At 34.1% G+C, this 144179-nt stretch overlaps 9 protein-coding genes and 1 long non-coding RNA gene across 17 annotated transcripts in view; 2 read left to right on the plus strand and 8 right to left on the minus strand.

Moving 5' to 3' along the window:
- The window catches only part of LOC121242584, a 1917-nt gene extending 853 nt beyond the window's left edge, over window positions 1-1064 (minus strand). Inside the window, exons 1-2 of the mRNA XM_041140484.1 lie at window positions 978-1064; window positions 336-527 (exon numbers count right to left, since the gene is read on the minus strand). Of these exons, the coding sequence (XP_040996418.1) occupies window positions 336-527; window positions 978-1001 (216 nt within the window). The 5' untranslated portion in view covers window positions 1002-1064. The remainder of the gene's footprint in view (window positions 1-335; window positions 528-977) is intronic.
- Window positions 1065-20394: 19330 nt separating this feature from the next.
- LOC121242583 (UPF0481 protein At3g47200-like) lies at window positions 20395-22132 on the plus strand. 4 transcript variants are annotated; one of them, XM_041140480.1, is made up of 2 exons: window positions 20395-20528; window positions 20667-22132. In XM_041140480.1, exon 2 carries the CDS (start codon window positions 20697-20699, stop codon window positions 22011-22013), a length of 1317 nt encoding a protein of 438 aa, XP_040996414.1. In that variant the 5' UTR covers window positions 20395-20528; window positions 20667-20696; the 3' UTR covers window positions 22014-22132. The 4 variants fall into 4 exon arrangements, with proteins under 4 accessions (XP_040996414.1, XP_040996417.1, XP_040996415.1 ...); XM_041140483.1 differs by having other exon boundaries at window positions 20400-20528; window positions 20664-22132; XM_041140481.1 differs by having other exon boundaries at window positions 20411-20559.
- Window positions 22133-38706: 16574 nt separating this feature from the next.
- On the minus strand, window positions 38707-38950 carry LOC121242587. Its single transcript, XR_005935925.1, has 2 exons — window positions 38918-38950; window positions 38707-38809 (listed from the first exon to the last, which is right to left on the minus strand). It is a non-coding gene; the product is annotated as an uncharacterized LOC121242587 (long non-coding RNA).
- A 4060-nt stretch (window positions 38951-43010) lies between these two features.
- LOC121242582 (serine/threonine-protein phosphatase 2A 65 kDa regulatory subunit A beta isoform-like) lies at window positions 43011-64501 on the minus strand. Of its 2 annotated transcripts, none has more exons than XM_041140479.1 (13): window positions 64320-64501; window positions 63317-63732; window positions 62046-62292; window positions 61318-61430; window positions 53767-53846; window positions 53351-53492; window positions 53100-53180; window positions 47369-47473; window positions 46494-46676; window positions 45370-45462; window positions 44369-44508; window positions 44200-44270; window positions 43011-43370 (listed from the first exon to the last, which is right to left on the minus strand). In XM_041140479.1, the coding sequence occupies exons 2-13, from the start codon at window positions 63707-63709 to the stop codon at window positions 43255-43257; spliced, it is 1764 nt and encodes a 587-aa protein (XP_040996413.1). In that variant the 5' UTR covers window positions 63710-63732; window positions 64320-64501; the 3' UTR covers window positions 43011-43254. The 2 variants fall into 2 exon arrangements, with proteins under 2 accessions (XP_040996413.1, XP_040996412.1); XM_041140478.1 differs by having other exon boundaries at window positions 43011-43374; window positions 44204-44270; window positions 64320-64500.
- A 5051-nt stretch (window positions 64502-69552) lies between these two features.
- Window positions 69553-73505, minus strand: LOC121242588 (aluminum-activated malate transporter 9-like). Of its 4 annotated transcripts, none has more exons than XM_041140488.1 (7): window positions 73358-73505; window positions 72857-73270; window positions 72017-72154; window positions 71640-71909; window positions 71370-71506; window positions 71084-71230; window positions 69553-70580 (listed from the first exon to the last, which is right to left on the minus strand). In XM_041140488.1, exons 2-7 carry the CDS (start codon window positions 73248-73250, stop codon window positions 69873-69875), a joined length of 1794 nt encoding a protein of 597 aa, XP_040996422.1. In that variant the 5' UTR covers window positions 73251-73270; window positions 73358-73505; the 3' UTR covers window positions 69553-69872. The 4 variants fall into 4 exon arrangements, with proteins under 4 accessions (XP_040996422.1, XP_040996421.1, XP_040996423.1 ...); XM_041140487.1 differs by having other exon boundaries at window positions 73351-73494; XM_041140489.1 differs by having other exon boundaries at window positions 72857-73281; window positions 73358-73455.
- Window positions 73506-77497: 3992 nt separating this feature from the next.
- On the minus strand, window positions 77498-78509 carry LOC121242590 (heavy metal-associated isoprenylated plant protein 25-like). The gene is made up of 3 exons (XM_041140492.1): window positions 78182-78509; window positions 78018-78099; window positions 77498-77922 (listed from the first exon to the last, which is right to left on the minus strand). Exons 1-3 carry the CDS (start codon window positions 78191-78193, stop codon window positions 77675-77677), a joined length of 342 nt encoding a protein of 113 aa, XP_040996426.1. The 5' UTR covers window positions 78194-78509; the 3' UTR covers window positions 77498-77674.
- A 1223-nt stretch (window positions 78510-79732) lies between these two features.
- Window positions 79733-81747, plus strand: LOC121242589 (non-specific lipid transfer protein GPI-anchored 10-like). The gene is made up of 3 exons (XM_041140491.1): window positions 79733-80362; window positions 80528-80623; window positions 81605-81747. The coding sequence occupies exons 1-3, from the start codon at window positions 80005-80007 to the stop codon at window positions 81745-81747; spliced, it is 597 nt and encodes a 198-aa protein (XP_040996425.1). The 5' UTR covers window positions 79733-80004.
- Window positions 81748-82358: 611 nt separating this feature from the next.
- On the minus strand, window positions 82359-85196 carry LOC121242591. The gene is made up of 2 exons (XM_041140493.1): window positions 84649-85196; window positions 82359-82733 (listed from the first exon to the last, which is right to left on the minus strand). Exons 1-2 carry the CDS (start codon window positions 85081-85083, stop codon window positions 82560-82562), a joined length of 609 nt encoding a protein of 202 aa, XP_040996427.1. The 5' UTR covers window positions 85084-85196; the 3' UTR covers window positions 82359-82559.
- A 13763-nt stretch (window positions 85197-98959) lies between these two features.
- LOC121242592 lies at window positions 98960-99963 on the minus strand. Its single transcript, XM_041140494.1, has one exon. It carries the CDS (start codon window positions 99792-99794, stop codon window positions 99141-99143), a length of 654 nt encoding a protein of 217 aa, XP_040996428.1. The 5' UTR covers window positions 99795-99963; the 3' UTR covers window positions 98960-99140.
- A 40572-nt stretch (window positions 99964-140535) lies between these two features.
- On the minus strand, window positions 140536-141013 carry LOC121242369. Its single transcript, XM_041140240.1, has 2 exons — window positions 140781-141013; window positions 140536-140692 (listed from the first exon to the last, which is right to left on the minus strand). The coding sequence occupies exons 1-2, from the start codon at window positions 141011-141013 to the stop codon at window positions 140536-140538; spliced, it is 390 nt and encodes a 129-aa protein (XP_040996174.1).
- Window positions 141014-144179: the final 3166 nt, after the last annotated feature.

The following is a 144179-nucleotide window of genomic DNA, read 5'->3' on the forward strand; positions in this document are numbered from 1 at the left end:
TTGTTGGCAATGGATAACATATTTACCGAGGCGAATCGAGGAATTCCATAGCTGAAACATGGTCAATGCATTTGGGTCTTCAATCTGTTGCGATATTGACAATTGTCAGATATGATGAAGTGAACAAGTTTCTGACAAAATTGAAAAAGAGATCAAGTACAGCAGCGCATGCAATACAGTCCGAAATCCTCTCCATCAAAGCAAAAACATCTCTCAAAAACAATTTGAAAAAGAAACAAAGTAAGTATTGAATCGGCTTATGAATTAATTGATCTAAATCAGTTCTGTAAGCAATTAAAAAAATATAATATAAAATTGATCCTTTAAAAGCTAACCAGTTTGCTCGTAGAAGCATCGGTAAGACTAGACCGCAGATTATTGTCAGCGAAAATCAGCTCCCTGAAAGCTTTGAAGATTTCCTTGGGTGTTTCTGGAAATTCCTCCCAAATCTGCATCTTTCGTAAGTTGAGGGTGATGCTGGGTTTTTCAGCCAACAGCAGTAGTTCCGATAAAACGAACACCTTATCCTGGAATATTATTATTAAATATTAATGCCAATGTAATTAATTAATTACTATATTTTACAAACATAATTGGGAAGGCAATTAATTAAAAAGTTAAATTGACCAATATATAATCTACTCAACCACAAATAAAAAAGGTCAAAAACTTTAAAATAAATAAAAGCACCGAATATTAAGATCGATATATATATACAAACATAATTGGGAAGGCAATATTTAATTAAAATGGTATCGTGCAATCTGATTTCTTGGGCTCAAAATCATGTGCAATTATGTAAAGAGAAATGATACTTGCAGTCGTGAGTCTGCAAGAGCCGCGTAATCACTTTAAAAAAATAAATAAATAAAAGATCTACATGACAAAAATTAATGTTTTAATAATTGATCACATTTTTTTTCAAATAGATTGTATACTGCTTACACACTTCACTTACTCTTATTTGAAATAATTACCATATTTGTGAAAAGTTGCTTCATTGTACACAAAAGGGGGCTGAAGACGTTCGCTTTGGACAGCTTTTCCTCCAGCTTTTGAAGATATTCCTGAGATATATACACACTCATGATATATATATATATATATATATATATATATATATATAGGATCGAAGAAATTTGAAAACAAAAGACTTATAACATAACATATATTTTATATATATATATATATATATATATATATATATACCAGCAAAGCAGTGTCAAACATATGGACCGCATGCTCAATAATGTTTTCCTTGACAACCAAAAGATGATCACAGCTGGGTTCAAAACTTTGGTGATCAGCAGTACTACCAAAAGGGGTCGTTGTATAGGGCTGCTGTGCTGTAGATAGCAGCATGATCTCTTTGCTAGCAGCATTGGCTATTCCAAAGCGAGGAACTTTTGAGGAAGAACAGGTAATAATTTGGCGTTTGTTAGATGGGCAATAGCGTAACTTATTTATGAACATCGGAAGCGGAGAATGGTGAGTAGTAGAGAGTAATTGGGGAGTTGTGTATGCTTTCAAATTAACTAGCATCATCATCTCGATCTTGTTGGTGGCCATAGTATATTTCTCTATTACACAACGATAGACGTTGGAAAGTTGAAAGGTTTGGGGGAAGATCAATTGATCAGAAAAGAATAAAATTGGCTTATAATGCATGCATCATGTACGTTGTGCAATATATAATGGAGTGTCGTTTTGTACGTTGTGCAAATATAATCTTTAATGAATTCAACAAATTATTGGTTGGTAGTTGTGAAAATGAATATGACTATTAAACAATGAAAATTTTGCGTGTCAGAATATTAGGATATGGATAATGATTATCTTACACTTTCTTAATTTATTAATATTTTACTTTACAGTTTTTTTTTTCCTTTTGCTATGTAAATCTTGATTAAAAATTTCAGAGGATGAGTATAATTTAGAAGAAAATAAATTTAATTTTATAAACATTGATATTTTTTTATATTTATTTTTATAAAATTAAATTTATTTTGAATTAATTTACATGATAACGTTGGTTGATTGAATTTAATTTTTTCTTAATTATACAAGAATATTATATTTAGAGATTTTTAATCTAAATTCAAATAACAAAATGAAAAAAAAAAAAAAAAACTAGATAATAAGGTAATAGTAAGGATTGTATAAAGGTATACCATTATCTTTGCAGTATACACATGGTACCGTACTCCGTGTCCAATGTCCATATGGTGTCAACGTTTGCCATTAAGGTATCGTTTGGATTCGAATATGAGTTAAGATGAGTTGAAATGTGTTATAAATAGTAGTAAGATAGGTTGTGAATAATAGTGAGATTTGTGAGTTAAAGTTGATGAATAGTAATGAATAGTAGTGAGATGAGTTGAAATGAGTTAAGATGGTTTGCGAATAGAAACCAAGACTAAATCAACGTTAATGATGTCATTACAATGACTTACTATTGATAGGAGGTCATTTTCAATATTTTTTAATTAAAATTTATTTCTTGAGAAACTTTCTTATTCATTAATCACTATAGTTCACTCTCACACCCCCACACCTATAATTTTTTATAGAGTGTGAGAGTATTTTTTATAGGATATAAAAGTATATTTTATAGAATATAGAAAGATGAATAGTAACTACAGAAAAGATTTTTTTATTTTTTAACTTTTGTTATCATCGGTTACACATATGGCACGTAAAACTTACTTCAAAAAAAAACTTACTTGTAGTTAAGTAGCTGATGTGGGAGATTTAAGTGTGCGCCAGTTAAGTAGTTAATAAAAAAACTTACTTCAAATATGGCACGTAATCATGTGTCTGGAGATGATAGTATTAAGATGCAGAGTGGTGTCCATTCGTACTTCAGTTAGCTACTTCCTCTCTCTCATGTTAGAAATTTCCTGAACCTCTTTCATCGATAAACAAATTATATAAAAATAAAATAATAATAATAAAATAAAATACTAGAACAATGAACAGTAAAACTAAATGTGATGATAAATCACAGGCCGTAAAAATGAAAACTGTATATTTTTTTTACATAATCCAATAAAACTGATCTTTTGATTAGTCATTTAATATATAAATAACTAGAACGAGTTGTCATATCAAATCTAGGTAGACACCATAACGTGATCCTTGATTGTAGAGCTTGGTTAGCAAAGAACTCGATCCACATCAACATCAGGATCCTCGCTGAGTTCGACCACTTGCATTGTTGAAAAATCATCTAAATCAGTGGTCAGTCTTTATTAGACAAGCTGGTAAGTGGGATAATGAAGTCATATTAGTGAACCACCTATCTTTTGATGCTTTAATGGCCACATACAGGTGTTTGGAACCAGTAATTTATGAGTTCATCATAGGAGCAAGCGTAGGAATTGCATGTAAAATGGTGATCCGATATAGATTGTGGGGGTTGTTAGTGATCATGTCCAAGATCCGGAAGAGAATTTTCAAGCTGTTTAAAAGAATCACAACAAAGAAAAGTAAATAAATAAATCACATGCAGTAAAAATTTGGAATGAGTTACTGCCTCCGTTTTTCAAAGAGCTAAAAATAATAAATAATTAAAATAACACATTGACTAAAAGAGTTATATTTCAGTTGAATATTTTCCTTGTAGGTAGATTTTCTTTACTAGCTTATGGATCTCTTTCAGGAAAATATACCTTTCCTAAAAGGAAAAAACCCAATATGAAAAATAAAATGTCAAAATTCACGACTCTCGCACATAAATAGTGGAATTTCGAAAAAAGAATTTGTTATCAATTAAATGTTACAAAGGAATGAATATAACCTATGTGTTGGGACAATTACTTTCTTGCATTCTTTAGGGTTATAGGGATGTATTACATATTGTTTTTATATGTGAAAATAGAGCTATTTCAATATTTAACTAAAAAATTTGTAATAAAAGACCAACAAACTCCATTATCACACTACAACAGAATATGTCTTTTGTGACAGAGAAAACTGTCACAAAAAAATGGCAAACCGTTACTAAAGATATTTGGTGACGGTTTGAAACCGTCACCACGACAGTCACCTAAAGTGCATCACAGAAAACAATTGGTGACGGTTTACTGTTCAACCGTCACAAAAAAAATTTTAGTGACAGTTGGAGGTGTTCCGTTTGGTAGGACGTTCGAACGTTCCATTTTTTGTGACAGTTGAGAACTGTCACAGAAAGTCACGTTCGAACGTCAAATTAAACGTTCGAATGGTAACCCGACCGATTGGTGTTCGAATGAGAGAAGTTGACGTTCGTTGAATATAGTTCGAACGTATCATATTTACGTTTGAGCATTTATGCGTCCAAACGTTAATTAGAATAAACGTTCAAAATTCCGTTCGAACGTAAACGGACTAATGTTCAAACGTAAGCGTTTAACGTTCGGACGTTATTTCAAATGTAAACGAAGGAGCGTTCGAATGCAAGTGGTACGTTCGGAGGTTTGTTGGAACGTTAATCGTTTACTCATTCGAACGTTTTGTTCGTTTGAGGGTCAACACGTTCGAACGTAGAGGCCTACGTTCGAATGTTACAATACATAATATGTATTCACATTCAAATGTGAACAAACGTTCGAACGTACAGATCAGAAATACTAATTTCATAAAATTTAAAATCATATTACATACCATCAATTAAAAACTAGCAATGTCTTATAAAATTTTAAAATTAGATATTAAAACTAGCCACCACTACAAAAAATAAATTTATTTCTTCTTTTTTCCTCACCCACCGATATTCTGTTGCAACGACATAACACGCTCCATTTGCACCATCATCTCCCATTGCACTTGCTCTTGCGCTTCACTACGTATTCTTTCCTCCTGGTCTCTTTGTTGGTCCTGCAAACGCGTCTCTAAATGAGACTGTCGTTCTAAGAGAGACTCTAACTCTTGCTGTCTCGACCTCATATACTCATTCTCACGTCGTGCAGCTTCTAAATCTGCCGTAAGATTATTAATTTGTGAAGTTGATGAGGTTGAGGAAAATGAACATCTATGCTTGATGGATCGTCCCAAACCTCTTGCCATACTAGACTGCGGCCCGAGCACTTACTTGAATATGTCTATGTCACTAGGAGAGGATTCCCCAGAAGTTGACTGCATCTCCATCACTTTTTCCTGTAATCTGAAAGGTAATGATCGTAAATAATTAGTAACGTATTAAAAGAAATAGAAATAAAAAATAAATTATTCAAATGTTACATAAATAATTTATTTAACAAAATTAACACTGCTTACATAATTATCTGCGGCGACAGGATCCATCCACTCACTATGCTCATTAGTGTGAGCAGCAGCATAGACATGAATGAGGGAAAAGTTTTCAGGATCATCATGTTTCTAACAAAGCGACATTAGCAATTTTAAAAATATAATGTTAATACTTAAATAAAAGAATATCAGGAAAATAAATGAAATCTAAAATTTTTTAATTACCATTTTTTCAGCAAGACGGTGGAATGACCTTGAACCGGCATGATGGTGGACAGTCAGAGTGGATCTATTCTGTGCATTTGTAGAACTTAAGTGCTACAAAATTTATTAAGAATGTTAATTGTAATACGTATACATATAATATATAGAACAAATATGAATGTAAATAATTAAAAGATATAAATATAAAATACCTGATAATCTGGAGATGCGAAAAGATCACAATATTTTTTACAATCATCTAACTTCATCTGCTGAAAAGGAGATCGCGCAGCCTCTTCTAACGTCTCAAACTTCTTGAAGTGGTCATGATATCGTCCTTTGTGACGTCAGAATAGTGTAGCCATCAATTCATTCACGATTCTCAAATCCTCGTTACGGCCAAAGTCGAGGTCGAATTCATCCTAATAAGGGAATCAGGTCAAAAATACGATATACTAATCTAGGTGAAAAAAATGTACTCTCAAAGTAAACTTACCAGCACACGACTTCGAATGTGCTCCTTAATCTCATTCGAAACATCTCGCCATGAGCGCACATAAAATGGAGCATAAGCTCAAACTACTGTGCCAATATAGGAGGAAAGCACTGCTGCACTATCATCCACTCCTCCAGTGGAATTATCAGGAATTGTGATCTTCAGTTTTTCGTACCTTCTATTTTTTTAAGAGAGATGTCACGTGTATAGCCACGACCGCGATGTGCAAATGCGTCAACTACATGATAATAGATAGTATAATTATAAATTATATAGTTATTGAGACAAAAGTATTAACTATATGATTAATTATCAACGACAATATTTCCTTACTGGTAGGTGTCGACTGGCTGTTGTTCTCTTCTGTATTAACTTGATTTTCAGTAACGGATTCCACGAGTGGGAAGTCCTCAATGGGTTCAGGACTTGGACTTGGCAGAGGCACATTTCTTCGTTGTTATTTTGGCGGCATTCTTGAAAATAATTAATTATATCAAAGAAAATTAATTAGAAGAAATTAGGAAAATTCAAGATATTTTATAGTCACTTATATGAATTAAATATTTAGTACTTTTATTCTTCATCTTCGGATGAATTTTTCATGCTTGTTTCAGAATCTCCATCAATAACATCTTCATCATCATCATGCACCTCTTCTTCATTGTCCTTATCCACCTTCTGTCGGGATTCTGATTTGTCTTCATCTTCTGACTCTTCATCTTTTTCTTCCTCCTCACTTACTTGAATTGAATGATCATTTAATACAGACGGGTCGAGATGGACGGGTGGGACATCATCTCTACACAAGGAGAGCAACTCGAGTGCACCAAGGTCAACAAACAAGTTAATACCCTCTTCATCTTCCTGGTATGCCTCTACAATCGGAGTGTCATGATCTTCATCTCCACTATTCTCATAATCTGCACTCGTTCCTGCTTCATATATATTTCGATGGACAAATTTCTGTATGACTCGCCAAGTTATCTCTCCACTATCTTCATCAGCACTTTTCATTAGATCAATCAAGTAATAGACTTGGGTAGCTTGACAAGCCAATACAAATGGATCATCTTCGTACCATTTAGATGCAGTATTGACACTCGTAAAGTGATTATCCCTATGTATCGAAACCCGACCACCGCCTAGATCCCACCAATCACATTTAAAGACATGTTACAGACCCACCTAGATATTTCAATCCAATAATATCACGTATGACACCATAATAGTCAATATCATCTATTCCATGACTCCCATCGACCAACACACCACAGTTTTGAGTCTTTCTATTACGTTCACGGTCCATAGTATGAAATCTATAATCTCAAACCATGCATGCAGTGTATCAAAGTGCTCTATCTGAGAGACCACGGGCCAATGCATACAATTTAGAAGAAATTGATCCGGGATCACAAGCACGTTGTTCCAAAATCTAAAAATTGAAATGGTATATATTTATTATTTCATTATCCAGAGTTAAAAATTTCAAAATATAACATATATTTAATTTTAGTTCATACATGTTCTTCAAATCATCCGGGAAATTCTTCCTCGTGTCTTGCCTCTATATTTTCTACGCCTTCCGTCCTAAGTTTGTACATGTACTTACTGTTATAACATGTTGCAAAAGAAGTATATTTTGAGCACAACAATTATAATTAATTTTAAGAAAACTATAATTATTCGAAGCATGGAATGACATAACTGAGATAATCATCAATCTCCTGACAATTATTTAGCACATACCACCGAACTTTACCCCACTCTCCATCAATTAAATCGTAACCCGTTTGTGCACCCAAGGGTCGTACATTCTAGAAAATACTGATAGCTCACGAGGAGGCGGAGCAGCAAGATCAGCATTTCGCTCTTGACGATTAGGTGTCGTTTGGATTCGAAGATGAGTTGAGATGAGTTGAGATGGATTGTGAATAGTAGTGAGATGGGTTATGAATAGTAGTGAAATTTGTGAGTTAAAGTTGATAAATAGTAATAAATAGTAGTGAGATGACTTGAAATGACTTCCGAATACAAAACACTCCTAAATCTTGTCTCAACACCACGAAGATATAGAGAGCAAAATGTTAACCATTCATCGTGTATATAGGCCTCTGCTATTGAACCCTCAGCTCTGGCTTTATTCCCAACAGTGCGCTTCAGTTGACCCAAATATCTTTCAACTGGATATATCCAACGGAACTGCACTGGTCCACCCAAAAGTACCTCTCGCGGTAAATGTATTGCTAAATGGACCATGACATCAAAAAATGATGGTAGAAAGATCTGCTTGAATTTACATAGTATAGTAGCAATGTCTTCTTCCAATTTTGACAACACATCTCGATTTACTACCCGAGCACACAAATCCTTAAAAAACATACAGAGTTCAGATATGGCGACACGTACATTAGATGTCATCTTCCCACGAATTCCCACAGGTAATAACTTCTGCAAAAATACATAACAATCATGACTTTTCAATCCACTAATTTTTCAGTCATAAGGACTCACGCATCTACCAATATTTGAAGCATAATCATCTGGCAACTTCACACCTTGCAACCATTTGCAGAAATCCATCCTTTCCTCCCTGGTCATCGTAAAACATGCATGTGGCATGACCACCCTATTGCCTTCCACCCGCAAATGTAGATTATGTTTAATTTCCATTCTCTCAAGATCTTTTCTCTTCTTGATCGTGTCTTTCGTCTTTTTGTTAATACTCATCAATGTATCCAGTATATTATCACAAATATTCTTCTCTATGTGTATTACATCCAAACTATGTCGCAACATGCAGGACGACCAATACGGCAAGTAAAAAAAAATACTACGCTTTGTCCAATTCAATTCTGTTACGCCTCTTTTTCTCTTGTTCTTTCCCTGACCTTTGCCAAAATTGTTCACTTTAACATGTTGTAGTTGTTCCACTATCTCTTCCCCAGACAACTCTTTTGGTGCAATTCTATCCTCTACTCTCCCATCAAACTTAGCACATTCTCTTCTCCATGCATGATTTGTTAGTAGATAACGTCGATGACCCATGAAACACAACTTCTGAGAATATTTTAGCCACTCACTAGCAGTTTCTTTATTACACGTCGGACGCACTAACTTCCCTTTCGTATTCCAGCCGAAAAGATTCCCATATACCGGGAAATCATTTATGGTCCACATTACCGCAGCATGCATCTAAAAAGATGTCGACGTGGATGTATCATAAGTTCTAACACATGTTTCCCATAACTCTTTCAGCTCTTCAATCAACGGCTGCATCAATACATCAATGTCTTTCCCAGGTGATCTCGAGCCAGGGATGAGTAAAGTTAACAAAAAGTTTGGCGCCTTCATGCACCTCCATGGTGGAAGATTTTACGGAATCAATACTACGGGCCAAGTGCTATAACTTGTACTCATATTCCCAAAAGGGTTGAATCCATCTGTTGTGAGTCCCAGGAGCACGTTCCGAGCTTCTATCCCAAACTCTGGATATTGATTATCGAAAGACTGTCACGCAAGTGAATCCGCTGGGTGCCTCATATATGCATCATTCTTAACTATTTTCTCCTCGTGCCACCTCATATCATAAGCTGTTTTCTTACACATATATAGTCTTTGCAACCTAGGTTTCAAGGAAAAATACTGCAACACCTTAACCGACACATTTTTCTTACCCTTCCACCTTGACTCTCTGCATACAGGACATGTTTGTTTCTCCTCGTTCTCCTTCCAGAACAGAACAAATCATTCTTGCATGCATGTATGGACTTGTACTCAAATCCTAATCTCTTTCTCAACTGTTTCGCTTCATAAAAGTTCTTGGGCAATGCAGACCCTTTGGGAAGCACTTCGTTAAATAAGTCCAATACCATGTTTATTCCTTTCGTCGACATCCCACACAATGACTTAATGTGAAGCAACCGCACAATAAACGACATTTTGGAATGTTTTGTACAACCTGGATAAAGCTCGCGCTTTGCATCTTCCCACATTGAAGCAAAACTTTCACAATCAGTCCCTCCACCACTTGAGGCATTGTCGTTAACCTCATCCATAAACATCCCCGCTCCAATGTCACTCAACATCTCCTCCATCTTATCCTGCTCATATTCATCATCCATGTGCCGCAAATAATTGTGATGATCAACCAATACATCTGCTGACTGTTCATACGGCTCACCATGCAGTACCCATCAGGTATACCCCAGATTCATATCATTTACAAATATATGACTTTCTATTTCATCCAATCCTATCGCACACAAATTTTTACACCCTCGATATGGACACTTAATGTAACCACGACTATCAGCAGAGGCACGTGCAAAATCAATGAAGGTTCTTACTCCACGTGCATAGGGTACGTAGTCCTTTCCAAGTCTATCGCCCAGACGGATCCAATTTTTGTCCATTTCTAAAAACATCTATCTATTAATAGCACGTACATTGAAAAATCACATGCATCTCATGCTCCAACTCTCATTGTTTTTTTGATAAGGTAGTTGGTCCTATCCTATTCGAGATTATATTCTCCATATTGCACAAATCTCATAACTCTACTATTTTCCACGTTAATAGAAATTTCGGCAGCACCTCCTCATAGTTTTCCAAATATACATATTCAAATAAAGGGATTGTGACCCTATGAACAGTATATTCGAAGAACAATAGAGAAAGACACTGAAACTTCATATTAAACGTGGAAAGTAGGGAGTAACAAAATGTGCAATATAGATAATATAATCTCAAACTGTCCACACTGGACAATTTAGGAATTAGTGGACAAATAAATGTACACTAATTCCGAAACGGGTCTAAGGTTATTTATGCAATGATCCACCATATCTATCAAAAAACACTACAAACAATATCCTCATGTTCTGTGTCTAGATTGTCAAACAAATAGTATTGCATGTTATATTGTTAAACTAGAGAGAGACAGAAAAATATCTTCACAAGTTTCCTATTATGAATAGATAACGATGGAGAATGATCTTGAAAAAATATCTAAATTTTAGTCTAATTGCTTAACTGTCATAGACTCTCCAGTCCTGACAACTCTCAATTAGTAATTGTCAAGACCGGATGAGAGTAGTCAAGGCCGGAGAGACAATGACAGTCAAGCAAATTGATAGACATTTCTTCAAGATCATTCTGCCTCGTTGTTATTATATAATTATTATTATAATTGTTATATATAATTTTAAAGGTTATTATATAATTTTAATTATTATCATTCCACAATTATAGCCTTAATTGTTATACTTAATTGAGTAGGTTATTTATTTATATAGACAATAAGTATATAATTTTTATATAAGCATTTATTTGATCCTTATTTACTTACTCTTTAGATTATAATAAATAAGTATGTTTATTCCAACTTTACTTATTTGGTAGGTACAATACTTTTTTATTGAAGAGTATTTTAAAGGTTATAATATAATTTTAATTGTTATACTTAATTTCAAATGTTATAATATAATATTAATTATTATAATTCTTAAAGAGTTATTTTAATTGTTATACTTAATTCCAAATATTATTATAACATTTTAATTATTATCATTCTTAAAGAATCATTTTAATTGTTATACTTAATTTCAAATGTTATTATATAATTTTAATTGAGTGAGTTAATTATATTGAATAAGTAATTATTAATTATAGTTATTGTATGCATATATATATTTTATATATAGTTAAGTTATATACTTTTTTTTCTTTTTTTTAAAAGCAAGTTTTATACTATAGTTATAATTAGAATAATAATCATATTCTAACTAAATTAGTATGAATATATTACATATACTTATTAAATGTTAGATATTAAATCTCATATTAAATGTATATTAAATGTTTTTAATCTTTACTTAAATTAAAATCCTAAATTTATAATTTTCTTGTCAAAGAACAAATTCAAAAAACACAAAAAAATATATACAGTATATATAAATTCACATAAATATGAAAAACTACACACAATATATTTCTAACCATATAAACATATATTCACACAAAATTCACAAATAATAATCACAATTATTTCAAGAGTAGGCATAAAATAATAACAATATGTATTAACATATTCCTAAACTTGAGTAAGCAATAACCATGTATTAACAAAACCGAAAGACAATATATTTCTAAACATGTTAACATATTCAAACAAAATTCACAAACAATAATCACAATATTTCAAATCCATACCACAACATATTCACAATAACTCACAAACTATTCACAAATTATATAAACAATAATAACAATATTTCAAATCCATATCACAACATATTCACAATAACTCACAAACTATTCAAAAACTATACAAACAATAATCACAATATTTCAAGAGTAATCATAAAATGTATAAACATATTACTAAAGTTTAGAAATATACCTAGCACTCACAATATCCTCTTACAAATCCAAAGCTTCCAACTTGCCAAAACAACCAATCCTTCAAAAAAATACAACACTAATTTATTATTTTGTATTATATAACAAAAACACAATACAAATATCATAAAATTAAAAAAAAAAAAGATAAAAACTTAATATTTTTTTCTTACCAAACTCAACGGGACTCTCACTCTAACTCTCGCTCTCCCTAACTCACGTCCCTCTCTCACTCAACTCTCTCTCACTCAACCCTCTCTCTCTCTCTCCTACAAGAGACTCTCTCTCAACTCTCTCCCTGTTGCGTGCATGGGAAAAGCAGAAATGAGCCGCTTCCTCCCGTGCATGTATTCATTAAGTTCTAAAATTATTAGACCAGATATTCGAACGTTTAAGTTATACGTTCGAACGTTATATTATCCCGCCCAATTTTAAAATGACGTTCGAACGTAATAAAATAGGAAAATTTTTCTGCTATTCAAGTTCAGACGTTTTATATAAACGTTCAAACCTACCCTTCGTATGATAGAGCATGAAATCTAGTGAAAAATTTACAGCACTTTTATTTTCATGTTCGAACGTTAATGAATTTGTCGTTCAAACATTCATAGATTTTCACCGACTAACATTCGAACGTACAACTTGCACACCGAACGTTCATATCATCAAAGAGTTACCATAATCGAACGGAAAATTTCCCGCCCAAATTTCCTAACGTTCGGATGTTTAGAAATTTGGCGTTCGAACGTTATAATTTTCTAGTGATTTTCAGTCACTAACATTTGAACGTACAGTATAAACGTTCGAACGTTTAGATTATCACATAGATACCTTAATCGAGCGGGAAATTTTCTGCACTTTTAGTTTAATGTTCAAACGTTATAATTGAAATGTTCGAACGTACCCTTCCTAACAGATATAAAAAATACAGCGGGAATACATTATTAAAGTTCGAACGTTAAAAAATCATGGTCGGGCGTAAATTTTTATTCAATAGTTAGTATTCCTTAATATAATAGTTATATATACGTATTTTTTTCTAAATACTCACAATATTTCTCTTCATTATAATTTTTTTTTTTTTTTAAGTTGAAAAAAAAACTAACTTCTTCTCACCAATTTTTTTATTTCATATAATCTGGTTGTTCGAGATATTCTTTGTTACTCCATAAATTCTGCATTATATACTATATTATAGTGTAGTATATATACTATATTGTATATATATATATAGTATGATAGCATAATACTTTAGATGAAAACATAATAATATAGTATATCTACTATACCATATATATAAATCAATAATATATAATTCTTTGTTACTTATTAAATTCTGCATTATATGCTATATTATAGTGTTGTATATATACTATATTTTATATATATATATGATAGCATAATATTTTAGATGAAAACATAATTAATATAGTATATATACTATACCATATATATAAATCAATAATATATAATTAATAAAACGAACAACAAAACTTATATATATATATATAATACACTATATAAATACTATATAGTAATGATTTTCTTGAATCACATTATCTGAGGGTCATAATTTGTATGACTTTCAACTGCATCCAAATATATGACTTTCAATTTCATCCAACCCAATTCCATATCGTTCATAAATATTTCCGACTTTCAACGACTATCAGCTGTTTCAGTACGGCTGGGGCTACCACTTAATGGACACCTATCTCGATGTCTAAAGATACGTACGACCCACTTCATAGCCACAAACGCAATAAATGAAGGTACGCAACTACAACGTGATCACCAAGCTAGCTAGCTAGTCGGTCCTCTATATATTTATTACTTGTAACATGCACAATCATGGAGGATGTTTGAACATTACTTTGAAAACAAAATGGATCGATCCTCCCAAAAAAAATGGACCTTGCTATTTACTGATCCAATGGCCAGCCTCATCTTTGATCTCCTTCTATATGAAAAAAGTATTATACTTTATATATAGTTAAGTTATATACTTTTTTTTATTTTTTTCAAGACATAATTTACACTATATTATCTGTATATTAAACTTCATATTATCTGTATATTAAATATTTTTAATCTTTACTTAAATTAAGATCATAAACTTATAATTTTCTTGTTAAACATATTCAATAAAAAATCAAAAAAAATAATCACAATATTTTAAATCCATATCACAACATATTCACAATATTTTCACAATAATATTTATACACATATTAATTCATCAATGAACACCATAAAGTCACAAACTATTCACAAAATTCACAAATAATAATTACAATTATTTCAAGAGTAAGCATAAAATCACAATAACATATATAAACATATTGCTAAACTTTAGAAATATAACTAGCACTCACAAATTCAAAAAAACCAATTAATCTAATTGTCATTCATTAGGAAGAGTAATTTGATTCCAATCAATCTATTTAGGAATTTGTACACTAGAATTTTAGGTACTAGATTGTAATAATAAAGTATATTGTTTTAGACAAGTAATAAGAGCATGTGGTTCTAATGTTGATTTCATTAGTTTATAATAGATCATATATATAATATATTATATATTATATTATATAATATTAGATATATATTGTACTATATATATAATACAGTATATATAATATACTATATAATACATTATATATATATAATACACAGTATATATATACTATAATATACTATATTATATTATAGTATAATATTATATTTAATGCTATATATAACATTATAATATATAACATATATTAACAATATAATATATTATAGTTAATATTTTAGAAAATAAATCGAAAAGCGTTCGAACGTACTAGGAATTACGTTCGAACGTTTTGTGTATATAAGGTGGAAACAGAATGGCGAAACGTCATTTTCACCGTTATCATCTTCATTCTGTTGCATGCCGCTTCTCCTCTGTCGCCGCCGCCGTCAAACTCCGCCACAACCATTACTAAAAGGTAGGCATTCATCTTTTAATCAAATAACATGTATTTTATTTGAGATTTGGATTGAGTTTTGTTTAAAAAGTGATAAGTGGTGGCCGGATTTTCAACTCTATTTTTCGGCCACCACGACTTACCATTGGCCAAGTAGTCATCGTAGAAATGTTTCTTAAAGTGTATATTTCATTTCTACTGTGGCATTTCGGCATTTAGAACGTTGTAGATTAATTTTCGAGATTTCAATAATGGCTGAGTCGACTCAGCAATTCTGTCTCGTAACGTTCGAACGTTTCAACAAGATGTTCGAACATATGACGTTTCAATTACATAGCTGTTAAGGCTTATACGTTCGAACGTTCATTTTTTACATTCGGACGTTATTTTTTATAAATTTTACGTCCAAACGTTTAATGAATACGTCCGAACGTACTACTTTTTTAACTTTATTTAAGTTTCATCGTTTGAACGTAAATCATTTACGTTCGCACGTAAAACAATACCATGAACGTAAAAGATACACGTTCGAACGTATGTCGTTTAAATTTATTTGCTGTTTACGTTCGAACGTTTCACCAAGATGTTCGAACATACGACGTTACAATTATATAGCCGTTAAGGCTTATACGTTCGAACGTGTATTGTTTTACATTCGGACACTATTTTCGTAAAAATTACATCCAAACGTTTAATTATAATGTCCGAACGTACTACTTTTCTACTTTATTTATGCTTCAACGTTCAGACGTTCATATTTACGTTCGCACGTAAAACACATACGTTCAAACGTATAACATAAACGTTCGAACGTACCTCAGCCAATATTTATTTACTGCTTATGTTCGAACGTATATGTTATACCTACAATCGTATGTGTTTTGCTTGCGAACGTAAAGGAAACACGTCCGAACGTTTTATCTTAATGTTCGAACATATCTTTTACTATGTTCGAACGTTAATGCAGAGCAGCTTAAAATTAATACAAAAAATGCATCAATGTAAATAATTTTTTTTCTTTCTCTATTTTCAGGATATGGCTCATCCTCTGCATACTAGGAAACGAGGGAGGGAATGAGCCACTCAGGACACTGCTCGTATCGGGGCTCGTACTGTTATGGTAGAGCGAGAGGTCCTGATTAATGAGTTCGACGAACTCATTTGGGAGCAAACGAACCTGAGAGATGTTTTCCTCAGTAGAGGCTGGGGAAATATCTGCACATTGAGGGGGAATGTATACCCCTCAATGGTTCAGGAGTTCTATATGGGGATGTGTGTCATGCCTCATGACACATCCTCTCACACAGTGACTGTACGCAGTGTTTCCATTGAGATTTCACCAGATGTCATCGTCGAGCACCTCGAGATTCGTCGAGGAGACATCTGTACACGCTACATCCTGTGAAGATGTAGCCACTTCTGCATCATCTACTGGCGGCCCATTTGAGCCAGCATCAGCCAAAGATGCAGACCGATCAGAGGCCGAGGATACTGGCCTCGAGGCTCGAGATGATGACCGAGATGAGGATTTCTACATCCTCACCGGGAGGGACCGCATGCAGATCGAGAGGAAGAACGCATTCAACCAGAAACATCTGCTACCTTTCTTCTGCATGTTGCACCTTATTGTTGCAATAAACGTGGATCCTGTGGCACGTGGAGATTCCATAGATTTGCCACTTCACATCTTTGAGAGGATACGTTATGAGGCGAGCATCGTCTCCACGGATAATCTCTCATACAGTGTCCTGATCAGTTGGCTATTACTTGCACGAGGAGTGCCAACTCAGCCAGAGGAGCGGGTGAAAGATCAGATGAGCCCCCTCGACATGACCATGCATCAACGTAGCATTGGACAGGCTAAGGGACGTCAGCCACCCCCTGTAGAGGATATAGTTCCTCCGATGCAGCCTGAGCTAGGTCATGTGGGGAGTAGTAGTCAGCAGCCACCAAGTACATCTGTGGGAGATGCATGGCCTGCTTGGGTTAATGCGGTGATCTCACAGCTGACTGCGCATATCGATCATAAGATCGATCGATCGCTCGCGGCTATAGAGGCGTCTGTATCTGAGATCGCCCATCATGTAGGTATCCTCAACGACAAGGTTGATACCTTGACTGAGGAGGTACAGAGTTCGAATTTCGCAACCAACGCTATCATCTGAGTGTTGTTTAAGAAATTCGATCATATTTTATATTTTGCTTTTATTATTTATAAAGAAAAATATATATAAACATAAATATATATTTATATATTACAAATTGTGTATATATAAATATATACAAGTCAATTTTTTAGACTTGTTCACAAATTATGTACTATAAAAACCACATAATTTTTAAATTAGAGTCATTTAATTTAAATTTACAATCAACTTTTGAACGTTATTAATTAACTGTCAAACGTTGGCGCAAAACATTTCACGTTCGAACGTTAATTAATAATGTTTGAACGTTGGCGCCAAAACATTTCACGTTCGCACGTAAGTTGCCAGAATTTTCGAACGTATATTTGACGTTCGAACGTAAATTTCCAATACGTTCGAACGTTAAAAAAACTTCATCTGTCTTTAGTGACGGTTTTTAGAAACCGTCATAGAAAAGGCCTTTTAGTGACGGTTTGGAGATTATCACAATTTTCCAACCGTCACTAAAGACCAATTGTATTGTAGTGTCAATGTCGATGACATCACTACAATGACCTCTCTACCTCCTTAGTCATCACATGCAATATTGTCAAGACAATTTTTAATTAGTACGAACATATCATTTTCATATCGGTTCACATGATGCAAAGTCCTTTAAAAAAATGTCAGATATAGTTTAATGAATACATTATACATTGTTTTTTTCTTTAAACATTTGATTTCTGTCTAACAGATTTTTATATTTAATGAATACAACAAATTATTGGTGGGTAGTTGTGAAAATGAATATGACTAATAATCAATGAAAATTTTGAGTGTCAATTGTAGTATATGCACGTGGTGTCAATGTCCAACGCCCATTTTAAATGTTGATGTCATGGACATTGCAATGACTTCCTATCTTCTTGTCATCACATGCAATGCCAAGTCCTTTTTTAAAATGCTAAATACAATTTTAAATTATGCTAAATAAAATGTAAAAAATAAGTTGACGTTAGTGGGTCCACAAGAACCACAAGACTTGTCAAATTTTTACTAGTGATAATTTTGACATCACTACCTACAACATATGACCTCTACCTCCTTCGCATCATCACATGCAATGCCAATGCAATTTTTAATACAAACACATCATTTTCATATCGACAGAGATTACTGGTGTCATATTTAATGAATACAACAAATTATTGGTGTCAATTATGTCGAACGTCCATGTGGTGTCAACGTTTGGCATTAAGGCATTAAATCAACGTCGATGACATCATTACAATGACGTCCAATGGCCTCTTGCGTGGTACCATTGGAGGGTCATTTGCAAGTTCGCGACCCATCCACTCTGGAAAGTTAATAGAAAGACTTTGTTTAATTCAACGCAATATCATTACAATTTTTAGTAGAAAAATATCGTTTTCATTTCGGTTCACATGTAAAGTCCTTTATTTTACTTTTTTTTCTTCGGAGTCCTACTTATAATTTTAGGACTTGCAAACAGCGCATGCATACTTTATTTAAAAAATCGCAAGACTTATCGTTAAAAAGTAAATATAGATTACAACTTTTATTTGAAAATATGTTAATCAAGTCAAATAAGTTGTGAGTATCAATTCAATCCGTTTACATAAAACGGGTTAAAATATGTCATGTCGCGCATGTTGTGTAGACTCCTTTATAATGAATTATTAAATGGATTAAAATCAGTTGTGTCTTGTCACACATTATTTAAAGAGTGAGGCTACTATGCCGCCCCACTCTTACCGTTGGGTTTTTTTTTTTTCTTTTCACATTTTTTTAATACATTTAAATACTTTTAAAAAATAAAAAAAATATATATCAATACACTTAAAATCACTTCCTTAATCACTAAGTAAAAAAAAAATGCAAGCGGTCAACTTGAGCGGTAAGAGTGAGGCGGCAGACTATCATTTCCCTTATTTAAATAGGTTGTGTTAGATTTTGAAAATTTGATCCATTTAGCTAAATATATTAAACGGGTCAAAATGAGTTGTGTCATATCACACATTATTTAAATAGGTTGTATTAGGTTTTAAAAATTTGATCCATTTAACTAAATAAATCGTATTTGAGTTGACTTATATAGTTAAATATTCATGACTTGACACTATACGAGCACGACCACTGAACACAAATTGTCACCCCTAGTTATAATCAATTCTCAAGTGTTTGTCAAGTAGATTTGTTTCTAGTCAAATCAAATACTAGAAACAAATCAACTTTTAAATACTTTTGTGTGTACACTTGGAGTATCTCAAGATTTTAAGAATAGTAGTGAAATTGATTGAGGGAAAATGTACTTATATTATGTTTTGAGAAATAAGAGAGAAAAAGTTGAATAAAAATTATATTATAAAATTAAAAATGGTTTGAATATAAATTTTTAATATAATTTTATTTTAAAATTTGTAGAAATTGTATTGATTTTTATATGTTGTTTTGAAGTTTGTAAAAATTATATTGATTTTTGTATCTGAATATCATGATTAGATACTTAATAGATGAAAAAACTAAAATTTGAAATTGATAAGTGTTTTATATTTAAGTGATATTAGGAATAAAATTATAAGAGTTTTAAAAATTTTGAGAATCTTAATAATTCTCATGGTGTCCAAACATGTCCTAAATATAATACGTTCTACTGATCATGTAAACTTCTCCGTTTGTAATTTTCTTTTCAAATTTAGAACTTCTATAAAGTTTATTAACCACATTATATATAGAAATATAGTTGATTTACAAAATGATCTTCCAGACGTGGCTTATATAATATATTTAATTTTTTTTATATAATATATATATTAAATTATAAAACTACATTGCAAATCTCAAACACATCTCACATATCTAATTGAGGCGGGCCCGGAATGGATTACTCGACCTAGCTCGTTTAAGGAGATATGGCAACAACTAACAAGACGGGCAGAGCGAGAAGTTGTTTCTCTATATATAGCGCGCCCTCTAATGTTAAAGAGTCGCACAGTGAATTAAAGATCTGCATTTGACAATTTCCAAAGTTCGGAAAGCCCTTTAATTTGTCCTTTATCTGAGTGCATGCGCATAAAGCTTGCTGGACTTCTGTTGTATCAGGTTCAACTAAATCTCTTCCTCTCATTCTCAGGTTTATTTCATTAATTTCTTTTATTCTTTTATGCACATCGATCGATCCATGTTCTAGCTAGCTCTATATATATACATATATAGTGAGGATCTTGTGTTTGTCAGCAGGATGTTTCAGAATAGCAACTTGATATATAGATGGCAGGAGAATCAACAAGTTTTGATGGTCAGGAACATGGTGGTAAAAGATTGTCTGAGAAAATCGTAGGTATGATAGAAAACTTAGATCTACTCCCAGCATCATCTCATAAACATTGCTGTATCTACAAGGTTTCAGATCACATTCGCAAATCGAACGAAGAAGCTTATACTCCTCAGGTAATATCAATAGGGCCTTTTCATCGTAATAAGAGCCGAAAGTTGCAAAAGATGGAAGACTTTAAATTGAGATATCTCAAGAGTTTCACAGACCGAGCCGAAACAAAGTTGGAAGATATAGTGAGCACTATAAAAGGTGCGGAAGAAAGTGTTCGGGAATGTTATTCGGAGACTATACCACTTGGAAGTGATGAATTTGTGGAAATGATCCTGGTTGATGCGAGCTTCATTATCGAGTATTTCTGGAGAAACAAGACGAAAGGGAACTGGACCGACTACGACCAAGAAATATTAAAGCCGTGGTTGTGCAATAGGATGCAGATGGACTTGATATTACTTGAAAATCAGCTTCCTTTCTTTATTATTGAAATAATATATGACATTGCATTTCCATCTCGCTCAAAAGAAGGCCACCCCTTCATTGAGCTTAGCTTTTGTCAGTTTGAATATTACAACGTTCAAAATTTTCGTCATTCCGAGTCGGAAAAAATATTTCACTTCACTGACTTGGTTAGAAACTTTTGCATGCCTCCTCCCGAAAGGCGACCGCAAAGAGGTTATCGAAATATGAGGGAAATGTACAGTGCAGCCCAGCTGGATAAGGTAGGATTGAAGTTTAAGAAGAGAGAATCAAGCAATATTAATTGGTCACCTCTTGAACTTGAACTAAAATATGCAGACGGAGTGCTGGAAATCCCACCCTTTCAGTTAGACAGTAGCACGGAGATTTATGCTCGGAACCTCGTCGCCTTTGAGGAATGTCACTATCGTTCAGATGCATATATTACTGATTACTATATCCTGTTAAGTATGCTTATCAAAACAGTCAAAGATATAGATGTACTTGTACGAGAGCAGATCATCCATAATTGGCTGGATGGCGTCGTGGCTACTTCAATGATCAACAAGCTGTCCGGCGAAAAACTTTTCTATTTCCAAATGAACTCTGATTATCACGGGATGGCTGAAAAGTTGAACAAATTCTATAATAATCAGTCAAAGCCGATCATCACCTTCAGACGTGTTTTATTTCGCTCGCCTTTGACCGGTGCTACTACCATATCCGCTTCTGTTATGTTGATTCTCACTTTCGTGCAATGTGTATGCTATCTCCTATCGCTGAAGTCGGTCTTTTAAGCTTGTTTATTTAAAGCTTGCCCCTTGGTGGCTCGTACCACCCCTTGTGAGGGGCTTGCCTTGTATGAAAGATTAAATGGTGTACGTGCATATGGTAATAAATGAACAATAATTATTTATTTTATTCTCTTTTTGTTTTTAGGAATAACTATTCTTCAAATGTACGTTGGAATAATAAAAGGTTCAAGTGAAATGAATAATTGTTCTGGATATGATATTATCAATTTGGTTGGAAATATATAATATAAATATATATATATTGTAATCACAAAATTGTTTTAACCTATCTTTACAAATAAATTAATAATTATATAAAAAATAGTGTAAATTATAAAGTAATTTTTTGATCTTTGTAAAATAATAGTATGGATATATATCATTATTCAGTGTCAAAATGCCACATATCCATCCATTGGCTTGTAGTCCAAGTGATATATCCTTCCTTCATATATAATAACAAAAAGTACAAACTTAATCATCACACATGACGCATACGTGCTACATAAACCATTATGTAATATATACATATATATATATATATATATATGCTGGGGATAAAAATAATGTACATCCATAATATATTACCGTGAGATTAATGTAATTATTGCCAATTTTGCAAGTTCAAATAATAATAATAATAATAATAGCAATCATTTCCAAATAAATTAATGTACAAACTTTTGTTTGTAATCTCGTACATTCATGATGATTATTAATTAGAGTTTGCGGTTTACGAACCAAATTATATTAAATTGCAGCGGGCCCGACGCAATGGGTTACTCAACAACGTTTTAGTCTTATTTGTTTTTCATATGAGATGATATGAGTTGAGATTAAAATTAAAAGTTAAATAAAATATTATTAGAATATATTTTTTTTAATATTATTTTTATTTTGAGGTTTGAAAAAATTGAATTGTTTATTTTATTTTTTATGAAAATTTGAAAAAATTATGATAATTAGATAAGTTTTTTTTTTTTTGATAGGTAACATAACTTACATTAAAAAACAGGAGATTACAGACATTTATCAAGCCATAGGGTTTGAGAAAGAAAGTCTGAAATACAATCCCACCACATAGCAATATCGTCAACATGAATCGCATAACGAGCTAAACAGTGCGCTGCCCTATTTCCTTCTCTATGAGCATAGACAAAATTACATTTAACAAAATGCTGAGAAAGAGTTTTTATCTCACTATATAACAGCCCAAGTAGGGAGTCTTCCATGGAGTGACGTTGCAATGCCTCAACCACTAACAAGCAGTCAGACTCAACTTCGATGTTTGCAATACCCATACTTGAGCATTACTGTAGCCCTCTGAAAACAGCAGTAAGTTCAGTAACTTCTGGCTCCTCAATCTCGTGTTCAAGTTTGCTGGCAACCATTAGAACGTTGCCCTTATCGTCACGTAATATGCAACCCATACCGGATTTTCCCACCTCTCCAAAGACCGCCCCATTCACATTTAACTTTAGAAAACCTGCTAAAGGAGGTTTCCAATGAAAATGTTTGTTCAACAGGAACTTAGGCAGGGTTCTTACCTCTTTAAAATTTCTGAGCAAACTCAAAGCATTGGCAGCTGCATTTCTAGGGATAGCAAGACCTGTTCAATGACCATTTTGTTTCGCCTATACCAAAAGCCTCATGCCAATGCAAAGAACACAGGCAGTTTGTCATTGAGGGCACCTTGACAGAGGGATAAAACGACATCAAAAAAACTCATATCAGCAGCGAAGTTCACCTCTGGTAAAATCTCCTTCCAAGTACACTGTAAATTGCTACAACTTAACAAAGCATGATTGAGGTCTTCACATTGAAAACCACAAAATCCACACTGGGCATCTATGAGAACATTCCTCTTTAATAGATTAGCTTTTGAGGGTAGGCCTTCTTTGCAAGCACGCCAAGCAAAAATTTTAATTTTACTCGGCACTAGCATCTTCCAAATCTATCTCCATACTGCCTTAGAAGAGCTTTCTGAAGAAGATTCAACCCCATATGAACCCAACCGTGTTTTAAGAAAACTATAGCAACTTTTAACGCTAAAGACTCTGTTTCGCTCATAGGCCCAGATTTGCTTGTCACAGTTGGCTCCTGGAAAGATCACTATCTTGAGGATATCGGACACTACATTTGGATTGAAGAGAGATCTCAGCTTGTGCATATCCCACCTTCTTGCATCAGCTTCAAAGAGAGTAGTAACAACATCTGTGTTATTAGTATCTGAGCCAACTAAGGATTCTGACAGTAGAGTCCCGTGCCCTGGAATCCACTGATCTAACCATACTCTTGCCAGGCTTCCATCACCAATCCTCCATCTACAGCCTTCAAGCATCCATTTCTTAGCTTCCCATATACCCCTCCAAGTGTAAGAGGGGTTCCTTCCTAGCCCAGTTTGAGAAAAAGAAGAATTAGGAAAATATTTAGATTTAAATAATCTGAAAAGTAGGGAGTTTTCATCTTGGAGCAGTCTCCACCCTTGTTTAGCCAAAAGAGCTAAATTAAAAAATCTAAGTTCTTTAAACCCCATCCCCCCCCCCCCCACACGACTTTGTCTCACACATACGAGACACCCTTTGGCCCACCAAGTAACGATCCCTCTCTGTCTCGGTTACTTTCCTTTTTCGCGTGCCCAGAGACACCCTTTCCTCCTTCTGTTTCACAGCTGTTTGGTGAAAGGAGGACACCCTTTTCCATTTTCGGCTGAACATTCCATCAGGCCCGTTAACTACGTGGGTTGCTTCTGGCAGCACTTGTTTTGCTATAGACCCAAGGTCAAAAACCTTGGGCCCATACGATACTGCATCTATTGGGCTTTGAGACTTCAGGGCCCCTTCCATAAGCCCCTCAGTAGTAGGAAACTGGGGAATTTCTTCAGTCACCTGGGGTTCGGAATCCATGACCTGAGTTTCCGCCACCCCCTTTCCTTTACTCGTGGCAATCGCTCTCTTCACTTCCCTTTTGTTCAATACTCCACCCGTATTACCTACCAGATGTTCAGCTGATGTCTCCGACGAAACCTCCCCTTCCATTGCAGGATCTGTGTGATGATTCGCTGAATCCAACTTGGCTCTGGGTTGAGAGACCCTACTACGATCTCCAGGCCCCAACGCCCTCAACCAAGCACCATATGGAAATTCTACAGCTTCAGAAGAGCGAGTTCCACCCCCCTGGGGACAGTTCTTATCCGCACGACCTATGCATCCACATCTATAATAGAAGTTGGGCATCCTTTCATAGGAGAAGCGTACCCAAAAGGATTTACCAGCTCCAATGTCTATTTTGGTACCTCGTAGTAAAGGTTTGAAAACATTAATTGCTATCCAAACACGCATAAACTCGCCCCATGCTATTTCCCTTTCAGCCAAGTCAACCTCCTCTACCCGGCCAACTTTGTTTCCAATCAGACGACCCACATACTCATTCCTTGCCATAAATGGAAGGTCATGTAATCTAATCCAAAACAAAGCTTCTGAAAAGGAAATCTGATAGGCCTGCTGACCTCCCTCAACTTCCTTCATCAGAATGAGGTGCTTATCAAAAGACCTGGGGCCCTCTCTAAGGACCCTTTCTTTATCCCGGATATCATCAAACTCAACAAGAAATAGCTCAGTATTCAGGTCCCTGAATCGGACCCTGTGCGCAGGTCTCCAAGCCTTCCTCATCGTAGCCTTAAACATTTCCCTATTGAAATATTTTCCAGTAAACAACTTTAGGATCAAACACTTTCCCCCACATAGTACACCATTTTCCAACTTATCTGGTTCCACCACCACCTTCGCATTCTCCTCTTCCGTGAGCGACAAACGCTGGTATAAATCATTCAGAGAACCCTCCATTGCTTAGGAAAGTAGAGCACCAGGCAAAAAAAGAAAACTGCACACAGACAATATTTTCGCCTCTACTAGGAAAACCTAGAGAGGAAAACCTCCGATAATTAGATAAGTTGAGAGGAATTGTAAAAACAAACAATGCATGTTAAAATTTTATGCATCTGGCTGTGTATTTTGAGGAAAAAATTAACTTTGCTATATATATATATATATATATATATATATATATATATATATATAGTATTCTCAGATTTTGGAAGCTATGTAGTTTTTTCCTAAATTATTTTTTAATTACTTGTTTTCTTCTTTGCTTCTTTTAAATGTTTCTATTTTTTATATACATATTACAAATGTGATAACATGTGTTTTGTCTTTTCTTACTCTATTTTACAACTTAATTTTCTACTGTTATTTATATCATTATCATTATTTTTACATTTTTATAATCATTTAAAAATGAGTTTATCATTAATAGAAAATTATAAATGTTGAAAACATTATGATTTATGAATATTAAATAATCTAAGAAATTAAAAAAAATCGAAGAGATGAATAGTTAGAAACATGAAGAAGACAACTTAACTCTTGTTTGAAAAAACAAAAATTGAAAAGAAATGAGTTAAAATAATAATAAATAAAGACGATTTTAATAGAATATAGAGCAAGATGCTACAAGATTTTAGAGAAATGAATAATTAAAATAGAGAATATGTATTTTTGACAAATAATATAGGGATGCCAAAATCCTGATCTAAAGGGATATCCAACATGGGAATGGAGAGAGAGATCTTGTAATATTATCCAATCCCCTTGGCAAATTGAATGAGGTTATATCTTTAGATGTAAAAGTTTGGTTAAAACTACGTGATTAAGTTAATAAATTTGGATAGGATTATGTGGCTAAAATGATAGAGTTTATCCTATCATTAAGTTTGAAATTTTGGATGAATGTAAATTATTTATTGACTTTATCTATAACAATATTAAGTTTATCTATGATGTATTAGAGGTTGTTTAGATAAATCATAAGGGTGAAAATCGAGTCCCAAGGAATTTGCAATTATCTAGAGAAGAGGTTCAATCGAAATCTGTTACTCCAGAAATCTGTTACTCCAGAGAAGATTTATCGCGAAATGTCAGCACTCCTAGTGAAACTAAAACTATTTTCAGATTGTTTATTTAAGGGATCATACTGGTTAGGATCTGTATATATTCAAATCTAGATATTTTCTAAATCACTTTCCAGTGCATCTTTTGGAGAGAAAATTTTTTGGAGAATTTTCATATTATTTCTCTCAAATAGTGTGATCGTGCTCCATATTGAAGAATTTATTGGTCAAGTTTCAGCCACTGGAGTTTCAAGAGAAAAGCCAATATTCGAAAATCATCAGAGGTTCTGGCTGTTAATACGATAGAAGACCAATTTGTTTCGTCAAGTAAGAGTGTCAATTGACAAAAGTTTTGTAATTAAGGTTTACTTGTAATTGATTTTTAAATAATAAAATTGACTTTTCTGAGTTTGGTTGTTCCGTAAGGTTTTACTTTAAAGAGTTCTTTAAAGGGTTTTCTTTCGATACTAATATTGGTGTTATGCAATTTTTTTACTTTACGTTATCGTTTAATTATTAAATAATTACATGATTAACGACTAACCAATTTGTTGAGTGAATTGATAGATATTTCCGCTGCATTACAATACAGGGGTACTTAGTTAATTTCAATTAGCATCAGAGCGTAGTTCACTCATTCGAGTGTGATCCGTTCCCCTATTGACCATGTCTTTATATGTCTCGTCACATTTTGATAGGGAAAACTATGCATATTAGAAAGTTCGTATGAGAGTTTTCCTCAAATCTATAGATGAAAGTATGTGGTATGCAATTGAGCGAGGATGGACTAAATCTGAGACAACTATTGATGCTTGGACAAGAGATGAGATCACCAATTCTAATTGGAATAGCAAGAGACTTAATATTATTTTTATGGCTGTATCTCCGAAAGAATTTAAGAGCATCTTCATGTACGAGATTGCTAAAGAAGCATGGAAAATCTTGGAAGTTACACATGAATGAACAAAAATTGTGAAAAACTCAAAATTACAATTGTTAACCTAAAAATTTGAAGAGATTAAGATGCTGGAAAATGAAAATTTTAATGATTTTTATGTGAAGTTTAACGATATTGTGAATTCCAAGTTCAATAAAGGAGAGAAGGTAAAAGATTCAAGAGTTGTGAGGAAGATCCTAATATCTCTACTTGAAAGATTTCGCCCAAAGGTGACTACTATAGAGGAAAGTAAGGATTTTGATGCAATTAAGGTTAAAGAACTAGTAGGTTCTCTACAAACCTATGAATCTTCTTTTCCTCAAACAAGAAGAGGTAAGTCCATTGCTTTCAAAATTTTGGAAGAAGATTGTTAAGATTTTTTTTATAAAGAAAATTTAAATTATGAGGACATACCACTTATTGCTAGAAAATTTAGGAAATTCATGTTTAACAAGAAAACAAATGGAAAGCAAAAGAGAGGTAAAGAATTTCCTACTAAAAAGAGTGATTTTAAAAATTGGAACAAAGATAAATCTGAATAAAAAGATAAAGTGAAGTGCTATGAATGCTTAGGTTATGGTCACATAAGAATTGAATGTCCAAACTTTAAAAAAAAATAAAGGAAAAGCACTAAATGTCACACTTAGTGACAGTTCAGAATCTGAAACTTCAAGTTCATCATCTGATAATGAAAATTCTTTTGTGGTTATCTCTATTGTTGTTAATGATTTTCCTGAAATTGTGCTAGTAAAATCTGAAAGTGAGTATGATGACAGTGACTCAGATATAGCTCTTGTTGATGCTCCCCATGAGCTAAGTATACATCAAGCTTATGATGATTTATGTAAAGAAGTGGTCAAATTGAAAAAACTGAACAAGAAGTTGTACAACAAAGTCAACAGTGGAGAATGATAAGAACAATCTTTCCAAAACATTGAAAAATACTAAAGTTAAGATATCAAGATTGAAGGCTCAAAATGATGCACTAGACAGAATTGAAGAGTTCTCAAGAGTGCTAACAAAAAACAGCAACACTGAAATTAGAAGAGATGCTTAGTATTCAAAAGCCCAACTGTGACCGTACTATGTTGGGGTATTCAACCTTCCAAGACAAAGATCCTTAAGGCTCATCATCCACTGCCACTACCTCTAAGGGTATTGTCTTTGTCAAAAGAAGTCAAGTTGTAGATGCTCCGAAAGAAGTCGCTTCAAAGTCATTTCTTTTTTAAAACTCTCATGGAAAATCAACCTCAAAAAGACTGATTCAAGGTAAGTTTGAAGGTAAGTTTATTCCTGCTCGTCATCATTGTGGTGTTGTTGGTCATATAAGGCCATATTGAATTAACTTGAATAAAGTGAAGAAAAATTGAGATGAAAGAAAGTTAAAAAGGAAGGGAAAGACTCTAGAAAATCAAGTTGATGAGATAAGTCAACAAATCACCTTCATGAGTCTAAAGCTTGGTGAACTAGTAGAATTTTGTCTTCACAACAAAGAAAAGATCATACAAAGTAGTGTTGATGAAAAGAATAGGCCAAAATTTAAAGCAAAGTGGGTGGTCATAGAAGATGTCGTGTCCCATTAATTAATAGAATCACTTGCATATTCTTACATTCATTGCATTTCATTAGTCTAGGACATGCATTTTATTTTTCTGTTTTTAATTTATGTTTCTGTTTTGAGTTTTTAAATAAGAAAAATATAATATAAAAACTTTTTGGTTTGTTTCTAACTTTTTTTTTTTTTTTTTGGAAGTGTATGCTTGATATGTCAAAGTTTTGGGAACGTGTTCTCACAAAATAAAATTATGACCTTATGCATCTCTTTATTTTGTGCAATTCACTTTGTGCATACTAACCCTATTGGTCATCTTGACAAAGTTTATTTGCAAAGCAGTGTGAGGAACTTATATGTATGCACCTTATAATTAAGTCCTATATTGTTTATTGATATGCTCACCATAGAGAAAATACATGTCTCAGACTAATACTAGTTGAACCTAATACAATAATAAAGAGATCTCTCATTGCCAAACACAAATGGTTGATTTGTATAGAAAAATTCAGTGTTAAATCATTGCGAAAAAATACAAACACTTTACATGGATCTATCCTTAAGTCCTTATAAAAAGAATCGCTTCTCAAATCATTGTGGAAAAAGATGAGCAACAAAAATGGACATAAAAAAGGGAGTTATATGATCTAGTGTTTGGAGGAGATACTCAAGTATCTAGGCCATAGCATAAAATTTAACTTTTGAGGTAAATGACAATACCTCGGGAGCATCTATAAGAAGAAAATACTTATGAATAATATTATCAAAAATATATTGAAGAGAAAAATAAAGAAATAGTTACTATTCTACATAGGTTTGCTCACTCACACACTCACATGAACTTTAACATTGATGATCTTATGAAGTATGAACATCCATGGTGATTGTTGCAAATAAGACAGTGTACTCTATTGAATTTTTTTTGTGAGTGACACTATATTTGAACTAGGATGCATCTAGGCATGTTACTTGCCCCATTGCTTATATATATAAAAATAAAAATTTTGTTAAATTTTTTATTATTTTTATTATTTATTTATTTTGGTTTATATAAAATAAATATGAAAATATAAAATATATTTTGGTCAGTGTTGAGTAGGTGCTGCATTAAATCCATAAGTTTGGCAGAAGTAGAATGGGCATTTGTTTTGCTAAGTCCTAGAGGGACTCTATCGAATAACCCATGCACGGCAATAGTCACTTAAGTGTTTTAGTCCCATACAAGTACATGCCCAGAACTTACCTCCAGATATTATTTCCCCTTCACTTGCGGGATCTCACCCAAACACATGGCACCTTCATTTTCAAGGTGTAGCCGTATCCCACTTCACACTTATCGGTTTTGTGCTTCTCGTGATTAAAACACAGAATACATACTTCTAATCTATGTTTCTCCATCACGGTAATGCTCTTATTTTATTCAAATCCTTCTCACTCTCCAGGTCTAGGGTTTGGTGCATATATATATAAATATATATGAGGAGGCGGATAGGGAGCTTTCAAGTTCATCGATTCAGTTGGCATCTTAGAGACGGAGAGAGGAAATCTGACTAGATCAAATGGCTAAATTGAAATGGCAAGTGGATGGGGATTGTAACTCCAAATTTTTTTCATGTACTTTTAGCAAATGAAAGACGTAAAAGAGTTCAAGAAGTGAGGTCACCCACCAGGATTGTTTTTGAGTCACCTGAACAGATTCACCAAGGTATTGTTGACTTCTTTACTAATTTCCCTCAAGGGGATTCGCCCAGAGAGTCTCCTAATTTGTCTTACTTAATATCGCCGATAATTTTGGAGGAAGAATGTGGCCGTCTTTGCTCAGTTCCAACTATGGAGGAAATTTTAGATGCAGTGTCCTCTATTCCGCCTAATAGTGCTCCGGGGCCTGATGGTTTTGGTTCAGCTTTTTTTAAGAGTTGTTGGGAGATAGTGAAATTTGATGTCTTGGATGCCATTTATGAATTTTTCAACTATAAACATCTTCTGAGATTTTTTTTTTTTCTACTTCATACCTTGTTTTAATCCCGAAGGTAGATGCCCCAATGGGTTTTGATAAGTTCAGGCCTATTAGCCATTGTTCGGTATTCTTCAAAATATGCTCCAAAATTATGTTAACCGTTTGTCAGATTTCTTCCAAAGATGATCTCGTTGGAACAAGGTGCTTTTATTCCAGGCATGAGTATCTTTGAGAACATCAGTCTCACTTAGGAAATGGTAAATTCCATTAATAAAAAGTCTCATGGTGGGAATATTATGCTCAAAGTTGACATGGCTAAAGCATATGACCGGGTTGATTGGAATTTTTTGTTGAAGGTTCTTCGATGTTTTGGCTTCTCTCCTCAATTTTGTGCTCTAATCCGGGTTTGCATATCTACTCTGTGCTATGATGAATGGTATAACAAAAGGCTTCTCTCATGGTGGTCGCGGGTTGCTACAGGGGGATCCTCTCTCACCTTACTTGTTTATCATTTTACAAGAAGTGCTTTCTAGGCTGATCAAGCAGAGTGTAGGGGCTAAACGGTTTGGAAAATTTTCACTGGCCAAATGTACGACCATTATATCACATTTAATGTATGCTGATGATGTGGTAATATTCACAAATGGTAGCATGAGATCTATTCGGGAGCTTTTAGTGGTGCTAAATCAATATGAGATATGGTCAAGACAAAGTATCAATAAAAAAAAAAAAACGGCTATGTTTTTTTCTAACCATATTTCTTTGCCTCGAAGGAGGGAGATTATCAGAAGAATAGGCTTTTCAGAGGGATCTTTCTCCTTCAAATATTTGGGGGTCCCTATTATATTGGGTAGACTTAAGCATATTCACATGGAGGAAATGTTGACTAAAGTGCGCAAGAAAATAAGTGGATGGAGGATGAAACTTCTCTCTACCGGTAGTAAACGTGTTTTATTACGGCATGTGTTATCTAGTATGGATCTCCATTTATTTGTTGTTTTGCAAGTTCCTCAATCCACCATCAAAGAATTATACCGTTTGATGAGTACCTTCTTCTAGGGGGAGGCAAATGGTAAAGGAAAAAAAAATGGATATCTTGGCATACCATTTGCATGCCAATAGAGGAATGAGGTCTTGGCTTGAGACACCTTGATGACATGAAAAAAGCTCTGCATATGAGGTTTGCTTCGAATTTAATTCAAGGTAACTCTCCATGGCAACTTTCTTTAAAGAAAAATATATCGGAGCTAAGCCTTGGACTCTTATTGATTCTAATAAGGGTTCTAGATTTTGGAAAATGGTTGTTACAAGTATTCCTCTAGTCATCATGAATAATGTGAACTGGAGGATTAAGGAAGGAAATGTTTTTTTTTGGCATGATAAATGGCGAGACCATGGGCCATTAATTGACTATATGCAATTAATGGGTCATCCTCTACTTTGAGTAGAGAAATGCAAATTGAATGATAGTTGGGATGTTGATTTTCTTGTGGGGATAGTTGGTCAGGAAAATATTGATGATATTTTGGAAACTTTAGCAACTTACAAGAATGGTTTGGATGTATTAATCTGGACTAAATCTAATAATGGTTGTTTTTCTACTAAGTTGGCTTGGGACTGTATTCGTATAAGGGGATCAAAATTTGAATGGTATCCTTGGGTGTGGCACAAAGTGATTCCGCTAAAAATGTCTATTGTTATGTGGAAGGCATGGTACTTGGCTTTAAGCGTTGATGATCGCCTTCGCCGAATTGGTATTTTGATTGTTTCTCAGTGCGATTGTTGTTGTGATGTAGGGCATTATGATGATCAAAATCATGTTTTATTCGAAGGTGAGATACCATATAAGGTGTGGTAACTTTTTGGAGTTATGTTTGGTGTTCCCGTTGGCCGAACATGGATGGAGACGATGTCCTCTTGGTTTCGTCGTGTTAAGTCCTCTACTCAAGTGGGTTTAATTATGGAGATTCTTCAGGTGATTATCACTTGGAGTCTTTGGAAGAGAAGATGTTTGGTGCGCATGGAGGGGCCTTACTGAATCACTATATGATTTATTACATTCTATTAAACATTGGATTGGTTTATTATGTCATGACTCACATAAAATTTCTACATTATCTAATTTTGATTTGCAGGTGCTTCAATGGTTGCATATTTCTATTGTGACCCCTATAGTTCGTCGGTGCAGACTAGTTGCATGGACAAGACCTCCTACTGGTTGGTTCAAACTGAATACAGATGGTAGCAATCTTGGCAATCCAGGCTCTTCTGGTGTTGGTGGTATCATTATACGATCATGGCCAACTGATTCAAGCACTTGCTTCACATGTCAGCATTGGATCTAACAATAAAGCTGAACTTTTAGCCCTTCTTCATGGTCTCAAGGTTTGCATTTCTTTGGGTATAAATTTTGTTGAAATTGAAATTGATTCTTTGACTGTAGTTTCATGGTGGAATCGAAGAAGACGCGGAGTGTGGTACTTGGAGGACTTCTGGGAGGAAATTAATGAAATCATGGTTTCGATGACTTGTTCCATAAAACATATCTATAGAGAAGGAAATCAAGTGGTTGATTTGTTGACTAAACAAAGGGCGACAGGGTCAAATTTTGCATGGCACAGGTTTGGAGATATCCCTCGAAGGTTGAGAGGTTTAATTCGTATGGATTATTCATGATTACCTTCATTACGTTTTTATTAGTGTTTGTTGGTTTTCTGTTTTGTCGTCTTTTGTTTTGTTGATTCTGATTTATATGATAGGCTTGTTTAGATTGTTTTGTTGTTTTATTGGTTTAGTTTATTGTATAGGCTGTTTTTTATTATATTAGTTTTAATGCATGAGATGGTTTTTCTTTGAATATCTGTAAATCCCATGTGTCCTGATTTGGGGTACCGTCCTCTTTTTTTTGTATAAATATATATATATATATATATGTGTGTGTGTGTGGAGATTGAGATTTTGGTTGTTGCTTTGTGATGTTGGGGCTAAAATACCTTGAATACTTGAATATTTGTTCATATGGATCTATATTTTGCATGTATTGAGGATGGTTTTTGGTGCGTTATAGGATTATTCATGTCGGTTTTAAACTAGTGTCGACCAAGAGTTTGTTTTTACGTCAAAACCAAACAACTTCATTCATTTTGTCTTAATTTACTTATATTCATGCTCATACATCGTGTGCATTTAATCGATGAAATGTTGAGTCGACACTGGGATACTAGAGTAATTTCAATATCAATGGGTGCCTTTTCACCGTGGTAAACCAAAACTTGCAAACCATGGCAAACTTTAAATTGAGATATATCACTGGTTTCCAGGAACGAGCTGCTTAGATCTATAAGATGGATGCATTGAAGGTACGTAGGAAATGTTCGTGAATGTTATTCGAAGGCTATTGCAGAGATCAAGCAGTGAAGATTTTGTAGAAATGATCCTGCTTGAGAAACTAGCTAGTTGTGTGATTGAATCTTAAAACGTTCAAATGAAGTATCCCCATCCTGGTTTGGAAATAATGCACTTTGTAACTTGCTTAGATTCTTTTGCTTGCCTCCCCGAGAAAGAATCAAGCAAATGTGCAGTACTCATGCAGCCCAGCTGGCTGAGGTAGGAATCAAGATCAAGGACAGAGACCATTGCAAACGGAGTATTGGAAATCCCAAGCTGCTTTAAGTACTTTGGACAAAAACACAGAGATTTATATAATATGCAAGCTCGAAACACAGATACAGGTTTGGTCTTGATCCGTGAGTACTATTTTCGCACGCCTTGGATATATGGAGGCTTCTACCATTTGCGGCATTCTCTTGTTGCTGCTCACTGCCATACATGCATGCTAGAAGCAGAGATTATTTCTTTAATTTTTTCATATTCCTACAATATTCTTGAAACTCTTTTGCATTTTATTTCACAATCAACCAATACAATTATGCCTCTTTATTAAAAATGAACTTTAATATTACAAAACTACCCTTCATTACATATATAGAAGATAGAGAGAATTTGTGGTATTCCTTTATAGCCAAGATCAGTTGGCCTGGCGATTACGATAAGATCTAGTGGGGCCAACATGTGGGAAATAAATCTTAGAAAATTTATTTATAATATTTATGATTTCTAAAACAAAGCTTGTTTGGCAAAGAAATTCACATCAACATTTGGATCCCCACTAAATTCGATCAGATGGGGACGAATTGTTTACAAAAATATAATATATTAAATATTTTTTATATGATATATTAAATTATAAAACTACATTGTAAATCTCAAACACATCTCATATATCTTTTAATTGACATATATTTCTTTACAAATTCTCTTATTCATCTTAACATCTCATAAAGTTAAAAAATGATTTGAATATAATTTTATTTTAAGATTTGTAGAAGTTGTATTTATTTTTGTATTTTGTTTTGAAATTTGTAAAAGTGATATTGATTTTTGTAATTGAATATCATGATTAGATACGGAATAGATGAAAAAAGTAAAAATTTGAAATTTAAAGTGTTTTGTATTTAAATGGTATTAAGAATACAATTTTAAAAATTTTGAGAATTTTAATAATTCTCATGATATCCAAACATGTACTAAATATAATACGTTAAACTTTAAACTTCTACGTTTGTAAATTTCTTTTCAAATTTAGAACTTCTCCAAGTTTATAGTTTGTTAACCAAATTATATATAGAAAAAGCGAAATATTTTAGATATAAAGGGATTAGATAAAAATAAATTCACAAATTGATGTGGCTTTATGTTGTATGTCAGACTGTAAAGTTATTTTTATTGTAAAATAGATCTAATGGATTCAAAAAAATTATATTAATTTTTCGATTTATTTTTATATAATCTCTTTATGTATATAACAGTTCTCGTATTAAATTATAAATTAAACTCCGTCGCAAATCTCAAACACATCTCATATATTTAATTGAGGCGGGCCCGGAATGGATTACTCGACCTAGCTCGTTCAAGGAGATATGGCAACAAGATCACGGGCAAAGCGAAAAGTTGTTGACTTGTTTCTCTATATATAGCCCTCTAATGTCAAAGAGTCGCACACTAATACTGAATTAAAGATCTACATTTCATTTCCAAAGTTTGGAAAGCCCTTTAATTTTTCCTTTATCTGAGTGCATGCACATAAAGCTTGCTCACTACAAGAGAATTGGTTTTTTGGGACGAAATAATTCATTCCAAAATATTTCATTTTCATCTCAAAATGTTTTTAGAGATGAAAAATCTCAAAAAACTTGTCTCAAGAGGTTTTTTGGCACTAAATTTACTTTTTGTCCCAAAACAAACATTTTAGGGATGAAATTGTTTGGAACCAGTCATATACATTTGAACGGAAATTTTTTTTTTTTTTTGAGATGAAACATTTTTGTCCCAAAAAAGGGTTCAAATGGAAAGCTTTTCGGTCCAACATCCTCGCACCTGTTCAAATGGTACAAAAACATGATTTGAACGATCGAATATATTTGATCCTATCCGAATGGAGAGAGTGTTCAAACAGATTAGGTCTATTTGAACAAATAAATTGATGTTTGCTCAAAATTAATATGATCAAAAAGGATTGCTGCCAGTTCTAATATAAAATGACCGTTCGAACGAATCTTTGTTTGAACACTATGTTTGGATGTTCGAGCAGACTGGATTTTTCTCAAGTAGTTCGAATGGTTTTGGTTTTTGGTTCGAACGAAAGGTAAAAAGCTATCATTGGTTTATAAATCTGAAGATAAGGTAAAAAGCTTACAGACAAGTATTTTCAGATCATAGGTTATCCACCAGGGTGGAAAGGCCCTCGAGGAAAAAGATTCAATTCAACACGATTGCCCAATGCAAACATTGCATCTTCTTTGGAGCAAAACTCAAATATCTCAAACATACCTTTTTCTCAAGAGCAAATACAGAATCTGATCACTCTTGCTAATAGCTTGTCTACTTCACCTATCAATTCTAATTATGTAGTCAATACTGCCTCCACATCAGGTAATCACTTCACCTCTTGTTTAGCTAGTAACTCTTTGAACAAAAATTCTCCTTGGATACTTGATATTGGAGCAACAAATCATATGATCTGTTCTCCCCAATTTTTTCACTTCAATAAAAATACCCACCAAACCCTCTTCGGTCCATTTACCAAATGGTCAATCTGTTCCTATTATTTTACAAGGACTGTCAAACTCTCTTCTAATTTAGTGCTACATAATGCTCTCTACATCCCTTCTTTTCATATCAATCTCATCTCTGCTTCAAGATTGACTAAAGAAAACTCTATTGCCTTGTTTCTTTTTCAATCTAAATGTGTCTTGTAGGACCTCAACAAATGCAAGATGATTGGGCTTGCTGAAGTTAGAGTTGGCCTATACCACCTCATTAATTTTCCTGCTAACACATAGAAGGCATTACCTGACTCAAACAATTCTTTTTTCACCAACACATCTACCATCAGTCCTGACATATGGCATTCACGGTTGGGACATCTTTCTCCTACCACATTAAAAATCATTAGTTCTATTGATCCTTTTGTAAAATCATCTCACAATCATGTTTGTGAGATTTGTCCTCTAGCTCGACAAAAGAAACTATCATTTCCTATATCACAAAACAATGCAAATAAAGCCTTTCAATTAGTGCATTGTGACATTTGGTGTCCATTCTCAACTCTCTCATTCTGGTTACAAATTTTTCCTTACAATTGTAGATGATCATACACGTTTCACTTGACTTTATCTTATGAAAACAAAATCAAAAACTAGATCCTTACTTATCAACTTCATTGCTTATGTTCAAACTCAATTTAATACCCAAATCCAAACACTTAAAATAGATAATGGCCAAGAATTCAACATGCCTACTCTCTATCAAAAATATGGTATGATTCATCAACTATCTTGTGTAGAAACTCCTGAGCAAAATAGTAGAGTAGAAAGAAAACACCGGCATTTGTTAAATGTAGCTAGAGCCCTCTTTTTTCAATCCAAATTACCTTTACCATATTGGAGTGAGTGTGTGTTTACTGCCACACATCTCATTAATCGAACTCCTTCATCTATGCTAGAACATAATACACCCTATGCCCTTCTTTTTCAAAAACTACCTACATACAACTATCTCAAACTTTTTGGTTGTTTGTGCTTTGCTAGCACTATCCAAAACAATCGAGGAAAATTTCAACCTAGAGCCTCAAAATATTTGTTCCTTGGTTATCCACCTAATATCAAAGGATATAAAGTGCTTGACCTTCTTACTCTTAAAATTTTTGTTTCTAGAAATGTTACATTTCATGAATCCATCTTCCCTTCCATACCAAACACCAATCACACACCTTTTGTATTTCCTGATTTCCCTTCACTATATGATTTCACAATACCTCCCATTTCATCTTCTGACATTGCAATACCTTCCACTTTATCTTCTGAAATTACAGTATTTCTCGTCTCACCCTCTCAAATTACAGCACCTCCTGAAATTTATGAATCAGATTACATACCTTCTCAGATTACAATACCTTCCAATTCATCTCCTGAAATTACAGCACCTCTCATTCTCAAATTAACCATGAACCTATAAATACTAGAAGATCTGAGAGTGTAAGGAATCCTCCCCCATATTTGCAGAATTTTTATTGTGGTAATATGGTTAAGCCTGCTTTAACATCTCAGGAATCTTTCAATTGATGTCGTCCTTCTCCTAGTAAGCCATATTCTATCGCACATTTTCTTTCCACTACCAAATTGTCTCCTAAACATAGAGCCTTTACTTCTGCTTTATCTTCTACATTTGAACCTAAGACTTTCAAACAAGCTAGCTCACACCTCAATGGCAAACTGCCATGTCAACTGAGATTAAAGCTCTTGAGTTAAATAAAACTTGGGAACTTGCAATTCTACCTCCAAATAAGACTGCAATAGGATGTAAGTGGGTTTATCTTGTTAAATACAAAGCTAATGGCACAATTGAAAGATACAAGGCTAAATTAGTGGCAAAAGGATACACTTAACAAGAAGGCCTTATTTTTTTTATACATTCTCCCCTGTGGCTAAAATGACAACAGTACACACTTTATTATCAATTGTTGCAATTAAGCATTGGCATTTACATCAACTTGATGTAAACAATGATTTCCTCCATGGAGACTTGAATGAAGAGATATACATGCAGGTGCCACCAGGGTACTCCTTACCAACTGATCCTAGAGTTTGCAAACTCGAAAAGAGTCTATATGGTCTCAAACAGGCCTCAAGACAATGGTTTTCTAAGTTGTCATCCTCCTTGCTTCAGTTTGGTTTCACACAAGCAAAGTCTGATTCCTCTTTGTTCATCAGACACAATTCAACCAGTTTTGTGGCACTCTTGATCTAAGTTAATGATGTCATCATTGCCTCTAATAATCTTGATGAAATAGCTACTGTTAAACAATTTTTACATGACTCTTTTACAATAAAAGATTTGGGGGAACTAAAGTATTTTTTGGGAATTGAAGTGGCTAAATTAGCTAAAGGCATCTCTTTGTGCCAACACAAGTATGTTTTAGACATCTTGCAAGACAGTGGATTTTCAGGATGCAAACCTGTAGCCTTTCCTATAGAATCTACCCAAAAGCTTAGTGCTAATGATTCATCTCCTCCTCTGTCAGATCCTGCACTATATAGAAGACTTGTTGTCATCTATTATACCTTACTATAACCAGACCTGACCTATCTTACTCAGTACAAGCATTAAGTCAATTCATGGCTAATCCTAGTACCAAGCACCTTCAAGCTGCTGAGAGGGTTCTCAGGTACATCAAAGCAACACCAGGTCAGGACATTTTTTTGTCTGCAGATTCTCCTCTGCACTTAAAAGCCTGTTCAAACAGTGACTGGGGTGGATGTATTGACACCAGAAGAAGTGTCACTAGCTTCACAATGTTTATTGGAAACTCTCTCATCTCATGGAAGTCAAAGAAACAACCGTTAGTCGATCCTCAGTTGAGTCTGAATATAGAGCTCTAGCCTCTACCATATGTGCACTTCAATGGTTAATCTATCTACTAGCTAACTTGCACATTCCCCATCCACAAGTTTTTTTGCTTTATACTGACAGCAAACCAACTTCTAATATTGCATTAAATCCTATTCAACATGAAAGGACAAAACACATCCAGCTAGATTGCCATCTGCTTCGAGAAAAATTGCAAGAAGGACTGATCAAGATCATTCATATCCCTTCTAAACATCAACTGGCAGACATACTGACTAAACCACTTGGCTCTCTTAATTTTCATCATTTAATCTGCAGGATGGGAATAATCAATATCCATTCCCCTCTTGAGGGGAGGTGTTGGAATATACAAGAGCAAATTGAAGCATTAAAGTTAAAGTCACGTGAAGCTAAACTCAAAAATGAGGAAGTTGTTATATGACAGTTAAGGTAGTTGAAATAGTTGATGAGATACGTTAGTATCTGTATAATCAAGTTAGATGGCTTACATTGTCAATTCGCGTATATAAATAGTAGTGATGTATAGCATTTTAATTCAAGCAATTCAATTTAGCATTAATGAGAAATCACATTGATTTTCTCCCAAGGAATTTTCTCTCAAGGCTTTAGTTCTCTACTCTGTTTCTGATTTACATATTTTACACCTTTCGCCAGTTCAAATATTACAACGTTCAAATTTCCCAATATTCTCCGTCGACAAAAATATTGCATTTCACTGAGCTTAGAAACTTTTGCATGCCTCATAGCAAAAGGCGATCGAAAAGAAGTGTTGGAATAATATAGGAAATGCACAGTGCAACCCAGCTGGCTGAGATAGGATTGAAGTTTAAGAAGATCACGAGCAATTCAAGCACTATTTGCTCACCGCTTGAACTAAAATATGCAGACGGAGTGCTGGAAATCCCACCCTTTCAATTAGACATTACCACGGAGATTTATGCTCGAAACCTCGTCGCCTTGGAGGAATGGCACTTTCCTGAAAATGCATATATTACTGATTACTATATCCTGTTACGTTTTATTAATCAGAAGTCGGAAAGATGTGTATTTCCTTGTTCAAAAGGAGATCGTTAAATTGGTAGATTTTGTAGATTACATGGATGCAATTTCCGTGCTCAACAAGATCTTAGAAAATATCGACGGTTCAGGAAATGAACAAGTATTATAGTCAGCTTGCTGAAGAATCGAACAAAGTCTATATAGCCCTCGTGACTTATCTTCAGATTATGATGGTTTATCTTCGTTTTATGATGTTTATCTTGAAACGTGATTATTTTTGCAACCCTTGGAGGGGTGCTGCCACCATAGGCGGCATTCTCTTGTTGCTGCTCACTCTCACACAAACTGTATGTGCTCTCATCCCGGTACGTGAAGAATTAGGAATGAAGCTTTCGTAATTCTACGAGTATTGGATTGCTCTCTGATAATTTACGTTGTACTTGTTAGTTCATTATGTTCATGTCGAACTGAAGTCTCAATGTACATATAAGTAATAAATCTTTCGGCAATTCTTTATCCTAATTTATATCCTAATTTTTTCATTTGCAATCGTATTTAGTTGAGTGGTACATTTTAAATGGTTATCATACGAGTGATGAGAAATATTAGATCTATACACAAATCTTCTATAAGAAAATGTACACGATTATAGATTGACTACTTTACAATATAAAAAAAAATTACAATCGGGAGAATTACATTAAATCACGTCAATGTGTAAACCTTTTTGTGTATGGTGGCTGGTGTGCTTCCAAGGTTGGCTGGCTATTCTTGGACAATTCAACTCCTCATTACAAGCTCGACTTTGATGCTCTACCATTGCTGCTGTAGGTCACGATAGTAGTGGATTTCTGCTAAATATGCTTGGACAATTCCAACTCCCTCCACACAAATCCTACCGTTCGTACGTACCTTTATGTAAATATATATAATTTTGAAATCCCAAACTCTATGGTCTCTTAACAACAATTTCTTTCTTCTTTTCTTCTTGTTTTTAGACAAGTGCAATTTCCATTCACTCTAATTGTGGATAAAACTGATTTCTTTTTCCTTTTTCATTTTTATTTTCCCTTCATTTTCTCCTTGCAATTTAAATCAGTCCTCACTAGAGCACCATAACTGGGCACCAGAATTACCTTACCATACATGAAAATTTTCAAAAGGGCATTGCTACTATGTTCGCCCAATTATACCGCTCACTTTGCCCAATTGACACGGACCACGTGGTGTGTGTGTGTGTGTATATATTCAAAACAAAAAAGCATCCAGAAAAAAAAATACTAAAACCCAAAGTTCCCTCTACCCCTTTTATGTTTGTGTTTTTTATTATTATTATTTATTTATTTTAATAAATCACGTGGCACCACCATGTTGGGCAAAGTGAACGGTATAACTGGGTCGGCATAGTAGCATTTCTCATTTCAAAAATCACAAACATTGGCAATGGAATGGATCAATTGAGCGAAAAACTACTATTTCTGCAAGATGCAAGCTGTGCAGGGCATGTCAATCAAAGTTGTAATAATGCTGCTGCTTTCGTTATATTTAATTAACTAAACAAGTTCTCTAATTTGTAAATGATTCAACCAAGTAAGGTCCCTAATATGGAAGAATTGGAGTACAGTCCAACAAGGATGATTACATGATCACACAAGCTAAATATTGTTGCATGAAACAAGTCATAGTTTTATGCACAAAATGGTCTTAGACAACCTGAGGACAAAAAATTGTTTGCTTACGGGGAAAAAAACTGCTAGTACCTCAAGTAAGATAATACATTAATGAGTATGCTAACTTGCAAATAGGAAAGGAAAACAACAATGAAAATTATAAGTAAAGAAAAAATCAATGACAAAGTCAAATCTAGGTAGACATCATGACCTGATCACTTGACTGCAGAGCTTGGTTGGCAAAGAACCTCACATCAACATCTGGATCCTCACTGAGTTCGACCAGACAAGGACGAATTGTCTTCTCCACTACCTGCATTGTTAAAAAATCATACCAATCAGTACTCAATCTTTACTAGACAAGGCAAGTGGGACAATGAAGTCATTTCAGTGGACTGCTTTAGTTATCCCTGCCTCCATCGCCAAATGGGGAAGGATAGGGGGGTATTGGTAAAGAAGACATCCCTACTCTGTGATTCCAAGTGCATCTGACCATATGATAAAACATATCGTGCCTTTTACGTTCGCCTTTAATTCTTTTGGTCCCTCTTAGAGCAGGATAGTGGATTTTCTACAAGCATCATATATAATCTAAATGTTCAATTACAAATTGTCCCGACAGCTTAAACTAGAAGGGAGGGATGAATTTAACCATTTGGCTAATATTGTAACACTGTTCCTCATGTGTTGGCCAGATTCCCTCTTAATAAATGGGCCCAACACGTAGAAAATTTATTTGAAGTTAGGGTACATACTCATAACATGTCTCTAGTATCATGTTAAATCACCAATTGTCTAAAAACATTTATGTGTAGTAGAAAGAGGTGAATTTTATCTAATGTTAGAAGGAAAATGCTATCTAAACTTGCAATTTTACATGCATAATCATACGTGCTGACGTATCAACTATTGAAATGGTGAAAATTTCGAAATTCGAATAAAAAAAAGAAAAAACTGATTAAATGGGACTGCCACTCAATACCTATAATGTTGTGCATACTTGTAGCACTACCTACCCATGTTAGAATAACATCAGTTCTAAATTCAAGACATGCCCTTTAGCCCTATAACGTCTCACTCAAAATCATTTTCATCAGTTATCTGTAATCATTAAATAAATCAAAATAGATTTAGCCACTTACAGACTGGTCAACTATGGGAATAAGTGACTGCAACACTTTAGCCACATTGAACTTGATGTTGGGAACCCTGAAAGATACAATTGTCAACACCCCAGTCCAAGTTATGGTAAACAATTAGAAAGATATTCAGAACCACAATTCACACATAGAACCCATCAACTTTACCTATCTTTTGATGCATTAATGACCACAGGCAGGAGTTTGGAACAAGTAATTTCTGGGCCCATCACGGGAGCAAGTAGAGAAATTGCATGTAAAATGGTCATCCGATATAGATAGTGGGAGTTGTTAGTCATGTCCAAGACCTGTAAGAGAAATTCCAAGTTGTTTCAAAGAATTACACCAAAGAATAAATAAATAAAATTTGGAATGAGTTACTACCTCCTTTAAGAGAGCTTATAATAATAATAATAATAATAATTAAAATAACACATTGTACTTGGATGCGCCTTTTAAATTGATTAATAAAGTTAAGTTACTGATGAATATTTTCTTTTGTAAGTCGATTTTCTTTACCAGCTTATAGATCTCTTTCATCAGAAAACATTTCTTTCCTAAAAAAATCAAACCCCAATATGCTAAAACAAAAGTCAGAATTCACGACTCTATCACCTAAATTGCAGGATTACGACAAAGAATTTGTTCTCATTCAAAGGTCACAAAGGAATGAATATACCCTGTGACGGGACAATTACATTCTTGCATTCTTCAGGGTTATAGGGATATGTGTTACATATTGTTTTTATAAGTGAAAATTTGATATTGCATATGCTAGAGATAATTTTGAAAATTTACACCAGTCAAAATAACAAACCTGTCAGACACCACATATCCATGTGTATTACCCTGGATTGTGTATTAGAAAGTAGTGAATGGGATCCCACATTGCTTGAGAACACAATTTGTAGAGACATAACGGAGGCCCAAACCATATCTGGGCCTATACTCTAAAATGGCTAATCAAAATTACAATCGGAATCCCTTGGAATCATTATAAAGATCTTGTTCCAAACAATGTGGGGTCTCATTCACCAGCTTCCTACACAATCAAGAGTATTAAACCATGTCATGCACCAGCATTTATCTGATAATCCTTTTTGTTTTCAAGAGGAAAGGTAATAGTGATGTATTGATAGAAATAAATCACAGTGACACAAAACTAGAACCTGTGGAATTATGTGCTGCATTGCCCACTCTGGGCCAAATTCTTCTGCAAGCCGTTTCACATTATTTGCAGCTGCATCACGAATTGAGTAAACCTGCAGGCAATACTATGAAAATTAGCAAAATATAAACCACATATCATTATGATCAAGCAAATCAAATTGCATAATCATGCTTGTTATTGTGCACATCAGGTATTACAGTTAATAAATCCAACACACAAGTTTCTCCCAAACACCATGTAATAAATTTACCGAAAACAAGTACTCTTAAGAAATATGGGCTATGAAACTTCCAGAGGCCAATGACGTACAATCTGTCTAGGTTTCATTGATAGAATATCTCATTCTAAGAGTAACTTAATAATTTGCAAACCAGCAGAGTCGCAACCGAAGGGCCCTGCCTTGGAGAGGTTCCCCGACATCAAAATAATAATAATAATAGTTAAAACTCAAAGGAGTAAATTGCATGAGAAAATATATACGGGTGATCATACAATAGATATCAAGGAATCTTCCAACCAGTATTTGAAAACTCAATTAAAAGAATACTTCAAGATTCATTATAGTAACAAATCAGAAGTTAAACCACATAAAGCTTCCACTCGCCTTCAGCAAGAAATGCCTTTCAAGTAAACTCTCGGCCAGGCAGGGTGTCCCAAATGAGGTTTCCCCACCAAATCAAATCTACATGGGGCCAAATCACTTCTTCCCCCTTTTAATTCCAGATAATCCATCTAAAAATATCCATATACACCTCTCCCAATGCCTAACGGATAGTAGTTAGGAAAATCCCATGACCTCTACGTACCAGCTCTACATAGTACTTTATGACTCTACAAAGGAGAAATTCCCTACCTATTAAAAGAAGAATAATGTTTAAAAGTGAACACAACAATGCAGGAGATGACAGCTTTGCGAAAATGGATTGGCATTCAATGTAGAACTTACAACAAAAAGAAGAAACTGCAAATTAAAACAGATACTTTTTTTCAAGTAATTGAAAGAGAAAAAAGAAATTATATGTCAATCTCATGCAAATCAAAACAGATACAAAGATAGAATGAAAAGCATAAGCATACCATGTTTAATATAATTACGACTCAATAACCCAAATCTATACAAACCTTATCTTTTAACCATTGCATGCAAAGAGCTCCAAGCTTGTCATCAAAAAAGCCAACACCCAATTGACTTGCTAACAAAGGTATATATTCTATTATAGCGAGCCGAACCCTCCAGTGTCTATCCTCTGCAAGCTCAACAATCGCTGGCAAGAGAGACTGTGACAGCAGATCTATTCCAATGACCTGTTACAACAGGTACATTATGAAGACTGGATTGAAACTTAATACAAATGTTCCAGAACACCCTTATGGTAACTGGCACTTTAAAATAATTTAACACCATCAAAATAACAGAAACAAGGCTGCTTCAAGTAAAGGATCAGATTCTAGAAGACAATGCCAAAATCAGTCAAAACCCAAGCAAAATGAAATGCCAAAAAGAACATGGTGCAGATACACCATACGGAAATAATCATTTAAGAGACTCAGAGAACTGCAAGGGGGGAGAAACTCTTTCTTTTTTTTTCTTTTCCTTTCAGTTTATTAATATTAGAAAAATAAAAGCCTTTTCAGTTTTAGTACAATATCATAGAGTAACTTTCCAACCACTAAATGCTCGAGCGCTTGAAAGGGAGAGAAACAAGTATCCTTTCCACCCAAAGGGAAAATAGAGATATAATTTTTTCCAAGTAGTTGCTCAATCATGTGATTGAACTATCTATATATAGACGCGCACACACACACACATGTATACATCATGAATGTGTGTGTTTGTCTTTTTGAGTGTGCATTTGCTCATAATTCAACGTGTATAATTACTACTACCATATGATAAAGAAAAAAAAAAAAAAGAAGAAAAATATAAAAAAGTAAATAACTTGACCAAAATCAGAAAGAATGAACTCTAATGTTTGAGAGTGAAGTTTTGACAAAACCTGATTAACTTGATCAAGCTTGCTGATAATATTCAGTCGGACATCAGGAAATTCGTCCTTTAAAAGAGAGAGGAAAATAGGCAGCAGTTGCTCAATTGTTGCATCCTGCAACCACCAACAGAAGTTACATTATTCACAAGGAAAAAAAACAAAAACAAAAACCCACTTCAGAAGATGGTATATTATATGGCAAAAAAAATTGATAATTAAAATAAAATTTTATCAAAACAGTTTTTTTTTTTTTGATAAATAAAAAAATATTATATATCAAAGGAGAAACCAAGTACACAAAATGTATACAAGAAAACAGCTTGCCCAAAATGACCCAAAAAGCCCCCTAATGACCCAAAAAGCCCGTGAAATAAACAACCCAAAATACACCAGACCGGTCCCCAACCCTTGTTTCTCGTATACCTAAAACTCTACTCGAACACCCAACCCCAAACCCTTGATTCCCGTCTTTACAATGTCCTCCTTTTAGACTTCCCTCTAGTTGAGGTACCACCCTTAGCGTCGTAGTTAATTGCCCAAGAAAGACGCTGTAACTCCCTGCTTTTCTTGAAACTTTTGGTTTCAAGTACGTGGCTTGCCTCAATCGTAGTGATTAGTTCATTGAATTGGTCTTCACATCCTCCAAGTGAAATTCCCACAAATTGTTGAATCTCGTTAACTTTAGGCAAAATCCAATCCACTATTGGTAGAAGAGACACCAAGAGAGCAACGTTATCCCCAGACAGTATCCAAATGCACTCCCGACTCTAGGCATTCATCTACATGAGACACCAACTCCAAACCCTTTGATTCTCCAGCAACTCTATTGGTTCACTCCAATGGTATCATCGTCTTCATTGGAGATTCTGGGGTGACAACAAATCCCTTTACCTCTGGGGTTCCTACATCTCCTTCAGACCTTGGCAGTACACCATTTTCCTTCAACTCTGATGAGGGATCCAAGGGTGTAGTACCGACTATCGATCTATCCTGTGTTACATGAAGCGAATGACATTCCATTACTGATGTCTCTACGCCGATACCCGATGTAGACCCTGCTTCAAACAACCCAGATTTCCTTTTGACCCGCCATACCCCTGGATCTAGATATAGGGATAGAGCCGAATCCAATCTTCCGTTTTCCTTTAACTGGGTTTAAATGCTTTGGGCCTATCTTGTTTCTTACAACCTTGTTGCCTCCAACTGAAAGATGGTCTATTTTTTCAGACAAGAAAGCTATCACTGTCTTCAGCTCAACATGTTGGGTTTCCATCTCCTTTGAGGAATTGTGCATCTCAACAAGCTGGTCCTGAGACATGATTTGCGAATCTCCTTCACTTTGAACTCCCGAAGCATGACCCGTCTTTAGAGCTGCCGCATAGGATCGCCTCACCGCTGAGGACTTACTAGGATTTTTGTGCACCTCCAAGTTTTCCTTCCTTGACATGCCATCGACATGTCTGCTACATGCCTCACTAGCAGAGCCACGTCCTGGAGCACCTTGTCCTTCACTCCCTCTCTTGCCGAAGGAAAAGTCACACAGCACCTCCCCCATCCTTCTCCAACCACTGCCCCCCTCCTCAGGAATGAAGATAAAATTCCTCCTCCCACCACCACCATATTCTTCTACCGCCATATAACATCCTCAAGTATTTGAGCAGCAGTGCGTCGTGAAGCTGCGTCTACCTTCCCGAACATTGGAGAAAAAATCTTGTTTTTCATCCTTTGTGCAAGCTTTCATGGCCTTAGCCACCCACTGCACTGTTGTTGAACCCAAAACCAACTTAGAAATCACCCTTCGACCCCTTTCAGTAATGGCCAACATAATCCCCCCCTTCACCAGAGTAAAGGATTTAGATTCTATGGCTAACACCATAGAAGAACCCATATTGACCAACTCCCCTTGCATTTTGAGACTTCGAGATTATCTTCTCCATGACCGTACTCATACGATTGGCTAGAACCTTGAATATAATCACATACACCCCATTTCACAAGGCTAATGGGACAAAAATCTTTCACATCCGAAGCTCCCACCCTCTTTGGAATAAGTGCAATGAATGTCATATTTTGACTTTTCTCGAACTTCCTGAAAGAAAAGAATTCACAAAAAAACACTCATAACATTATCCGCAATGTCCCAACAATCATGAAAGAATGCCATGGAGAAACCATCCGGTCCAAGAGCTTTATCTTTAGCCATCCCTCTTAGCACATTATGCACCTCGTCCTCCTCAAACGGTCTTGCCAACCAATTAGCACTCGAAAGATCAATAGTCTCAAGAGCCATACCATCAAGTTTTTGGCCTCCATGTAAATTGCTCCATGAGGAGTCTCTCATAATAGTGTACAACATGGTCCTTGAACTCAAAATGGCCATGAGAACACTACCTTCAAAATGGAGCATCTCAATGGCATTGTTCTTATGATGAGAATTGGTCACCCGATGAAAAAACTTTGCACATCTATCTATCCCCTTCATTCAACCAAAGAGCACGAGATTTCTGCCTCCACAAGATCTCCTCCATCAAAACCATCTTTTCAAGTTCAACAGCCACAAGACTTTTCCTCCTCAACTCCTCCTCTAACAAAGCCCCTATTTCCACTCTACCCTCCAACCACTGCAACTCCTCAAAGTGAGAATTCTTTTGACTATCAACATTCCCAAAAACTTCCACATTCCACTTCTTCAAATCATTATTCAAGGCTTTAAGCTTGTTTTCCAATATAAACTTGGAATGCCAATAAACTTATAAAAAGACCACCATTGTCTCACTATATCCACAAAACCATCAACTTTTAACCACATATTTTCAAACTTGAAGTACCTACAACCCGCGTCACGTGAATTCCCCCACAATCCAACATGATGGGAAAGTGATCCTAACATTCCCGAGGCAATATCTTTTGACAACACTCGGGAAAATGGGCCTCCCAAGAAGGATACAAGAAATCTATCCAACCTCAACAGTCAACCCTGCCTGGTTGTTAAACCATGTGACAGCAACCCCAACCAAAAGCAAATCCAATAGATCCAAGTCAAAAATAAAATCAAAGAACTCCGCCATGGCCGGGCATAGCCGAGACTCCCCCAATTGCTCACCCGAAAATCAAGTTATATTGAAGTCCCCTCCAATGCACCAAGGCACATCCCGCCAACTACAAACACCAACAATCTCATCCCGCATAAATCTTCTATTGCTATCCAGGTTAGGCCCATAAATACCCACAAAAGCCCACTCAAATCCATCTTCCACATTCTTGAAGAAGCAAGCCATCAAATAATCCCCAATACACTCCTCAATAAGATCCCCAATCCTCTTATCCCAAATCACAATAATACCACCTGAGGCCCCCTTTGAGGCAAGGAACATCCGTCCCCCAAAAGAACACCCCCATAAATTTCTAATAATACTTCTATCAATAGATTTCAGATCTGTTTCCTTCCATTGGCATAAGTACATTTTCAACACGGAGGTGCTTGTTAAGATCCTTTGCACTCGAGGGCCAATCTCCGTCTGGCCCGAGGAAACCTTTGCACGCCTCCGTTACCTTTTGGGAGGCCTACGCCCCATAGAAACTGTCTACCTGAGACTGTCCCTTGGCCCGTAGGTCCTGACACAAGGTTAGAATTCTAGCTCTTCCAGAGTGGTATCTCACTGACGGCTCGGGCCCCCCCGGAAGGAGGCCTTCTTCGCCCTCCACCTAAGCTGCGCACATTTAGCCCCTTAAAAGTCCACAAAAGTATCTTGGGCTTCATAAAATAAGATTTGAAGCCCTCCCCTTAGTCCTTTCTCGACTTACACTCCCCCCCTCAACATCATAATTAATAAATTTATAATACAGGTAATTCTGTTCAATTCTCATTCTCTTTTCCAAGCTGACTTAGAAGAAGAAGAATGGCCCACTTCAATGGCAATGACTACGGCCTAAATTGGTCTTCGAAACCCTCACGGGAGATCGCCAGGCAATCCTGAATCACTTTAACTTTCTTAAGCACCCATTTCGAAGAACACCAAGCATATTAGCGCCCGGGAATAAGTTACATAAAGGAATAGGTATGTCACCCACCTTCTCCTTTCCAATAAAAACCTTTCCAATAAAAAAAAAAATCCACACCCTCCATTTCCCTTGTTACCAACTGCATGTCTACATACCTCCGGTCATCCCTCACCAGAGTGTCTAATGAGAATTTGCATCTCCACACAAAGTAACAAGCTCTAAACCCCTACCATCGAAATTATAAGGACTAAGGAGATTGGGGAGAAGAAAAAACATCCAGCTAAACTCCAAGGTTAGAAGGAATTGAATCTCCATTCTTTGCACCAAAAAGTGCTTCACAAAGTGAAACAATCGGCAAAACCAACGACGAAGCCAAAGGTGAGACCATCAGCGAAGCCTCTGGCAACTAAGTACTATTGTTCATGGGGACAAAAGCAAGAGGCAACCTGTTTTGTGTCAGCCCTGGTGCCAGAGGAGCAGCCGTCAATGCAGGGTAAAAGCTTTTCGAGGTCAAACCTAAGTAAGGCCCGAATACACTCTTGACCTGCCACACAAAGCCGGGCTGGGTTGGCATCTGAGAGTCCGACCCAAACTTTTGTTTTCCTTTCTCCATTTCACTGGTTTTGGGCCCCCGCATTAAAGCCCAAAGACAATCTTCTCCACATTGCAACATGGACCGCGGCCCACATCCTACAAGATAGCCCCTGTTTTATGACCCAAACCCACAACCCCTGATTTACCCACTTCCTATTAATCCGCCCCTAATATACGGCCCAAACTCACACCCAGACCCATCTCCTTATCAATAAGCAAGAGAAGACTGTTGATCTTCTCTTTGACTTCAATTAGCTCATTCTTCATCACCAGCAGCGACTCTTTATATGCCCTCAGTGACTCCCATGCTGCCCATCGAAGTGTGTTTGTTGGCAGGTGTCTGTAAGCCTGATACCATGGTTTAAGCCACTGCCTGCCTCCATCGTCTCACTCCCCCGAGAAGTTCTAATATTGTCTGATGGAATCTAAATGGCCGGGAAAGACATTGGTCACATTAACGATACCTTGTAAGACCCTTCTCCTCCCAATATAGCCCATGCCGACAAAGGCCTGGAATGATTTCGACCTCAACCACAAGCCTAAACATTTTCAGAATGACCAACCTTCCTCTATTTTTGCCAACCAAAGGGCTTCAAAAAACCCACTTCCCTGAGAGTTTCAGCAAAACAGCTCCATCCCTTCCCATCCACGCCTTCAGGGAGGACGATGAAGCCTCTCCTGACCCCCATACTCCGCTATCAATGAATAGCGCCCATAGAAGGGCGCTATAGGGGAGAGTTAAATGAGAACCAAAATACCGAACCAAGATATCCAAACGTCAATTCCAGAATACATGAAAAATGATGTTAGCAATTCTGAAATTGATAACATATATCCATGCCAACTTCAAAGAGAGAAATATTATTAATGCCCTTAAATTTATTCCACAGCAAGAAGCCATAATGCTAACTAGCATGCTCTCCAATTACATTGTAATTAGATCACTACTAACAGATGTGGCTGTGTGCGCGCGCGCGCGTAGACACATTTCTGGCATAAACAAGTGAGAACAGAAAATCAGGTAGAGAAAAATAGTGAAACTAAAAACCGAAAAAGATGGGGTTTTAGCAACTTTTCTTCTTTCAATGGAACTTTTCATTCTTGCTTTTTGAAAGACCCTTTGGCTTAAGGACCGATTCCTTACCTTTCCTAAAACCGGTGCCATTCCCATGATAACAGAAGCCAATGCAGAACGAACATGCTGAGACGAATCTGTTGACAGTTCCTGCAGCAAACAAATTTCATATGTCAAAATTATCAAGCAATGGGTGAAAAGATTGGTCCTAAATTATTGAACAAGCAACAGATGAATAGCATTATGAGTGTGTAGAAATTACACAATCAAACATCAAATTCGTAACACCAAATCACATACTTCTTTGTGAGCACATATACCTTCACACATGGAAGAATATGTTGAATTGAGAGTTCCGGATTCAAGATCCGGCAAAACTTTGTAACTTTTCCAGCTGCAGCTATACGTACTTCAGCCTCATTATCACGAAGTAGCCGAACATATGCAGGTACCAAGTCTGACCTAAAATATGTATACATTACCATAACCATCAATGAGGATCTAAGCAACAAGTCCTTGAAATGTAGTAAAATATATGCACAAATAATGAAAAGAAAAATGTGTCAAGTAAATAGCATCCAAAGGCAGTTCTGAAATTAAAAAATATAAAAAAGCAAAACCTCAAGTATTAAGACGTGAAGAAAATACCAGACTCGACAGTAGACTGTAAACAATTGAGTTGCTGTAGAAATGTACAAAATAGCAGCCATCTACTCTACAAGAAAATTGAAATTACCTGGTAGGTTCAGGACCTACTGCTTCACATAGTTCATATAGTTGATTTGCTACCATGTAACGAACACGCCAAGACTTATCCTGTTTGAAAAAGAATTTGTGTCAGGCATACGGTGAATTAAATACTTTTTTTGGATAAGTAATAATTCTTTATTAAAAACACAAAAGGTAATTACACAGTGGTCAGTGATAAATTACATATTATACTGCACTTTATCATTCAGATGTAGAAGTTTTCAAAATAAAAAGAAGCAAGTCTAGTTGAGGAAAAATATTTATACAAACCGAAAGCAATCACAATCTTCCTTAAATATTGTGGACATGCATAGAGCACTAGTGTGAAAGACAACCAAAAACTGCCACTTATAACTCCACACAGTAAATTCAAGCCTTCGATCCTAAGATTCTAGTTTTTATACATGCAGTTAATCCTGAACTTGGACCTCATCCTTTTTTTCTAGACTTCCTCCTCCCTTGATTGCAGGAGTAGACTAATAACCCCCCCCCCCCCCCGGCCGGTCTTTTCTGTTCAAATAGAAAACATATAAATCAAATAAAATTAGCTCTTATAATATTCAGATGTCCCAGAATACAAGAAGGTTTAAATAAAGTAAAAGAAACAGGCCATCATCTGAAGAAGAATCTTTCTGATAAGCCATCTGAAGAGGAATCTACAGTTAGCAAAGCAAAAATACCAAACAAAAAGGGTAACAAAATAGATATTGAAAATCATCTTAGCATCATAATAGAACAGTTACTTGGAAAATATGGCCAACATTTAGGGTATGCTTGGATAATGAGATGAAAAATTTTTATTTTAGATAAAAGTTTAAAATATTTTTTTTAATATTATTATTGTTTTGAGATTTGAAAAAGTTGAATTAGGAGTTGAAAAGGTTGTAATCATGAATAAGATGAGATGAGATAAGATGAGAATTTTGTCTCATCCCACTTGCCAAACATATCCGGGCATGTTTAGGTAATGAAATAAGATGAGAATTTTGTGAATAGTAGTGAAATTGTTTGTGAATAGTAGTGAAATGGTTTGAGCTAAAGATGTTTTATTGGGTTTTGGAAAATGAGAGAGAAAAAGTTCAATAAAAATATTATATAGTTAAAAAAATTGAATATAATTTTGTAATATTATCTTCTATTTGAATTTTGAAAAAGTTGTATTGCTTTTTGTGTTTTGTTTTGAAGTTTGGAAAAGTTGTAATGATTAGGCAATTATTAGATGAAAAAGATGAAGATTTGAAATTGAAAAGTGTTTTGTGTTTGAGTGATGTTTGGGAAGAAAATTATGAGAAGTTTTGAAATGAGATGAGATTTAAGTTCCCAACCCCTTATCACAACAGATATATGGCCTTCCATAAGGAAGCTGACATAAAAAATGGCTGATCGAATTAGTACTAATAAACTATGTAAGAAAACCTTGTAACATGATAAAAGCAACCAAAGTAGTTTCATAGAGATTGCATTACTATTTTTTATTTAAAAAGACTTGAGTTTTAATTTTTTTTATAAGTAAACAGTAGTATAAATAAGAATAGGCCAAGCCTAGGTATACAAGGTGGAATACAAGAGATAGGACCTATCTAGTTGCTAAAAAAGAAAGAAGACATCATGTACAGTTAGGCCACTAAATCTAAAGCACTAGCCCACAGAAGTAAGGTGCAGTAAAAGAAAATTCTAAGATCCTCTAATGTCAGCTCCTTATCCTCAAATGTCCGCTCATTACGCTCCCGCCCTATACACCACATAATACAAATAGGAACCATCTTCCACACAGCTTTGATTTGTGGAGCACCACCCGGCATTACCCAACAAGCCAATAACTCTACCACTGTAGCAGGCATGACCCAAATCAACCCTATACGTATGAACACATCGCTCCACAATGCTCTAGCTATCTCACAATGTAGCATAAGATGATCCACTGTCTCGCCAGCTTTCTTGCACATACAACACCATTCTAGAATAATAACCTGGCGCTTCCGCAAATTATCAATGGTCAAAATCTTACCCAGAGCCGTTGTCCAAGTGAAAAATAGTGCTTTTGGAGGTGCCTTATTCCTCCACACACCTTTCCAAGGAAAATGCGTGTTTGGAAGCTTAGTAAGGGACTTATAAAAGGAGCGAACCGAAAAAATACCCTTACCTGCCGAATTCCACCACAGCTTATCTTCTCTCAAACCAGACATCCTCGTAGAATACACTCGACTGAAAAAGGCTTCAACACTGTTAAGTTCCCAGTCATGTATTGCTCTACTAAAGATGACATTCCAATGGAGTTGATCCCCTGAACGAACCCTGAGATCCGCCACAGAAGCCTCTTGATCACATGCCACACGAAAAACAGAAGGGAATGCAACTGCTAGAGCCTCCTCCCCACACCAAATGTCTCTCCAAAATTTTATACGAGTGCCCTCCCCCACCAAAAATTTAGTATGACGAGAAAACACCCCCCAACCACGTCGTATATGCTTCCAAACCCCCACCCCATAGGACCCATTCCCCTCTCTAGTACACCACTCCCCTCCCATCTTACCATGTTTGCAATCAACCACTAATTTCCATAAAGCTTCTACCACATTGTATCTCCAAAGCCATTTCCCAAGCAATGCCCGATTAAAAGTTTTCAAATTCTTTATCCCCAATCCACTTGAAGGAATTGGTCTGCATACCTTATCACAACTGACTAGATGAAACTTGAATTCATCTCCCTTCCCACTCCATAAGAAATCCCGATAAAGTTTTTCGATTCGCGCCGCCACACTAGCTGGAATTGGAAATAAAGATAGAAAGTAAGTTGGTAGGTTAGAGAGAGTACTCTTGATAAGCGTCACCCGGCTTCCTTTCGATAAATACAGTCTCTTCCACCCAGCCAATCTTCTTTCTATTTTCTCAATAACTGTGTTCCAAATAGACAAAACCCGTGAAGCAGCCCCCAATGGTAACCCCAAATACGTCATAGGAAGAGAAGCGACCTTGCACCCAAGAGTGTTAGCCAACTGTCGAGAAATGTTGACGTTTCCAACAGGCACTAATTCTGATTTATCGAAGTTAACTCTTAAACCTGACGTTGCTTCGAAACAAAAAAGAAGCGCCTTCAGTGCCCTAAGTTGATCTTGCTCTGCATCACAGAAAATTAAAGTATCATCTGCAAATAATAAATGGGAGACCGAGATAAGGCCCCTTTGTGGATCACCCACAGAAAAACCAGCCATAAAACCATGACTAACCACAGCCAATAACATCCTACTAAAAGCCTCCATGACGATAACGAAAAGCAGAGGGGACAAAGGATCACCCTGTCTTAAGCCTCGAGAGCTATTGAAAAAATCCTCTGGGTTACCATTGATCAAGACTGAAAATCTTGCCGTAGAAATGCACCATCTGATCCACATACACCACCTCTCCCCAAAGCCACATCTCTTTAGTAAGTACAAAAGGAATTCCCAGTTAACATGATCATATGCTTTTTCCATATCTAGTTTACAAATAATGTCTAGAGTGCTAGACTTTAATCTACTATCCAGACATTCATTTGCAATTAAGACCGAGTCCAGAATCTAACGACCCCTTACAAAAGCATTTTGTGGCTTTGAGATTACTTTATCAATTGCCACCCCTAACCTGTTAGCAAGCACCTTTGCAATGATTTTGTATATCCCATTAATGAAGCTAATGGGCCTAAAATCCTTCAACTCCACCGCTCCAGATTTCTTCAGAATCAAAGCAATAAAAGTAGCATTCAGACTTTTCTTGAATTTCCCTGCCGAGAAAAGCTCATGAAACACACTCATAATGTCATCTTTCACGACCTCCCAACATGTTTGAAAAAACCCCATCGTAAAACCATCAGGACCTGGTGCTTTATCCTTTACCATCTTACGAACCACATCCAAAACCTCCACCTCCTCAAAAGATCTTTCCAACCAGGATGCTGTCTATGGTTCTATGGACTCAAAACCAAGTCCATCCAGTTTGGGCCTCCAACCCTCATTTTCTGTAAATAGACGATCATAGAAATTCACCACATGTCCTCGGATCGCAGGGGCCTCTGTGCAATCACTACCGTTGATTTTCAGCATCTCAATAGAGTTAGTTCTCCAATGAGAGTTAGCCACTTTATGGAAAAATTTAGTGCTTCGATCCCCTTCCTTTAACCAAAGAGCTCTTGACTTCTGTCGCCAAGAGATCTCTTCTAAAGTTAAGACCCTTTCCAACTCTGATGCCAACGCTGTCTTGCTTGAAACTTTCTCTGGGTAAGAGCCCTATCCTCAATAATCCTTTCAAGATTCTGTAACTCCTCCATTAAAGTTTTCTTTTGCTCCCCTATATTTCCAAACGATTGGGAATTCCAAAGCTTTAAATCTTCCTTTAACGCTTTCAGTTTGCCTGCAAGAATAAAAGAGGGGGGGTACCATAAAACTGATAAGAAGACCACCAAAGCCTTACCATCTCCACGAAGCCATCGCTTTTAAGCCACATGTTTTCGAACTTGAAATAACGACGACCTCCTTGAATACCACCTCCATCTAATAATATTGGAAAATGATCCGAGCATAGACGCGGCAGTCGCTTCTGACATACCTCCGGATAATGGCTTTCCCAGTGTGGCGATATTAAAAATCTATCCAGTCGGGACCAAGTTTGACTGTTAGACCATGTGAAGAGACCGCCAACTAGAGGGAGTTCAACCAAATTCAGGTCAAAAATGCACTCTGAAAATGCAGCCATGGCTGGATGTAATCGGGTGCTTCCAGATCTTTCACTAGGGAACCTTACTACATTAAAATCTCCTCCAATGCAACAAGGAAGTCCCCACCCACTATAGATAGCAGCCATTTCATCCCACAAACGGCTTCTAATATTGTCAATGTTCGGTCCATAAACACCTGCAAAAGCCCACAAGAAATTATCCTCTACCATCTTAAAAGAGCAAGCCACTGTAAATTCCCCTACAAACTCCTCCATCTTCTCCACAACCCATTTATCCCACATCACCAAAATACAGCCCGATGCCCCCTCAGAAGCTAGATAGGCCCAATCTGCATACGGGCAATCCCACACATTTCCCACGAGCTTTCTGTTTATCAATTTCAGTTTGGTTTCTTGTAAACATACGATATCCGCCTTCCAATCCCGAAGTAGATTTCTTATGCGTAGCCGTTTATTAGCCTCGTTCAACCCGCGAACGTTCCAAGACACAATTTTTGGCTTCATAAAGACACAGTCAACCCCTTCCCTTTGGACCTAACGCGGCTTGAGCTACCCTCATTCAACGACCAATTAAGCCTATTAAGCTCACTTTTCTTCTTAGAATCAGCTTTCGTGGACTGAATATGACTAGCCTCAATGGATGTGAGGAGGGCCATAAACTGTTCTTCATATCCCACACATTTCATACCCACAACCTGTTGTATGTCCTTTACCGTTTGGAATACCCACTCAGAGAATTCAAAGTCATTCGGTAATGAACAATATAATGGAAAAGGCTCCCTTACTACTTCGTCTCCCTCCCCCCCGAACAGATTATTTCCTTTCCATTCTACTACAGTGCCCACTTTGTCCACTGCAAGAGAATCCGAGAAGTCCATATTAACCTCCAAGCATCCCTACGATAACCCCCCAACTTTATCTTCCAAGAAAACCCCCCCTCCTTATTTCTCCTTCTTCCGATAGTACCTCCAGATGTTTGTCGTAGGTAGAACAAATACCCAACTGAAGAGATGAGGGCTCTACGGTATGGATCGGCATTTTCTAGGTGTCAAGTTCTTGAAAACTACTGAACGAAGACAGAATCTGCGATTTCTCCTCCTCGCGCGACGGTAGAACTTGATCCACCACCCTCGCCGGCATAACTTGAGTCGAGGCCAAGTCGTCGACCACCGTCGGACAAGTCTGTGAATGTCCTACAGCCAAAGGAGGAAGAGTTCCCTCGATTTGGCTTTGAACAGACCCTCACGCTCTGGAAAAGGACCCTCCAACGGCGTAGATGCCTTCGCCGATGGAGCGACGGCTTGCGGCGAGACCATCGGCGCGGTCACCTGCGGCGAGCCCACCTGAAGCCTCATCGTCGATGTTGATATGGGCCCATGGACCAATGGGTCAACAGCGGCCTTTGGAGTCCCGACAGACTCTGCTGGGTCGAGAGTAACCTTGGGCTAAGGCCCATCTACTACTCCCAAAGCCTGTCCCTTTCCTAAGCCCCCGTAAGGTTCCAACTCCTGCCCCAAAACGTTGCGTTTCAGCCAACCAACTATATCATTTAGTTCTCCCAAGCATGTTTCGATGACAGCTAAGGCCTCTACCAATGTTTCCTTATTCGGACCAACATCCCCCCTGCCATTAACGTCACTGGACTGACCCCTCTCCAAAGCTGGAACACCACCAAGCTTGAGCAATCCTGACGTCTCTGACCCGTTTGCAACCCAAGGCCCCTCCTATCGACCAATTAATGCCTCCCTGAATGACGACGGAAGAGCTCCATGCAAGGGTTTCACAGGTGCAACACCATCTTTAACAGCATCCTGCAACACCACCATGAGGTTCCTCCAGCCCACACCACCTCTGCCTTCAGGGATAAAGATGAAGCTCCTTCTTCCACCACCTTCATACTCTGCCAAAACCATATACGTCCCTCTAGAATTGGAACAACTTTGAGCAATATAGCCTCTCTGTAGCCTTCAGACCACCCTCCAGAGCTCTACAAAACCACCTAGCAGTCCCCACCCCTACTCTCATGTTTTTCACCCCTTTCCTTCCTTTCTCACTCAAAAATACGTAACGCCCATCCCTGCTCACCTCAAAAAGCTTAGCCTCAATCACAACACGTTTCATAACTGGCACTATCCAATGTAATAGTACACTAACCAACACCCACAACCACCAACACCTACACCATTAACAGAAAACTAATGAAGAGAGATTGAGTTTTAATTATAAAGGGGGTTACAGAATCATGTTAAAAGCAACCAGAAAAGTTTGATAAAGATTAACCCACAACAAAAGTAGCTGTTCATTGTGGTAGATTGGTGTTGTATGAGCAGAAAGAGTGGGGAATCTACCAACTACATTTTACTTCATAGGGAGATATCCAATACCTTGTGGGATGACATTTTTAGTCAAATTGGGTTGGCTTGGTTATGTCTCAGAGACTAGTAGACCTTTTTTCCAATTGGAGAGGACCATATGGCAACCCACAAACTGAAGCAATATGGAAGACGGTCCCTATTTGCCTAGTGTATTGCATTTGGAGTTCAAGGAATGATAGATTTTGAGTATTGCAAACGAACAATGAAAGAGCTTAAAACTTTCTTTTTCAATACTCTGTTCATTTGAACAACTTCTATTAAAATTAATGGGCTGAGTTTCGTGATTTTCTTCTCTTTTTCTATTTCTAACTAGGTGTTAGTGTTTTATATACTTCCTGTGTACTAGGGCTATGCCTCTGTGATTATTAATAAAACATCCAATTACTTGTAAAAAAAAAATACACGCTGCCAATCAATTATGGAATATCAAATTAACAGCATACGCAACATACCTGTGAGAAACTAACTATGACAGGAAGAATATGTGCCACGCAATCTTGAGGTTCCAACAACTTTCCAAGTGCTGCACAGCCTTCAACAGCCAATAACCGAACAGAATCTTGATCTGAAATGGAGATAAGTTAGAGAAAATTCATTTTCTCAAAAAAAAAAATTATAAACTAATGCACTTAACTTAACAAAATAATGTAAGTGCAAATGCAAGTGGATGAATTATAGAAATGGATTTGACAATTAACCCTCAGGACCAGGAATATGCCTAGCCATCAAGGAAACCCACTTAGATGTTTAACCAGAACCAGGGGCTCAAGTTGGAATACTCGTCTCCAAAAACACTGTTCACAATTCTTTTCAGTCAAAGAAGAAAACTGAATGCAAGAAACAAACGTGAATAACCAAATAAACATGTCTAGAAATGAAAGGATAAAAGAGAGCAACTGCACAAGCATCACCATTCCTTTCCTAGAATTCACAAATACATCTTATGCCTAGGCTTTCACCTGGTCAGGACTACAATGGGCCAATTCTAAATTAACCCTTAAATGTGAATAAAGAAAGCATGGTTAACACCTGTACCCAACTTTACTTTTTGAGAAAAACCAAGGACAAGAATCCAGTATTAGAGTAACACTCGACGATATTCCAACAGTGAAGACAGTGACCGGCTTAAATTATGTTATCAAATAGATGAAATTGACAGATCCAAAAGGAATGTACATACCATCCTGAGTCAGATCCTCAAATATAGACATAATGTCAGTTTTCAAATGGGCAGGTTCAACAGTAGCAGCAAATTTTCCCAGGTTTGTTGCAGCAGACCTCCTAACCATAGGCATGTCATCTTGACACAGCTGACTGTAAATTGTCCGTAGTTCAGTTTTTAACGTCTCTGGGGCACTTGGGTAAGCAATATGGAACAGTCCACATGAGGAGACTCGAGCAGTAAACCACTCACCAGCAGCCAGTCTCTAAATGTTAGAAGATCGTGATGTGTTAAAAGAAAGTTCCAGTGTCGTCCTAATTGTATTGAGGTATCACAAGATCACCAATCATGAGAGATCACTAAAAAATAAAGATGATCCCAATGGCATCTTGAGTAAACCAACTGCCAACAAAAATTCCTTTCTAATGAAAAGAGTGTATTAAAAAAATAAAACACCACTACCTGAGCAGATAAATCTATGCTATCTAACCACAAAAGCGGCAAGTGTAATTGCATTTTACTGCATTGTTTTTTTTTTATGTCGGGAAACCTCTCCAAGGCAGGGCCCTTCGGACCCACCCCTACAAAGTAAACCCCGGTCCCATGCACCACACTTTCAAAAGTTTCCCTACACGAAGCTGGTTAAATCGCTAGCTTTTCACCAGGGGGTGTGGCCTCAAAGGATTGTTTACACCCATGAGGTGTTAAACCTTAGACCTTAAAGGGAGTGATACCCCAAGACAGGCCTTCACCACTTGGGCCAACCCCTTGGGGTTTTTTTATAAATATAATAAAATACATCATAAGAATGCCCAATATATGTTTTTTTATAAGTTTAAAAGAAGGTCAGAAGTCTATCAAACAAAAATGTCTCATATATGTTTTATGTGAAAATTTTTTAATTTACATAAAATTGTTACTGCCTTGGCATCATAAAAGCATGCAATTGTTAACATATGCATTTCTCACTAGTACTTTTCTATGATAAGAATCTTGGAGACCATGCAAGCACAAGATGGTTTTTACCTGGTTAAACCCTGAACCCATGTAACTAGAGACAATACCTTTTTTAAGCTATCTAATTTGTGCAGCTAATTAAATATATGATGGATAGGATTCACTTAAATGAATGGAGTAAACACCAAAATGAACTAGGAGAAGTTGAAAGAAACAAAGGAAAATTCTGAATACAACCCATGTACTTGGTCTATGCCTTGCCTTTAAAAATAAAATCCTCCACTACTTATCCCAAAAGAAAAAGAAAACGAAGGAAAGTTCAAACATCTGACCTTGACCAGAGGAATGAAGTACTCAACCAAGTCCTGTTCTCTCATTTGCGCCCCAATTCTACACAAGGACTCGACCGCTTTGTCCCTTACACAAGTTTCTTCAACTGTGCAGAGAGTTTCTAAAGGTGGGAGCAGCACATTCGCATACTCAACACCTCCAACATAGGGAATAAATACCCCCAGTTCCTCGGCCATTGCAAGAAGCACTTCGTCGTCGTCGTCATTGTTCTCACTGAGAAAAGGAATCAGCTCCTTCCTGGTCCTCTCGTCTCCCAGTGCGCGAGCAATTGTGGAGAGCCGTCGGATCGAGTTTAATCGGAGCTGAATATCTTCATTTTTTAGTTCGTCGATTAGGACGGCAATGGGATAGAGTGGCTCTTCGATCATAGCCATTGTGTCTCTGGAGATCCACGAAGCTGGAAATGAAGAAACCATTTACTAAACGATTATAATTTTATTAAAAAGACGTAACAATTAGTTCGATTACTCCGAAATGAAGAGAAAATAATATAGATTCTCAAATCTTGAAGACTAGAAGGGAAAGATTATGGAATAATTTCAAATTTAAAAAAAAAAAAAAAAAAAAAAAAAAAAACCCTACTCCACTTCACTTGGCTAAATTGTAATTAATTTTTCAGTTATAAACAAACCAAGACAAACCGCCTTTTCTTTTCCTTTCCTTCATTTTCTCCGAAAGCAAACACAGCACCTTAAAACGAAAGTACACTCATGGATAAATATCGCTAGGACGAATGCTTAGGGGTTAAAAAGAACTAAATATAAATAATTTGTGATGAGATCTCTATCCGGGTTCATACTTCCGCGGTTCTTTTTCCATTTTTGAGCGGAAATTGTTAGTGAGCAGAAATAACATATAAGATCATAGAAATGAAAAACCTAGAAGGGAAATTTTTATTAGGTGCAAAATTTAAATCATGCAGCCACATAGGAAAAGCACAAAAAAATCGAAGCTAGGCGAGAGAGGGGGGGAAATTTGGAATACCTTGGAGGGTGACTGTTGTAGGGGTCGATCTACTATGAACTGTGGCGGTGAAATGGGGACAGATCTTCTAGTGGACAGGGAAGATGGGGGGGAAGAAGAAGAGGGTAGGGGGCAGATCCTCCGGGTTTTCTTTTGGACTGATCGTCCCAAATTGGATGTAACTCGTGTCCGCCCCGATATTATAGCCGATTCATTTTTTTTTTTATTTTTTTTTTTTTTATCTTGTTTGGATGAATGAGTTCATCCATCTCAATTTGGTTCTCTTTTAGATCTATTTTAATATTTAAATACATAACTTTTAAATTACTAAACATCATTTAACTCAAAATTTTTTTACACATAAAATTCACAATTTTTCTCAAATCAGCACATCTTTATATGGGAGATTCACAACCTTTTTTAACTTCCTATAAATACATGAGTCATTTAAATTCACAAATGAGTTGAGATAATTTGTTAATAGTAGAATAAAATATTGTTAGAATATTATTTTTTAATATTATTCTTGTTTTTTAATTTGAAAAAATTGAATTATTAATTATATTTTGTGTAAGAATTTAAAAAAATTGTAATGATGAGTGAGATGAGTTGAGGTAAGTTTTGAATTCAAACGATACCTCATCTTAACATCTAAATATATCTAAATTTATTTTATGTAAATTCCATAAAACTCAATCTATCATTTCAATTTATTATTATTTATAAAAAATTAAATTCATTTTAATTTAACTCAACGTACAAATAAAGCCTCATTTGTTACTACCGCCGGGAAGCCGAGTTCGGAACAATTGACGCTATCCGAGTTCAGCATCTCACCCTAAAATATTATATCCGATTCATTGGGTTACCCCCTTCTCAACTTGTCTTGGAGCCTTCTATAGGCTTCAACATCTTGCCTAGGATATGACTTGTAGAATTATTGTTATTTAAAGAATTTTATACTACACATTATTTGAGTAATATAATTTGATATAAAAGATAAATTTTAAAATTTAAATCTTACAAATCAAATTATATCATATAGATAATATGTAGTGTAAACATCTTCAAATAAAAATGGCGAGTAGTATTACAAAGCAACCTTATATACATCTTTCATGACAAGATTGGAGTACTTCTCAAGCCTTTAGCATCATACTTGAAACCACAGTGGCCTTTAACATCATACTTAGGTCTTATTTGAAATTTGAATTGAACTGAGATCAATTCAGTTCAGTCTTATTTTAAGCTGAATCTAAAATTCAAGCATCTAACTCTCAAATTATTAAACTCATCTCAACTCAAAATCTTTTTATATGTAAGACCTACACCTTTTTTAACTCAACACATCTTTACACGCTGGACTTACAACATTTTTCAATTTTTCACAAATACATTTAAACTCATATTAACATCTAAACTCATATTACGTGAACTTTACAAAACTTACTTTACCATCTCAACTCACTATTATTCATAAAAAATTCAATTAATCTGAACTCAACTCAACATTCAAACAGATTTAAGCCTTTAACATAAGGCAGGCTCAAGAAGTGCCTTAAGCTTGGTGGGGAAGATGGCCATAATGATGCTTCGAGATGACGGTTGAGATTAGCATATAACTCAGGGCTCAAGCGTTATCTTGAAGCAATCCTAAGCAGTTTCATTAACCTGCTGATAGCAACCATCCTCAAGCTAATCTTGGAGAGTCACAACTATCCCAACACTAATCTTATTTGGGATATTGGTAATATTGCCATATCAATCATGGACGTTACATCCCTGCTACATTTAGGAATTTTCAAAGTTTAGGAGTACGTCTCCTTACCTCTACACGCCGATTGTAGATGCTACATCCCCACGACTTGTAAGGATCCTAAAGTCGGGGGTATGTCCTGCCGAAGCTACACATCGATTGCATACACAACATCCACACTACCCACAAAGATTCCCAAAGCTTGGGGCTATGTCCAATCATCACTGCATGCCGATCTTGAACCCTACATACCGCAACCTACAATGATTTCTATACCTTGAGGTAATGTCCCCTCGGCACTACACATTGATCGGGGACACCACATCTCTTCAACTTACAAACATTTATAATAAGATTAGGGGCAAGGGTACATTCCCTAAACTAGCAAGAATTCCCAAAGTACACAGGGTACATCCTCCTAACACTCTAAGTTGATTGTGAACGACATATTCCTACAACCAGAAAGAATTTCTAAAATTCGGGAGGCACGACTCCTGCCATCTTCAAAGGCCAACCTCCTTAAGGTGTCATCTTCAAAGGTCAGCCTTCTTAAGGTCTAATCCTCAGAGACCTCTTGAGACTTCAAGCATCATCGAGAGCAAGCCTCCTTAAGATTTAATAGCCAATAACCCCATGAAGATTTTATCATCATTAAGGGTTCTCGCCTTCAAAGGCCCTTCGAGGCTTCCTGCATCGCCAAGGTCAAGCTTCCTTGAAGCTATCCTCGAAGGCATTACGGTTATATGTCACACAAAGATTACATGATACACCGATCACCGACAACACAATAGAGCCACGTTACCACTAAATGACGAAGCTTGGAGTGGAAAATGGGGATTCAACATTCAAGACCATAATATAAGGCTTTTGGCAAAAAGTGTTGAAGGGACAATATAAAAACATAAGAACCAAGAAAGCAAGAGAGGACAAATGGGAGAGCTAAAAGAGAAAATGGGGTATTGGGCATTTAAAAGATTTTAATACCAAATGATAAACTTCATCCGCTTCTCCCTCCCCTCCCTTTTATTTGGAATGCAAGTATCAAACACCATTTATATTGAACTTCACATACCCGAACTCATGGATGTAAACCTCGGTACCAAATCGTATTAAATTTTAATGTCCCCTATATACTATGCAATTTAAGTTTATTTCCCAAACCATGGGTGTACACCTCCAAGGAGCATGGCATTGGTAATTTAACCATACTTGGCATTTGAGATGGTACTTTTAACCATATTTTAGGAGATGTTTGGAAATAATTTTCATCTCATTTCATTTCTTTCTCAAACATCATTAAAATACAAATACTTTCAAACTAATCATTATAAATTTTCCAAACTTTCAAATAAAAAAAAAAAATCTGCATTTTCAAATCCCAAGATAAAAATTATATTATAATAATATTTTAATTTTATAATATTTTTTAATCAATTTTTTTTCTCTTTTTTCAAAACTCAATAAATACTATTCACAAATCATCTTACTATTATTCACAAAATTCTCATCTCATCTCATTCTCAAATATTCGTTGCTCTGTTTGAATACAAGAAATGTTTCATCTCATCTCATTTCATCATTACAACCTTTTCAAATTCTCATACAAAATATAATAAATAATTCAACTTTTTCAAATCTTAAAATAATAATAATATTAAAAAAATATTATTATTATAATATTTTATTCAACTTTCAACTTTCATTTCAATTCATCTTATCTCAACTTACTATCTAAACGGCACCTAATAATTCTTCCACATAGAACATGAAAAATGAAGAAATCTTGGCTAATAATACTTGGCCAAAATCTTATTACCACTTCATTAAATTTTAGGGCAATATGAGCTAATTACAATTAAGTAGATCAAGTACAATCCCAAATGGCGAAAACTTTTCTTAGTTACACTGGGATTGAATTTATTTTAGTAATGAAATGGAAAAAGATTTTTTTTTTTTTTTTTTTTTGGGATTCAAAAAAGCCCTCTTTTTCTAACGAACAATATACCCCGTGAGGATACTTTGCAGAGGAAAATAACCTGCTCTTCAATTTACTGCTTGGGAAGAAAATATTTGTAGCTTTAAATTCTCGCTTTGAAATGCTACTTATTATCTTCATATTATATATTGATATATATTGATATGTAATTTGTTATTTTTATCATTTTATTTAAATATATATTTACATATTAATATCTATGTATATTTTTAAATATAAGAATAAAAATAACAAATTATATATTAATGTATAGTGTAGAAAATAATAAATAAATTTTTTCTTTATAATGGAATACAAAATGATCACTTTTGACTCTTTGACACATTATATTTTGAAAAAACAAAAAAAAGTATTGCATACTTGTTAAGATTTTTTGCTGTTGACCGTTGAGATTGTGTGCCATCATTGATCTTTTGTCCGTCTTCTCAATTAAATTAGACAGAATTCTAAATAATAATAATATTAAAATTCTGTTAATACTAATAAAATAATTTGAGTTAAGATATTTGAAAGGATTTTAAAAAATGAGAAAGAGAAAATTTAAATAAAAATACTATAAAATTAAAAAATTATTTTAATATAATCTTTTAATATAATTTCTGTTTTAAAGTTTGTAAAAGTTGTATTAATTTAAAAAATATATATTCATCATTTATTTTCTCATCATTCTATGATGTGGCATTAAATGATAGATTTATAAGTAAAATATAATAAATAATCTCCAATCATCTAATGTCACATTATGAGATAATAAAAAAATGATGAGAATTCAGATGATGAGTAACCTTACCCATTAATTTTTGTGATTGGATAATGATTAGATAAAAAAATTAAAAATTTGTAATTGAAAAATTATTTGTATTTGAGTAATATTTGAAATTGAAATTAAGTGAACTTTTAATAATTTCATATTTCAACTATATATCCAAACATCCCCAGTCAAAATGAAAACGGGTAAATTTGTTCCATATTACAAAATAGGTGTAAAAAGTTTGTATCATAACTTAACTAAAAATTTTATGTATCTGACTGCAAAGTTATAGTTATTGTAAAATAGATCTAACATATCACAAAAAATAACTTCAATTTATAAGTTTATTTTTATAAAATCTCTTTTTGATTGCAACATTTTTATATTTAAAAAATGATCATAGAAACGTGGGTCCAAATCTAAACTATCTGGATTGAAGCTTTTAAATAAAACTTTGCTCTTTATTGTCATGGTTTCAATAGCAAGACATTACCTGTTACTAAGATTTTGCATGATTACATAGAACTTAAGCACAAAATTGTATGCTGAGTTAATGAGCCCTGATTTAAAATATTTTTTTATGCAATCCTAGCCATCCAACCCTCTCGTAGTAAGAGATAAAAATAAAAAGTAAAATAAAAACAAAAAATTCCAATTCAATGGTGAAAGTCTAAGGTCTAAAGTGCCATTTGGATAGTAAGTTAAAAAGAGATAAGTTGAGATCAAAGTTCGGCTTTGCATGCACTTCGGCTTCTGAGATAAGTGGCCAATCTTTACTACAACATCTTAAGAGTAGCACATACATATATGTTGTGATCACGGTCAGATCAATCCTTATCATCCTCTTTGGGTATAGGAATTGCAAGTTCTCCATCAGGATTTTTCTTGGAGAGCATTGATTGATACCAGTAAGCACATTCATCTTCAAGAAAAACAGCAGAAATGTGTCTCCATTGTGTTTTATAGCCGACTAATGAAGGGCTTCGATTTGAGGGCAATATTAGAAGGCATAGCTCCTGGAAGATGATACATAAGGTGATAAGGGCATCTGTTTTCCATCATCTTTAGACTTTAACTGAGTAGATGACGTCTCGAGTTCCGGGACTTTAGGAAGTTGAACAACCTGTTGCAAAGCCCCTCGGGCTCTAATGTTGATGGTTGCTCAACAGGATACTTGAAGTTTGCTTTCTCACTCAATTCTTCAAACGAGTCGACAAGATTTTGAAGCCTTGCAACAAATTCAATCAAAAGAGATACAAACGTGGCTAATGACAGTGCGCTAGCATTTTCATAAGTTTTTGATTCTTCCTCTATCAGCACTGCATCGGCATTAAATGAAATACGTCGGGGCCATGATATTTGTTTCATGAGCACTTTTTCTGGAGAAACGCCAGCAGCCAGGGCAGAACTCACGCCAGTTGGGACCTTCCTATCCCAACTAGTTGAAACTGGAACCGATCTGAGATCTAGTACAGTTTCACTCAGGGACTTGTATTGAAGGATTTTACTTTCTTCATCCAAGTTCAGAAAATCCTGGGGATCTCCCAGCTCTGGCCGGTTTCCAATTTCCCAGTTCTCAGAATTGACAAGAAGGAATGATTTCTGGTCAATCTTCTTTTGCAACTCTTCTGCAGCCTCATGCACTTCATAAAGTATGTCCACTGGACCTAATTTCTCCAGCCTTTTCACTTTGTTCCCAAGTTCACGCAACACTTTAGCACCCTCAAAACCCACTCTCTGAAGCTCACTTTGAAAAACCTGTCTTTTTTCAGCAGGGGCCTACATTTACAAGCAATGGAAGTTTAATAAGTGGACGCCCAAACACCCACACTCTTTTATGCACATGAATGCAACTTCAAGTAATCTGAGATATGGAATAGCATAACCACCGATTCTGCTGAATGTCAAAGCAGATAACACGCATTATGTGCAGAAGAATTTTCCGGGTTGTTATTTAAAACAAAAGCAAAAAGAAATGATGATATTTTTGGCACAATAACCACCAAGCCTAGGACCTTTCTTCAAGGAATGTTTAAAAAAATCTGAAACAAACTCTACAAGGACATAAATATATGATCTGACGGTTCAAATCATAGTGGACGGATTTTAAAGATGACAACGAAATAAGTCTGCAGGAAACAACCATAAAGCAAATTTACTCAAAGCCCCAAAATGTTAATGTTGTCAAACAAACCCCAGCACCTTTTGCAATATGAAAAGGAGGATCCAACTGTTCCCTCCACTGACAACCACACAAAAATGTAGATAAAGTTTAAATGCACCTGTATTTCTGAAAGTATACATCCATGCAAAGCCATGACCATAAATGCACAATGCCTCAATGCACCGCTTAATTTGACGTAGTTCTTCCATGGGTATTTAAGCATTTTGTAAGGACCATGAGGTGGTTCCCAAATAGCAAATCCCATCTTCAAACAAAAGGAAGAGTCAGAAATTACATGGTGATCAATACTATCAATGCAATGACTTGTAGATGAAGCACTACATAGTGATCAATACTGTCAATACAATGAATTGCAGATGAAGCATAATTACGCAAAACAATACCAGAGCATCCTCTTGGCTTGTAGATTCTACAGCTGATCTGTATCCACTGTACAGAGGGTCATCGGAAGCTTGGTAGGTAAGAATTTTTGAAGGGACCCTTTTGTACTCGACACAATCAAGGTAACCATTAACACAACCTGAAATATAATCTCATAGAAATGAGTCAAGCACGAATGAAGACAATAAAACATGAATCTTCATAGAAAAAATTTACTGAGTGGAGCAATTTTAATCTAGGAAGGATATAATAAAAACATGAAGCAGACACACCTTCCAAAGATGTTGCAACACCTGTAAAATTCTTTGCCACCAAATTGTGCAGATCCTCACCGGCCCAGATGGGATAAATGCATATGTTTACTACCAAACAAACACCGGCACCAAGTGCAATGAGCAAGAATCGGGTCACGGCTGTATCAATAAAATCCCCTGTCCTATAGCCAGATACCGTAATGAAACAGTAAGTCAACAAGAAGACCCGAAACCCATATTCATAAGGCTTCAATGTTGGGTATAGTTTTGCATATGTTGCACAGAATCCTAGAAACCACATATACTTGTCAGAAAGAAATGCTAGTAACAAAAAATAAGGATTCAAAAAACTTTTTTTCAATAACAGAAGAATACTTGATGACACACTCAAAGACCTATGATGAAGATACTCAGAACGATAAAAACTTCTTCCCACTTTCCAGCCAATTCCGATAACTCTGCCATGCCTAAAGCAAGCCCACCAGCTGATAATGTCCCCAACCCACGGTTAAATCCTTTGCTAAGTGTTGCGCCTGCAGGAGAACATACACACCAAACGTAAGGACTAAAAAAACAGAGGACCCAAGTGAAACGACAGTTTGTTAAAGTAGAATTTATCATCTGGAAAGAGAAGAAAGTAAACATTTCATTTGAAAGAAAAGGAGGTGACTCAAATCGACTAGTCAATTCAGGCCTGGTTTGTTTTCAAGACTAAAATCCAAAACTTTGAAAACTTTGAAAATCTCTCGTCTCTTTATTACAATTTTCCCAAATTTCTATACAAAATAAAAAAAATAATTCAACTTTTTCAAATTCTAAAACCAAAATAATATTAAAAAATATATTCTAACAATATTTTGTTCAAACCTTTTAACTTTAATATCAATTCATCCATCTTCGTGCCCAAACTTTGCTTTATTCCATAAAATATCGAGAGAAAAGATGATGGGCAATGATAATTTTGCAGCATTTCTTACTCCATCCAATATATAATAATTTTTGTTTTTTTAGTAACAATTGAATATACAACAATTTCTCGTGATACTTGTCGACTTTACATTTTCATCCCAATAATTAAACACATTCGTTTTCATCAACAACAATTTGTATTGCATGCCTAGACCCGCAGAAATTCACATATACACGGATGTCAAACACTCACAAAATAGAAAAGAAAAAAAGAATTAAGAAATAGAAGCAGTAAACAAGCCCAGAAAGAAAGTTGAATTCAATACCTATACTGAACTCAAAGACGACCACAACAGTGAGAATAGCCCAAACGGAGTAGCGGCCGACCTCCACGAACGGCTCTTTCAAGAAAACCATCAAGGAAATGAGCATCAAGGCCAGACCCATTTTCGCGGAGAAGACGATCTTCCTAGGGTCCAAACGACCCATCTTCCAGGCCTCGTAAGCCACATCTTGCACCGTCTTCCAAGACCTCGAAGCTTTATCCGAAAGCGACCGAAACGAGAGACACCAACACCTAACTGCTTCTCCTTCTTCTTCACCGTCACCTAAAACGGGGATAAACCCACCGACCTCCGAGTACCCCTTTGCCGACAGCAGCCTCTCCCTTTCCCTTTTCCCCGTGAAACTGTATCTGAAGGAACCCAGTTTGGCCTCCATCTCTCCCAATAAATCTCAGACTGAAACAAAACTAACAATAATGTCATATACAAAGGGTTTATACTTTGAAAAATATCTGCAAGAGCTCGAATTTGTTTACCTCTTGCCCAAAAAAAAAAAAAAATTGGCACGGAATCTGAGGGTGGCCGGTGGCGTAGCAATGATCTAGAAATCTGGGGAAGATGGCTCAGAAAAGATAGAGTGGGGTTGGAAAGATAGAGAATCTGGAACCATTTTTCCAGTTTTATTTGGTGCCTATCGATGATGGAAAAAGTATGGTAATGCCACGTGTCGTCAAGGGAAGTTACTGGAATCAATCATAGCTTCTTCTTTTTTTTTTCAATATTTTTTTAAACACTTTAAATATTTTTTAAAAAATACAAAAAAAAATCACAAATTTATTAAAAAACATTTCTTTAATTATTGAGTAAAAAAATTAAAATAAAATAAAATTTGGTAGAAATCTTATGTATAAATAATTTTTTCCATTTTTTCCTTCGGTTTTTCCAATTCCGTAAAGACATACGAAGTAAAATTAAAAATACTTCAAACCCTTTTCCAGATTAGTGTGGATAATAAATTATTAAATTTTAGGGTTAATTATAAAATCCATACTTGAAATTTTGTAATTTGAAGTTTTGATTTTTAATTTTTATAAAATTAATATCTAAATTTTAAGAAACTAAAAAATATTACATTTTTAGTGACATTTGCACGCCATGTGTCAATCTCTAATTGATTGATAAAGATATTGATATTACGTGTCATGTAGTTTATTGTCAATTTTTTAACAAAAAATAGATAGAAGTATTTATTGGAGAATTTATTTAACTTCAAATATTAATTTTGTAAAAATTGAAATTCAAGGTATTAATTTTACAAATAACATTAAAGCCTTAAAATTGAAATTCAAGGTATTGAAGCTGTAAAACATTTGTTTTAAAGCAGTTTGATTGGTTAGTTGTCATAAGCGACTATGAAAAGTTAGCCTACAGGACATCCTGAGTTTATTATTCTACAGAAAAATGGTAGTTGAAAATTTGTAATTGTGAATGCCTACTTTGGAAGAAAATATAATAAAAAAATTTATATAAAAAAATTACTTTATATATTTAACTTTGTAAAGTTTAATTTCGATAAGTTGTATAGGGGGAAAGTTGGCTAGAAAAAAAAGTTATTTTAGTAAAAAAAATATTTTAATATAAAAATAATTTATAAACTGATGTAGAATGATGCAATACGTCAAATTATAATATTATTTTTATTATAAATAAATCTGACAAATTATATAAAAATAGATCAATTTATAAATTTATTTTTATATACTCTTTTTATATATGTAACATTTCTCTTTTAATAAAGAGGATTAGAGGGAAAGAAAGAGGAAAGGTGTTTTGCACAAATTAAATCCTCACTTAGTTATACAATAAGATGAGATAAGATAGAAAATTGAAAATTGAATAAAATATTATTAGAATATAAATTTTTTAATATAATTTTTATTTTAAAATTTAAAAAAATAAATTATTTATTATATTTATTTAAAAAAGTTAAAAAAAATTATAATAATTATATAAAATAAAATAGCCAACTAGTAGAACAAAAGTCTCTATCAATATCCTGAAATTTTCGTACTCGGCCGTTTTATATACAGTGATAGCTACCGTCCATTCTCAAAAGTAGGAGAGCTGAACGGTGGGCCCCCATGTCCGCCCACCCATGCATTCAATGTAGCCTAGTTGGTAACTGGTAGGCCAGATATTTTTGCTTAAAAACACGTATAGTGGGCTTGTAAAGGGTGTAATACCCACTTGTGATTTCCAATGGGATAACCCTTCCGCTTGCTAATTGCTATACAAGTATATAAAAAAATCCGTATTTTTCATCTTTTCCCTTTTTATCTCATTTTTCATGGAGAAGTATTATGTAAAGTTATTTTTACGTATTTTTTATACATTTTATTAATATAAATAATTATTTTATATTAAAAAAATAATACCATCAATCATATTAATAGAATGTATAAAAAATATATAAAAATAATTGCACATAAAATTTTTAAACTTACAATAATTAGGTAATAATTAAATGAAAAAATTTAAAATTTAAAAAATGTTTCTGTTTGTCGTGTTTAGATATTGAGATTAGATGAGATGAGATGAGATGACTTTACTATTCAAACCAAACTTTAGTGATATTTGAAAAGAAAATTATAAGAATTTTTTAGATGAGATGAGACTACTTTCCCAAACATGTCCTTTAAGCCCGTTTGGGTATTAAAGTGATCTCAAACCATCCGAGATAGTTTCATAAGGATAGATATACTCTTTATCCAAATACACATAACTTTTTTCATATGAAATAACCTCACTTTTTTCATCTTAAATCAGCAATGTTCATTGATGGGATTTCTATTATTATTATTCCATCACTATAGCAATAAAACTAGTCGTTGATAGAACGCACTACTTTTTCAACTTTCCATAAAAAATTTTAAACATATCTATGCCTATTTCACACATCTAAACACATTTCAATAGGACCCATAAAACCCATTCAAATATCTTAACTCACTACTATTCACATATAAACTTAAATAATTTAAAATGCTTTTAGAATCCAAATAGAGTCGGGATACTTGAAGAATAAGATGAGATAAGAATTTTATAAATAGTAGTAAAATGATTTGTGAATAGTAGTGAGATAATTTGAGTTAAGTATTTATTTTGAGAAATGAGAGAGAAAGAAAAATATAAAAAAATATTATAAAATTAAAATATTGTTAGAATATATTTTTTTAATTTTTATTTTTATTTTGAGATTTAAAAATGTTGATTTTTTATTTAAAATTTTTAAAAAATTGTAATAATTAATTAAAAAAATTATAATGATTAATTTTAAAATATTTATATTTAAATGATGTGAATTGATGAGCACACCACTCTCTGACAAAAACAATATGCCATTGTTGTGGGTCCAATACTCGTCTCCAAAAGGGTGACCCATAACCTCAGTCGTGGCCCATGGGTCTCATTTTATCCAACACTTTGACCCACGAAGATGGTTCAATGCGAAGCCAATGTAATAACTTTTTGTGTTCTCGTAAATCTGTCATCTCTATATTAGCTTATGCTTGCTTAAATAGCCATTTTCGTTGATCTATCAAAACTACGAAGAAAAGCTCAAATAAACATTTGTCAGCTACAATTTTTGTTATGTTTGTGGATATATAGGCTAAAATCTTTGTTTGTTTTAGGATTTGAGTGAGTTATTGCTATTTGAATTTTCACAAATATGGTCTCGCCAAGGATCTCCAATCTTGTGTTGTAAGGCAACGTTTAGCAAGTGAGATTTCCACCCCGTTTAGATAGTGAGATGATTTTAAATTAAAGTTGAAAATTGAATAAATATAGTTAGAATATTATTTTTTAATATTATTATTATTTTGAGATTTGAAAAAATTGATATGTTTATTATATTTTGTGGAGGAATTTGAGAAAGTTGTAATGATGATATGAGATGAGATGAAACCGTTTCTGTATCCAAACGAGACCTTAAAGTTTTTTATAATTTCATTTTCAAATATCATTCAAATATAAAATGTTTTTCAATTTTAATTAGAATTTTTCCAAACTTTCAAACAAAACACAAAAAATAATACAACTTTTTTCAATCTCAAAATAAGAATTATATTAAAAAATAATATTTAAACAAACTTTTAACTTTATAACATTTTATTTAATTTTTTCTCTCTCATTTTTCAAAACTAGGTAAAATATCTTAAATTAAATTATTTCACTACTATTCATAAATCATTTCAATACTAATCAAAAAATTTTAACCTCATTTCAATTTCCAAACATGCCCAGTGGATTTGTTTAGATAGTGAGATGAGATATTTTTAGATGAGTTGAATAAAATATTATTAAAATATTATTTTTAATATTATTATTATTTTAAAATTTGAAAAAATTGAATTATTTATTATATTTTGTATAAAAATTTGAAAAAATATAATAATACGGTGAGATGAGATGGGACGGATTGAAAGCATTTCTTTATCCTAAGAGGGCCTAAAGAAAATCAAGAAAAAAAAAGTAACTGCATACAATCTCAAACACACATAACAAAGCAAACCACAAAGTCATGACAATGAACTTTCTAGCTAGGCATTCATGGATGCATGTAAAACGTGCTGATGAAACGAAAACAACGGGTTAGGCAGATGTATGGAATCCACGAAAAGTCAAGCAAATCGACGTAATGTATATATCACATTAAATCACGTCAGTTTGTAATAATTATTTTTGTAGTATCTCTTTAACTACCAATTAGCAAAGGAGAACGGAAGTTTTGAAAAAGTAGTCAACAACAATGAACAAAGACAGACCACCAAAATTGACAGACAACGACTGAAGCTAGCTTCAATTGCAAGCTTTAACTGTTATACAAGATTCGATTTGGCCGCTGCTGTTGGACACATTAAGGTTGGAAGAACTGATCAAAGGTTTCGGGTCTTGATTTTCGTAGGTGCGGCCGAATTCTTGGATGTCCAATATCTCAACTCTGCGGTTGGTTCGCTTCCTTATTTTGATTGCCACTTCCTGTGGAATAAATCTACCAAAAACAGTTACCAGGCTCTGGTTTTTCTCTATCAAATGTTTCTCCAACTCTATAATAAAGAAAAAGCATATATAGATCAATATCAATGAATCTTCAAGGATCATCAGTTCTTGACAAATTTGGGTGATCATATAAAAATCTCACCTTTCATACTAAGAAGTGATCTCCTTACTTTCCTGTAACAGCCATTGCAGTCGATGTGGATCCTCATGACCATGCAGAAAACCTGCCATGCCAGAAGAGAACTTAGAACTGCAATGAAAAACCTAAACCTATATTATCACAGAGAGAGAGAGAGAGAGAGATGCCTTTTCTGTCATGAAAATTGACAGCCAGAGAGAGAGAGAGAGAGAGAGTTAAGACCCAAGAGTAGTATGAGAACTCAGAAATGCTTGGATGGAAGACAGAAAAGTGGATATCAGAAAGCAGGTCAGAATAAAAATGAAGATGGCTCATGAGCTGGTTTATGTTTCAACCATTTACTTGAATTCTTCTTTCCAATCTAGAATCTGATTCTTCCATTGCCAACATAGCTCAAGGCAATATTACATGGTATGCTCATTATTCTTGACTTCCTTGAATTGTTAATTTGTTTATGCATTGCACTAAGAGAGAGCATCGTTTTCTTGTTCCTGGAGGCTCCTGTGCAGATGGGAATTAATTCAGGCATCGCTTTTTTTGGTATAGATGTCTCTTAAATGAAAAAATGGAATACAAAATAAGTACATTTTCTTATCTCGATCAACATGCCGCGAATTTTTGCCAGATTTGATATTTATTGATCATTTAATGCCGTCGTAAAATGTTGTAGGGCTAGGCCACTTTATATGTCCATTCTCTCACACTTTAGGCCCGAGTTCGAATCCTGACAGCAGGTGAATCCTCTTATTACGAGATTACCAAACTTGTAGAAGCCGGAAATGACCCTAGAAATGGGATTCAAAACGGCCAAGTAAAAGAGTAAACATTCAACCTCAAAATATTATGAGATTCCAAATCTTTCTTTCTTCTTAATCTTTAAGCAATCAAGCATAAAGCTGCTTTGGATGCTCATGTGATGTAAAGCTAATGGTTCAAAAAGTCTATCCTGAATACTTTTTAACCATAAAACACAGATATTTCCCACAAGAATAGGAACCCATTTGCAAAAGGTAATCTGAAAGATTAGGCTGCTTCCGTACAGTTTCTTTTTCATTTTTATATTCTAATAGCAAAGCATAAAATAAAGCAAACCTCATCTATTGCAGACACTGAACGTACAGACCTTCTTTTGTTCTCCTCTAAGAAATTAACACTATAATTACTTGGAGTTCCCTATGGAAAGAAAGTGTCCAGTCCCTCTTCAAGCTTTACAAGGAAGTTTTCCAGATACTGCAGCAAATCTTCTTCAATACATAATACCTTTGCAGACTCTATAGCTGCAAAAGCGTAGGTTCTCACATATGAGCATCAAATTATGCTGAAAGCAAGTATGCTGAAACTATGTCAAATGCTCTTTTCTAATGCCAATTGATTTTATTTTAGAGAAATGTTTTAGCCACAAAAAGATCATACGTACAAAAGTAAATCCACAAACTAATGTGGCTTGATGTAATACGTTAAATTGTAAAATTATTTTTATTGTAAATGGGATTTAATGTATTATATATGAAATCATGTCAGTTTGTGAGTTTACTTTTGTAGGATCTCTTTGTGTCTGTAGCACTTAACCGAGAAATCGTTGAAACTCTTATATCCTAGGATAGGATGGAATGGACAACCCCAATCCTAATCAAATAGAAAACCTTTCCTATATTTATTTATGTAAGGTATGGTTGAGATTTGATCTTCACATAGTAGATCAGTGAGTGCCACCACGGAGGACATCACTCAAGGCTGCAAGATTCATTCAAGGCATGGGACACGTGTTTGATGGTGGTGGACAGGCAGTAGAAGATCTTATTTAATTCCAAAGTGCAACGAAATGAGAGGAAAAATAAAGAAAAAAGAGTGAGCGAGAGAGAGAGAGAGAGAGCGAGAAGTGCATGTAGAATAACACACACCATGCATGTAGCAATTCACACACAAACAATGCACTTTTATCTTTATAGGCACTTTTGGGCCCTAAAGCATCGAAGGCAAAGAAGAAACCATGGCATCTCCTCAATCACATCCTCTTATTGTCATCCCCACTCTGATTCCACTTCTTTTTATTACCCTTCTAAGAACCATCCTTTCCCAAGACCCCAGTTCCTCTAGTCCCACCATAGCCGAATGTGCATCGCGCCTGCTTCCACTGGCCCCTTGTGCACCATTTGTACAGGGCACAGCTCAGTCACCAGCGCAGCTGTGTTGCAACAACCTCGAGCAACTCTACAGCCAAGAGCCCCATTGTCTTTGCCTCTTGCTCAATGACACTACCTCGATCAGCTCTTTCCCTATAAACACCACACTTGCCCTGCAGCTGCCTAATCTTTGCAAACTCCAAGCCGACATCTCTGCTTGTTCAGGTACACCATCAGAAAGAAAATTACAGTCTTTAGTGTTCCATCTCTTGGCTAGAATGATCCCCTTTATATAAACTATTATAAACTATGCTAGCTGATTCGTGAATTTTATTTTATTTTATTGTTCCTAATCTTTTTCTTTTTAAACTTTTTGTGACTCTGATTAAGGAAAAAATGTGCCTCCTAGTTCACATGGTTCTCAAGTTTCCCCGGAGACAAACACCAACTCTACTCATTGGACAAATCCCAACTCGACCGTTGTTGGTATGCATACAATCTCTAGATTTTTAAGATTTTTTTAATTCAAATATGTTATATACTTTGGCGAGATAGACATAGAGTTGTTTGGATTCAGAAATGAGTTGAGATGAGTTAAGATGATTTATGAATAGTAGAATAAAAGTTGAATTATTTATTATATTTTGTGTAGAAATTTGAGAAAATTGTTTTGGAATTTGAAAAAGTTAAATTGTTTATTATATTTTATGTAAAAATTTGATAAAGTTGTAATGATGAGATGAGATGAGTTGAAGTGAGTTTTGAATACAACTCCACAATATTAGATATTATCTGTGGATAACGTAGGCTCGAACATTAATTACAATGAGATCCACGCATTGCGACTAATATGAATTTTGCTATACATTAGTAACTATTTGCTCCCACACTCCACGTACACCTGATAATTTTTTTTTTCATAGAATGTGAGATGTGGGATAGTGAATACTAACTGATAAGAAAAATTATTCAATTAATATTGTTCTAGTCAGAAATTGTAAGAAAAATTTATACAACTTCCACATACTACACTTTTTTTAATTTTTATTATTTTTTTCTTTTATCAAATATTTAATATATATGAATAATGAATAGAAAAATTGAATTAGTTTAAAAAGAATAAACTCAAAAAAAATTTTAAAAAAAAATATTAAAAATTTTAAAATTTTTAAAAAATACAGTATATAAAGATTGGAGAGTTTGTGTAGCATTGCTCATCGTAAGAAACCACATCTTTGGTATAAGCATCAAATTTATTTGAGTTACAATGATATAAAAGGATGTCCGAAGTAAAAGTAAAAAAATAGATGGTATGGATATGTAAATCAATTAGAAATCTGATATTAGAAATTGATTGTATAAATAATTCTGACCGTCCATAGATTTGCATTTTCCAACCAAAAATCTTGGTCGTCTTTTATTTATTTTATTTTTTTTGACAATTTTCTTCTCTGGATGGAGCTTCAGCTTCTCCGATGGTCCAGCTGCAACCAAGACCCAACATTATGGGACTAGGCTTTGGCAGTAGCATCAGCACCAAATTGAAAGCAGAAGGTTATTTTACATTGATGGTGACAATGGCAGCTTTTCTGTTGACGAGATTACTGTAATTGTGGCCCCACTATAGCATTTTACAGTTGTCATGGATGAATGATTGCCAGTGAGTTAACCTAGGATTTAGAATTTGATGTTTGTTTGAATAAAAATCATAGCAGTAGTTTATTACGCATACTCTGTTATTTGGACAAAAAGGATCTAAAGGCCTTGGGAAACTGAGGTGCCATTTTCCTTGCATATAATCTTTTGGAAAATACTTTGTACAATTTTAAAGTGTACAACTCTCATGTATTCCATTTAAAAGAGTGGACAAATCTAAAATTCTCATAAAAACCTCATTTTTTAATGGTGGACTCCAATTTTTTTTAAAGGGAATGTACAAAACTTGTATTCTAAAAACTGTATCTAGCATTATGCTTATCGCGCCTTTCCCTGAAAAGTGGCAGATAAAATATTTGTTGCCAATTTTTTTTTACCCCACGAAATTTCAATCTTCAATGAATCAGTTCATATCAGAAAGCAATATAGAAAATCCGTCCTGACTTAAAAGGTTGTCCTGTTTAAAGTAAAAATGATACTTCAACAAGAGAACTTGACTATCCTATGTAATTACCTGAAACCATAGCTCAGAAACTTGTTACTTGTACGTGAAGTATCAGGAGGCAATATCAAAAGATGTTTCAATAATTTGAGTGTAAACTCAGAGCACACTACCAGATTTTTCTGTATCAAGTATCAACATCTCAAGTTACAGCATATATGCAGAAACATTACCTTACAAATTAGATAGGAGCCCTCGGTTGGAATATTTCTTCTATATCATATCTGAGAAGTAAACCCGTTTTAAACAATCACTATAAAGAGACTATTCCAAACTAGGAGCAACTTCGGTAGGGTTGGACTCAAACACATCCGAGTTTGATCCATCAGGTTCATCTAAAAGCTCTCGAGACTGAATTGACTCTTTGTACGCAGGAGTATCCTTAAAATCTGTTGCCCCTTCGTTGTAAGTAGTCACAGCAATCCCACATGCAATTAGCTGTCCAGACAGAACTGTAATATATCAGCCTTGATTTTCATTAAGAAGCTAACTCCTCAAGCCAAATAAGAATATGCTTGACCAGCAGGACTCATTTCATTTACCCGGAGATATCATAAACATTTTATAGAAATATCTATTCTGCAGTATCATATTGTCTGTAAAATGATAAGGCTTCTCAACCTTGGTACACGTGAAAATAAGGCATAGTATAGATTTTCTTTGATGTTTTTTTTTTTTGGTTTTCAATCAAGAAAAGGAGTTAAAGAAACTGCCAGAATTCTTGGACTCAAAAACATGATTGATAACAAATATATCCAACCTTAAGCATAATTCAGAACAATGTGCGCTTTTTTATGCGTGTTTATTCATTAATGCACAAATCTAATTAACAATTGCACTAGATCACCATCAACTACACCACAAGAACAAAACAACTAGAATGTCAATACTCTCAAAACGATGGAGGGATGCATTTCTTTCGAGAAGTAAAGGACGGATGCTTGGTATGGGAAAAACATTAAAGAAACACCTCTCACACCTCTTTGTTCCCAAGTCCAAAGAAGTATGATTTTAGCGTTAGCTGATGAAGCTTACTATATGCAAAGATCATCTGAGTCTTACCATAACTTCCAAATCCCCACTATCAAGGGGAGCTTTTCAAGGTGAAATAATTTAAATTCAAATATCGTATATTAAAGGTAGGATATTATGGTTTGTAAGAAGTTGAACAAGTTTATAACCTGAGGGTTAAGTTATATGTCTCTTTGTATTACAAAATGGAATCTTTATGGTAGGTAGAGTAGACATTGACAAGGGATCTACATCCAACAACAAATGTTCAGTTGCACTTTTCTTTCATCTTATTTGGGAATTTTATCAGCTTCATATGTGGTGGATGCTACTAGGAAGAGGGGAATAAACCATTATTCTAGGACTTGCTTTCACATGTGCACCTAAACTCTTGCAGCAAGGGGAGATTAACAGGTTAAGCTACTAACTTTAGATAGGTGATATAGAGTGGAGATCGCATTCAAATCCAGGATTACTTGGTGCAATAATATGAAAAATTGCCACTTATCTAAAAATCTAAAATGATAAGAAATGGTGAAGTACTCATTCAACCATTAGTGTAACTATTCTTCATCTAGGTTTTAGTAACATATGGATCTTGGTATGTCATTAGCTTCATACAAGGCTGAAGCCACAAGATTCTATGACACAATGACTAGTATAAGTATGAGGAAAATTTATTAGATACTCCCGGAGCTGGACGACGTGGTAGTCCCGGCTAATCACAAAATGACAGGCCATTAAAATTGCTTATGTAAGCACTAATTTTAATGGCATGGCATAGTGTGATAGAATGGGAGTAACGCTTGTTGTACTCTAAAGACTACCTAATAATTTACTCAAGTATGAGAGCTGAAAGATTACCACATCTCCCAAAGAACCTAAACTAATGGGAGATTGTATTATCACTTTACTTGAAATTATTAAAGCAGAAAAACCCATCCCTTGAAGGATGAAAAATATATCTAGACAGGATAGCAGTATTTAGCCATTCCAACCATTGTCTCTTCTGTATCCCAGTTTCAGTGACCCGTAGATTAAGCATTTTTCAATGGCACTAAGTTGATTGATAGCCTATGCACTTTCGAGAGGAGATTCAGAAAGGGTCTCTGCCAATTGGCTATGATGAATAAAGTTCTTCAAAACTGTTCTACAATCAGTGTCTATGAGCTCAAGTTCTTCGTAATTATCAAAGCAACCATTTTCCAATTGGCAAAACCCAACAGAAACGCATATAACTGAAACCCCAATTGAAAGAAGACAATATACATATAAGACTAAAAACAAGAAAAGCAACAAAACCAAGAACGCGAAGGGGAGGAGCAAAACCAAATTAATATACCGCAAAGACGATGCCGAAAGCCCACAAGTATTGCACAAAGAAACCAAGCGCGTCCCACTGCGGACCTTCCCAGAAGTCTTTCTCGGCACCCGGAAGCTCCGGCAAGACAAGGGCAGCGCCATCGGCAGTACCATCTCCGACGAAGCCAATATTTTCGATGCTGGGCTTATCCTCCTCGGCCTCGCGTTGTAGTTGTTTCTCTTCTTGGTCTTTGGTGGTGGTAGAGCCCTTCCGGTTCTTGCCGTCGAGCCGTCCGGACCGGGAGGAGAAACGCTTGGCCGAGACCACGAGGAGGGTGGTGGTCCTAGTGGAGAGTGGGAAGAGGACGTGGCGCCGGTTGGGGATGTGGGTGTAAGGATGCTTGGCGGTGTTGCCATAGAGGATACCTACTCCTCCACCACCACCACCTCCTCCGTTGGCTATCGTGAGAGCCATTGCTGAGTGGATAAGAGTTCTGGGAGTGCTGTGGATGAGAGGGAAGAAGATATTAATTATTATATATGTATGCTTGTGAATTGCGATCCGTTCGGGGTCCAGTACAAAGAGTCGGACTATCCGATTCTAAGCTCGATCCGATTTACTTAAAAGACTAAGTGCTCGTTTGTTTTTAGAGATGAGATGAGATGAGATGAGATTAAAGTTAAAAAGTTGAATAAAATATTATTAGAATATATTTTTTAATATTATTTTTGTTTTGGGATTTGAAAAAGTTGAATTGTTTATTTTATTTTGTGTGGGAATTTAAAAAAGTTGTAATGATGAAGTGAGATGAGATGTTTCCTGAAAACAAACGAGGCCTAAGATGTCCTTTGCATTTAAAACTCACTTCAGCTCATATCATTTCATCATTATAATTTTTTCAAATATCAAAATAATTTTTTCAAATTTCCACATAAAATATAATAAAAAATTCAACTTTTATTTTACTATTCACAAATCATCTCAACCCATCTTAACTCATCTTTAAATTCAAACCACGCCTAATTTGGGTAGCAGAATACTTTACTACTATTTATTATTTAATTATTATTTTTTACATACTATTTATTACTATTTAATATTCTATCATTACTTTTTAATTATTTTATCACAACTATTCACAGAATATCTGAGATCATCTCACTATCTGAACATAACCTTAATTTCTTGAGCCAGCTACTTTGGCCCAGAAAGAAGATAAGGTTACCAACTTATCCAAGACAATAATCTTTTTAAGAGAAATGATCTATATCATTTTCATACCAATATGTGATTTATTATTTTTATCTTTATATGTAAACACACATATTTACAATGTCGTGTCGTACACCAGCAATTCCATCATTTTGATTTAAATATCTTGTTATATCATTGTTAATACAAAAAATTGCACAACTAATACTGTTCATCAGGGTCGGATTTTTTCTCGACCCGATCCGATACTCGGGAAATTGAATTACGGCCCGAATTTTCTAGACTGGAACCCAAGTTGCAAAACTCGGATACACCCGATTCGGATACCAGATATATATTTATATATATATATATATATATTTTTTTTCAATTTCAAAGCACAAACTTCCATTCAATAGGAGAATACAATGGAGAAGGTGACACATATAGTGGACATTAGAGAAAACAAAAGGAGCTAAATCTTAAACCCACCACTAGGAGCTCCAGTTGGGGGCTCCCGCTAATGCATTATGCGTTTTTTTATTTTTTTGCTTTTTATTACATGATTTTTTTAATCTTTTTTAATATTGTTTTAAAAAGAAAAAAAATTCATAACATTATTAAAAAAAACACTTACTTAATCATGAAGTACAAAAAAAAACTAAAAATAAAAAAATTATCGGCGGGAGCCCCCAACGGTAAGCATAGCATTTTTCTTAAACAAAGGGTGGGTCTACGCCCACTGTTGGGAGCTCTCGCTAATGCATTATGAGTTTTTTTTTTTTTTTTGCTTTTTATTACATGATTTTTTTAATATTAAAAAAAAATTCACAATATTATTAAAAAACACTTACTTAATCATAAAGTTTAAAAAAAACTAAAAAAAAAAAAAAAACCAACGTGAGCCCCCAAAGGTAAGCATCTGCAATTGTGGATATTCCTAGTTCTAGGCCATATATCTTGTAGTGCTGAAAAAAATGATAAGTCTTTTTTCATTAGTCACTGAAAGTAGCACGAACTGAACTTGAACAAGATTTTACATTGCATCACCTTTTGTATCTGGTTCTGGTTTGCTCTTCCCTCCAACTCAATCTCTTTTCCATCGATTAGTTTCTCTGTGGCTTTCATCTGGCACAAAACCAAACTTTAATTAAATCAAAATGAACCCAACCTTAATTGTCTACTGGAGCAACACAAAGCATGATCCGCTACACCATTTAAATAGCAGTTCTTCTATATACAGTCGTTAGATACAACCGGCGTACAGTTGTCCATGCCATGTCAGATTTAAAATAAATTATTTACTCTTTCTCTAAACGCACATGTTCTATCTCATTAGCGATCTCTCTCATCAACTCTCTCTATCTCTCACTCCTCGGGTCGTCTTTCTCTCCCATCAGCTCTCTCTCTCTCTCTCATCAACTCGGTCTTTCTCTCTCATCAGCCCGGTCTTTCTCTTTCATTAGCTCTCTTTCTCATCAGTTCGGTCTTTCTCTCTCATCAGTTCGGTCTTTCTCTCTCATCAGCTCTCTCTCATCTCTATCTCTCATCAGCTCGGTCTCTCTCTCATCAAGTGTCTCTACGTCAATCCCGTTTGCATGTTATTTGCACCAGGCGCTTACAACAAGCATTTTTTTTTAAATGGTGTTCTCACCTCTTCAACGATAATATTGAAACAAGCATCAAGGATATAAGTTATGCTATCAAAGATGCCACACCATTTCAAATTTTATGTAATCTATTCATAATCAAAGACTAGGAGTTATCCATAGGAAACAATAGAAAATTAAGCAAGATGAACTACTATAGTTAAAGTAGCATAAATTGATTACATGCTTGGATCCGGAATAATTATATACGAGCTTAGAATGAAGAGTGCATGTCATCAATGACTCTCGTGACCAGGGTTATAATCGAGCCAAGTTGAGCCGGTCTTTGGCTTGCTGAACTCAGCTTAACTAAAAATATTCGAGCTCGAGCTGGAGCTCGAATTTGAGATTTTTTTTTATTCTTTGTTCGAGCTTAACTCAATAAGCTAAATTCTCAACTCGAGCTCGTCCCACAAACGAGTTCGAGTTGCGTCGAGCTCGAGCTCGAGCTCGAATTGTTTATTTTTTTAATAAAATTTAATAATTAATAAATTAAATTAATAAAAAATAAAAAATACACACAGTTTTTTTTGCCTTGGTTTTTGTGTGTGGTAGAGTTTGGGCATAGGGAGCTTCTGTGTAGAGAAAATGCGGTAGTCACGACAAGCTTTACGGTAGTCTTGGCTGGTGGGCGAGGATCACTGTCACAGCGACATAAAGTGCTAGAGCTACACGGCGTTGCCGTGGGTGGCACCACAAGCTCACGTTGTGGCGTAGACGTCGAGCAACTCTCATGGAAAGCTTTGGTGATAGTTGCACGAAGCTTTATTTCATTCTTGGTTGGTGGGCAAGGATCATTGTGACGACGACAGAAAGCACTAGAGCTCCACAGTGTGGTTGTGGGTGGCACCACAAGCTCAAGGTTGGGCTGGGATGGTGGACATGTTGTGGTGTCAGCGTCAAGCAAGCTCTCACGGCAAGCTTTGGTGATGGTGGCGCGGTGCTTTCCGTTAAGGGTAGACATCTTCAAGCCTCACTGTGCTACGGGGGGTGGTGGCTGCAGGTCCGAACTCTGGTGCTTTACATGCATTGCTGCCCTCGCACAGTGCATGCTGCCCTCGCACAATGCATACTGCCTGGCTTTTTGAAGACGATTTTGTGAGCCGTGGAGTTATCCTACTCTCTTTTCTGGCGTTAAGAATAAGAAATCGATCCTACAGATGGCACTAACATACCAAAAATTGCACAACAGACTGGAATGGAGGAAAGAATCATCACCAGCTCACAATGGTGATTCGGGCTTTGATACGATACTCTTCACGTTCATCTATATGATAAATAATAAATAAGTGTATAAAAGTAAATAAAGAGAGACAGAGATTTACGTGGTTCGACAAAATGCCTATGTCTACGGGTTGTTTGGGAGCGAAATTCACTATAATGAGTGATTTTACAATCTCTCATGACTTCACATATTTCACAATACAATAGAGGAGTTTAGGAAAAATCCTTTGGAGTCGCTGTTTGTGGTGGAGTTTGGACGTAGAGAGCTTCTATGTAGAGAGTTAGTGGGGAGATCGTTCGTTTTGTGGTGGATCTTCTCATATATATAGATGTATATTTCCTTGGAGTGATTACCTTATGAAGCCTTTTTCTTTTAGGAGTCTGAGTCCCTTTCTTTTTAAGAGTCTGTGTGTCTTTCTTCTTAGGAGTCTGAGTTAACTTGTCCTATCTCTTTATAACTTTATCTCTTAACTTGATTTTCAGTCTTATTTCGAAACTAAATTATAGGTTGTTGATTTGATCACTATAATCATTATTTTCCTAAAGTAAAATTATTCATATCAGTCCATAACTGCAGTACATGGTGTGCTGTGCTAAATAATAATAATAATAATAATAATAATAATAATAATGTGAGGTGTGCTGCGGCTATAGGCTGAGGCATAGAATGATTCTTTTCTAAATATGAAGGTAGTGGAAGTCGAAACCTTCAATACACATATCAAAATTGGCTTGCAGTATCCCAATCACAGCCTTTGACCACAACATTTCAGTCTACTTTTTGGTTAACAACAAACTGCTTAATATAGTCTCCTCTTAAACGAGGCCAAGGAATAAATGCCCGAACTATTGGGCCATTGCCTTTTTTTTTTTTTTTTTTTTGCTTTTTATTTTTCTTTTTCTTTTACCTAAGAGTCTAGTACAAGTCTTATAATGAGACATTCGTTCGGGACATGGCATCCTTCTCTTGTCCCTTTATTTTTAATTTAATGCAATTTGGTTATAAAAGAAAAAACAAAAGACAATTTATTAAGTTCCATCAAACATAGAATACCCAAAGACTTGATGCTAAAGTTGCGGTATCAGGCCCAGTTTTTTACGCCTACCACAAAATAGAAAGGGAATAAGAAACTATGGTATTGGGCAGTACCTTTGAGAGAACGAAAGACAAAAGAGTGCTATACGAGAGTCTTTTGTGAAAAAATTGGAAGTCTTAAAAGGATGTGTTTCATAACTTCTCACATATGATCACCTACAACTAAAGAAGAAAGAAGTTTGGAGATTCGGAGGAGCGCCTCTGATGCCTAAGTCAGTAAAGATAATGAGATTTCTTCAACAATTTATTCAGATGGGTTCATAATCATACGTGGATGATATAAATAAAACTCACTACGCTTCTTGTTATTACGCGATAACTATCTCACCCGTTCAAGCACGCGGTAAAGGATTAGGCCCCTTCCAGAGTGGAAGTTACGGTATTTGTAGAGCAGTAAATGAACTAGTTTGTTTGATGGCTTGTTCGATATTTGTTCGGTTAAATCCGAATCGAACTTGATTTGTAAAAAAAAGCTTATCTGTTAAAGTAGATACCCACTCAATTAGTAAGTGACACATACCCGATTAAACGACTCGACTTGGCTAAGACTCGTTAAGACCCGTGTTGGCTCGTTATCTCGACTCGATTAGAACTCATTCATACATTGATAAATATATACATACACATGATCTGTATATATATATATATATTAGTTTATAATATAAGCATAGCATCTTTTATAATTAAGGAAAATGCTAGTTTGTCCCTTGGGTTTGCTCCTATTTTTGACCGCTAGCAATCGTGGAACCAGCAATTTTTTTGAGGTGGGGCCAACTTTTCTATCGCGTGATACTTTTATGTAAAATAAAAAAAAGATTGAAAATTCAGAAAGCATAACTGTATATAAAATTAGATCTTAATAATTTGCTACATACGCATAAAAATAAAATCCTAAAAGCACAGCTTAATATATGTTTATGATTTATGATGATAATATTCATCCATTATTATTTTTGTAATGAAATATTTAGAATTTATTTTTTTATAAAATCTATCAAGTGATCTTTTAGAAGGCAATTTTTCATTCTAGTGTGTAATCTAGTTCATTAAGTTTTATGTAAAATCTAGATACTTTTGTGTCACATTAAACATATAATAATATAATTGAGACCTTAAATAAATTTTTCTTGCTCAATGAAGTCTAGAGGATAAAACCTCTCAACTATTTTTCATATAAATCATTAATCTTAAATGATTTTTCTTTTATTTTTATTTTAGATTCCTTATTAAGAAGCCTAATATTGTATAACAAAAAACTTAATCCATATTAATAAATTTATTATTTCTCCTAAATTTAGTTCAAATTCATCTTAGTGAGGCCATAGGCCCACATCCTTGAAAATACATAATATATAGAAATTATACAAAATTTTAGAACTATAGGAAAAAATTGGAGAGAAGCATTTGTTTAGGTATATTGAAATTTTAGAAAATTCTACAGAGTATATGGAGATTATAATTTTTTTTTTTTTTTGGGGTTGGGGGGGGGGGGGGGGGGGGGAATTCTATAAATGAAATTTAGGGGAATTTTGAAATTTCAAAGAATTCTTGGGGGCCAGCCCAACGTGGGTCCGCCACTGACCGCTAGTGCAATTTATTTTTTTATTTTTACAAAATGTTTAAAAACGTCACCACTAATGAATTTATGTGTGTTTTTTTTAATATTTTTTAACATTAAAAAAAAAAACATTGCACTTGATGTCAACCTAGGGGCCAAACCCAGGCAGCACAATAGTACCACCCTATAATTAAATATATAGTTATGTCTATATATTGAATGTACTTCATAGTTATATTTTATAATTTTTATAACAATTAGTTGATAAGATATAATAATTTCATATACTAGTATGTGGTAAATATGTATGAAATGTTGATATATACTATCATGTTATGTGTATATATTAATAATTTATGTAGGCATACAATATATTGTTATTATAGATAAACATCAACTAGTTATATATTAATTATTTAGAAATTTTTACAATCTTCTAATTTAATAGAGGTTCTACTTGCTAGTTGTAAAAATTTCATTAAATTTATATTTACATTTTTTATTTATCTAATTTCATAGTAATTAAACTTTTTTCATAAAATAAAAAAATAAACAACTCGAGTTGAGCCGGCTCACTCGGCTGACCCAAGCTCATTTTTTGGTTGAGGTCGAGTTAGGATCTTAGCACACAGTCAAGCTCGAACAAAGATTATTAAAAATCTCTAGCCGAGTTTGAGCTCAACAATCTAAAAATCGGCTAAGTTTAATTACAACCCTTGATGCTTGCTTGACGTGTTGTAAAGAAGAGAAGGAAAGTGAGGAAGAAGGTGAGTCACGAGGAAAGGAAAAAAAGAAGAAAAGAAACGAAGAGAGATAACCCAAATACTTTGGGTTCTTCTAGAGACATCAATTATTTAAAATTATTGCTCGATAATGTTGTCATGCCACCCTAGATAGCAAAAGAATAATGGTAGATAAAGTTTGGAATATGTTTGTCGTGTGCAAGTTTTTTGAGGTGGATGTAACTTTTCTTCAAAAGTTTTGCACCAAACTTCACATTCTAAAAACGAGTACTAATGCTAGATACAAATTTCAAATAGATAAGTTTCGCACATGCTCTTTATAAAAAATTAGGTTCTACTAAAAAAAATTATTTTTTTTAGTGGGATTCACTTTTATACAAAAGGCCTAGTCGAAACTTATTAATTTGAGGCTTGTACAATTCAACTTATACAAATTATTTTTCTAATTGTCAATATCTTGACTTAAATCCATTGGTTTTGTGAAAGCTCCATTCCCTTATACTCGAGAAAATTAACAACAGACAAGTTATCATAAGTCTTTGTTAAGACTTAAGTGGTCTCGTTTGGTTATACAGATAAGATGAGATAAAAATTGAATAAAATATTGTTATAATATAATTTTTTTAATATAATTTTTATTTTGTAATTTGAAAAAGTTAAATTTTTTATTGTATTTTATATGAGAGTTTGAAAAAATTATAATGATTTTAAATAAATGGGATGAGATAATTTGTGTAACCAAATGAGACTGGGTGGTATGTTCACATTTTTTTACCAAAAAAGTAAGTCCTCACCAGTTTCCTAAACTCTCTTTTAGACACTCGGGACTTCCTAAAGTTTGCAAATTTTTTTCTTTTTTACCGCTCATTTTACCCCCATCTCGTGCTCACACCAATGCTAGCAATCACCTAGTTTACTCCTCTTAGATCTATCACTTCTAGAAAACCAAAGCAACATGTGCCACATAAAAGCCTCCACCACATCCTAATCTCTCGACGACTAAGCAAGACGTTATCTCAATTTTATTAATATACCTTTGTTACAGTTAAAGAATATCTTTTACAAAAAATAGTTTAGAAGTTATAAAAATCTCAAAACCAATCTCTAAAAGCCAAAGTTTAGAAGAAATTAAGAAAAACATTAATATAGAAAGAGAGCTCCTAAACCAAGCATTTTGATTCATAAGTTACTCATCTCCCTATTGCAACTTGGGTAAATTCCATGACCAAGTTGTGTTCACATGGGTGAGGAAGTTATTTATTAACTCTCCATCACTACCAAAACTTTAGGAAAGTTAATTACCTTCTAAGTGCGAAAACTCTTTAAATAAGAGTCTATGTAATTAAATGTGATGAGTGAAAAAGTCTAGTAAAAAGATAAAAACTCTCATCTCTCTCTCTCTCTCTCTCCCTCTCTCTCTTCATTTTCCTAGAGAAACCATCTATATCACTTGATCTTCAACGTGGAATTTTCTAGGAGACTCTAGTAGCCTCTTAAGTGATGTAGAAGTGCAAAGTGACGTGGACTATAAGACGAGTAAAAATTTGACCTTGTGGGAATTCTACTCCTTGAGTTAATTCGATTTAACCATATTTAATATTGGTATCAAAGCCTATGCTACTTGTTTTCACCCATATGAATAAGATTACATTTTTTTATGCTTTGTAATAAGTTTAAAAGCATGTAATTAATGATAAGCCATGATTGTTTGTGTTTCAGATTTTTCATTAGAAGCTACGGTATGACATGTTTAAGCTTGAATTATATACATGAAAACATTCCTTATAATGTCAGAAACATGCCTCTTAATTTTGGTGAAATTTCGTTGCATATAGAAGAAGAAATCTGAAACCTTAATTTTAGAGTTCACGTTTAGACTGTGACTTTGAGTCATTTTTTAATAAACAAATCTTATTTTTTGGATATAGATTTGATATGGTAATAAAGATGGATTCATAAGCTTTAATTTAACATATCATACGCTTAACTTGGACTTAGTATAAGTAAGTAATGAACGATTGAAAATAGGTGGTAGAAATCGAAAAAAACAAGAATTTTGAGTTGAGGAAGAAGATAATGAACAATGTTTTTGACCCAGTCGCACTCTTGGTAAAAGAGAGTGTAGTCCACCCTTCCACTTGGCTCCATTATTACTCACTTTCTCGATAAACATACATATTAAGATGACTGAACTTTGTGTTTAGAAGTCTAAAAATACTGTGAGCGGAGGAGGTGATGTACACTCTTTGTCGCGGCAAGTGAAGTAGAGGCAAGACAACCTGTATAGCAAAAACGAAGCCCACATGCATAGGCGGCTCGTGCAGAAGCTTTCTTCGCCATTTTTTGACACGTGTGGCATTTGGGACCTTTGTCATACTTTCTCAAGTAAAATTTTTCAATATTATTTGATATTTATATAGATTAGTTATGGATACATCAATTGAATTATTATTAAATGCATGTCAATATTGAGTATGTCCCTAGATTTAATGACTTATCAAACCTTTCTCATTAGTTGAGAATGTGGATTCTCTATCTATTGAACCATCAAACATATCACAATGATTGAATTTTTGAGTTATTGATATTTTTTTATAAAATTGGATAGAGTTGACATTGGTAATTTGTTGGGCTCATGTATAATGTATGTATGTATTTTTATGTGAATGGATAAAATGTAACTTATAAGTATATCGATGACGTGGCATCCCTATTTATTTATTATTTTCCTAGAAGATTTGTAGTAGGATTTGCTTTGGAAATATAATATTGTGAATGTAATTTTGTTATTGAGGCGTGTAAAGGGATGTGTTTCACGTCTATTGATATATTTTAAGGTCACCTTAACATGCTACACCAAATTATCAATGAAATTTAGGGTGGAGCCTATGCGCTATGTGTTTAGCGCAATAATTGTTAATTTTTCAAATTTGATGAATGAATTATATGTGCATAAGTTTTCAGTTTTTTTTTAAACAACTCCTCCATAAATTTTATTCAAAATTAATTAGATATGGTATTTGGACTTACATAGTAGGAGATGATTACTAGTTGTTTGCAAGATTTTTTATCTCATTATGTAGAAAGGAATTCCATGGTCTAGTTAGATTTTAGAATAAAATTAAATGTGTGCTAATGTCAATATCGCACAATGAATGTAGTGATAATAGCCACTAAGAACGTAGTTGCTGACCTTACTAAAGGAGAAACAATGATGTGGAAGCAGAGATCTAGGGCTTTGTGATTAGATTCAGGTGATCAAAATACTATGTTTTTCCATCATAAATCTTCTTAGCATAAGAGCGGAAATTATATATCAAAAGTTAGAGATGATAGGGGTATTTGCAGGGAGGGGGATTTGGATGGGGTTATAGTCCTTTATTTTTCAAATCTATTTTCTATTGTTCACCCGTATTTGATAAATCCTGTTACGAATGTTATGCATCCGAAAGTTACTACAAAGATGAACCAAGCACTTTTACAGCCCTATACAGTTGAGGAACTCAAAGAAGCATTATTCTCTATGCAAACTATGAAAGTACCGGGCTCAAGTGAGATGTAACCAATATTTTTTAGAAATATTGGAGCATAGTTAGGGAAAAGGTTAGCAAAACACTTTTGTATATTCTACATCGAGGTATGGTTCCCATGGAGTTGAACGAAACTTTATTATCCTTATTCCAAAGAAAAATAAGCCCAAAAAAGTTTAAGATTTTCGGCCTATTAGTTTATGTAATATCGTATATAAGATAATTGCTAAGATGATTGTAAATAGGTTAAAATTTCTTTTGCCAAATATTATTTCCTCCAGTCAAACTGCATATATACAAGGGAGAATTATTACTAATAATGTTATTTTTGCATATGAGGTTGTCTATTCTATAAAACGAAGAAGGAGAAGAAGATGTCTATTAAGTTGGACATGAGTAGGGCTTTTGATAAGGTGGAGTGAAAGTTTCTTGAAAGAGATTTGCTTAAATTGGGATATGATTCAAAATGGGTAGCGTTGATTTTGTCATGTCTTTCCTCAAGGTCATACAAGGTTTAAATAGATGAGATGCCTTCTTCATCATTTGTCTCGATCAGGGAGTTAAGACAAGGGAATCCAATGTCACCCTATTTATTTGTTTTATGTTTGGAAGGACTTATCCACTCTCCTTCAAGATGTGGTTAATAGAAGAATGATTACGAGGATCAAAGTTTGTAATGGAGCAACAATCGATGTTTTAAATTCTGTTTCGGTGATCATTCTGGTTTAAGTACTAGAACAGAATATTTCGGTACCGGTGTATTCTGGCGTAAAGTTTCGAGATTTATTATATATTATATATAAATATTTATATGTATATATAAACTAACAACTAGTAGAATAAATACATACATATATATATATATATATATGAGTGTGCATCATGTATATGTGTATATATATGGAAGAACTGAAGATTTATAAAATAAATATATGTTGAAAAAATCACAAACTTGAGTTGAGACACAAGAACAAAGAAAAAAAAATAAAAGAATAGAGAAATTATTAAAAATAATGATATATAAAAAAAATGATGAGACATATTTAAAGTTACAAAAAAATTAAATTATATAAATACATTTTATATTCTAGAATTAATTAAATACCATCTAAATTTAAAATTTACAAAAATTTCATTCAAGCACAAAAAAATTACAAAAATAGTCTGAAACAGAATAGGGATCAAAATGACAATTTTGGCTAGAATTTGACTAGAATGGCTGCAACGGGCCAGAATTTGGAGGGAAACGAAATGAGGAGGTATAGTGTACTGGATACTATACTAGAAAGGAAAAGTCCAGTCAGAACGGAACAAAATTTAAAACTATGGCACCAACAATCAACTATTTATTCTTTGAGGATGATAGTTTGTTGTTTTGCAAAGCCAATATCATTGAAAATGAGAATCTTCTGCATTTATTATAGCTTTAGAAGGATGCTTCTGGACATCAATTAAATCTGGACAAAACTAAGTTATTACTTAGTAGGAATGTTGGTACAGAGGAAGCTCAAGCTATTAAGGATATTTGGAATAAGCTGCAATGGTAGAAAGAAAAACTCTTATCGCAAACTGGTAGGAAAATATTGATTAAAGTAGTAGCCCAAGCTCTTCCTACTTTCACAATGAGTTGCTTCAAATTGTCCAAGCTGTTTTGTCAAGAGTTAGAAGCTATATTTGCTAAATTTTGGTGGGGTTAAAGAGAATCTGAACGTAAGATGCACTGGATTATTGGGAAAAAAATGCATGTTTCTAAATTGAAAGGAGGAATGAGATTTCGAGATTTGGAATTATTCCATCTTGCACTTCTTGCAAAATAAGGATGAAGACAAATGACTAATCATGATTCTGTTGTCCAAGGTTTTTACAGCTAAGTATTAACCTTAAACTTCTTTCCTAGAATTAGAAATTAGAGAAAATCCTTCTTATGTATGGAGAAGTTTGTGTTCATCAAAGAACATTATCAACCAAGGTTGTTACATGTCGCATTGAAAGTAGTGAGAGTATTAATGTATGAACTAATAGGTGGATTTCAGAAAGAATAGATCATCTTGCCGTTCAATTTTCTACTTTGTTACCACCAGATGCAATTGTTAATATGCTGACTGATGCACATACTAGAAAGTGGAAAGTTGATTTGATACAAACTGTTTTACCCTCTCATGTGGTTAAATCAATTTCAAAAACTCCTTTGCATTGTTGAGCTATTGATCAGTTTGTTTGGGGTGAAAGTAAAAGTGGTCAGTATAAAGTTATATCTGGTTATCATTTTGGGTTGGAAATGAGTCCAAATTCTGTACAGCTTGAAGGTATTCAATCTAGAAAGTGTTCCACTTACTGGAAAAAATTATGGAATCTGTCTTTACCTCCCAAGGTTAAAAAATTTGCTTGGAGGCTTGTAAAAATAGTGTTCCAACAAATTTTAACTTAATGCAATGCGGTGTATTGTCAACTAGTTTGTGTGGAAGTTGAAGATCGACTTCATGCAAGGTAACCCAGATATGGAATTCACGATGCTTGATGGATTAGTATAGACTCTTATGGAAGATGATATGTCTTTAGTTTCATCTTTTCTTACTATTGCTTGTGGTGTGTGGAAATTTTGAAATTCTAGTTTTGTTTGAGCCATCAAGTAATTCAATTGAAGTGTGTGTTGATAAATGTGTTAGAGTATGTGCAGAGGCGGAACTAGAAAATCTAGTTTGGAGGGACTAAGTTAAGAAAAGATAATTTTGGAGGGTTAGATACTAATTTTTATATAATCTACTCTAAAAAACATTTTTTAAAATTTAATTGTCATCAAATTTTAAAAAATTTAGAAGAGGGGCCAAAGCCCCCCAAACCCTAAAGTAGTACCGCCCCTGAGTATGCCCCTGAGTATGCGGCAAGTTTCAATTTTTTGGAAACCTCCACAAGTAGGTTACGTGGAATTGAGTTTTGATGGGACTCGTTTTCCGGGATATGAGAGTTGCTGGAGTGGGATTAATTCTAAGGGATGATAAAGGTGTTGTTTTGTTTACTTCGAGTAGAAAGGAAATAAGAGAATTTTTAGTGGGGGATTTTTCAATGGACGATATTAAAACTTTAGCTGTCCTAAGAGGTCTGCAGATGATTTTACAGTTGGGATATTCAAAAGATTATACTAGATTTGTATATAACACATCTCTTAAACAATTGCACATGATTAAGAGTGGAGTTTTGATAAATGGTATTATACAACATTTTTCAAACTTAATATAATATACAATGCCCCCTAGCAAATCTTCTAAAATAAAAAAGAAAAATTAACAGAAAAATTATAAATTTTTTTAAAAATCCATCATATCAATATAATTGACTATAAAAAATCCCAAGGCCTAAAATTAAAATTAATGAGAGTCGATTGCTAGAAGTTTCAAAAGTCAGGACTACGATACATTTTCTTGTTTTTTTTTTTTTTTTTTTTCTTCCTCCAAATTTACAATCTAGTGTATCAACAGTCAAGTATTGTACGAAGCATTGAGCTACTCGGGCAAATACAAAAACTCCGAGTTATCGGCCGGTTCAAAAACTCCTATCTGAATAATCAAACAACCCTCCCAACGCCACAACTTCGCCACTAGTATCGTCGGTGTTGCTGTAAGGGTCGAAACCGACACCGAACTCAAACGAGTCGTAATTCGGTATCTCGTTCTCGAACCCCAAGAGTCCAGTCAATCCAGTGGCGCCCGAAGAACTAGTCTCGAAATCCACGGCCTCGATCTTTGTTTCCTCTTCGGGGGATATTGTCGGCGGGAGACCGAGTTCGTCGTCGGAGGCTTCAAGAAGGTAACCGAGTTCCAACTGAGACTCGCCGGAGTCATATGTTTGATCAAGAATCGCCGGTGCCAGCTCCGGAGCCGCAACCAGTATCTCTTCCTCGAAGCTTCTGATCACCGACTCAAGCCCCTGGATCTCCGGGTCCGGGTCACGTTCCGTCACCGTGTCCTCATCCAGGATATGGAGTAGGTCGTCCTGGATCCGCTGCACCTCGGGCGACTCCAGCCGCGAGTCATCCGAGTCGACTCGTACAAGAGTCGAATCGCCCGAGTCATCGGTGGAATTCTCGAAATCCACTCGCAAACGCTTCGGGTCGGACGAGTTAACACCGCAATACCCCGAGTTATCTCCGGAGTCATTCCGGACTCGCTTCCTTTTGTCGTCGGTACATTCCTCCATTGTCGAGCACCTTCCTCAGTTTCAAAAAAGTACGAACGATCCCGCAGAGAGGAAAGAGATTTTGCGGAAAGTTGAAAATTATGAGGCGGGAGGTTTAGTGGGGATTTTCCTGTCGAGGAGAGAGATAGAGAGAGAATTAATCAGTGTTTGGATGCGAGAGAAAAAGAAAACGGCAAGAGGGTATATATAGTGGTGACATAAGGATCGGTACTATGCTTTTTTCTTTTCATTTTTCTGACTTTTTCCAATTTTATTCTGTGGTTTTTATTTATTATTATATTTTCTGAGTCAAAATTACTATATTTAATTCGATTCCTTTTAAATTTCAGTTTTTTTTTTATTATTTCTATTTTCCAAATCCACCTTCTGGTCCCACCGACTTAGACGATTTCATGTGGTCGTGGTTTTTTCGGAAAATTGGACTGACTCCTCATTGGTGGAGCGGTCTTGATGGCGTTTTTGCTTTGCTGTCGATTTTTAAAAATAATTGAAAATGATAAAAAGTAATAAATCAAATTTTAAATGAATGAAAAAAGAAAAAAAATATTTATAATTGTGAATGGTGTAACTTCACATAATCGTTTTGAAAAAAATAAAAAAAATATGAGATTTATATAAAAAAAATAAATTTTTTTAATAATAAATTCTACTCTTTTTTCAAAATTATTACGCAATATTTATTCATTTTACAGTTATATATAAAATTATTCATAAAAAGAGAGTCATATTTATGGCATAATTCTGAAGATTTTTAACTGAATAAAAATGAATTTTCATGTTTTTTAATAATTTGATGATGTACAACGTTAATCTGGATATGATAGGTTTTTTCGTTTAATTTTCTTTTGATGGATTCTTCTATTTTAGTCTTATTATAGTCTTTTAACAATTAACTAAATCTTGTGAATCCCAGACTCCTGCTCTGACCGTTCAATTGATTTTTCAAGTCAAACTATTTTTTACTTCAAAGATGTAGGGTTGAGATTTTGTTGGGCTTTTTTCTTTTTCTTTTTTACTAATTGAAGGATTAAAGCAAAAAAAAGTAAAATTGAAGAAAAAGTGAGTTGATATAAGATTTATATAAAAATAAATAAATAAATAAATAATAGACTTCACACTTTTTTTAAAAAGTACGTTTTGTTTGTATAATTTATTACTGTATCTAACATCATTTATTGGTATGATTTAATGTAATATATTAAATTATAAAATTCTTTTTCATGTAAAATAGATTTAACATATTATTGTAAATTATATAAATTTAAAATTTTATTTTTGTGATATTTCTTTTGTAGATAAAAGTATTTTTCATTATATTTATTGTTTGATATATATACCTATCATAGAGTTGCCTATACCAATCCATGTCACATCCTTAAATAGTATGCTAGTTTTCATAAATTTTGTTATATTAACGGGTAGATAAGGTTGATTTGAATTATTCTCAACAGGAGCAGAATTCACACAAATTTGACTTTTGGAGAATTTTACAGACTATGTCAAATTATTCTGATTATACATCTACATCAAAGATTATTTGAATATTTTAAAATAATTTTACATTAAAAATTAGTTTCGTTACGCAATTTAAATGAGATGAAATTTTTATTAGAATATTATTTTTATTTTAAAATTTAAAAAAATTAAATTATTTATTATATTTTATATAGAAGTTTAAAAAATTTATAAAAATTATACGAGATAAAATAATTTGATTTTGTATGAACAACCCGAATTTAAGACGGTTGCTCTAGGAAAGTAGAGAGAGAGGTCTTTTTTTCTATGTTTACTCACTTTTAACATACACTACGTAAAAATCTTATTTAAAAATTCTCCCGATAGACTTAAGATTATGTTTAGATTTGAAATTTATCTCAATTTATTTTATTTAATTATTATAATTGTTTTAAATTCTAACACAAAATATAATAAAAAATTTAATTTTTTTAAAATTTAAAATAATAATAATATTAAAATATAATATTTTAATAATATTTTTTCAATTTTTAATTTTTAACTTTCATCTCTACTCAATTTAACTCAGTTTAACTTTCAAACGCATCAATTTTTAATTGTCAGTAGTGAAAGGTTAATTAACATTTTGTAACTTTCAACTCATTAGTGAGAATAACCTCAACAAAATCCATTTCTTTGATTGAAAATTGTCAAAGGCATTCTATGACTATCACATGAGAAGTGAGACAAGGGTGAATGATTGTTTAGGTTTATATAATTTAATTGAATATATAAAATTCTTCATTTCAATATATTTCATCTATTAGTTGAAAATATATTTTACATCTCACATGTAAAAAATTATACAGCATTGCTTATAATAATAATAATAATAATAATAATAATAAGAAAAGGAAGAAGGATGAGGAGAAGGCAAACAAATGAATCTGGTAATTTGGTTATACAAAATCAAATTATCTTATTCCATTTTATTTTATATAATTATTATAATTTTTTTAAACTCTCACATAAAATATAATAAATATATTAATTTTTTTAAATTTAAAAAAAATTAAAAAATTATATTATAATAATATTTTATTTAATTTTTAACAAAATATCTCATCCCATATTACCTGAATTACGTAACTAAAGAGGCCTTATAATTATTGACTATTGCTAGCCATGAATTAATATTGAATTTTCTTTGAAATGGTACTTGAGTAGAGAAACCTTAACACGGCATCCCTGTCCTGTCAGCCGTTAACGTGCCCCACTTCATAGCTAAATCCGCCGTCTTGTATGCCTCTTCCACAAGTTGAAGACGTCTCAGACGCCGTCAATCCCCTTCCCACCATAGTCAATACCTGAACTCTCAAAGAAAACTTCTACGTATTATCTTTTTATTCACGTAATCTTCACACATTATATTTTTTTAATTTTTATTATTATTTTTTATTAAATATTTAATACATAAATAATAAATAAAAGAATTGAATTGATTTAAAACAATAATCTAGACTTGACGTTGCTCCCTTTCAAATATGAGCATTACTATTCATGAGTTCCATATATTATATATCATAATTTTTTTATTATTTATTATTTTTTTAAATTATTTTTAATTTTATTTTTTTAAAATAATTGAATTCTTCTTTTTATTATCTATATATTATATATTTGATACGAGAATAAAATTAAAAAAATCACAAAAAAAAAAATGATATATCGTGTATGAAGCTTGTGAATAAAATTTTTCTTCAAATACTCATGATAAGCATGGTCGTGCAAGTCGGGCCTCAGAAGGCTAGACCTGACATAAGAATCCACGCGTAACGCGTTGGTCGGTTGGACCGTGACAAACTATCTTCATTTTCATTTTTTTAGATTAGAACTATTCTTGAAAACAACTACTCTTTCCGCTGCTAGTTCCCGCTAAGGGCTACAGCTGATTTTTTTTTTTTTTTTTTTATATATTTTTTTTACTTAGTGTTTAAATAAATATTTTTTCATAATATTATGATTTTTTTTTAAAAATTAAAAATGTTAAAAAGTATATGTAAAAAAAAAAAAAAAACACCAAAATGAACTAGCAGGAACTCTTAGCGATGGCTGTAATGCTTCAGCTACTTATTTCTTTTGTATTCTACTCATCATTCATGTACCATACAATATATATCACATAAATATATATATATATATATATATATATATTACCAAATATGTGGTTTACATATATGAATTATATGTAGAATAATTCTTTTAATTTAGTAAAAATAAAATTAAAAAAATTAAATATAATATGGGATGCAAGAATAATGAACAGAATTGCTCTTTCCATATAAATAATATTTTATGATAAGAAGTTATTCTACTCATCATTCTTACACTATAAACCTGTTAAGGAGAAAAATTGAAAGATAAAAAAATAGAGTAAGTGAGTGTGTGATATAGAGATTATGAGTAAAATATTTTATTATAAGATGAACTTTGCTGTTCAGCAGCCTACATCATACACTATATTTGTTTTAATTATTTAATTTTTACTAAACTAATTAAATTTTTATACTCATTATTCCTACACTACATTCCTGTTAAGAAAGAAAAATGTAAAAAATAAAAATAAATATGTGGTGTAGAGATGATAAATATATTTGATTATAAAATATATTTAACATATATCATTATAATAAATTTTAATATTTTATGAATTTATTATTATAAAATTCTTGCTTTGGCCTCGGCCTTGGTCGAGCTTTCGGCCCTTTGCCTATATTTTATGAATTTTAAATAAAATATTATCAATTTTAATCATATATGTTTTGAGTGACTATTTATTAATATAAAGTAAGTTAGAATTAGAATCAAACTAACATTACAGTATATCTCTCCATTTCTCTCCCCTTTGAAAAGCTAGCTTATCGTATACTAATGTAATTTATATAATATAAATCAACTGGAAGGCTGTATTTTAGTAGAGGTCGGTCCGGTTATAAGATATACTCTTTATATAAATGTTAAATATAATTTTAAAATATATTTTATATATATATATATTTTTAAAAATAGATAAATTATTAAAAAATAATTTTTTTTAATGTAAATTTTGAATTTATCTATTTTTTTTTTTTTTGGGGAAAGTATTGCGAAACTTATACTCCTAAAATTACGAATAATTTCTCTAATGTATAATATAAAAATCAAGACTGGATGACGTAATTGCAAAAGAAGCTTATCTACGACGTGGAACCCACCGACCACAACCCAGTTGGCGAAGCCGATAGCTCGAGGCGGCGCCGACATTGGGAGAAGATTCAAGATTGTATTAAATTTAGAGAGAGTTTTTTTTTAGCGGAAAACGAGAAGCCGAAATCTACGCCATAGGCAGCGGAGTCAGCTTATGCGGCTTCGGTGCATGCACGACGCCACCTCACCTCTTTGTCTTGTAGGGTGGCAAGGCCAGCACATACTCGGTAGAGTCATCCGCCTGTTTTCGAGATCAATTAATATTATATCAAATAAAAAAAAAATAGAACTCCGGAGACCGGTTGTTTCGGTGAGAAGGTAAATGCGTGAGCTGAAACGTGTCATGCAATGGCGATAGAAAGGGGTCGAATGCAGTGCAGGTGTTGTTATTTGGCTCCTGACTTGTCAGTCACAACTCAAATCAATCAGATCTTTGAAATCTAATGCAATTTTAAAATATTGGAACAATAATGTCTGCAACTCTCATTATTTAAAAATAAAAAAAATAAGTATACAGTTTTAAATAATATAAACGTTATGATGAGTTGAAATAAAATGAATTAAGATAAAAATTAAAAATTAAGTAAAATATTATTTTAAATATTATTATTATTTGATAATTTAAAAAAATTAAATTATTTATTATATTTTATGTAAAAATTTGTAAAAATTATAATAATGAAATGAAATAAATAGGGGTGTAAATTCAAATCAAAAAATTAGAAAATTGGACCGGATCGGATCGGTTTTATCGATTTTGAATCGGTTTGATCCGGGACCAATTCTTAGAATATGAAAACTTGCCGGTTTCAGTTTTAAAATTTTTCAGACCGGCCCGAACCGGATTGAACCGGTTGATAAAAAATATATATAAAAAATAATATTTGTATTATTGTATATATAAGTTTTATACAAAATATTATATATATATATATTAATATATATAAGTTTTATATATTATGTATAATTATAAATTTTTATGTGAAATTTTTATAATTTCTTATTATAATTTATAAATTATTACATAAAATTTTAATATTAAATCACTAAAAGTTTATAACTAATACTAATAGTCTAATATAGACTAATGACTATAATTATATTTATAATTAATATTACAAGTTTTTACTAAAAACTTATAACTAATAGTCTAAGACTAATATTAAATGTATAGTTTATAACTAATACTAGTATAAAACTTATAACTATACCAATACTCTAATATATTAATAAAAGTATAAAATAGATTTTTTAAATCAAATTTTTTTTTATAAACAAATTTTTAATGATAAATTATGAAACTAATATTTTAAAAAAATCGGAAAACCGGACCGGACCTGGAATCGGTAAAACTGGAAGTACCGGTTTAGGAGAGTAACCGGTACGTAATCAGTTTTGAAAAATAAAAGACCGGTACATACCGGTTCGGTCCTAGATTTTGTCCAAAACTGGACCGGACCGATTACAACCCTAAAAATAAGTTAAGATGAGTTGAGAGTATTGTAAACTAAGCCTGAATATGATTATAGAATATTTATCAGTTTTGTACCCATTGTTTTGAAAAAAATTAGAGATTATTAATTGAACAAATAATTTTTCTATACATTTTAAATTTATCTATTTTTTTTAGAGCAATACTAAATACAGAATGTATAAATACTGCTCAATTTTTTTTAAAAAAGTAGGTTCTATCATTAATTAATTTTTTATGTAGATTTTATCTTTATTTACTTTTTTCAAAAAATATTTAAATATAGTTATTTTTGTGCATTATTTTGAACTCTATTATTGTGATTGTAATTTTTTAAATATAAAATAATTGTTTTGGACAATCACACTAATAAAGTATGCAAGGAGTATGTAAAAATAACTGTATATAACAGAATTTGTTTTCAAAAATAGTGCGCGATACTTGCCTACTCTATAACTACAAATATCAAATTTGTTTTTTTCTATAATGTACAAGATTTATGTTTTAAGATTATAAATATTATTACTCTACAATCTTATAATGCATAAGCTTCGTAGAAATCATTAAAAAAATATTAACATATATTTTTAAAAAAATAGATTTTTGCATATATGCTGCATATTTTCCTATTTTTTTTTATAAAAAAAATTGCATAGAATTTGTAAATTTGAGAGCTATACAGATGGTTTCCCTACAAATATATACGTTATATAAATCTTAAAAGCTTTTATTTAAACTTAAAAGCTTTAGTTTAAATTAAAATAAAAGAAAAATAGGACAAATAAATCTCATCACTTTTAAATGACATATTTTATATATTTATTTTCCTCCGCTTCGAAGAACAGAACTCCTAAATCTAATTGGTAGATGCCGTCAGTCTTCACCATATATTGCCATTCAGATCGTTCAGCTTTTATTGCCGTCAGTCGCACCCTCTCCAGCTTCACTTACTCAAATATCTCGTTTTCACGATTTGATATCATTTAGGATTCGTTTGATACACAGATAAAAGATGAAATGAGATAGAGTTGAGAAAAGATGAGATAATTTTAAAAAAATTAAATAAAATATTATTTTATAATAATAATATTATTTTAAAATTTTAAAAAATTAAATTATTTATTATATTTTATATAAAAATTTTAAAAAATTATAATGATGAGATAAGATATGTTGATAATGTTTTTATATCTAAATGAGACTTTAATCATTACGATTTTTTAAATTTGATACAAATACAATAAATAATTCACTTTTTTAAAAATTTAAAATAAAATTAATATTAAAAATTAATATTTTAATAATATTTTATTTAATTTTTATTTCATCTCACCTCATAATAAACGAGAACTTAGTAAAAAACAAACGACACCAGAGTAAAAAAAAAAAAGACGTGTACCAACTAGTTTGTTTTTTTCACTGAAGCTATATATATATATATAAATTCAAGACGTGTATATTTTATGATTTTTATTTAAAAAAAAAATCAGTAAAATTCATCGTTAAAAAAGTGAATATTATTAAGTAGATCTCACTTTTTTTTTTTAAAAAAAAACCGCATTTTCTAATTTTATGTTAAACTCATAAAGAATACAAATTTAATTATTTAAATTATATTTGAATAATGCAATTAATAACCAAAGCGCCCAGCATATAGAAAATGGTTGGTACTTTGTTCAGCAATATCACGTGGATGGAAGGCATAATTTTATTCCTATGGTCTATAGTTTTACATTTTTTTTTTCTTTTTTGGTATCGGTAGTTCCTGAACAAAGTTCCAAGTAATTCTAGGTGTGCACATATGCAAAGAAATTTTCATAAGTGTACCTTGAATAATTTAATGAGAAGGTTCCTCCAATCTAAGGTCACTTTACACCTAGAAAGGAACAAACCATCAAAATCAAGACTTTTACCACTCCAATATATCAAACCCAATGGCTATTTTGAGGAGTGAGATGAGATAAAAAAAAAATTGTGAATAGTAATGAGATATATTGAGTTTAATATTTTTCAAATTTTGGGAAAGGAGAGAGAAAAAGTTAAATAAAAAATATTATAAAATTAAAATATTATAAGAATATAGTTTTATAATATTATTTTTTTGAAAATTTAAAAAAATTGGAATTGTTTTTTACTTTCTATTTGAGAATTTAAAAAAATTGTAATAATTAGTTTGAAAATTTTGTATTTAAATTATGTTTGAGAATAAGATGGAAAGAGATGAAATGAGATCTGATAAAAATTTTATGTCTCATCTGAGACCCCAAACCTGCCGTTTGCATATTTTTCACCTATTATTCTAGCAAGATATATATTATCTGGCTGGTTAGATCAGTACAAAAGTTATTCTTCATCTCAAGGTTTGAATTTTGGAGGCATTTTCTTGGCTGAGTCTCTTTGTTCGTAATCAGACAAATTAATAAGATTTAGTAGAAAGAAATGATGATTATTATTGTTCTTGTTGTATTTTCTTGTTTGTTTGTTGTTGTTTTGTTATTTTGGAATCAGCTATGTATTTGATCCTTGATCTCCACCATCGTCAATATATAAGAATTTTCAGTAAGAAAATTCTCATAAAAAAAGATTCTTCATCATGCATGCATGCATGCCTTTTTTACTTTTTATTTTCTCGGAAAATTCTTTCAAAGAAGGCAAGGGATAAGCTTTTAAATACGAACGATCACTTTCAAATGTCCAATATGAGCAAGACTACTTTGATTCTTTTCTCATGAGATGGTAAGTGGTAGCCTTTTAGGATATGGACACTTTCAATTTTTCCAACACTTGGAAATTTCCCACATTTTCTATGATTTCATGCTTTACTTTCAAGGAATCATATCACACTTTGAAAAAACGCCAAATACGTACAAGAAAAAAGGGCTACCCACAATGGACGTCCATGCACCAGCCTACCAATATCATGTTGATGCGATGCATTTTAAACGATTGTAAGTATTATATTATATATAAAGTCGTTTGAAAGATGTCACAACAACAAATACGACTGAAGATGATAAAATCTAAAATAAAGAAAGATATTACCTTATTATATTTTAGAAAATTGTTTGTTTTGAGATTTTTCCAAATTAATTAATCTAATCAATAGGTTGCCTGCACTATAAGAAAAGTCACCTGACTTTAACTTTTTAATAAAGAAATTAAAAAAAAAAAAAAAAGCAAGTTGCTAGAATAAGGGACTTTAGTTTATAGTCGAGAAGTGCTATAACTATAAAACAAATTACATAAAAATAATTTAACAAATTGATATAGTTTCATGTAATCCGTTATATCTATTTTATAATAAAATTAGTAACTTCACAATCTAACGAACAACATTAAACTATGTCAGTTTGTAAATTTTTTTTTTGTGTAATCATTTTCTCTATCACTATACATGGGCAAAATCAGATAATCTTTTTAATAGAATATGTTAAACTAAAGTAAAAGGTTTCTCTTCAATTTTTATTCGAATATGAAGACTTATCAATAAATACTGTAAGACCTACTTTATATATTTATTTTTTTTAAATTATTTTTTCCTCTCATTGAAGATTCTCAACTTCATTATTGTGGCAAAGAAGGAATTCTCTTCATGGTGAGCTTTCTTGATCTTATCAAATTACCTCTTGAATTACGTCTAGGTCACTCATAAATTGGAGCATTTATTTAATTTATTTACATCTTGCATTATTGGTAGACGGCTAAAACATGCTATTGGGGTCAATCAATTCAAAACATTAATTAGAAATTAATTGAACAAACTTTATGATCATATTCTAACACAATGTTTGAAAGATGTTAAGAAGCTCTAGATCTTGACAAATTTACCCTTGAGATCGAGAAGCAGAAATTTATATCATTTCTGCCAATATTGATCAGAACAGTATTTTCTCTTAAAAATGCTTGGCTTCAAGCAATTAGTAGTTGGCTTTGTCAATTTGGAGACTACTCTATAATTCCGCTGTAAAAAAAAGGGGTCAAATTAGCTGTTGAATATAAATACTCTACTCTAACAAATTAACAAAGGTCAATGTTCAAAGAAAAACCCTTAGGGTCGGTCCGGTTGATTTTAACACAAAAATAGTCTGCCACTTATACAAATGTATGCCTTCCACCATATCTATCATAAACTAGCAAACATCATAAAACTGATTTCAAACAAAAACTCCTCGCACCCCCTTCGTCCCTCGCACCATACCAACTCGCAATCCCGAATCGCACCCGCACCCCTGAATCGCACCCCCTGGGTTGAAGCTCAACCAGAAGGAAATCAATCGCACCCCCTTGGTCGAATCTCAACCCGAAGTCGAAGCTTAACCTGAAGGAAATCCCCATGAATCGGCGTTGGACTCCCCCTTCGTCGAAGCTTAACCCGAAGGAAATCCCCACGAATCGACGTCGGACTCCTTTAGAACCCCTCTTCGTCGAAGCTCAGCCCACTTTGCAAAATTGGTGTAACCATTTCTGGTATGATTTGATGTTGCTTGGATATCATTTCTGTTTCGAATCGTCTAAACCAGTGGTGGGTAGACGACTCGATGATCAAATGAGTCATCGCGTTACACGTCGGCGTCGGCGTTAGATTGAGATGCTTGCGTCAGCATTGGACTGAGGGTGGTGCACAGACCAGTGAAGCAACAAGCAACCTGAATGGTTTTGGGCGGTGCAAATGAGAAAGGGGCTAGCTTGATTCTCTGTGGTCTACTGTATTTCCCTTTGTGTGTTTTTTCTTACATGTCTACAGTTGATTAGAGGGCTATTTTTGTGTGAAAAATAACCGGACCGTTGGGAAGCAATTCTGATGTTCAAATACATAACTGACGTGAAGCCAGTTAATCAGGTAAAAGTAATGTTAAATACAATCATGTATTGTGCAAGCGCCACACACTCCTTTTGAATGTGTCCACCATTAAAAAAATTAAATTTTTTATGTGGGCACCATATTTACTCACTTTTCTTGAAAGGAGTGCGTGACACTTATACTATAACTTTAAATATCAATTCTCATATAAAAATGTCTATATTCTTCTCTCTCTCTTTTATATATATATATATATATATATATATATATATATATATATCTACTCTGAGTCTCATAGTAAGCGCATGCAAGCAGCTTAACTCAGTTTAAAACAATTATATTTTACTTCTTTATTTTTTTTTAGTAGTTAGAAGCAATCACTTGGAAGTTTTTCGTAAGAATATGTTGAAGAATAGCTCAATATACAACTTGACAAGATGCGAGGAATAAAAGCCAAGAGATTCCTAAGTGGTTGATTTGACCAACTTAATCAATTGTATCAATGTCATTGACGTGCACATGAGGGTTTGGTTCTGACATTTATTAGGACTACAAAGAAATGGATGAGAACCTTCAAAGAGACAGATCATGTCCTACCTAGAAGTAATAAACAAATTAAAGAAAAATTCAAAGATGTCCAGTTGGAAAACATACAAAGGATAAATGCTTTAAGATCAAAAGCATAATTATATAGAACCCGAAAAAATCGCAATCAACTTATATATATATATATATATATTTATATATATTATGTCATCACACCTTTAAAATCAAAAGAAAACCAGCTAATTAAGCATGTATGGAAAAAAAGAATTTAAGAATCATTTTAATTCCATTAAAAGTTAATAGTATTAGAGTATGATTGACCAAAATAATTATTTTATATTAAAAAAAAGTGATGCAGCCAATCACATTAATGGAATGCATAAAAAATACGTAAAAATGACTATACATAAAATTTTTGTTAGAGTATACCATCCATCACTAATATCGTCGGAATTACTTACTATCTCTATTTCACTCGAAGTTTTAAGGGCTATCTCATAGTATCTGTGTAATATTACGCGTGACAACTAAATAGACTTCCTTAAAAACTCATTTTATACCTTAAAAAAAGAAGAGTTTAATGAACTTGTAGTTTGGGGCTGTGTTAATTTTCCAAGCAGTACTTTCTGAGAAAATCAAATGCATGTAGGTGTACTAAGCGAAAAGACAGAATTCCAAATCACAAATAATTCTATATATATGTATATATTCTCAATATATACCATTCCACATGAATAGAATTTGGGGACAGCTTGTTCTCGAAGAGCCATCGATGAGAAAATTTATATAATTTTTCAATGGAGTAGGCCACGCATGAGGGCTGCTGCAACGTCGTCCATATAATATATATATATATATATATATATATATATATATATTGATGTGCTCATGTACTGTCTGTCTCCTATTCCCATGATATTGAGGCTTTAATTAATTAAAAACTTGGCTTAATTTGTACGTCTGATTAGATTAGGACTACGTTGTCAGCATCAATCCAAACATTAAAAATGGATGTTTGTGGCTTGTCTTCTACCTTAAGATCTTTGCTTGACCAAATCAATTGAAATTATTAAAAAAAAAAAAGATGAATTATTGATGTCTTGAGGCCAACTTCGTGTGGATTTGATCATAATTGTTGACAACTAGCACATGATAATATTATTAGATCATACCCTACCATTCATGACCATGAAATGGTCCTTCTGCATGTTCATATATGTAGGTCCTTTCCTCTTTTTTCTTTTTTTTCACCCTCAATGGATTCCCATTACTTTGTCACCAAGATTAAGAAAGTGACTGTTCTCCTTACTCGGCTTTAACACGCATTTTGTCAATCAAGTTTCATGGAATATATCATTCACTTTTCTTTTCTTTTCTTTTCTTTTTTAGGACGAAGAATCGCACCCAACTTCTCATCAAGAACACGGTTGTTGTTGGGTAACCTTCAAATACTCTAAATTTATTGTAGGGGTCAAATCAGCAACCTATAATTTAGTTTCAAGATAAAATCGAAAATCAAGTTAAGAGATAAAGCCAAGAAGAGATAAAACAATCTCACTTAAACTCATAAAAGGAAAGAAACTCATACTCCTAAAAGGAAAAGGCTTCACAAGACAAGTTTGACTCAATCACTCTAAGGAAATAGATTTCTATATAAAGATGAGATCTCCCATACATTTAAGGGACACTCCAGGGACCCTCCACAAGCTCCCTACGCCAAACTACACCACAAATAGCGATTCCAAAGTACCATCCATAAATTCTTTCATTGTATTGTGAGATATATGAGATCATGAGAGAATGATGAATCCTCGTCCATTGAGCTCACCCTAGAATTAACATATAAGATTCCTCTTAACTTTTCATACATAATTATTTTTTATTATTGTTTTGGATAACACTGCTCCGGAAAAAAATTTGGGATTCGTGGCTTGCATGGTGCACATGGGATGTGCACTGTATACGTGAGACCATGCATGTTTTAAGGCATGCACAGTAACGTGATGGGTGCACACCGTCGTGCACCCAAGGGCTTACATGTGGGCACGAAGGACAACCACCTTTTCTGCACGGCTCAAGTCAGATACTGCCGCCATGTCCCGACGTCCATACAAAGTTGGCAGGAGTCTTACCACTGACTCCATACTCACCCCCCATCCACCGAGAGTCCACTGATCTACTCTCCTTGCACAAGGAAGCCCAGTTGTGCTCATGACGAAACAGAGTTGCTGTCGACACTGTTTGACTCGCTAGCCATTTCTATCGCCGTCGGCCTGTCCCACACCCTCTAGCAAGCTTGGCATGTGTCTGCGATTCGTGGCGGGCTCACTGCATGCGTTGAAAGTTGACCGGTAAACCATCCACCGACCGTACATAGCTCACCTCAAAGGTCTAACTACTGCCCACCACCTAGCTCATTGGCATTCGTGTTCTGATAGCTTGTGATTCCCAACCTCACTGGAGTTCCTTGCCACCGTCCCTCTCCATTCTCACTAGTGCCCACCACGGGAAGCTTGCCCGACGTCGACTGTCGCTCCCATAATTTGCTGTCGTGAGGATCCACAAAACACAAAAGCTCCACCCACGTAGAGCTCCTAGCCACCTCCACTACCTGCGACAACACCCTCCACTGCTGCAAGTCTCCTCTGGCTTTGAAGCTCGCCCAGCCACCGAACCAGAGACAGAGGTTGCAGCTGTAACTCTTGTCGCCAGTGGGCTTCCGCGAAGACGACAAACAGTGTGCAAGTTCACTGTCCATGCCCACTTCTCCTCGCCACCCTTCTGGTGGGCAACAAGCATGAACTGGTACAACATCTTGCTACCCCATGGCAACTAAGGTTTCACGCCACGGGAGCTCCACGCCTGCGATCTACACTGAAACCTCCTCGCCATTTGCACCAGTGCTCGCCACTGCTTGCCATGAAGCTTCCTCGCATCCTCGCGCAAGCTCGCCACGGAGGATGGCGGGATAACATCTCGACAACCTCACTCGAGCAGCTCACATGACGCTTGGCGATGGACAACCACTCCAAGGTGGGCAACTGACTGTGACGGGAAAGATGGCGGTACACTTTGATCACCAATTATAATCAACTGTGTGTGACAATTCATAGAAGCAATAAAATAAAATAAAATAATAATAATAATACTCAAGGATGAACCACTTCCATTACACAAAAAATCACTTAACAGTAAACAACTCAGTCAAGGAACAATTGAAAACAACAACTAATACTCTGGTTTGTTTCTTTCTAAATCTCTCTTTTAATTTTATTTTTACTAACAATTTGGGCTTTTTAGAGATTTTTCCCACCGAAACTCCTCAAGGTTCAACAAGAATTCGGGTGGCTACACACTTAGAGAATATACTTCCTAGGAAATCGCCCTGGACCTTCATCACGCTCTAGCGAAATGGCTCAGGTTTACAAATCTCAAACTTATAATTTGTATTACACTTATCTATTTGTTTTTTGGTGAAAAGTTTTTTGGTGAAAAACTCTCAGGACAGGCAAACTATGCCTCACGCCACAACAACACCAACGGCTCCACCGAAGTAGAGTCCTTAAACTCGCGGTGGACAACTACCCTCAAACACCAATACTGAGTCCCTAGACTCGAGGTAAACAATGGCCCCACCAAAGTCGAGTTCCTTGACTCGAGGTGAACAACAGCCCATAAACACCAATGACGAGTTCAAAGACTCACGGTGCCCGCGAAAAAGGGTGCATAGATCAAGAGACCATGCGACTCTCACACAATGCCTTCTCCAGCAAACATCAAGTATTTACGCTCGTGCCATGACCACCGCTAGCAGGTTACCTTTGAGAACGAGTCACCGAGCTCCATAACTGCCTCGCACGGGTTTCTTTCGAGAACAAATCGACGGGCTCGACAGCCGCATAATATGGACCCAGGGAGTCGACAGGCTTCCTAATCACTTAAGCGCGGGTTACTACCAAAACGAGAACACCAACAATAATTTACACCAAGGGATAGAAAATCTACTGCTACCAACAATAGCAAAAACAATCACGAAAATATGCACAAAAACCAATCATGAAAATACACTCTTCATCGACAAAAAACAATCTCTCAAGCAAACATCCACACAAAGAAACAAACTCAAAACTGAGCTCTGCACTTTTCCTTGATGCGGTCCAGTACATCTCCTGCTTAAGCCGAGCTCTGTGCTCACAACTACCACAGTCGAGGACTTCTCCTACCCAAGTAGAGCTCCGCGCTCAAAACTATCACGGTCGAGTACATCTCCCACCCAAGCCAAGCTTCGCGCTTGCAACTACTGCCGTCGAGTACATCTTCCTCTTAAGTAGAGCTCCACGTTCACACCAAATATAGTCGAGTACATCTTCCGCCTATCTTTTCAGGCTGAGTTCTTTATCGCTTAGCACAAAACAAACAGTATACCATGGACTAATTTTCAAAATTTATTCTAAAGATTATTGACTAGAAGATCCTCAAGTCCTTCTTATTGAACAAATCAACCTTAAGAATCGCAGGCAAAGTAGAGGTCAAATCAAGAGCCTATAATTTAGCCTCAAGATAAAGCCAAAAATCAAACTAAGTGATAAAGCCAAGAAAATATACGACAAATTGACATAGACTCTTAAAATGAAAGAGACTTACTCTCCTAAAAAGAAAAGGCTTTAAAAGGCAAGTTGGACTCAATTACTCCAAGAAAATAGACCTCTATATAAAGAAAAGATCCCCCACAAATTTGAGGGACCCTGCATAAGCTCCCTACGCCAAACTCCACCATACATAGCGACTCCAAAGGATCTTTCCTAAATTTCTCTATTGTATTGTAAAATCGTCCATTATAGTGGATTTCTCTCCCAAACAACCCGTCAACGTAGGAATTGTGCCGAACCACGTAAATTTCTGTGTTTCTTTTTATGTATTTTTATTCTCTTATTTACTATTTATTTTATGGATGAACGCAAAGAATATTGTATCGAAGCCCGAATCATCATCGTGGGCCGGGGATGATTTTTTCCTCCCTTCCGGTTTGTTGTGCAAAATAAGGCATTAACACCTATCTTTAGCACAAGTATCAATTTAGACCTCGTTTGGTTACACAATCTATCTCCTCTAATCATTACAACTTTTCCAAACTCCAATAAAAATACAATAAATAATTCAACTTCCTAAAATAAAAATAATATTAAAAAACTATATTCTAACAATATTTTATTTAACTTTCATCTCATCTCATCTCATCTTTGTATTTAAATGAGGCCTTAAAGTTTAGAGTAGTACTTGGCTTGAGTAGTGATCCCTCCTTTTGCTTTTCAAAGTGGGCTGCTAGAGAATTTTCATGAAATTTGTGTTCAAGGGGTGATCATCGAAATTGATAAGTAATCTTGAGGGAATTTTTGCTATACACACGGTTGTACAATATAACTAGCGAAGCGTTAAACTAATAAAGGAATTTCACAAAAGTAAACTTACAAGCTAATGTGAGTTGTTGTGGTGTGTAAGATCTACTTTATATTAAAAATAATTTTATAAGATGATGTACCATATCAAGATTCAGTTAATGAGTTTATTTTTATGACATTTCTTTACAGATAAAACATTTCTTTATAAACTAACACGTAATTCGCAATCACTTTTCAAAGTAGCAGATTCCAAATAACTTTTGAGCGTAAATGATGAATTGATAACTAAGGGGTGATTACAAATTAGGAGTAATTTGAAAGAGTTTGTCATGTATCTTCCCATAATATTTTGATAATTGTTTGAAGAGTTGACTCACAGCTTTAGAAATTATCCTTGGATATATATATATATATATGTAGTAATTATAGAGAAATAGGTACTGCAATTGAATTTCAATGAATAGATTTTCCCACACTTTCAGTGATAGAAGATTTACAATTTATACAGAATAATAGATAAGCTATTTTTAGGAACTAAGTAACGGTAATGCTGAAATCAAGTTGCTGTTACAATATACAACTAAGGAAATAAAATCATCTTTAATACAAAACTTATGACAGAATATTAAGCATGATTTTAGGCTAATCATGTGCTGTTTCTGTTTGAATGGAGTCCACGCATGCTTCCCTTATACGCCCCCGCAAGATTGTGCTTCCATCGGCAAGGCCAATCTTGTTACGTAACCATTGCGTGCGCTGTTTTGACAAGGGCTTTGTTAACAGATCAACCAATTGATCTTGAGTATGAACATGTTGAACTTGGAGACTTCCTTTTTGCACTAAGTCACGCACAAAGTGAAGATCGATTTGAATATGTTTCATGCGCGAGTGATTGACTGGGTTAAAGCTAAGATGGGTGGCTCCAAGATTATCACATAGCAGTAGAGGAGGTCCATTGACTGAAAAAGCTAGTTCTTTGAAGAGAGTGGACAGCCACATTGTCTTGGAAGCTACAACGCAGCACCTGGTCGCTTCTGCCAATTACATGAAGACGAAGCAGTCCGCACAAGGGGGAAACTCATCGTGGTCCTCCAAGAGAAATGATTCTTCTCGTGGGCCTCGCGGATCCAACCCAGGACATGGCGCCCAGCGTGATGGACGTAGCTCCAACACAAATTCTGGTAGGCCCAATAACTCCAATCGGCGCTACCAGCCCAAATGCCAACTCTGTGATCAGTTGGGTCACATTGCCAAATTCTGTCCACAATTTAATTCACAGAATGTCTCTATCAATTGTGCCACAACCTCAAATGGAAAGGATAAAAATTGGTTGCTTTATTCGGCTGCTTCTCATAATATCACGGGTGATCTCTCCAATTGATCTCTTCATTCTGAATATGATGGAACTGATGAAGTCCTTCTTGGTGATGGTTCAGGTTTGGCAGTCTCACACATTGGTTCTTTGACCTTACAATCTCCTCATCGCACTTTTACATTGCGTGATACCCTTTGTGTTCCTAATCTTTGCAAAAATTTAATTTCCGTTCATCATCTCACTAAACAAAATAATGTCTTTGTTGAATTTCACCCTTTCTATTTTCTTGTGAAGGACAATATCACGGGGGCGATTCTACTAAAAGGAGCATGTAACAATGGCATCTACACCTTCCCGGAATCAATGGTGCTGTAAAAAAAAGTTGCTAATGTGCATGAACGGACTTCTATTGATGGATGGCACAAGCGTCTTGGGCATCCTTTTCTTAAAATTGTCCACCATCTTGTTAAGAATTTTTCTCTTCCTACTTCATCCAATAAAAATTTGTCGTCATTATGTTCTTCATGTTCTATTAATAAAGCCCATCAACAACTCTTTCGTGTCACTAGTCTCCAAAGTCATGAGCCACTTGAACTTATCTACACCGATGTGTGGGGTCCCGCTAGTTATACTGGAATTGATGGCTCCAGATATTACCTTATATTTGTTGATCATTATACAAAATATATATGGTTTTATCCAATGGCCACTAAATCCGGTGTCTCTACTATTTTTCCGCACTTCAAAAAATTTGTTGAAAATCGCTTTCAAAAATCAATCAAATCATTATACTCCGACAATGGTGGTGAGTTTATTGCTTTAAAATCATATCTTTCGCTTCATGGTATAACTCACTACACCACGACTCCCCATACCCCACAACAAAATGGTGTTTCTGAACGTCGTCACCGACATCTTGTTGAAACGGGCCTTACACTTCTTCATGATGCAAATCTTGATCTTTCGTATTGGCCCTATGCCTTTCAAACAGCTTCTTACCTTATAAATCGATAACACACGCCTCTCCTTCAAGAAAAATCCGCCTTTGAAGTTCTTTTTGGTCAAACACCAAATTATTTAAAATTAAAAAAATTTGGCTGTATTTGCTATCCCCTCACCCGAGCCTATAATTCAAATAAAATGCAGCCCAAATCAAAAGCCTGTCTTTTTCTTGGCTATTCACCAACCCAAAACGCACACAAGTGCTTTGAACCTCAAACAAAAAATTTGTTTCCTTACGGCACGTGCTGTTCGATGAAACCCAGCAACTCTCCTCACTTCATCCACCCGTGTCGTCCGTGCCCGCCCAAAACTACCCAGAACCTCTCCAATCCCTAATTCCCCTTTTCGGTACCCAGCAACTTGAAGGCATTCCATCAATGGAGTCCGGCTCACCACCATTCTCGTCACCTCCGGAAGGTCCCACTGCCATTGTTGCGTCCTCCTCAGGTAATTTCGGATCCTTTAGTCCTTCATTTCCCAATTCATTGCAAAATCTTGCTTCCACTACCACTCATCCGAATCTTCACTTAGAAGAAAATAGGACTGCATCTCCACTAAATCTGCCGCCACACTCTGCTGATGCATGTGTCGAACCCATTCTTGGTCCACATTTTTTTCCCTCCAACCCGAATGTCACAAACCCTCATCAACCCAATAATCCTTCCCAACGCACTCATACCATAACCACAAGATCCATGAATCAAATTTTCAAACCCAAACAGATCCATACAGTGTCCAAATATCCTCTTCCCCATATCATAGAACCAACGAGTGTGAGCCAAGCCGTGTCTCAACCTCACTGGCGTGAGGCCATGTCCAATGAACTCACGGCTTTAATGAAACATGGGACTTGGGATCTTGTTTTACCCCCTTTGAACTGTAAACCAGTGGGCTGTAAGTGGGTTTTTCGTGTAAAAAGGAAAGCCGATGGGTCAGTGGACAGATTTAAGGCTCGTCTAGTTGCCAAGGGTTACAATCAACGTCCTGGTGTTGATTACAAAGAAATCTTTAGCCTTGTTGTTAAAACCAGCAACTATTAGAGTTGTGCTATCTATTGCAGTCATGAATGGATGGGATTTGAGACAAATGGATGTTAATAATGCCTTTCTAAATGGTGTATTAACTGAAACAGTTTTTATGGCACAACCCCCAGGGTTCAAAGATTTGTGCAAACCTCACCATGTTTGCAGGTTGAAAAAGGCTATTTACGGGCTTAAACAGGCCCCACGGGCCTTGTACACAGCACTAAAAAGTGCTATTCTTCAGCTGGGATTTCATAGTTCCAAAGCTGATTCCTCTCTTTTTATTTACAACCATGGCTCAAATCTTTGTTATTTCCTGGTTTATGTTGATGATCTTGTTATTATCGGAAATAATAGAATCCTTGTAGACAGCATCATTAAACAGCTGGGTGACATGTTTTCTCTCAAGGATATGGGTTCCCTTCATTTTTTTTGGGGGATTGAAGTAATCCCTACTCGGGCTGGGTTATTTCTCTCACAACATAAATATGTTCGTGAGCTTTTAGCTAATACCAGTATGAGTAGTGCAAAGGATGTCTCAACACCTCTCTCTACCACTCAATCACTTAAATTGGTTGATGAGAGGTTTTTCTGCTGCCGAAGGAGGTTGGGTATTGAGGTTGAAGTTTGAGTTCTGATCAGAGGAGGAAGACATGGTGGTAACTCGGATCGGTGACTCGTTTGATGTTGGCTCTTTTGATACCATATAGAGAAATAGGTACTGCAATTGAATTTCAATGAATAGATTTTCCCACACTTTCATTGATAGAAGATTTACAATTTATACAGAATAATAGATAAGCTATTTTTAGGAACTAAGTAACGGTAATGCTGAAATCAAGTTGCTATTACAATATACAACTAAGGAGATAAAATCATATTTAATACAAAACTTATGACAGAATATTGAGCATGATTTTAGGCTAATCATGTGCTGTTTCTGTTTGAATGGAGTCCACGCATGCTTCCCTTATAGTAATGGTCACCATTTTGAATATGAGAAAGCAATAACAAATAGCAGTTTGAAAAGATTGTGATTCCTATCTTGGCCTCTTTCATTTCCCGAAGTAGCAAAGAAATGCCCAATGCTGGAAAGATTATAAATTCGAAGAATTAGGCAAAGATTTAAGCATATAGTAACACATTTTCTGTTATTGAGTGGAGGAACTTACCTTAGTCGTTTCATAATCAAAAAAGGGACAAATATATTGGTAGCCTCATTAGCAAAGAATCAAAGCCAACTCTAAAGTCAATAATAATATATCTTACATGTAATTTTTTACGTGGAGAACCCAACAAATCAAGATGCCCTCCATAGATACTTCCATATTTTCTTAGAGAATTGATTATTTTTATATTCTTGAACTTTCACTCACTCCTCTTGTAATATACATCACAAACTACAACAAGTTGCAATATATAATATCATAACCTATTGTTAGGTTTCAATGCACATTGTTAGTTTATGGTGAATTTTATAAATTGAGTAATGCAAGATACAATCTTAGGATGGGGTATTCATATTGAATAGAAGTGGAGCACACCATTAACATATGGGTACCAAATTTGCTAAATTTAAAACACAACTTCGGGATTTAAAATGCAAATGTGAGACTTATGACCAATCGAGAGAAAATGAGCGGTTCGTCATGGAAACAACCCGTGAATGTAGACATTATGTTGAACAACGTAAATCTATGTGTCTCTCTTTATTTATTCTTATTCGCTTATTTACTAAAATGGATGAACAGAAAGAACATTGTATCGAAATCTGAATCATCATCGTGGCCCACAGATAATTCTTTCATCCTTTCTGGTCTGTTGTGCAAAAGAAGGCATTAACACCTATCTTTAGCACATGTATCAAGTTAGGCCTCGTTTGGTTACAAAATTCATCTTATCTAATCATTACAATTTTGTCTAATTCTAACAAAAATATAATAAATAATTCAACTTTTAAAAATAAAAATTATATTCTAACAATATTTTATTCAACTTTCATCTGATCTCATTTCATTTTTATAACCAAATGAGACCTTAAAATTTGGAGTAGTACTTGGCTTGAGTAGTGATCCCTCCTTTTGCTTTTCAAAGTGGGCTGTTAGAGAATTTTCATGAAATTTGAGTTCCAGGGGTGATTGTTGAAATTGATAAGTAATCTTCAGGGAATTTGTGCTATACACAAAGTTGTGCGATATAACTAGCGAATAGTGTTAGACTAATAAAAGGATTTCACAGAAGTTAACTTACAAGCTAATGTAAGTTGATGTGGTATGACAAATCTATTTTATATTAAAAATAATTTTATAATATGACGTACCACATCAAGATACGTTAGTTTGTGAGTTTATTTTTATCAAATTATTTTACAGATAAAGCATTTCTCTATAAAGTAACACGTAATTTGCAATCACTCTTCAAAGTAACAAATTCCAAATTTCCCGAAGTAACAAAGAAATTCCCAATGCTGGAAATTAGATTATAAATTCGAAGAATTAGTCAAACATTTAAGCATAAAGTAACACACTTTCTGTTATTGAGTGGAGGAACTTACCTTAGTCGTTTCATAATCAAATAATGGACAAATATATTGGAAGCCTCATTAGCAAAGAATCAAAGCCCACTCTAAAGTCAATAATAATATATCTTACATGTAATTTTTTACGTGGAGAACCCAATAAATCAAGATGCCCCTCCACAGATACTTCCATATTTTTCTTAGAGAATTGATTATTTTTATATTCTTGAACTTTCACTCACTCCTCTTGTAATATACATCACAAACTACAAGAAGTTGCAATATATAATATCATAACCTATTGTACGATAGGTTTCAATGCACATTGTTAGGTTATGGTGAATTTTATAAATTGAGTAATATTAGATACAATCTTAAAATGTATAAATTTCGAGCATTTCTATTTCAAAAAAGTAAAACTCACTATTAAAAAATAATTTTTTTATATGAGTACAAAATTTGCTAAATTTTTTTAAATTAGTCCGCGCGACTTGCCCACCCAAATTCTGGAAAAATTGTTTTCCTTATAATTTAAATCTTCTAATTTTATTTTACCTTTAAATTAATTGAAGGAGAGTCGTCATGAAATACCGTTCTACACTATGAGACTTCTTGCAATACGACGACTAAACTATTAAAGGAATGATAGTTTGGGAGGAGGTAAAGTGATTATTTTAATACCTTGATGGTAAAAGAAATGATAATTCCAGAAGATGAAATTCACTTTTCCTTGATAATATTTCTCCTAATGACTGAGTTTTGTCTTCTAATTTTTTTTTTCCCACCAAATATTATATTGTTTCTGCAAATCTTGACCACTCTCTCTCCTTTTTTTTTTTTTTTTTACCAAGAAATTAAATTACTTGACACTTTATCACTCAGTTAAAAAGAAAATGAATAAAAAAAAAGAATAATGCTAGTATGCCCTCTCATTTTATCTCCTCATTTTGACCGCTCATGTATTTAATTTTTTTACTTATTGATTAAAGAAATGACTATTAATTTATTGATATTTTTGTTTTTATTTTTTATAAACATTTAAAAATGTGAAAAAGAAAAAAAAAAAAAATTTTACCTAAACGGCACGCCTAACTATCACTGCTGAGTGGCAGCCAAGTTAAAAAAAGACACTTTATTCTGATAATTTAAGTGCTAAGATTTGTTTATTCCATATTATTTGGAAGTGGGTATAAAGCGTTGGATAGGATACTGTTTCTTTATTCACATTTTGTAGATGTTGGACCACCTTGTCGTTCAGACAAAATTCTAGGATGCCTCTTCCACTACAATGGGCTGGGCCATGACTTCATAATCACAGCTCAATGCTCTTAGAATTTTAGAACCCTTCTGTCCCCATTGGACTTTTCAGAGTCTTGAGCTTTCCTCTTTTGCCCTAATTGTGCAGCCATGTTTTTCTGATTATTATAGAATATTCTCCCTTTTCAGCAAGCACTAAATCATCTACATATATAATGTTTATTCTCTCTTTTTTCCTTTGGGAGGTTCAATAGAAAGGGGAATGGAATTGGTTGTTATTATGGCTGGACTTCGTTTTTTCTATCAGTTTAAACCTTTCTTAGATTTTTTTACCTAGGCTAAGTCAAAACACAAAATCATACATTGTTGACAGTAAATAACTAAATTATGCATAATAGAAAAGTGAATGTAGCGGCTGTTATGATTATTATTGGACTTAGTTCTTTCTATTTGTTTAAACTTTTAAGATCAATTAATTTCATTATTTGCTTATGTAAGAAATGAGCATCCATAGTGAACAACCCTTCACATTCTCTTGCAGGTTATGAAGTGGCTCTTAAATTACTTCATGAGATTTGATAGCTGGCCATTAAGGGCCAACCAGGGTTTACATTTAGAGGGGCTCCCCACTTGTGAATGACACTTGACTCGAAAAAAAAAAAAAAAAAAATCTCTCTCATGTGGTTCTCTCTATTCCCAGCATCTAGACTGTGGAATATGTGGGTGTTACTCTGGTATATTACTACGTAGCACACTCCACCATTGTCAAGAGGATTTTGGATTAAAAACGACGTTGAAGAATCTGTGGAAAAACCGCACTAGATCTATGATTTACCGACGAAATAATATCGTTTCCGTTGTATATACTTTGATCTAATATTTCTATCAGTTCATAATTTGAACACGAATTAAATATACTTGAACAATAAAGTAGTAAACTATTGGTTTTTCACCTATTCTAGGTCAAAACACAAAATCATTTACATTGTGGGCAAGCAACGAAACACCCGCATTATACTTTTCAATAGAAAGGTGAATTTAGTAGTTGTTATTGTGATTGGACTTCATCTTTCTATCTACTTAAATTTTTAACAGCACTTATCCATCGTTTGTTCTAAACTTAAAAACAGTTTTCACCGTAAAGTAGTTAAACTCTATTGGTTTTTACCTAAGCTAGGTCAAAACACAGTCATTTATATTGTGGGCAAGCACTAGCGCACCGTTTGGATATATAAATACTTTCGATTCATCTCATCTCATCTCATCATTAAAATTTTTCTAAATTTTTATATAAAATATAATAAACAATTTAAAATTTTCAAATCTTAAAATAATAATAAGATTAGAAAATATAATATTCTAACAGTATTTATTCAATTTATCTAAAACCATCTCATCTCACTATTTAAACAATTCCTAAACTATGTGCATATAAGTATTGGACTTTGCTTTTCTTTGTGTATAGACGTTTAAGATCAGTTATTTTGCTCCTCGTTAGTCCGGAAATTGAAAATGAAATACAAAAATATTCAGACGGTAAAATAGTATAACTTTATTGATATTGTACAAGGCCAAGTCAAAATATAATCAAACCTTTCGATATCATTCTATGTGCTAGAAAAAGTGTAAAGTACACACTTTACACTTTTCCTAGCACATAGATTGCACCTACGATCCTTTGGTGCATTATGTTTTAATCAAGTATTAAATTAAAATAAAGATAAAGGTGATGCTCTATACAAAAATTTGTTTTTACTAACTGTAGTGCACAAGGGGAGAGAGAATAAAGTACAAAGTAAAAGGCAATGAACCAAAAAGAACTCATGTTCCTTACCTGAGCCACAAAGGGGACCGCCAAAAGCGATTTGAATTGATCCAACAAGTGGATTGAGTGATTGTGGCTATAAAGCATAATCGGTAGAAAGACACTACAATTGAGTATTCTATTGCATTTTGTAAGAGAACTATATTTCCACTGTTCTCATTCAAGAAAACAAGAATATAATGGGATAGTTAGAGATGGAAAACCACGATCATCGAAAAATCAATGTAGTGGGGTTGGATGCATTTTGAAAATCTCATGCTAAAGATCACTCTGTCGGTGTTGCGGGTGTAGTTGTTAAAGTCTTGAAATCAGCGGCGGTGCATGGACTTCACATGCAGCTTAGCGACACGTGAACCTCGCACACTAGTCGGATAGCATCAGGTTGTAGATTGACGCTTGGTGAGCGTGATGGTTTTGAGTATGTATAGATTTGACGTGTGGAAGGTGGTAGATCAAACATGATCTGATCTAGTAGAGAAAAAAAAAAAGGAAAAAAAATAGAAAAGAAAAACTATGTAGCAAAGTGGAGAAGAATAAGAGATGAAGAATAAAAGGAGGTAGGTCCTACTATCCAGAAAAAAGTGAAGGTCTTGTGGATTTTTAGTGAGAAGGAAGAACAATGTTTTTTTGGGGAGAAGCGTTCACTCACTCATCCTCAAAATTATAGTGCATTTAATTTGCACAAGGGGTGTAAAAAAAAACTGCATTTTGAAAATCTGTGACTAAAGAATCTTTCAATGCCACGGGTATAGTTGTTGGAGTCTCAAAGCAGCGGCAGTGCATGGAGCTCACATACATCTTGGGCAGCACTTGAGCCTCATGCTCGTCAGATACTGGCATTTATTGATCTATGTTGTTGATTGGTGCTTGGTGAGTGCGATGGTTTAGAGCATGTATAGATTTGATGGCCGAGAGGTGCTAGATCAAACATGCTCTAACCTAGTAGAGAAAAAAGGAAAACAAAAAAAAAACAAAAAAAACTATGTAACAAAGTGGAGAAAAAGTAGCGATGAAGAATAAAAAAGAGATGGGTGCTCCTGGCCAGAAACAAAGGTGAATGTCTCTTGAATGTTTAGAGAGAAGGAACAAAAATTGTGTTTTGGGGAGAGGGGTTCACTCACTCATTCCTCAAAACTATAGAGCATTTAATTTGCACCAAGGGTGTAAAAAAGAAATGGAAGAATCAATCAGAATGAATGGACTCTATTGGATATAAAATGAATGAGGATCCAGCCCATTGGAAGTTAATTTCCAGAAATAAAAAGAAAAAATAAAGCCATGAATGACATATCAAAATGTGAAATTGACACAAAGCAAGGAAGACTCGGCTACAAAAAAAAAAAAAAAAAAGAAAGAAAAAAGAAAAGAAAAAAAGAGTAGACCTCTATAATAAGAGATCTCCACAAACTATAGGCACTTTTCTAACTCTTCAAATCCTCTTTCTCTACACTTTTCTACAAAGAAGATACTTTCTCCAACCTCTCATACCGTTTTCTTCATCATTGTATTGAGACTTATGTGAGGCCATAAGACACTATACAATGACCAAACATAATGGATTTTACTACCAAACTACTCGTAGAAGTAGAATCTTATGTCAAATCATGTAAATCTCTTTGTCACTCTTTTATTTTCATTTTATATGCTCTATTTATTATTTGCTTAATTGTCAAAGCCATCATCATGGGTCATTAAACTATTTTGTTCATGTAATAAAACAGGAGTGCACTTAGTGGGCGTGACCCTACAGCTTCCCATATTGGTATGCTAGGCATATATCTTGGCATTACTCTAGTCGTTATGCATGGAGTTATGTGCAAGTGATGAAGGCTAGCCTTTAAGGTCAGCCAACTGTTGCCAATAGATGACAAAATTTAAATCAGTTCTCCTTCCATAGATGGACAAGCATTCAAATTTCATATACTTTCTCTAAAATAGTCTCTTTGTGAAAAAGCTCTTAGGTTGTGGGTATCTTGAATGTGTTTGTAGAAAATCTACGTAGCAAACTCAAAACACCGGAGAGAGACGAACTCTAATCGAACAGAGGTTTGAAAACTGGATTCACTCATGGAACAACTACCCCAATCTTGATCTTCTTACCTTTAGGCCTAAATGCCTTACGCGAGCAGAATTCAACCACATAGGATGAATGTTTGGGCTTAGTAGCCTCAAGGCGCTCGACCTCAAGTTCCAAATGACGCGACACATCAAAGTTTTGATGTTCTCATTGTGTGTCAAATTCTGGGTCATTGTTTCTCAAGAATTGGGCAACGAGCAAATCACCGCTTGGACTTGTTGCTCATCAGTCAAATTGTTTCCGGCCACCTTGGGTTCGCGGATCATGGATGACATTTCTCTAAGATGCTGTTTAATTATGAGTGCTACCCTATCCCTACGGGGCGGGGGCACCTCTTCCCCGCACCCAGCCCGGCATGGGGCGGGGGTGGGGTTTTCACCCCCGTCCCTTGCCCCTGGGATGCCGGGGCGGGGTGCGGGGCAGATTGGGAATCTACCCCGCCTCATTTCACTTAAAAAAAAACTACATTTATTTGATTTGAAAATTATTTATAAGTGCAAAAGTAATTAAAAATACATTTTTACATCCAAATTATAAATTTAAATTTTGTAAATATGACTATAATTTAAAAACTATGTAATTTTTAAATTTACTAGTGCATATTTTGTGTAAATTGTAGTGTATTAATTTTTAAACTATGTAATCTTTAAATTTACCAATACATATTTTGTGAACAAATCTAACAAATTATAATATATATTTATATATACACAATTTGTAAAATATAAATATATATTTATGGGGCGGGGCGGGGTTGGGCCCTCCCCGCAACCAGCCTGCTAGGGGCCCTAGATGCTGGGTAGGGGGCCCCGCCCCCGCATGGGCGGAGCGGGGTTGCCCTCCCTGCCATGCGAAGGCAGAGCGGAAGCGGGGCAAGGCCTCGCTGCCCACCCTTATGTTTAATCGTATGTTCAATGCACATCTTTTAAGAATAAAACTTCATAGTCAATCTGTGAAACCTCGTGGTGGAAATTCTCCCAAACTTCACTTCCAATGCTTGCCACATACTTTGAGTATTGTTATACTCCTCGAATTCATTGATAAGATTATTGTGCATGCTGCTTGACATAGTAAATCACACTCATCGATCCTTCTTGAGCCAATTCTCAAAGGCCTCATTATCCTTTTGGTATTATTATGAGTTTCCTTTCTCAGGCCCAGTTAGGGAGTGAGTTAAGTTCTCCAAGACATTTTGCTCATTCAAGACATAATCGATATTGTGATGCCAAGTGTCATAATTCTCTCAATCTAGTTTCTCCCATTTGTTTAGATCGTCAACAATACATTTGGATGCTATTTCACTTCAAAAAAAAAAAAAAAAAACACAAATAAGATATTACACACACCCTAAAAAACTTTTCCGCATCAATCTAAGTTAAAAGAGAAAAGTAATTTAGACATGTCGCAAAATCTAAAATTTGTCAGGCTTCCTAATCATTTCTTGCACCACAATGCTTAATTATTAACTTTCAACTTACTTTTTGCATAAATTTAAATTGTATGGGACAGTTAAATCGAATTTAATTTCAATCATACATCCACTACTTATCACTTCCCAAAAAAATATTTGTAGGCTAGAACAAATAAATAGCGTAACAAATTCAATGATAAAATAATTATGCGAAAAAACAATTTGAAAAGTGAATTTCTTTTTCTTGGCACAATTAGTGACTAAATAAAATAAGTGTCCAACCTATTGCCAAGGAAAATAGCAACCCAGTGGTACGGAAACCCCTTGGTTCCCACTAGGTCATGAGTTCAAAACATATGAATGACACTTATTTTTATATTTTAAAACAACCATACATCACTGGTTAGGCTAGAAAAAAATTGGATCCTGGTCCCGTAGAATGAGCCTCACCAATTTGGTCATATAGAATAGTTCAAAAACCTCTTAGGTTGGGCAAAAATTAAGCCCATTAAAAAAAGAGAATTGATATTTGTAGTTATAGAGTGTGCAAGTACGGGAAGAACAAGTCTAAACTAGATTGCTTTAGCATTGGAAAGAAATGTCATTTCACTCGTGACTGTACTAGGTTGAAAAATGTACAATATGCCTATTTCTTTCTATTTATGTAACAAGCCATGTGATGGTTGCTCACTCCTATCTTATGTGGGCTATCGATTTAAGATTGATCAACCACATAGTAAGATATAGAGTTAGATTTGTGGAGTGTCGTTGAATTCCAATTGAGAGTCATGATATCAAGGTGAAGAATGGAGCTAGCGTGAAGGTGCTGGGAGTTGGGACCTATATGCCTGACTTGTAAGACGATTACACTCTATTACTCCACGATGTGTTATACTCTCCTGGAATACGATAAATTTACTTTTCGTACTTACTTTAATTAGACTTGGTTTCTGCATTTTATTTAAAAACAATGGTATTTCCATATTTTTAGGCAATTTTTTTATGGTTATGTTTTTCTTTCAAATAGTTTTATGATCATGAATTTGGATTATTCAAATGTTTATGAATTCTTTGCTTTTCTCACAGCATCTGATAATTTAGATTCATATAAATTGTATGCTAGGCCTAACTATATAGGGTAAGAAAGGATGACTCGCTTAATAAGAGAAGGCCTAATAAGCAATTTCGCTAAGTCACATTGCCTACATGTAAACATTGTTTGACGAGAAAAGTAAAGAGGAAACCATTTGGAACAGCAACAATGGCATATTCTCCGTTGTAATAGTCCACACAGACATTTGTGCCCCAATGAGTATAAGGGCAAGACACGGGGCTATCCATTTCTTCATATTTATAGATGATTTTTCACGATATGGTCATGTCTATTTGATCTCCCACAAGTTAGATGCATTAGACTGGTTTAGACAATACGCGAGCTTGGTTGAGCATCAATTCGACAAGAGTACAAGCCCTAAGAACTTACCATGGATGTGAATATATGTCTGAGCCGTTTAAAAACTATTCTGATAAAAAATGAATCAAAAGGCAGAGGACAATGCCATATAAGCTAAAACAAAATGGCATGACAGAGCTGAGAAATCGGACACTACTTGATGTGGTTAGGTTGATAATGGCGCAAACCTACCAATATCATTTTAGGGGTATGCACTTTTGATTGTAGTCTACATCTTTAACCGTGTGCCCTACAAATCAATATCGTCCACACCGTATGAACTTTGGATTGACAAGTAATCCAACCTGAGTAACTTGCGGCCATAGGGTTCAATGGGTTTCATTCACAATTCTCCAAATAAATATGGAAAGTTGGGCCCTATAGAAAATAAGTGTATCTTTATTAAATGCCTTGGCCACTCTAAGGATATGTATTGATTGTTGAATAATGGTATATGAAAGCGAGTCACAAGATGTGAATTTCATCAAATATGAATTTTTAATTATAGCTGAAATTGACAGAAGTTTGGAACTCTAAGAAGTTATGGATTAAGAGGAAGCCACTCCAAGCATCTTAGTTAAATATGAGGGAATTTTTCAAGCTTCTAGAAACGGTGGGAGTGACTTGGCTCCAAGTGGCAACATAATACTTGCTGGTCATCCACAACACCTTCAACCACGGGGGAGCTCAGGTGGAAATGTTCCCCACTTGATTTGAACGTGAAGCAAAAACTTTCATAATGGGTCTGCAAGATGATGATGAGTCTAAGACCATCCAAGAGGCTCTCTCATCTTCTACTAATGTTGAGTGGATAAAAGCACTAAATGATGAAATAAAGTCTAAGATGACTAATTAGGCCTAGAATCCAGTAGACCTATCGCCAGAGTGGAAGGTCATTGGGATCAAATGGGTTATAAAGGTCAAACGCAAAGTAAACAAATTAATAGAGAGATACAAAGCTAGCCTCATGGCTAAATGATATATCTAATAAGAGGGTGTAGACTATGAGGAAATTTTTTCTCATGTAGTAAGGTTGTCTCAATTCGCCTTATTCTAGCTATAGTAGCATATTTGGATTTAGAACTCTATTAGATGGACGTTAAGATGACTTTTCTCAAGGGAGAACTAGATGAAGAGATATATATGGATCAACCTATTGGCTTTGTAATCAAAGGTCAAGAGCGCAAAGTGTGAAAGCTCAAGCGATATATATATGGCCTAAACCAATCTTTTAGATAGTGGTATCTTCGATTCCATCGAGCAATTCTCTCGATTGAATTTACGATGATCATAGAAGACCACTACATCTATGTAAGACGGTCCAAAATGATTTTTGTAATGTTGTCATTATACATTGATGACTTTTGTTGGTTGGAAATGACAACGGGATGATTGTTACCACTAAGATGTGGTTGTCTCTCAATTTTGAGATGAAGGACATGAGTGAGACAAAATATATTTTAGGAATTAAGCTTTATAGAGATCGTTCAAAGTGATTTCTATATTTGTCTCAACAGACTTACATAAAGAAGTCCTTGAGTACTTCCAAATGAGTAATTGTAAACTCATTGACATCCGTTACTAAAGGCGAGAGCTTTTGCCAATACATGTGTCCCAAGACTCCAAGAAAAATAGAGAAGATGAATTGTGTTCCCTATTCTAGCGTTATTGGTAACCTAGTGTATCAGCAGCAGTTCAGGAGGCTATTTGGTTGAGCAGGTTGCTTTAGCACCTAGATGTCAGGGCAGATAATTTTGATTGAATGATTATTTTTTGCGACAGCATGGCTGCTCTCGCATATGTCGATGACCCAAAGTATCATAGAAGAACCAAACACATTGATATCTAATACCACTACATTAGAGACATGGTGACACGAAAGGAAGTTGTCCTGAACCATCTTTTTACGAGTCGTATGGTTGTCGATCCCCTTACAAATGCCCATAGCGAAAGAATTTTTATGGCTCATGTTAGGAGTTTAGGATTGCATAGACTATTTTTCAATTAACATAATAGTGTAAACTTTCTTTTGAGATATTACTGTAGCATGATATTTTTTAATTTGTCTTTATCATATTGCATGAATTGTACACACACAAAAGATATGTTAACAAACTTAGATTGGCTCACTCACATGAGTGATCACTTTTTATGCTACAAAGATGAATGAGAAAAGATGAGAAAATGTGTCACTTGGTACTTATCCAGAGAGGGATAAGTTGTAAGACACAAAAGATATGTCATCTTAGTGGGAGCTAAGATGAGGTCTATCATATTTAAGAGGACCATGCATAGATACCCCACAATCCATGTAACTTGTAGTTAGTTAGATGTGAGACTCTTTTTGGCGCTTTGGAGGCGAGCAAATGGAGAGAATTGGGTTAGACATGAGAATGACATCTGGACTAAGACTTGTATGGTGTTTGATATGGAAATACGCTTTTAAGAAAGGGAGATCCATTGTAACATGTTTCTTATACTACATGTACTTATACAACCAGATATGGAAGTAAATGAATGGTTCCCTATTTCTTCCCTGTATAAGTTCTATTTTTACTTATGAATGCCCTTCTTGACCTTTAGCAATGTCATAAGATGGAAGGTTCTTATGTATGTTACTCTAGCATGTTGTGTATGTTCATGATTGATACAGTCTAAAGAGGTATTGTTGAGAAAGTGGTTAGACTAAAATTGAGTGACATTAGGGCGAAGGGAAGACTATTCGACAATGTATCCTCGATTGTGTTTGCTGACGTGAAAATTGGGTGCTACAATTTGGTAATAAAAAAATTTGTGAACACATCATGATGACTTTGAAGCAATCAATCATAGTTTTGAGTTTTCTTTAGAATTCAAGAGGGATCAAAGATGCTTGATCAAATGAGATCGTTGAGTCTAGAGCATATGAGATACTTTAGGGATGTTTCTATATTGGTTTTCTCTAGGAGAGATTTGGTATTTTGCTCCCACATTTTTTTTCAAATGTACTCGGTGGTCGAACAACCTATTTATTTGTATAAACGAGATAAAGAGCACGTTCAGAGATATATGCCCGGTGCATGCTTAATACATGCAAGTGAGAGATGTAACAAACTAGAGACGCTTTGGTGGGCCTTTGGTGGGCTTGCCTCATCTGCTTCCCATATTGGGATGCCGGGCATAACGCCTGGCATTACTCTAGGTGTTATGCCTGGAGTTATGGGCAAGTGATGAAGGGTGGCCTTTAGGGCCAGCCATCTGTTACCAATAGATGGCTGAATTTAAATTGGTCCTCCTTCCATAGATGGACAAGTATTCAAATTTTAAAATATTCTTTCTCTCAAATATTCTCTCTGTGAAAAGGCTCTTAGGCTATGGGCATCTTGAGTGTATCTCTAATTAATCTACATAGCACACTCACACATCGGGTGGAGATGAATATGGATTGAACACTGGATCCACTCATGAAACAATTACACAAATTAATCTTAAGGTATTTCCATCGACTGTGAATATTTTTATGAACTCTAACAACTAGCCTCCTGCCCTATTGGAAAATTGCTTCAACAGACTCAAAGGCCAATTCTTCATGATGTATTACTAATAAAAAGCTATAAATAATTGTAAGTAACTTTCTAACACCCATGAAGTCATTCTTCATTTTTTTCCTTTCACATTTCCACTCTTTTGCATCCGTCATTGTCCTCTCTCTTTCTTTGTAATTCCATCTTCGGCCTACCTTCATAGCTATACTTGAATATATCATCATTGTTCAACATCATGAGCTTGGTGAGGATGTTGGAGTACCTGTCTTGACAACCCATGTTGTCATCATTGATCAAAACAGAAATGTTAAATCTAGATTCTGAACGATCTGTTATTGACTTCTATGTCATACAAACCAAACAAGATGGATCTCAATGGAAGAGGGTTGGGGAAGGAACCGAGCAAACAATATGCTTAATAATTAGTAGACTGGTGTAAGGCTAAAATCAATCTATGTCCACCAAACCAAATTGAGGAGGTAAGGGTGATCAATGCCTACCTACAATAGCCATTAAGCTCTCCATCGACATGGTTCGATCGGTGATGATATATTCTAGACTCCCTCAATTCAATTGTCAAGACACCTTTATTGAACAAAAGCACTCAATTTATAACCCTAATTTGCATGATTGTTGGGATTCATTACGTTTTGATATAGATCAAGATCTTGTTATGTTATTATTTGAATTTCTTGGTTTTAATGTGGAGAGAAATAGAGACATGAAGTTGGCCTTACATCATTTTTTAAGTATTTAATTATGTTTGAAAAATCTACACGTACACAAGCAATAACAAATATTGTTAGGCCTATTTTATGTATTTATATTTCTCATTTAAAGTCCTCAAATTTAGAAAAAAAAAAATTGAGGGTATCGCTTTTATTTTGATATAACTATATTGCGTCGCCACTACAAAAAAATTATTTATTTGTGACCAGTTATTTCTTGCGAAAATGACTATTTTATATTAAAATGGGTTTGTTTTCGTCGCAACTAATCATTATCGTCATAAATGATTCATCACAAATGCTCATTTTTCTTGTATAAGTACTCATGCTAGAAGGCAAAAAGATGTTTGCTTGATGTAGTGATCAACTACTAACTTAAATAGTGGTCAAGCTCCAAAATTAAACAAACCTGCTCATGTGCATAAATCTACTTGAAATGAATATAAAAAAAATTGATGTTGAACAATAACTTAACGCACCATATTTATTGTAGCACTGATTAATATATATATATATATATATATATAAATGATAGTTGCAGTCGTGAGTACGTAAATATCGTACAATTATTTTGAAAAAAATAAATAAATACGAGATCCACATGAAAAGAAATTAATTTTATAATTATAGCCCTCATTCTTTACAGGAGTTACACTTTCTACGACTATATGTAATATTACTCATATATATATTTATATATAAATTAAAATAATCAAAAAGGTTTGTAAAACGTTTTTAATTCTTTCATGTTTTTTGCGGTCAATCTTGTAGAAAATTTGAACATAGGCTTTAATATTAACATATTTGTTGTGTGAATAAACAAACCTACAAATTATAAATTATCTTTTCCACAACTATCAAGTAATCATAAATATCAGAGTCAAACATGTGGCCGGCACCATATTAGGCCTATGTTCAAATTTTCTACAAGATTTGACCCCAAAAAACACGAAAGATCAATTAAAAACGTTTCACAAACCTTTTCGATTATTTTAATTTAGTGCTAAAAATTATTATTATTATTATTATTATACTTTTTATTGGGTCTTTAAAGAACACGTTTTCCGTCATTCTTTTCTTCGTTTTAGAAAGTAGGGTTTTTAGAAAACGTGAATACAAGATCGAATCATATAACTTGGAGACTACGGTCATGCAAAGTTAAGTGTTAGAAAATAAGCAGAACTGGCATGTTTTCGTGTCGGTGGGCACTAAAGGTCTTGGCAGACAAGTAGTAAACGATTCAACTAACATGTTTTATAGACTAAAATAAATATTAATTAACGAAATTAGTTTTAAGATGTTGACCTAGCTAGTTGGCTGGCTAGCCTCCATTATTATTAATACTATGGATTTGTTTGAATTGTGAAATGAGATGAAATGATTTTAGATGAGTTGAATAAAATATTATTAGAATATTATTATTCTTTTGATATTTGAAAAAATTGAGTTGTTTATTATATTTTGTATGAAAATTTAAAAAAATTGTAATGATAAGATGAGATGGAATGAGAGTATTTCTATATCCAAACGGAGCCTAAAGAAACAAGATTATCTTGACAGCTTGGTTAGCTCCATCTCTTTGTATATACTTAGTAGAACCGTAGAAATATTTCTCATACTAGCTAGGTTCTTATATATATTGGTCTCCTTTCTATATGTTATTAATGACTAAGTAAAGTAAATTGACTCATGTTATATATGGTAGTCATGCTCCCTGTAATACTCCCATTTACTCATACTCATGCAATGTAAAGAGATTTACTATTTTTTATAATTGGATATTCTGAAAGAGAAGTAGATTCAATTATTTTTATTTTATCTTAATATTTTTTTGCGTGTAGGTTAGACTTCTCCTTAATAAATAAGCCTAATATACATGAAATTCAAACTTAGAATATCTGCTCTAATTCTATATAATATTATAAAATGAGTATTTGTCTTAAAATATTAAATTAATAGAAATAATTAGATTTAGTTATTTTTATTGTTTTAAAATAAACGACTTGGAATGACTTTATATTTTGATAGTACTTGTTCCCTATCTTATTAAAAATGTCTAAGAAACAAGTCTTCGTACTCTAGTCATTAAAAAACATTCCAATCAAAGATATGAAAATTTGGTAGAGGGATTGTTTAGAAATAAGAATTCTTTTAATTAATCTTATTTTATTATTATAATTTTTTAAAATTTTTATATAAAATATAATAAATAATTTATTTATTTATTTTAAAATAAAAATATTATCTTAAAAATATTTTATCAAATTTTTAACAAATTACTAATCAGCCGGCTAGAGGAGGAAGAGGAATATATATATATATATATATATATATATATATATATATATATATATATATATATATATATAAAGACTGCCATTGCTTCGAAACATAAAAAAAATGACGTCGGTTTGACTGGTAGCATTGCAAAAAGTAAATAAAATCACCTTTTGATTTAGAACTGATCAAAACATGGATCCGAACAGAAACAAGTGTAACTATATATACATATCATATTATAAAATAAATTATAAAATAAGATATTTTTATAAAATAATAATCTTAAAATATAATTATGTAAAGTATTGTAAAAAATATTATGTGTTAAATTAATTTTTCAAAATCAAAAGATATAAATAGTAAAATTACTGTTTATGTCGCCTTTTTTATTCTTTTAAGAAATGCTAAACCCACTCAAAAAATGTCTTGAAAGTGTGTTTCGAAACAATTTTCTTTTTTTTTTTTTACCCAATGATTAAGGAAGTTTTTTTTAATGATGTTGTGAATTTTTTATTTTTTTAAAAATATTTATAATGATTAAAAAAATACATAAAAAAATTAAAAAAAAATGAAATGCACTTACCAGAATACACTTTTTCCGTGAGTGTTGTGTTACTCTTTTCTTTCTAAATGTAGAAATGCTTTTTTGAGTCGGCCAATGTGTGAGTTTTGTACCCACCCTACCTTTGTCCACATCCCTTCCCAATCTCGCTCATTCAACGAGCAGTGTCACTCTCTTAACTTACATGCAATTTCAAAGAAATAAAAAATACAACAAATTCTATCCATATGCACATGGCCTTCTAATCCCATCAACCGCTTCCAATTTGTAACCAATGTTCCGAATCAAACCAGCAACATATAATTAGGTTGCACACCCTTTGTGAAAATCCTATCACTATCCATCTACTACCAATAGAGTTGAGAACCTCTACTTGAATGCAACTTGCCAACTACCCCCACTTTCAGACGCACCCCGACAGCTCATTGCCTACGTCCGGTTTTGGATATTTAAGAAGTTGAAGTTAAATATTTATTATTATTAAGGGTCTAATCGGTCCGATCTGATTCAGTTTTGGATAAAATTTAAGACCGAATCGGTATGTACCGATTTTGTATTTTTCAAAACTAATTACGCACCGGTTATCCTCCTAAATCGGTACTTCTGGTTTTACCGGTTTCCGATCCGGTCCAGTCTGGTTTTCTGGTTTTTTTAAAATGTAAATTTCACAATTTGTTATTAAAAATTTGTTTAAAAAAAAACTGATTTAAGAAAAACTGTTTTATACTTTTATTAATATATTAGACTATATAATAGTATTAATATTAGACTATTGATATAGTTATAAGTTATATATTAGTATTAGTTATAAACTTTTAGTAAAAACTTGTAGTATTAATTATAAGTATAACTATAGTCATTAGTCTATATTAGACTATTAATATTAGTTATAAACTTTTAGTGATTTAATATTAACATTTTATGTAATAATTTATAAATTATAATAAGAAATTATTTCATATATGAATATATATAATTATATATATTATATATATAAATTTCACATAAAAATTTATAATTATACATAATATAGAAAACTTATATATATTAATATATATATATATAATATTTTGTATAAAACTTATATATACAATAATACAAATATTATTTTATATATATATATTTTATCAACCGGTCCGGTTCGGTCTGAAAAATCTTAAAACAGGAACTGGCCGGTTTTCTCATTCTAAGAACCGGTCCCGGACCGAACCGGTTCAAAACTGGTAAAACCGGTCTGATCCGATCCGTTCCGACCAGTTTTCTAGTTTTTGGGTTTGAATTTACACTCCCAAATTATTATTACTATTACTTAATAATATCAACCTACGGATGAAGGTGTTTTAAATTCTTGTCTGAACTTAAGATCACGTGAGAAAAATAATACCTACATATATAAGTATTTCGAACAGTAATATTATAAGACTTAAATTATATATCTATTTCTCCAACTTAAAGTCTTAAATTATTTAAATTCATACAAGAATTTGAGTAGATATTTTTTCATAACGTAATTACCTAAAACTTGAAAGGAAAGAATAATTTAACATAATACTAAAATAAAAGCCAGAATCGAGAAATACAATTTACAACCATAACTCAGAAATTGATCAAATGAAAGAATTACTGTTCTATATCAATTTGTTTACAATTATGTAATAAAACAATATTATTTTAAATTTTATTTTGACTTTTACTTTTCACTTAATGAGTTTAAATATAATAAAAAATATTACTATATTTAAAACTCTATATATTGTGATTAGGTTTAGGTTGTAAGCCTATCCCAACTCAAACCGTTAGGACTAGTTTGGGTAACTATCTGATATACTCAGATTTTTTCAGATTTTTTTTTTTCTTAAATATCACTAAAATACAAAATACTTTTTAATTTAAAATAATCAACTTTTTCATCTAACCATTATCTAATTATTATAATTTTTTCAAACTTAAAAATAAAATATAAAAAGTAATACAACTTTTTCTTCAAAACAAAAATAATATCAAAAAATTATATTCAAACAATTTTTTAATCTTATAATATTTTTATTTAATTTTTTCTGTCTCATTTTATAAAATTTAATAAAATATCTTAACTGAAAATATTTTACTACTATTAAAAATATTTTATTAAAATATAATATTTTATTACTATTTACATATTCTAAATATATTCAGCTTGGTTTGACAGTTAAAAGTATCTCAACTATTCTCAAACACTCTCACTACTATTTTTTACTTTATTATTATTTTTTATTTATTTTTTTACTATTCATTACTTTTTCTCTACTATTCAATATTCAATTATTATTTTTTTATTACTATTAACAAACTTTCTCGACTTCTTAAATATTTTCACTACTTAAACGTAAATCTCCAAACAAGCCCCATGTACGGCACATAAAAAAAATATTCTACTTATCAACTTCATGCACTATGCATTATATTTATATTTATTTTTTCTTATTAAATATATATTGTATAGATAATAACTAGAAAAATTTAATTAGTTTAAAAAAATATAAGATAAAATTAAAAAAAATAAAAATAAAAATAAAAATAAAAATAAGAGTGAGTGATGTATCGCAATAATGAATAGCAACCCTCTTAAAAAAAAAAAAAAAAACATAATACAGAAAAAACGAAAAGCTACAAAGGGTCAGTCGTATATATCAATAAAAAAAAAAGGAAAGGGGATTACAGTACAATGGCCGTAAACAATTAATTAATTATTCATAGGCAAAAGGACAAAGAAAAAACAAAATAGAAAACGATGGCAGGCATGTGAGGGTGGGATTAACCAAAAAGACACAACCTCCCAAATACGACAGCCGGCGCATGTAGTTTGCTAATCATTTCCTCATCCACGGCAGCGGCGGCGGAACCTCACTCTCCTCATCCTCCGGAGCCGCGGCGTTCAAGTCCAAAATCTCACTCTCCTCCACTCTCTCACCCACCCCCCTGATCTTCTTATTCTTCTTCTGCTTCACCACCGACCTCGGCCCCCACCTTCACGCTCACCATCATCATCACCATGAACAACAACAACCACCCCTTCCTCTTGATCCTCCTCATGCTCTAGTTCCTCCAGCCCCACCAGATCCTCCGTCTCCAGCGCCTCCCTCCACCCCTCCCCATTATTCCCCCCGCCGATCTCTCAAAGTACATCACAGCCACCTTCATTCTCCTCAGTATCGCAAAGAACTCCTCCACCTCCTCCTCCGTCGGCACCATCACCCCAGCTCCTTCCTCCTCTTCCTTCGTCTTCTTCATCCGGGCCTCCTCCACTTTCTCCCTTTCTTCCTCCCTCTTTCTCTTCTCCTTTTCCATATATCTGCAGCTAAATTAATCTATGCACCAAGATCGATCCTAAACGAAGGCAAAGCTCTACGATAGGTTTAAAAAACGAGTTAAGTATATGCACAGTAGTGATGGGTTTTTTTCAGTGGTGGGTTCTTTATCTCACATCCATGAATGGCTCGCACTGGTTTCATTCCCATCTCCTGTAAGCTTTGAACTTTCTATGGTTCTTGGTTGGTAATGGTCGCAATTGCGCAGAATTTGCTTGTCTTATAGACGCGCCATTTGAGCCGTTGGATCGTTTGGGAAAGGAGACATCTCGGAGCCTGACGTCATGGGGATTCGGTTGGGATGACGTCAACTCATTGTCCTTTGGATTTATATACATGCGTATGCGATACTCCGATCGATATTTCCAAATTTCCAATATAGGGCTTCTCTAAAAAAAAAATTCAATATAGGCCCAGCCCTACTCCACGCGCTGGTTTGGTTTATTGATGACGTGGTGCCGGTGGACCCAGCGGATAAAGGACGATGGGCTACATCATATTATTTTTTTATTTTTTCAGATTATAAGAGCAAAATAAAAAAATCAAAATAAATATGATATATGATATGTAAAATGATAATTTTTCAAAAACAATAGGTTATTTGACGGACGCGTGAGACGAACGCGTGACTTGACGGTTGGTGATGGGTAAAGCAGTTGATGACGTGACGACGTCCCTTCCGCGATGATGCCTGAGTAGAACCGACTGGACGGCGACCCCTCGTTGTAGTCAACATTTTGAAACAGAGCGGTGCTACTCATTCATACCGCTAGTTTTTTTTTTAACTTATTATTTTAAATTTTTTAATTTATATTTTTTTAATATATTTAAATATTTTTAAAAAATAAAAAATATATTAATACATTTAAGATCACTTCTACAATTATTAAATAAAAAAAATAAAAAAAAAATATCTTTTATCAATGGTCAAATAGAACGGTAAAATAGTAGTTTTTTCCTTTTTTAATAACACCATGTGGGTTATTATACACTGCAGCTTGGAGCATTGAAGTTAAGATTGTTGACGTTATGTTTGAACGTTACTTCAGTCAACCTCAAATTAATTATTAATAAAAACTATTTTTTTAATTTTTTATAAAAAAATTAAATTCATTTTAATCTATTATTAAATTTGTTAAAATCCCCTTCATATATTTAAGAGAAATGCTTTTACCACATGAGGTGGTCACCTATTATTATTTTTAAAAAATTTTTTACTTAGTGGTTAAGTGAGTATTTTTAAATGAATAAGTGATTTTTTTATTTTTAAAAAATAACTAAATAGTTTACAAAAATAGTAAAAAAAATGTAAAAAAAAAATGAACTGTTCAGTAGAAAATATCTGTAGACATAACAACGTCTTATATTTAAACAGATATATAAACTAATTTATATTTAAACGTATCTCAATAATATTCAAAATATTACTCTTTACCGATCAAATCAGATCATAACATCAGATCATAAGATTTGAACATACCCTAAGCGAAGTCCGCAGAAGTAAATGAATAAATTAATTTGATTTGATGCATCGGTACTTTACGTTAGATTTCAATACTATATTAAATAAGAATGAATGATTTTTAAAAATTTTCAATGTGTAAATTTTGTGCAATTTTTTTTAGAAAAAAATTAGACTCAAATTTAAAAAGTGTAAAAATAACCTATTATTTTCAATTATGATTCATTTTTTTATAAAATATTTGTACGAGATTTGTTTATTTGAATTTATATCTAACGTTACTCTTAAATCAAATTCTATCAATTTAGAAAAATGATTTGTTCAATTTTAAGGTGCATAAGTCTCTTACATTTTATTTTTTAAAAATGTAAGTTAAATATGGACTTACCTTAAAAAAATAATGATAAGATAAATGTAAAATTAAAAAAAAAATCAACTTTTTTTTTTTTTGAGAAACATCATACTTTCTTTCATCAAGAAAATTTATCCAGTACATTGCTTTTCAAGCAAAATAAGACTACGAATACAACAAGGGCCTTCTTCTAACCATACTTTTTCACTCATTTTAATGCTAACTTATCTACCTGGTGAGCTACCTTATTCCTTTCTCTAGGTATGTACTGTAACTTCCATGTTGGTCTGTCTCTGAAAACTATCTTGATATCTTCAATTCCTTGAGCATACCATGAGCAGCTTATCTCTGGACTATTAACTTCTCTAACTACAACAAGAGCATCCCCTTCAAACTCTATCTCAGTAAGGCCAATCTCTGTGCAGAAAATTAGAGCCCTCGATAAGACATAGATTTCAGCTAATATTGGCTGATTTACATGTAATTGGAGCCTGCATAAGGTTGCTATTAAATCACCATTAGAATTCTTGGCTACTATTACTTCGTCCATTTTGTAGATATCTCCTTTGTATGCTGCATCCCAATTGACCTTCACTATGCCTCTCTCTAGTTTCTACCATCTACCTTCTCTACTAACTGGAACAAGTTCTCTATCTACTACAAGAAAAGCATCTTCTTGAGTCTACTGGAGTTCTTCATACTCAGATAGGGCACTACTGTACACCACCCTTGGACTCTCAAATTTCCTCTCAAATATGAACTTATTTCTCCTAAACCATATTTTCCTTAAAACACACGCTGCCTCTCCCAGCTTTTGCATACCTAAGCCTGAAGACAATCTCTCTAATACACGATTGAAATCTTCCTCTACATTGTTCCACTTTTGTAGCACGTTCTGACCAGACATCAGATGCAGTCCCTCAGCTCCACAATGCATGACATGTTGTTTCCTCTGATTGCTCACAGATGGGACATAAGGCTGAGTCAGTTACTCTTCTATAAAACATATTTCTCTTTGTGGGAATTGCCTTATTTATTACTTTTCATATGAAAATTTTAACTGAATGTGGCACTCTCATCATCCATATGCATTGACAGCCTGATTTAGCTTGATCAATGTTTGACTGCTCTCCTATTATCAGCTTCTTCATCTGAACTACTAAGTAATATGCACTCTTTATCCTAAACATTCCATTTCTGCTCGTCCCCCAAATTAGTTTGTCTTCATATCCTAGCTTGCTTAGAGGTTGATTACATATAGTTCTTGCTTCTTCTTCATTCATCACCTAGTGGATTAGCTCTTCTTCCATATGCATTGACACCCTGATTTAA

The sequence above is a fragment of the Juglans microcarpa x Juglans regia genome, chromosome 8D, assembly GCF_004785595.1.
Source record: "Juglans microcarpa x Juglans regia isolate MS1-56 chromosome 8D, Jm3101_v1.0, whole genome shotgun sequence".
Taxonomy (NCBI): Eukaryota; Viridiplantae; Streptophyta; class Magnoliopsida; order Fagales; family Juglandaceae; genus Juglans; species Juglans microcarpa x Juglans regia.

Bases quoted from the DNA above. Each gene is read 5' to 3' on its own strand.
- LOC121242591 (XM_041140493.1), bottom strand. From the start codon at position 85,083: ATGGCTCTCACGATAGCCAACGGAGGAGGTGGTGGTGGTGGAGGAGTA. The intron at 82,734-84,648 runs GTATATTAATTT...CTGTCTGGACAG, and splicing joins CTTTCGGCATCGTCTTTGCG to CTAATTGCATGTGGGATTGC.
- LOC121242369 (XM_041140240.1), bottom strand. From the start codon at position 141,013: ATGGAAAAGGAGAAGAGAAAGAGGGAGGAAGAAAGGGAGAAAGTGGAG. The intron at 140,693-140,780 runs GTGGGGCTGGAG...GTGAGCGTGAAG, and splicing joins CGCTGGAGACGGAGGATCTG to GTGGGGGCCGAGGTCGGTGG.
- LOC121242589 (XM_041140491.1), top strand. From the start codon at position 80,005: ATGGCATCTCCTCAATCACATCCTCTTATTGTCATCCCCACTCTGATT. The intron at 80,363-80,527 runs GTACACCATCAG...ACTCTGATTAAG, and splicing joins CGACATCTCTGCTTGTTCAG to GAAAAAATGTGCCTCCTAGT. The intron at 80,624-81,604 runs GTATGCATACAA...ATGGAGCTTCAG, and splicing joins TCCCAACTCGACCGTTGTTG to CTTCTCCGATGGTCCAGCTG.
- LOC121242582 (XM_041140479.1), bottom strand. From the start codon at position 63,709: ATGGCTATGATCGAAGAGCCACTCTATCCCATTGCCGTCCTAATCGAC. The intron at 62,293-63,316 runs GTCAGATGTTTG...TCTAACATTTAG, and splicing joins ACTTCATTCCTCTGGTCAAG to AGACTGGCTGCTGGTGAGTG. The intron at 44,271-44,368 runs GTAAAGTTGATG...TGTATCTTTCAG, and splicing joins ATTAATGCATCAAAAGATAG to GGTTCCCAACATCAAGTTCA.
- LOC121242583 (XM_041140480.1), top strand. From the start codon at position 20,697: ATGGCAGGAGAATCAACAAGTTTTGATGGTCAGGAACATGGTGGTAAA.
- LOC121242592 (XM_041140494.1), bottom strand. From the start codon at position 99,794: ATGGAGGAATGTACCGACGACAAAAGGAAGCGAGTCCGGAATGACTCC.
- LOC121242588 (XM_041140488.1), bottom strand. From the start codon at position 73,250: ATGGAGGCCAAACTGGGTTCCTTCAGATACAGTTTCACGGGGAAAAGG. The intron at 71,910-72,016 runs GTCTTTGAGTGT...TGTGGTTTCTAG, and splicing joins TCTGAGTATCTTCATCATAG to GATTCTGTGCAACATATGCA. The intron at 71,507-71,639 runs GTGTGTCTGCTT...ATTATATTTCAG, and splicing joins TGTTGCAACATCTTTGGAAG to GTTGTGTTAATGGTTACCTT.
- LOC121242590 (XM_041140492.1), bottom strand. The intron at 77,923-78,017 runs GTGAGATTTTTA...TCTTTATTATAG, and splicing joins ATCACTTCTTAGTATGAAAG to AGTTGGAGAAACATTTGATA.